The sequence below is a fragment of the Cajanus cajan genome, chromosome 4, assembly GCF_000230855.2.
Source record: "Cajanus cajan strain Asha chromosome 4, NIPB_CcT2T_4, whole genome shotgun sequence".
Lineage (NCBI taxonomy): Eukaryota > Viridiplantae > Streptophyta > Magnoliopsida > Fabales > Fabaceae > Cajanus > Cajanus cajan.
Window position 1 is genome coordinate 77,792,425 of NC_138520.1, and position 142,844 is coordinate 77,935,268.

General features: G+C 32.0%; 17 protein-coding genes and 1 non-coding gene across 24 annotated transcripts in view; 6 read left to right on the forward strand and 12 right to left on the reverse strand.

The window, feature by feature from the left end:
- Positions 1-2,341: 2,341 nt before the first annotated feature.
- On the forward strand, positions 2,342-8,016 carry LOC109812425 (N-lysine methyltransferase). 3 transcript variants are annotated; one of them, XM_020376386.3, is made up of 7 exons: positions 2,342-2,525; positions 2,637-2,764; positions 4,683-4,853; positions 5,800-7,200; positions 7,289-7,357; positions 7,445-7,643; positions 7,769-8,016. In XM_020376386.3, exons 4-7 carry the CDS (start codon positions 5,824-5,826, stop codon positions 7,837-7,839), a joined length of 1,716 nt encoding a protein of 571 aa, XP_020231975.1. In that variant the 5' UTR covers positions 2,342-2,525; positions 2,637-2,764; positions 4,683-4,853; positions 5,800-5,823; the 3' UTR covers positions 7,840-8,016. The 3 variants fall into 3 exon arrangements, with proteins under 3 accessions (XP_020231975.1, XP_020231974.1, XP_029130031.1); XM_020376385.3 differs by lacking the exon at positions 4,683-4,853 and having other exon boundaries at positions 2,343-2,525; XM_029274198.2 differs by lacking the exons at positions 2,342-2,525; positions 2,637-2,764; positions 4,683-4,853 and adding an exon at positions 4,872-5,140.
- Positions 8,017-10,540: 2,524 nt separating this feature from the next.
- Positions 10,541-18,294, reverse strand: LOC109812391 (uncharacterized). The gene is made up of 9 exons (XM_020376340.3): positions 18,103-18,294; positions 16,376-17,983; positions 16,061-16,287; positions 15,644-15,976; positions 14,227-14,473; positions 12,674-12,802; positions 12,081-12,296; positions 11,765-11,888; positions 10,541-11,177 (listed from the first exon to the last, which is right to left on the reverse strand). Exons 2-9 carry the CDS (start codon positions 17,948-17,950, stop codon positions 10,939-10,941), a joined length of 3,090 nt encoding a protein of 1,029 aa, XP_020231929.1. The 5' UTR covers positions 17,951-17,983; positions 18,103-18,294; the 3' UTR covers positions 10,541-10,938.
- Positions 18,295-25,366: 7,072 nt separating this feature from the next.
- LOC109812408 (ras-related protein RABE1a) lies at positions 25,367-30,292 on the reverse strand. Its single transcript, XM_020376360.3, has 8 exons — positions 30,007-30,292; positions 27,530-27,602; positions 27,128-27,228; positions 26,789-26,854; positions 26,391-26,488; positions 26,119-26,181; positions 25,942-26,034; positions 25,367-25,738 (listed from the first exon to the last, which is right to left on the reverse strand). The coding sequence occupies exons 1-8, from the start codon at positions 30,077-30,079 to the stop codon at positions 25,658-25,660; spliced, it is 648 nt and encodes a 215-aa protein (XP_020231949.1). The 5' UTR covers positions 30,080-30,292; the 3' UTR covers positions 25,367-25,657.
- A 4,517-nt stretch (positions 30,293-34,809) lies between these two features.
- MEF22 (mitochondrial editing factor 22) lies at positions 34,810-37,787 on the reverse strand. The gene is made up of 2 exons (XM_020376375.3): positions 37,480-37,787; positions 34,810-37,273 (listed from the first exon to the last, which is right to left on the reverse strand). The coding sequence occupies exon 2, from the start codon at positions 37,231-37,233 to the stop codon at positions 35,050-35,052; it is 2,184 nt and encodes a 727-aa protein (XP_020231964.1). The 5' UTR covers positions 37,234-37,273; positions 37,480-37,787; the 3' UTR covers positions 34,810-35,049.
- A 2,474-nt stretch (positions 37,788-40,261) lies between these two features.
- Positions 40,262-44,380, forward strand: LOC109812405 (uncharacterized). Of its 2 annotated transcripts, none has more exons than XM_020376355.3 (10): positions 40,262-40,670; positions 41,199-41,294; positions 41,384-41,441; positions 42,309-42,424; positions 42,595-42,683; positions 42,887-43,027; positions 43,476-43,556; positions 43,678-43,743; positions 43,931-43,990; positions 44,139-44,380. In XM_020376355.3, the coding sequence occupies exons 2-10, from the start codon at positions 41,207-41,209 to the stop codon at positions 44,247-44,249; spliced, it is 810 nt and encodes a 269-aa protein (XP_020231944.1). In that variant the 5' UTR covers positions 40,262-40,670; positions 41,199-41,206; the 3' UTR covers positions 44,250-44,380. The 2 variants fall into 2 exon arrangements, with proteins under 2 accessions (XP_020231944.1, XP_020231942.1); XM_020376353.3 differs by having other exon boundaries at positions 40,287-40,670; positions 44,118-44,380.
- Positions 44,381-44,715: 335 nt separating this feature from the next.
- On the reverse strand, positions 44,716-48,807 carry LOC109812406 (WUSCHEL-related homeobox 13). Its single transcript, XM_020376356.3, has 4 exons — positions 48,649-48,807; positions 48,338-48,516; positions 46,994-47,515; positions 44,716-45,000 (listed from the first exon to the last, which is right to left on the reverse strand). The coding sequence occupies exons 2-4, from the start codon at positions 48,513-48,515 to the stop codon at positions 44,903-44,905; spliced, it is 798 nt and encodes a 265-aa protein (XP_020231945.1). The 5' UTR covers position 48,516; positions 48,649-48,807; the 3' UTR covers positions 44,716-44,902.
- A 2,277-nt stretch (positions 48,808-51,084) lies between these two features.
- Positions 51,085-55,028, forward strand: LOC109812421 (Pentatricopeptide repeat (PPR) superfamily protein). The gene has a single exon (XM_020376381.3). The coding sequence runs from the start codon at positions 52,162-52,164 to the stop codon at positions 54,832-54,834; it is 2,673 nt and encodes an 890-aa protein (XP_020231970.1). The 5' UTR covers positions 51,085-52,161; the 3' UTR covers positions 54,835-55,028.
- A 72-nt stretch (positions 55,029-55,100) lies between these two features.
- Positions 55,101-56,138, reverse strand: XRCC3 (homolog of X-ray repair cross complementing 3 (XRCC3)). The gene has a single exon (XM_020376398.3). It carries the CDS (start codon positions 56,079-56,081, stop codon positions 55,254-55,256), a length of 828 nt encoding a protein of 275 aa, XP_020231987.1. The 5' UTR covers positions 56,082-56,138; the 3' UTR covers positions 55,101-55,253.
- An 87-nt stretch (positions 56,139-56,225) lies between these two features.
- On the forward strand, positions 56,226-56,297 carry TRNAC-GCA (transfer RNA cysteine (anticodon GCA)). Its single transcript has one exon. It is a non-coding gene; the product is annotated as a tRNA-Cys (tRNA).
- A 2,404-nt stretch (positions 56,298-58,701) lies between these two features.
- LOC145957544 (uncharacterized) lies at positions 58,702-59,244 on the reverse strand. The gene has a single exon (XM_083073820.1). The coding sequence runs from the start codon at positions 59,242-59,244 to the stop codon at positions 58,702-58,704; it is 543 nt and encodes a 180-aa protein (XP_082929946.1).
- Positions 59,245-61,830: 2,586 nt separating this feature from the next.
- On the reverse strand, positions 61,831-73,252 carry LOC109812427 (zinc finger C3H1 domain protein). Its single transcript, XM_083073167.1, has 10 exons — positions 72,949-73,252; positions 72,417-72,510; positions 70,653-71,540; positions 70,041-70,162; positions 68,555-69,509; positions 66,917-67,435; positions 65,980-66,305; positions 65,003-65,101; positions 64,797-64,922; positions 61,831-64,102 (listed from the first exon to the last, which is right to left on the reverse strand). Exons 1-10 carry the CDS (start codon positions 73,084-73,086, stop codon positions 62,318-62,320), a joined length of 5,052 nt encoding a protein of 1,683 aa, XP_082929293.1. The 5' UTR covers positions 73,087-73,252; the 3' UTR covers positions 61,831-62,317.
- A 1,803-nt stretch (positions 73,253-75,055) lies between these two features.
- Positions 75,056-77,071, forward strand: LOC109812428 (THO complex subunit 4B). Its single transcript, XM_020376389.3, has 4 exons — positions 75,056-75,311; positions 75,399-75,521; positions 75,972-76,225; positions 76,567-77,071. Exons 1-4 carry the CDS (start codon positions 75,204-75,206, stop codon positions 76,832-76,834), a joined length of 753 nt encoding a protein of 250 aa, XP_020231978.1. The 5' UTR covers positions 75,056-75,203; the 3' UTR covers positions 76,835-77,071.
- Positions 77,072-77,982: 911 nt separating this feature from the next.
- Positions 77,983-98,455, reverse strand: LOC109812420 (uncharacterized). Of its 3 annotated transcripts, XM_083073168.1 has the most exons (19): positions 98,051-98,452; positions 96,561-96,640; positions 96,205-96,255; positions 93,566-94,090; positions 93,167-93,424; positions 92,280-92,345; positions 89,630-89,809; positions 88,609-88,660; positions 88,241-88,525; positions 86,847-86,957; positions 85,573-85,764; positions 84,161-84,436; positions 82,549-83,172; positions 81,473-81,975; positions 81,311-81,371; positions 81,159-81,227; positions 79,071-79,197; positions 78,623-78,975; positions 77,983-78,471 (listed from the first exon to the last, which is right to left on the reverse strand). In XM_083073168.1, exons 1-17 carry the CDS (start codon positions 98,249-98,251, stop codon positions 79,111-79,113), a joined length of 3,621 nt encoding a protein of 1,206 aa, XP_082929294.1. In that variant the 5' UTR covers positions 98,252-98,452; the 3' UTR covers positions 77,983-78,471; positions 78,623-78,975; positions 79,071-79,110. The 3 variants fall into 3 exon arrangements, with proteins under 3 accessions (XP_082929294.1, XP_029130043.2, XP_082929295.1); XM_029274210.2 differs by having other exon boundaries at positions 78,623-79,197; positions 98,051-98,451; XM_083073169.1 differs by lacking the exons at positions 77,983-78,471; positions 78,623-78,975; positions 79,071-79,197; positions 81,159-81,227; positions 81,311-81,371 and having other exon boundaries at positions 81,744-81,923; positions 98,051-98,455.
- A 4,342-nt stretch (positions 98,456-102,797) lies between these two features.
- Positions 102,798-114,467, reverse strand: LOC109812392 (phospholipase D beta 2). Its single transcript, XM_020376341.3, has 10 exons — positions 112,359-114,467; positions 110,369-110,482; positions 107,632-107,826; positions 106,951-107,199; positions 106,775-106,843; positions 106,508-106,655; positions 105,369-105,517; positions 104,731-104,910; positions 104,149-104,346; positions 102,798-103,269 (listed from the first exon to the last, which is right to left on the reverse strand). The coding sequence occupies exons 1-10, from the start codon at positions 114,087-114,089 to the stop codon at positions 102,976-102,978; spliced, it is 3,327 nt and encodes a 1,108-aa protein (XP_020231930.1). The 5' UTR covers positions 114,090-114,467; the 3' UTR covers positions 102,798-102,975.
- Positions 114,468-115,662: 1,195 nt separating this feature from the next.
- Positions 115,663-118,747, reverse strand: LOC109812418 (subtilisin-like protease SBT1.1). Of its 2 annotated transcripts, none has more exons than XM_083073170.1 (2): positions 118,654-118,747; positions 115,663-118,210 (listed from the first exon to the last, which is right to left on the reverse strand). In XM_083073170.1, exon 2 carries the CDS (start codon positions 118,203-118,205, stop codon positions 115,905-115,907), a length of 2,301 nt encoding a protein of 766 aa, XP_082929296.1. In that variant the 5' UTR covers positions 118,206-118,210; positions 118,654-118,747; the 3' UTR covers positions 115,663-115,904. The 2 variants fall into 2 exon arrangements, with proteins under 2 accessions (XP_082929296.1, XP_082929297.1); XM_083073171.1 differs by lacking the exon at positions 118,654-118,747 and adding an exon at positions 118,354-118,417.
- A 6,031-nt stretch (positions 118,748-124,778) lies between these two features.
- Positions 124,779-125,874, reverse strand: ECI1 (delta(3), delta(2)-enoyl CoA isomerase 1). Its single transcript, XM_020376384.3, has one exon. The coding sequence runs from the start codon at positions 125,656-125,658 to the stop codon at positions 124,948-124,950; it is 711 nt and encodes a 236-aa protein (XP_020231973.1). The 5' UTR covers positions 125,659-125,874; the 3' UTR covers positions 124,779-124,947.
- A 4,850-nt stretch (positions 125,875-130,724) lies between these two features.
- Positions 130,725-135,182, reverse strand: ACR9 (ACT domain-containing protein). Its single transcript, XM_020376361.3, has 6 exons — positions 134,878-135,182; positions 133,860-134,075; positions 133,653-133,758; positions 132,100-132,448; positions 131,370-131,654; positions 130,725-131,097 (listed from the first exon to the last, which is right to left on the reverse strand). The coding sequence occupies exons 1-6, from the start codon at positions 135,029-135,031 to the stop codon at positions 130,951-130,953; spliced, it is 1,257 nt and encodes a 418-aa protein (XP_020231950.1). The 5' UTR covers positions 135,032-135,182; the 3' UTR covers positions 130,725-130,950.
- A 7,324-nt stretch (positions 135,183-142,506) lies between these two features.
- The window catches only part of LOC109812433 (heat shock cognate 70 kDa protein 2), a 3,027-nt gene continuing 2,689 nt past the window's right edge, over positions 142,507-142,844 (forward strand). The window contains exon 1 of the mRNA XM_020376397.3: positions 142,507-142,829. Within this exon, the coding sequence (XP_020231986.1) occupies positions 142,616-142,829 (214 nt within the window). The 5' untranslated portion in view covers positions 142,507-142,615. The remainder of the gene's footprint in view (positions 142,830-142,844) is intronic.

Here is a 142,844-nt window from a genome sequence, read left to right on the forward strand (position 1 = left end):
TAACTATTACGGTGATTTGCCTCCACACTCTAATACGCAGTGCATGAACCAGAACCACCTTTCACCCCTCATACTGTGCTCACTCTAAATCATCACTGAATTTCTAATCTAAAATCCCACTTTTATTGGTTTTTTAATTTAAAAACAACCATGATTATCACATAGATTTACCTTTTCTTTTCTCCATTTTTTCTAGTTATAATAGTTTTAATTAGGGGTAAGCAACAAGCGAGTTCGGTCGGGTTCGGTAAAAAATGTTCAACCCGTTGTATATCGACTTTGGAAAAATGTTACCCATATCCGACTGATTGAGCTTTCGGTTTGAGGCGGTTCGGGTTGAAACGGATTCGGACTTGAGCGAGTGGGTACAATCGAGTTTAAGGTTTTTTGTAAATTAAGTTATCTTAACGAAAGTGAAGCTTAAAATAGTAAAAAAAATATTTTTAAAACAGTGTACAAAAATAGAATGAAGGTGACATGGTGTAAGTAGATAAGTAGATGAAACATTCACAAACTAAAGAAGCAAAAATAAAAGATAACAAAATTTATAGTTATTACATGCAAAAGAAATTTAAAGTTAGATTACAAAACCCATAAGAAATCACAGCCACACAAGTTGTACTCAAAATGGACATAAGAAGATGGAAAAGAAAGACAAAGAAAAAAATAAAAAAAAACTCTAAAAATAGATTAGTGTGTTGAGAAGTTGAATGAGGAAGGAGAAGACAAAAGAAATATCTAGGTTATGAGAAAAAAAAAATATAAGTTACAAATTGATGTCTATATTATAATTGAAATAAAGACTTTTGAGTTTGGATCATTATTGCTTAGTTATACAAAAATAATACAAATTTAAACTTAACTTATTTTTGGTTCGTTTCGATTTTTAGTGGGTTAAAAAATTTAAAACCGAATCCGCCCAATATAACCCGTATAAAATCAAAATTTTAACCCGATTTATCTACAAAACCCACCCGAACCCACCCAAAAGTAATATTTTTTATCGAATTTTTCGGGTTCGGTTCGAGTCTCGATTTTATACTCACCCCTAGTTTTAATTGTTATAATTTTCATTTATATTATTTATATTATATTATCATAATCTGATTTATGAATTTTATAATAAACAAAATAATTAAAAACTTAATCTAAATAACCTATGTATACGATAAGCATCAACATTAAAATCCTATTGATTATTAAAGTGAAGTACAATTTTAATCATTTTATATATAAAAATTAAAATAATTATATTGTCATGTTTTTTTTTTTTTTTTTTTCATTCTCTCTCGCATTTACTCTCAATTAAATACTTCTCTATCGTTAAGAGGTGAATTTTACTATACTAATGTACAAAGGTCTTTTATATTTTTATATTAAAAAAAATTATTATTTAGCAAGAGACTTAAATTAAATGTCGGATAACTTTATATTAAAAGTAATTTTTGTCGATGTTGTTAAATTATAATTTTTATTTTGTTAAAATTAAATAAAAATAAGAAAATTTCTTATTTTAATATATTTTAAAAAATATATATTACATCAATTTTAATTTATATGAATTAAGTATATTAAATAACTTAGGATATGTAAAAAAAAAATTTTAATCTAATGTTAAATTTTAACAAAATATCATTCTATAAAAAAAATATCATAATTAGTAAAAATTATATCAATATAATTTAATTATTTCACACGCAATCATTCATATTCTATTAAAAATTATTATATAATATAATAACTAATAAAAATTATATAATATAATTTGATTATTTCACATGCATACATTCATACATATATAATCTTTAAAATTCAAACATTATTCATTTCAATCGTTTTTATATTTATTTCAATCTTTTTTAACCTATTTATTTCTTGGAGTATATTATTTTTATATTTATTTTAAAATTTATTTTATTCTATTTCTTTAAATATATGTGTGCGTGTACGAAAAAAAATATAATAATGACTAAAATTGGATATGACATCATAGTTATTATAAATATAAATTATTAATATTTTTTTATATATTTACAAAAGAAATACATAATTGAAAGCGAAATCCTCAACGCATTACTCTCACGCCTCAACTACAAAAATTCAGGTGTGCATGTGTTCCTTCACTACTGCCAATCACACGATGCCACGTGGTTGACACTACAAAGCCAAACAGACATAAACCTATCATCAAACTGCTCTTAGCACATCAGGTGCCACCAGCTAGGCTTGGGAACAAGCTCAGTACAGTTAAGATTCTCCTGAAAATGAAAACATAACAAAAGCGACACGTGGACGGTGGATACGAGCATAGCAAACTCGGCAGCTCTACATATCCCCGCACTATATTTCTCATCCAACCTCCCTCACTCTAAACCTCATTCGTAATCCCAAGCACTTCGAAAATCAAGTGTCTCTATCGACGCCTTCACCGGAAAACCTCTCCGGTCATACTTCCGTGCTCCGAACCTCTTCTGTTCGCTGATGCGATCGTGATTCAATAGTTCGATTCCGTTTTCTCATTCTAGGTTATTTTTTTTTTTTTTAATTTTATTATATGTATATATTAGTTCGATCAATATCGACAATTTTGATTTGATACCGTGGATTTGATCTTTCATCTGTTTTTTGTGATGTAGTTGATCCAGTTCGTAGATTTTTATGGTGCATCGATGTATTGGACTTAAGTTGGTGATTTGCATTGCTCAGTGAGTGGTGGCACCGTGAATTATCGGGTCCTTGTTTTGAAACATCAAAGAGAGAAATGGTAGGTTTAAGATTCTAATAAGCTATTTGCATGCAAATGCTAGGTCTGGTGTATGATTTTGTGGTTTTGCTTGATAGACTGTATAGTACTCTTCCTATCTCCTTTTTTTTTCTGAAAAAAATATATTTATGTATAGTATACTTGAAATTTATATATTCATTTGAGTTAATGGGTTAAATTTTGTCATGCGTGCTTGATGGTTTATTATGTTATTCAGATTGTTGTTTGGGGGGCTTTGATTTTACTTTGTGAGCCTGTGAGGGATGAGGATTCTATAAATAAAGCATGTTTGAATATAAGTTTAGAAGAACTTTTGAAAGCTTCTCTACTGAAAATATAGAGCATTTTCCACTAGAGAAGCTCTCAAAAACTTTTCTAAGCATGTATTGAAACAGGCTCATAGTTCTATGAAATGGCCTTTTAATAAGTTATAAGTAAAACACAGTATTGAACCCAGAAGTTGTATGGTCTTAAGTGCCTGGACCTATTTTATACAGTGTTGGGGATGTCACACATAGGTTTTGATCATAGTTGTCAATCTTAAATAGCAATGTGTAGCAACCAACCCTAAAAGTGCTTTGGCGCGTTGCGGGATGATCGTTATTCTGAATTTTTATATACAGATTAAATAATTTATACCATTTACATACAATTACTAAAAAGAAAAGACTCTAAATTGATAAATGACCATAAAAGTTCGTAGATTTTAAGCAAAACATCCAAAGTAAGTAACAATAGAAGTCAAGGAAACAAACAAAATTCAAAAAAACATTTTTCTTTATTTAATTGGAGTCGAACTCGGTACCTAGGGGGTTTACAATAACGCACACACTCTGCTCACCAATTGAGCTAGACCCCCTGGGTATTCAAAGACATTCATATTTCAAATATACAGTAAAAATGAAAGTGGTTATTGCAAAGGGAAAATAAAAGAGGAGGTTTAGGGTTCAGAGATAGAAGCAAAGGGGACTACATCCAATTAGGGATTTTTTAAATTTTAAAAAGGGGGAAGGAAATCTCAACGCTGCCTATAACGCCCCTTCCCCAAAATGACGTCGATTTTAAGGGAAAAAATGGATTTTTGGAAAGCCTCACTATAGCACTGCTCTGACCACTATTTTGGCTACAATTGCGGCTGCCACGGCTGCTATTGATAATGCATCACTATTCAAACTTTTTAGCAGCCTATGGCACTCCATGGAATTTCATATCACCATAGCGCGCTATATATAATGATGAATTCAAGTTGTGGATGAAATGGAGAAATGCTTTGAGTATAAAAATTTATTTCAAAATGTCCAAAGGTATATTCTACCAGACAACTACAGGAGCTGTGATTCTCTGTTAGTGAATGCTGGGAAGTGTAAAGTTTCAAGAAGTGCCAAAAATCAATGATAAGAACATTGACAATTGAGATGGATGAGTGAAAATACCAGAATGTGGTTTGGAAGATTGATGATAATTAACTGAGTTATTTTACATGACATGGAAATGTGGTTTGATTTGTATGGTTAGTTCTGTTGGTTATTAATTACTGACCACTCTTCTGAAATTTGTGATCATAGATGGAATGAAGTATATCATAGCAGAAATAAATTATTGATTGAATCAGTAAAATTGACTGCGTATATCAGTTTTGATTATTGAATCAGTAAAATTGACTGTGTATCAATTAGTGCACTTGTTAGATGAGTTTGGAAGCAAGATGTTTCATGTCAATATACTCCATATAGCACTCTTAGATTTGTAGGTTTGTCATTTTAATATACTTATAAGGAAAGTTGAGGAGCACATTTCAGATAAAAATAGATGGCTATAGTAAATTTATATTTTTTTTGTCTTCAAAGATGATGTTTCGATTTGATTAACGTAAAGATGTCCCCTGACTGGTGTCTTGTATGGATTATATTTTTCTTAGTGTGGAGTGAGCATGGCCCAGCTTGCTGCATATCTCACCCATCCTTTTTCCAGTGCTTCCACTTGAGACTCCATCCTCAGGACATCCTGATGATCAGACAACCAGATGATAAAAATTAAATGAAAGCAAAACTCAGGGATTGTCAATATCATAGCTGAAAAGTGAAAATAGGTAATTATGTAAAGGCAGAGAACCACTGGGTCTGGCCTCCCAAGGACTATTGCCTCTTGCTGAGAGACCCCAAGCCTAAGCTCTAATCCTCAACTATACAAAACCAAATGCCTACATCAACCCACTTTCTCCACTAAATCCAATATGTGCTGCTGTTGCTGCTGCTGCCTCCCCATAACAAATTCTCTTTCCTCTAACTGTCTTGGATCTTACAGAATTTCTTACTCGTTTGTACCTCCCAGTCTAATTGGCTGCACATTTTTCATTAATAAATAAACAAAGAAAAGGTAGCAGCTCATGTCCATAAAATGCCATGCTCAAAATCGTGTTGAAAGGACACGAGTGACTGTTTCTAAAGGACCTATACAGAAAAATATTTTCTGCAGCTATGATATGATAATAAGTTTTCTAAGCTGGGAGATCAGTGATATTTAGGCTTTTAGCAAATGTTATTTTTGACGAAATATCTTGGATCAAGAGTAGTTACAAACTTAATTTTCTGAATTTGAGGTTACATATAGTGTTTGGGAATTGCTTATTTCTAGGAAATTCCCCCCCCCCCCCCCCCCCCAAACACACACACACACACACACTCTTAAAAGAGTAGCCAAAAGAAGCAATTATTTCTCCAAATACACTTGTAATGTAAAGATTCATTTCTTCATACTTTTTTTTTTCTTTTGATGTTATTACTCTTTATATTTATCCGTGTTTAGAAAATTCATAAACTGCAAGTTATTGATTTTCTATCTGATAATCAATCTGGTTATCTGTTTATGTGATATCGATGCTGAATTTTTGTTTTAAGAATACTATAGCTCCTTTCATAAAGGAAAAGAGAAATTTCTGCCATCATCTGTCTTTTGGTTCAACAGTTAGTATTTCTTTTTTAATATTGCAATTTCTGTCAAATTAGATAAACATGCTAATCAGTGATTTTATGCAGTCATATCAGCATAAAAGCTTTTGGATGCCACGGGATGCTGGCTGCATGGCTGAAGAAAATGTGGGATATGAAAATTCTTCAAGAATTGAACCCAAGCGTAGTCATCAGTGGTTTATGGATACAGGTGAACCAGAAATATTCAGCAACAAGAAACAAGCAGTTGAAGCTGTTAGTGGCAGGCCAATTTCAGGAGTTTCACATGTGAATGTTTCCCAATGGGACACCAATTTAGGATTTCACTCAGTCACAGGTCAATTTTCTGACCGTCTTTTTGGTTCTGATATTGCTAGGAATGTGAATTTGGTTGATAAGAACATGCCATCAATTGTAAGTGGTAATCTGAACATGGGAAGGAAGGATTTTGAGCATCAATATGGTAATGATCCTTCCGTGGGATTGTCAATATCTCATTCCATATCAGACCCTTCATGTCTCAACTTTGGTGGCATCAGAAAAGTTAAAGTGAATCAAGTCAGAGATTCTGACAACTGCATGCCTGCTGCATCCATGGGGCACTCCTATAATAGGGAAGATAATGGTGCAATTTCAGTAGCTGCTGGCTACAATAAGAATGATGGCAATATTTCGTTGGGTCCTACTTATAGCAATGGAAATGACAGCACCATTGCTATAGGGACCAGAATAAGTAAGAGTGATGACAATCTTCTTTCAATGGCTCATACCTTCAATAAAGGGGATGGGGGTTTTATGTTAATGGGCCACAATTATGGCAAGGGAGATGAAAGTATCTTATCAATGGGTCAGCCCTTTGACAAGGGAGATGGAAATTTCATATCGATGGGTCAGTCATTTGAGAAGGAAGATGGGAATTTAATATCTCTGGGCACCTCATATACCAAGGGACATGAGAGCTTTATATCAATGGGTCCATCCTATGGTAAATCAGGAGAAAATTTCATAAGCGTTGCTCCTTATGACAAGGGCACTGATCATATAATATCAATAGGTCCAACATATGACAAGGTGGATTCAAATATTGCATCAACAGTTCCATCATATGACAGAGGAGATTCTAGTTCTTTACCTGTGGGTCAAAACCACCATAAGGGTCAGAGCAGTACCATATCTTTTGGAGGTTTTCATGATGACCCTGAACCAAATCCCTCTAGTGGAATCATAAATAGCTATGATCTGTTGATGGGAAGCCAGAACTCAGCTCAAGGTTTAGATAGCCAGAACGATCTGACTGAATCGAACTCTGAATCACTTGTAAATAGCATTCCAAAACCCAACACTAAAAATGATGTTGTCGTTAAGAACAAAGAGGTAAAGACAACCAAGAAGGCTCCTACTAACAACTTCCCTTCAAATGTCAAAAGTTTGCTGTCAACTGGTATTTTTGATGGTGTTCAGGTGAAATATGTTTCATGGTCACGGGAGGTAAAGTGTGATTTAATTTGTCTTGCTTTATTTCTGAGCTGTTGTAGTTTATATTATGTTTTAACGTTTTAAAGAATCTGGTTGGCAGAAAAATCTTAAAGGAATCATAAAAGGTACTGGGTATTTGTGTTCATGTGACGACTGCAAGCAGACAAAGGTTAGCCATTTCAAATCACATACATTCTGATAATCTACATAATCCGATCCAAGTAATTGTGCTCATATATTAAATTTTTTCGTGAAGGCTCTTAATGCGTATGAGTTTGAGCGTCATGCTGGTGCCAAGACAAAACACCCTAACAATCACATATACTTTGAGAATGGAAAAACCATATATGCTGTTGTTCAAGAGCTGAAAAACACTCCTCAGGAGATGCTTTTTGATGCAATTCAAAATGTGACTGGCTCTACCATTAACCAAAAGAACTTTCGAATATGGAAAGGTAACAAGAATTTTCAGTTTGCTTGGATGACCATGTCTTTGCTTCAATTATCCATGCTTAGATATAGAAACAACACAAATTCTTTAATCTTTTCTACTTCTAATCTACTTTCCCTCCCTTATCAGCATCATACCAAGCTGCTACTCGGGAGCTTCAGCGTATCTATGGAAAGGATGAAGTGGTGATTCCCTCTTGAGTTCAATTTTCTTCTTGAAAGTTCAGAAAAAGTGGTAGATATGTAATCTGTTCATAGTGAGTGATTGACAGCTTAATAGTTTTTAAAGACTATTTAAATTGAAAAGTTTTAGCCAATGCTTCTTTTAGGAACTTGATTGTTTTATTTATGGTAATGAAGATATCTTTTTGTGGTTCAGTGTCATTCTTTCCTTGCAAACTATGTTTGCCAGTGAATCTGAGAGGTTCCATCCAATATTCGGATGTCAATGTCTGTTTTTGAGGGTGGTAACCCATCCCGTCTTACGTATTATGTTAAGAAAACGTGGTAAGCTGAAAAGAGAGGGTATATTGAGTTCACGTGTGGAAATTTAGCTATCATGTACGCACTTACGCGTAGGTTAAGGTTTGTTTCTCGGTGAAGGCTCGGTCTCATCCACTATTTTATAATTTTCACTTGGAGGTATATATACCTCTAGCTATATATATATATATATATATATATATTTTTTTTTTTTTTTTTTTTTTTTTTTTTGCACAAACAGTATTAGGAGAAGAATAAAATAATAAATAAAATAAACTTTTCTCAAAGTTTAATACACCAGTAATTTTTTTTTAAGTTAATATACGAAAAAAAATTTACAAATTAACTTATTGTATAATTTAATTTGTAAAAAATTATTGAATTTTTTAATAATAAGATGCTCATATTGATGGGGGCAAATTTTGGGGAAATTTTGTTAGTTTGTTTGAGAGGATATATTTATATTAAGAGTAAAGTTATGACTTTTGTTATTTTATCGAGTTATTTTACATACAATTTTATAATAGTGAGGTATTATCTATTTTGGGTCTAAGTTCTCATAATTTTATTTTTGGTTATCACTCAAAAAGATCTTTCAATCTTGAATTATGTGTATGTTTTATAAATTCTTATTTTTCTTTAACTATTGAATTATGTGTGTTTTATAAACTCTTATTTTTATTTTTATTTTAATGATATGGAACCTTTTTTGTATCACATTAAGTGTATGAGATCTTGTTTGTATTCCAAACTATATGAAACCTTGTTTGTATTTCAACAACTCTCACCTCAAACAACAAACCTAATCTCTTATTCAATGGAATCTATGGTTCTGATACTATTGTTAGAGATATTTTATCGGTATTTATCTGATGAATATTTAGATCAAGAAGAGATAAGTTTCTTCCTGGTTGTACTTTCATTGTACACAACGTTGTAGAAATTAAGCAGGAATGTGCCCCATCCGTAACCAATAACCATCTATTTGTAGACTGAGAATCAATCTTATAGCAATTGCGTTTAAGTACGTAGTGAACTTGCCTGGCTTGTAATTTTCCCTGGCGTAGCATACAAATCATGATCCCGAATAATGATGATTATGAAATAGGTTTTTTTCTTATATAATGTTGAGTATTATTATGGGATTAGATTACCAACATAAATAAGTAAATGCTAGCTTTTTCTATTTTTTTTATCATATGTTTTATTATTGATATTCATGAAATCAGGTCTTATTCATTATTTGACGAATTAAAAACTATCAAATTTTAGTCAATAATAAAAAATAAAGTAAATTACATTTGAACTTTTTATATATATATTTTTTTAGATTACACTTGATACCCTGTTATTATTTAGACCTACAATGAGATCCTTTAAAAGTTAAAAAAATATTATATTCATACCTTTAAATTTGCCTTCCTTCAGTGAGACCCATTAAAAGTTATAAAAAATGTTACTCGCATCTTCTAACTTTTAATTCCTTCCTCAAGCTCTACTATCACCTCATTCTCCCCCTCTAGCACCTTGTTCATATACAACTACTGCTCCAAAAGTTTTGATCACATTTTCTCCTAGCCCAAATCCGATAAAATGATGACTCATGACTTTCAAATCTTTACTATGTAAATAAAAGGAAATCCAGTGTACATAATTACATTTAATTCTACTATAATTTTGGATTACTTCCTTTTTAGTTTTAGTTTTGTTCTTGTTTTTAATATATATATATATATATATATTCGTTGTCTCTTTCCAATATTAATCTTTATTTTGGTGCGTGCAACCCGTTTACACCAGTTATGCACCCTTGAATGTTCTAAACTTCTAATGGAAAGATAGATTATCTAAAAAAAAATAAAGTGATGAGAGTTGGAGCCCCTAATTCAATAAATGTTTTATCCTAGAGTAAGCATGTAACCCAAATTTTTATGTCTAAGTTTGAATCTTATTTTTTTCTAGAGCAAGGCGCCAGAGAGGGAAGAAGAGAAGGACAGGATGGTGGTGGAACTGAAGAAAGAGTCCATGAAAGAATGAGAAGCCATAAAGTACAAATATAATATCTTTCCAACTTTTAAAAATTTTCACTAAAGGAATGAGAATTCAATGACTGCAAGTATAATATATTTTTAACTATTAAGAAGTCTTATTATAAATCCAAATTGCAAGAAGATATAGAATGCAATTTCAAAAAAAAAAAAAAAAAAAGAGGTACAAGTGTAATTTATTAAAAAAATTAGAAAGTGTAATATCATCGCATTTTCAATTCCAAAATGATACAAGAGTTCGGTGGTTGAATTGGGAATCATGTCCAATTCCAAAATCAAGAGTACATTCTCAGACACATACATAGGGTGATGAACTCATTCATTCAAGAACCACAAGAAAGTTGATTTAGAATTATGAAATAAAAAGAACATTTGATTAAAAAATAATATATTTGATGAACTTTGGCCATGACCCAACTCCCGAGGCTATACTACCAAGGCATGCCCCTGGAAAAGGGAATTACATAGTCACAAAAATTATTGAAGAAGCGTTTCCAACTTACACATTATAATTTTTTTTAAAAAGAGTAAATATCAAAAGCATCGATTCAACTAAGGCAACATACCTTAGCGTACCTATTCGCAACAAGGAAAAAAATTATCTCAGCATGCATGTATTGAAATTCAGCTTAGCTGAAGATTAGCAAGGAATAATAAGACAAGATCAAAACTCATGCAGATGTATCAATTGCTTCCAACTATAGCTCCTTGCGTGGATAACTAAAATGCATTATTATGATTCTCAAAAAATGCATGTGCAAAGGCTTTTTCAATATGGGAAGTCGATTGGATCCTGTTGAACGGCTTTCTCAGCAATTTCAGACTGCTCCTTCTGGTGAACCTTGAGGAAACCAGTGGCTGTGGCTGCAGATGGAGCACGACCAACATATTTGACATCATCATAACCTCCCCTATTCACAGCTTTCATTGAAGAAATAAGTCTCGGCAAAATGTATGTGTATCCACCCATGTTCATCGGCTCTTCTTGACACCAAACAACCTCAGCATCTACAACAAACAAAATACAATTATATAACATGTATGGCATTCACAAATGAGCATAAACTCGTATGGCTTTCACAAATGGGCATAAACTTACGAGGAAACTTAAGTACTGTTATTGTTGTTCTCTAATCAAAATTTGAATCTCACCTTAATAGTATGGATTTACATTTAATGCATGCTTGGTAGTAGACATTTACATATATTATCAAGGTGAAACTCCAATTTTGTTTAAAAAAAATAGCAGTCACAGTACATACGGTACTATACCTACGTTCTGTCCAAAACTTAACACGATCAAAATAAATCTCAAAAAGGAAGACGGGAGAGGAGGGGGGGGGGGGGGGGGGGGGCAGATTTACTGCTATTGCAAAATAGTCCTGCTTAACAGCAAAAAGTGAAATTATATCCCTATGGGGAGAACTCTTGGGTAAAAGATGCAAAGATAAAAGTAGAAAATTTAAATACTGCCTACCTATAACAGAAGGACAAACGAGAATTAGATGCTAGGAAAAAAAGATAAATTATACCCCATTCACACCTTCAACAAGAAAAACATAGAAGAAATCAGAATTTGTTTCCAAAGTACATACTTGGATATCGTTTAAGCTCTCGTTGGACAAGGTCGTAAGGGAAAGGACAAAGTTGTTCCACTCTACATATTGCAACGTCCTTTGCATCAGCCTTTGTTCGTTGATCATCAAGTTCATAGTAAATCTGCAAGTGGTAGTTGAATTTTATATTCATATACAGCAATTTAGAAAACAATGGATATATACTAGATCTGATGTAATTGAAGAACCACTTAAAATTCATATCTACGGAATAATAAAATCCACCAGATGTAACAGCATGAAAACTGGTTAATAATAACATGAAGATAGCTGGTTTATAATGAGAACCACATACCTTTCCAGAGCAAAGTACTAAACGTCTAATACCCTCCTCAACATCTGAGTGGAGATTTTGGTCTTTTATGAGGCGCTTAAATCTGGTTCCCTGTTTGTCAAAACCTGGGTGGCCTTGGACATCATCAAACTCAGATAAATTTGATCTGCAAGCCTTGCTACGAAGCAGGTTCTTGGGGGACATTACAATGAGAGGTTTGCGGAATTCTCTATGAACCTACAAGATCAAAAGCAGCAGAGTGAGACAAAATAAGGAACATAACTTTTAAGCGCTTTCTTTGTTATTGAATGAAATGTATGGATATCCACCATACAGATTTGCTGGTGATTATGAAAACTAGAGTCAATTCCATGAAGATTAGATGGTTGAGTTCCCAAGAGATAGTTGGTTCACTGGAGGGATTGTGGTAGCTTGGAATTCTCAAAATATAATTATTACTCTCCTGTATAAGGAGTTTCAATATCTTTACTTTAAGGTGGGTTATGTTGGGAGAGGAAATTAGTTCTTTACTCCTTCATTAGATATGCCAAACCCATTGACCATTTGGGCCTTAGACTCGTTGATCACAAAAAAGAAAAATCAATTGTACCAACCTGCCTCCTTAGAACATGGAAAAAATTAGCAGGAGTTGTGACATTCACAATCTGCAAATTACACTCCTGAATCTGTTTCCGAAGAGTTGGGTCCATCTCAGGGATAACATGGGGATTGTCATCAGCCATCTGCCATGAAAATAGTGAACACTTGTCACTTCAATACAATACAGATAAAATAGGGTTATTTAAATAACAGTTCCAAAATAGGTAGCAAGATAGCATTGTTTAAGTTAATTGCTTGTTTGCACGAGAAACGTAATTCAAACCACTAATCTAATTTTCAGAAAATAACCAAAAGATATCTCTTCAACTTTTACAGTTTTCACTTTTGTGTATTATAATCAACAAGTGGCAGGGTCTAACAAGCAAGGTTTGTCTTGTTACACCCTTAACCTGTCTTTGGCATACAATCAAACGATTTATAGAAAGAAAGTGAAATAATAGAAAGAGGGGAGAGAGAAGCTAACTTATCACATTTGTTTACAAAGAGAATTAGGTAAGAACGAAAAATAAATAAATAAATAATTGGGTCTAATTGTTTGTTTAACAAAACTATTTGCTTTCTCCACTCTTTGTTTCCTATTAATAATGGGTTCGTTTGCTTAAAACTTTTTTTTTTCTTTTCTATAAAGCACTTTTTTTTTAATAAAATGAACATATTTTTTCTTTTCAGATATATGTGTCTAAACTTTTTTATTTAAAATAAGCACTTTTCTGCTTCTTTTAAGAAGTAACTTCTATTTGCTTCTTAAAGAATTGCTTTTTTTAAAAAAGAAATTGCTTAGAAAAATTGTTTATAAAATTCATGTATTTTATGGGCCTGATTGTTTGTATAGAAAAACTATTTTCTTTCTTTTCATTTTCTGTCAAGCAATCAAAAGGAGAAATTTACTTTTTCTCTCTTCACTTTATTTCATATTTTCTCTCATAATAAACAACCTATTAATATACATATTTTCTCACCACTGCCTATCTATCCAATCTCTTCTCATTTTCTTTCTCAAACCAAAGTATCCCCCAAACTACTGTAATTATGAGCAATCAGTATTTACAGTGTCTACATGAAACTATAGCAAGATTCATACAAATAAGAACCTTAGGTAAACCACGCCACAAAAGTAAGCCAAAGTAGTTGGAACTAACAGGGATTTATAAACCACATTAAATCTCATACTTCAAATGTGAAACTGAAGTCCAAACTATACATAAACAAACATATATAAATATGTGTATATATTATATTCACGTCCGTATGTGTATGCATGTACGTACATTTATGACAAAATAGACACACAATCAGCAAAATACATTTTTATATTACAGCGTAATTTAGTTAAAGTTGATATATCAATCTCAAAGAACACCATCTATAAAGGATTCACTAGAACCACCAATATGCTTGTCTTCAATCTCATCAATCAAAATATCCAACATGGATACATGATGAGGGCAAACAATAGCCAAAGATGGCAAGCAGATTCAAGCAGACAGAACAAAAGCTCAAAACCATTCTAAAAAAAACAAAATAGAACACAGATTCAAAAGAGAACCTGAAGAAAGCGTTCTAATCTTGCACTTGAATGCTCAGGGCCCTGGCCATCATAACCATGAGGAAGTAACACAACAAGCCCAGTCTGACGGAGCCATTTAGCCTCACCAGAAGCCAAGAAATTGTCAAATATCACATGAGCCCCATTAGCAAAATCACCAAACTGAGCCTCCCAAATTATCAATGAATTGGGATTTTCCATTGAGTAACCCAATTCAAATCCAAGAACACCAAACTCAGAGAGTGAGCTGCATATTGTTACAAAAACTTCTTAGATAAAAAACCCAAAATAGAAAATAATAAATCATATATTCAATATAATTAACAAATTATATTTTGGTTTAGAACTCTATCAAGCTTTTAAAGTATCAGTGGATTACATGCCATTAATTATAATATTCAGATGCAGCTTGACATCTAGAAGAAGGCACATAAAAGTGCTTGTAACACTTGAAAACAGCCATCAATATGAAAGTAAAGCACATTAGATGCTAGAACAGTAAGTATCTTCTTCACAAAGAAACAAAATCCAATGAAATTTGCTGATGGTTTACAAAAGGTTACATATTAAATCATAAATGTAATCATTCACGAATTCTTTAAACACAATGCACAGCTAAACTGACCTACCATTTTCAATTATGCTAAATTAACAAGATGACAAATGGCATGTGCAAAATCACCATTGGCGATCCATATAATATTGCTAAAACCATCTTTGCTAGCAAACACTGTGGCAGGACCTATATTATTTCAATTTATTAACTATATTAGTATGACCCTATAATTTCTACACTCATTTCATTAATAAATTCAAACAATACAGCTCACAAAAAATATACCATAAATAAAAACTAAACTAGTATTCAGGGGAAAACATTAGCATTAAACATTATAAAACTATAGTTTAGTGACTACGATCAATTAATGCAAAACATTTGGAAAGTCAACACCCACAAATAAGGCAAAAATAAGATAGATTTCAAAGTCTGAAACAGCAATAATAAAACAACCATGATCACTTTAACAGTAAGGTATTAATCCAAAATTGCAAAACTTATGCCTCATGAATGACCAAGGTAGAAGAAAAATTAACCATGTATAAACAAATATCTGCTAAGAGAAACATACGAGACTATAACTTATAATAATTACAAAAAGAAACTTTCTATTAAAAAAAATTTAATGATTAGAAAAATATGGAGCGCATAATAAGTAATATCTGCTATGTGAAACAGTGTAATTTCAACTTTCTCCTGTATTTTTTAAATTGTAACTTCAATTCAGAACCAAAGGCATCCAAGGACTAGTTACAGAGGTTTCCAATCTCCAAAAACTAAGAACTAAGGATACGAGCGACCAAAAAGTAACAAAGCTGAAACAAGCGAGATAAATATATGAATATAGAGGAAAGTTACCTATTGCTAACAGTAAACATTTCTTCATCTTGGTTCATTATAACATGATCAAGGGGGCAATACTTCTCCCCTGTTGTCTGATCATGAACTACAGCATGGCGGTGACTAAAAGTTCCTCTTTCAACATCTTGACCACTTAATCGAACGTGGTTACCTTCAATAAGCAAGGTAGCAAAAGCAAGTGCCTCTGCAAATCCCCAGTCAATATCTTCCCCAGTTTCAATCATTTGGGCACGTTGTTCATAAATCCTCTTCACTGCTTTATGAGGTGTGAAATGTTCAGGGATGGTTGTGATTGCTTTTCCAACATTTTTTAAGATATCTGGTTTCACGCTGCATGGGATAGGTCACAGACTTCAGCAATGTTGTTCAAACAATAAGAGAGACTCAAACAGAAAGAACATAAATTTAGTGTACCCAGTGTTTCGGATACGTGAAAGCTGTTCAGGTGACTTGAAACCAAGCCAATATGCTGAAAGCCAATCTCTTCTTTTTGGAATGTATTCTTTGCTAGCCAAAAATTCTTCATTTAGAATTGATGTGACCTTCTTGTGTATCTTGTCAATTTCTTCTTGTGCTAGCTCCCCTGATTCCAAAAGCTTCTTCTGATAGATCTCAAGAGCTGATGGATGGCTTCGGATTACCTATATCAACCCCCAAAATTTGCAAACTAATTAACTTGTCCGAAAGCAATATGCACATAAAAAGAAGAACATAAACAGTAGGGCTAACCTTGTACATTTTAGGCTGAGTGAAAGATGGTTCATCGATCTCATTGTGGCCAAATCGCCGGTAACAAACCAAGTCGACAACCACATCTGAGTGGAAAGTCTGGCGCCACTCAGCAGCGAGTTCACAGGCATGAACAACTGCTTCCACATCATCACCATTCACATGAAAGATGGGAGCATCCAAAGCCTTGGCAACATCAGTGCAATACTGCGAAGACCTGCCAGATGTTGGATCAGTTGTAAATGCAACCTGATTGTTAAACACAATGTGAATAGTCCCACCAGTGGTGTAATTCGGTAGAGCACTTAAATGCAGAGTTTCATAGACTACACCCTGTCCAGCAAAACTTCCATCTCCGTGAATCAACACACCCATGTTCTTGGTTCTATCCACATCATCTGAGTAATACTGCTTGGCCCGAGTTTTCCCAACAACAACTGGATTGACAGCTTCCAAGTGACTAGGATTTGCAACCAAAGACAAATGAATCCTCTTGCCACCCCGAGTAGGGCGATCATACGATGTCCCCAAGTGATACTTAACATCACCAGTTCCAGTGTAGAGTCCAACATCATCCTCAGGCTGAAGACCACCGCTAAACTCACAGAAAATCTGGCGCAACGGCTTCCTAACAACATTCCCCAAAACATTCAGCCTCCCCCTATGTGCCATTCCAATAACTATGCTCTCCACCCCAAGATCAGATGCCCTATCAAACATTTCCTTCATTCCAGGAATAAGAGTCTCTCCACCCTCAAGTCCAAACCTCTTTGCAGAGGTCCACTTGGTGGCCAAGAAGTTCTCAAACAAAGAACTCCAAGCAAGCCTATCAAAGATAGCCTCGCGCCTCTCCCTATTGAAATGCGTATGGGTGGGGGTTTCAATCTTGTCCCTAAGCCAATTACATTTGTTGCGATCCGCAATGTGCATATACTCATATCCAATACTTCCACAATAGGCCTGTTCAAGCCTGGTCAAAATGGATCTAAGGGTTTGCACGGGGCGGTTCTCAGACAAGAAGCCAGCCATCCTCCACACCCCCAAGAAGAACTCTCTATCAAGATCAGCCTCAGTGAAGCCATAGAGTGCAGGGTCCAAATCCTCAGGGATTTGCCTGGGTTCCAGATTCAAAGGATCCAACTTGGCCTTCATGTGGCCATTGACCTGGTATGCCCTCACAAACAACAACAACCTCATACTCTCCTGAATTGTCTGGCCTGAAATCCCAGGTGAGGTTGTGGCCTGCCCCACAAAGTTTCTAAAGAAATTGTCCCATGACTCATCAACACTGTTGGGGTCAGCCTCCCATGCCCTCTGAAGCTCCTCCAAATACACACTGCTTGTCCCATCTAGGAAACTATCAGTTAGCTTTGACAGAGGAACCGCACGTGGAACAGGTGCTGCTTGTGCCTTTGATTTGAAAGCCGTGCCGTGGAAACTTCTGTTATGTGATGCTGTTGATGATGACGATGGAAGGACCCTTGCCCTTGACACAAGGTATGTGGATCCACCCTTGGAAAGGCTTCTCCTAATTGCATTTTTTGCTATACTAGCTCCAGCTCTAAACCATGCCATGCTTAATGATGATGCCTTTCACTATCAACACATCTGAGACAACCACAGACACATACCCAGATAACAGTTAGCCAAAAAAATCAATTTTTTTTAATACAAATAGAAGGAAATAAGAACACTCAAACGAAAATGCGGATCGATGGAGAATTTACATGGGATCGAGCGCGATGAACTGTTCAATTCTGAAGGATTGATTAGCGGGTCGAAGTGAAGAAAATGGAGAAAAATTAGGGTTATTGGAAATTGAATGAGGAAAGAAGGAGCCCTAGTGGCGTTGAAGAGAAGCGAGTGACAGAGAGATTTGTTTTGAGAGTGTTTTGCGATTAAAAGGGAAAATTGGAAAATTCAACGCTTTGAATTGATTTAGGTTGCTTCCACGTTGGCTGTTCTGCGTATTCTCGGTCTTCTCGAACAAAGGAATGTGTTTTTTTTTTTTTTTATAATTTTTTTCTCTTTCTTACACTTTTTCAATTTTCACGGGTCTTACTCTTAATTACAAAATTCTATTCTATTATTATTATTATTATTATTATTATTATTATTATTATTATTAAGAATAGATAAATTTGTATTAATACTATTTTTTTAGAATAAGTAAGAAAAGTATTTAAATGACAGTAATATGATATAAATATTTTAATTCCAATTATTCACCTATTATTTAAATTAATTATATATCTTAATTGTCAAATTCTAACTAGTTTTAATTAATCATTAACTATTATTTAATTTGATATCAGATTAATTTTTTTTTATAATATATTTTCATTGTCTCAACTATTAACAACTAAAATAATTAAACAGATTTTCTTTTTGATAGAAATTAATCGATAAGATGGTTATAAAAAAAATCGGTGTTGGTTACTGCTTTACCTTCTATTTGTTGGCACTCTTTTCTTTTATAATATGTTTTCTCCATATATTTCTTTTGATTGATTTTAACTTTCCCTTTCTTATTATTTCTTTTGATTTTTTATTATTAATTTGACTTTCTTTGACCTCTATTTTCATTTTTTTTAATATTTATTATTTAATCCATATTATTCAGATATAAATAATGCATATAAATTTTTAGGATTTGGTTTCACTAATTATTGATAATAAAAATTAACAATAATGAATTATAAAATAAATAAATATATATATATATAATAAAATTTAAAATCAATTATGATAATTATAATTAATTTTTTAAATTAATAATTATTATTCCACTTTATTTTTATCTGAATTTTTTTTTCTTTAGACTAGTCAAATATAAATTTTTAAGTATGATTTTAATCAATGATTTACTTTTTTTTATCATAAATTAAACCGATATTTGTATTTTTAAAAAATCAATTTATAAAATTTCATTTAATATACAGTTCACTAATGATTATATTTATTTAACCTTTTCTTTATACACTTTAGACAATAAAATGCACTCATAATTATTGATACGTTTAAGATTTATGATTAAATTATATTTTTATAAAATAAAATTTAAAATTGATTATAATAACAATTGTTAATTTTTAATCAATGATTATTATTGTGTTTATTATTTTAAAATGTGATTTTTATTTTAAAAAATGAAAAAATATATAAATATGTTTTATAAATTAAAAATCTAAGTATAACCTATTATCAATCATTTTTTTTAAACGTGTAGTATGGTCTTTTTACAAGTCTAGTTTGACCTATTTAGAAATAATATTAAATAAGTTAATAGATATACTTTTAATACGCATGCAAAAAAATTATATTTATAAAATTAAAAAAAAAATTTACTCTATTATTATTATATTTAAAATTTAAAATAAAATAAAAATCTCTCAAAAAAATAAAATAAAAAATAATGTAAAAGAGATAATTTATGCATATTCCCATTTATACTAATATACACTTGTGCACAAATATAATGAAAGAACATGATCAAAATATTGATCATTTGATTTTTATGCAAAAAAAAATCTTTACATATTTTTCGTATACTATTTAAAATATTATAAATAATCAACCACGAACTAAGAAATGAGATATAAGTAATTAATTTATTGAATCCATAGTCAAATCATTTGAGTAGTGTTTGAGTTTGAACATTGATGGAAATAATATTTGGTTAGACTTTACTTACCTTCCGACTAAACTAAGGGGGGTGTATTGGATTAGGATTTTAAAGGACTTTTTTAGTTAAAAAAAATCCTGCGGATTTTAAAAGACTTTGCAGGATTTTCATGACTTTTAAGATTTTGCAAGATTCTACAAGACTTAAAATCATGATTTTAATGGATTCTGCAAGACTTTTAAATTAGGATTTTAATGGATTCTGTGGGATTTTGTGGAGTTTTGACATTTGATAAGATTTAAAAAAAATTATACATTCAAATTTAAAAAGAGTCAAAAATAAAAATAATAAATAAAAAAAATAATGTCTAGATAAATAATAATAATAATTCTCTATAATATTCTATCCTCTTTTTATAGCATCCACTATCAATTGTAACAATTCATCGGAATCATCCTTAATCCAAGCTTCATAGTTTTCTTTGTCTTTTCATTTTTCTTTATTATTTCCTTGTGAATCTCCCATTTGAATTACTAAAACAATATATGTTAAAAAATAGTTATATAAATAATTACGGATAATAGACAAAATCAATAAAATTATATTATTATTTTTAGAAGCACACCATCATACAAGATCGAATATATTTTTGCTATCCAAATGGATCAAATACCTCAGTTATTATAAAAAAAATGTAAAAACGAAAATATAGAAACATAAGATAATTTTTTATATAAAAAAATTAGTATATTCGATACTGAAAAAATATTTAGATATATAATTTTTTTTATATAAACAGAAGTATTTAGATATAGAGAATATATATATATATATATATATATATATGATAATTTTTAACGATATTTATAAATATAAATTATTCTAACAAATATTTTAACAATATTTTCTTTTTTAAAAAATAAGTTAATGAAGGCATAAATCCTAAACCCTAAAAAATTAGATATTGCAATGTCTTATGTTAATTTTCTTTTTTTAAAATATAAAAAATCTTAATTTCATAATATAAAAATAAAAAAGAAAAATTCATAGTAAATAAAATAAAATAATTGTTGAGTCATAAAAGGAGGAGGGATAAGAGTAACAAATTCAAGGGAAAGAGAGAATTCGCAATTTTTATGCTAAGAGTGTTCTTCCCCCTACTAAGATCCATTTTTATCTCATTCTACTCACAAAAACCCTAACAAATTCATCTTTTATATATATATATTGTTGAGATTATGATATCAATTTCATCTTTCACCTTTTTTCTTTTCTTAACGTGTGTCATAAAAAAAATTACTACTTAAAAGTTAAAATTTCAAGTATTTTTTTGTGTTATATAAAGGAACAAATTCAACTACATAGAATAAAATAAAGTAAGTCAATTAAAGAGAACGAACAGAAAAATAAAACAAGTCAATGACACTATCATTTACATATTAGAGTTTCACAAAATAGGAGAATGGTATGAGAATAGTATTATATATGAGCAATGAACAATAGTGTAGTATTATTAGTAGAGAAAAAATGGAGAAGACAGGAGCATAGAAAAAAAAGATGAAAAACTCACTTGAAAATTCTTAAAACACTTGAAAAATCATTTCAAACAATCCTTCAAAATCCGATGGGTTTGGATGAGATTGTTTTATGAATCTGGTATTTATAGATAACATTAGAAAGTCTTTCAAAATCCCTGTCACACAACAATCCTTTAAAATCCTTAAATTTTTGAATACCAATGGATTGTTTTTAAGTTGTAAAAAATCTCAAATGAATACCAGTGGATTTTAATGGACTCTTTAAAAAATCCTAAAAATCCAGATTGAATACCACTGGATTGTTTTTAAGTGACATAAAATCCTGATTGAATACCAATGGACTTTTTTACTCAAAAAAAGTCTTTTAAAATCCTACGAAATCCTAAACCAATACACCCCCCTAAATTAGTCTAAAGCGAAATCTTAGGATATCGGTGCAAAATTAAAATAAATAATCAACCAAAAAGATAAAGAAAAAAAAGTAAATAAAGATACAACGGTTGTATTCCCATTTTCTATTTCTTGATTTCATATGATTAGAGAATATAAGATGTTTAAATATGATAAAAATGACAAAGATATTGATAATTTGACTTTTATATTACAAATTTATTTATTTAATTATAATATTAATAATGTAAAATATATATTTTTTTATTATATTATATAGATAAATAGACTAATCTGTCCGACTTCACAGACCTTTTCAAAGTCTAAATAAGTAGATTTTTTAAAAAAAAATCTAAACTTAACATTTTTATTAAATAGATAAGGATCAAAACTTTAAACAAGTCAAATTATAAACTCCCCAATTACTATTATTCTTATTTATTTTAGAAAAGTTAGATCTTATTTATTTAATATATTAGCCAGTAATAAATCATGCATTAATTATTTAACAGAATTTTGACTATGATTATTTTTTCAATCAACCTTATATTTTTAACTGAAATTTTTTTAATAACATCATCTCATAAATAAATTTTCATATTAAATTTTTATTATTTAATTCAAAATTAATCAACTTTGATAATTTCAATTAAGAATTAAATAAGTTTTTAATCTCTTAAATTTAGAACATTTTTTTAGTTCCTAAAATTTAAATTTATTATTTTTAGTTTTTGTAATTTAAAAAAATTATTTAGTCTCATAGGTCACCAATAATATATCTGAAAATAACATATTGAGACATTATACATTACCATTAGATAAATTTTATATGATAATATTTGACAAGTTTCATAAAATAAATAATACATTTAATTTTTCAGTATAATTCCTACTAAAAGAAGTTTTTTTTTTTGCCAATTTATGCATGATATTATTTTTGGTGAAATAGTATTTCGCTCTCAAAAAACATTTTTTCTACCATCTTAAAAAGAAAATATTTTGTTGCGAATGAAGAAGATATTATAGAATTGTCTATGCCTAAATTATAATTATTGATACATTCCTTCTTTATATTCTTTTTATATATATAAATATTTTGATTATTTATCTATTAATTAAATGTTCATTTTAATATTTTTTATTTGGAATAATTTAAAATAATGATTATTTTCAATTTTACAACATAATTTTGAATTAATTTTTAATTAATTTAAGACATGAAATTTATAATATTATATTCATTATGAGAATTATAAAATATAATTGACATTCAAATCTAAAAAGATTGTAGACATATTAAAAATCATGTAAATAATATATCTAATGAACAGTTGGTAAAACTATGAAATTAGATTTTTGGGATTTTTTATTTTTATCATGTATAAGCCTTTTGGTTTGAAATTTAATTTAATTTCAATAATTTTTATATAAATTAATCTAATTTAACGAGTTTAAAGTCTTAAATCAATAAAAATAAATAAATAAAATGACTAAATTGACTTAAATTTAATAGATAAAAGATCAAAATGAGTATTTTTAAAAATAAAGAACCAAAATAAATCTAAAAATCAAGATAAATGATAAAAATATAATATAGACTACTATTTTTAGTATTGTCTTGGCGGTATTACTATATATATATAAAAACTCAAGATATATAAGTATTATTCTAATTCATTGAGTCAACTTTTATATAGTGAAATTGTACCTCCAATTGCAATCATTTAAGCTGGGAAACAAATTTGATTTGTTAAAAAATACAAATGTTGAAACACCTATATACTAATAATCTTTGATATTTAAATAATGTATTTTGATTTTAAAAGTTAATACTATTTAATTTTATAATAATAATAATAATAATAATAATAATAATAATAATAATAATACAAAATAAAAGCCTCAATATCTAAATATCCAATATATTAATTAAGATTAAATATTAGTTTTCAGTACACTCTTTATTATTTATTCTATATATTAGAATTCTTTTTACAATCATTCTCATTATAGAAAAATTCTTAAAAATACTCTTATTTTCTTTCTTGCACAAGATAACATTATTGTTCAATATAGGAATTGTTATAGATTGATATTAGATATTCAATTCACAAACATTATTCTAGAAAAAATCTAACATTGGCCAAAGAAAAAAATAAATGTCACAACACTCATAATTTTCAATAAACTTAGGTCGATTGCCAGAGGAACAACCGCTTGCTAATTTGTGTTTAACATAAAAATGAACAAATAATTCACCCACTCGTTTCAAGAATTGCCATCAAAACCATCAACGTATAATAACTTGGTCATTGAATTGCATAAATTGAAAGTGTTTTAACTCTGTTTTTCTTAAATTTAGGGTCATCAAAACTAAGCATTCCATCCTCCAAGAATTTACATTATATTTAGGGCTCAAAACTTGAATATACCTTCCCAAACTCACATTAAGAATAAAAAAAACTCGCTTTCAATTGAATTTGGGGTCGTCAAAGCTCAAAATCTAATCTGAAATTAAAATTTAACATTGTGAATCAAATATTGCATTAGCATCTAAGGATAACCAAACATTCAACCAAAATTTAAAATTTCAAATGGAGAGTTTAATTCATCTTGCAGTTGAATTCTATCAATGTCACCAATCCCGATTAAAAAATGTGAGCAAAAAATTACATTGCAGTTACAATTAGGATTCATCAAAAGTCATTTTTGAATTTATACAGAATTAAGAATCATGAACAAAAATCCAATTTGTAGTTCCTATTACGATCACAGATGGTCAGTTTTGGAATTCGCAAAGAATGCATAATTTTGAACAAAAACTCTTTATAATTCCTATTAGGGTCATTGAGAATCATTTTTGGATTCACAAAAAATTCAAAATTTTGTTCAAAATTATGAACAAAAATCCACATTATACTTTCGATTAGGGTCAACACGGGTCTTTAGGATCTCCAATGATCATTTTTAAATTCTGAAAGAATTCAAAATTTCAAATAGAGCATCTAGCCACATAATTTAGTTTCATTTTATTGTCCATGAAAAATTAAATCATTCTTGAATAATCAAGAATGGAAAAAAGATTAGCGTTGCAAACCAAAAACGTGTCGCAACTTTTCTTATTGTACGCAAAAAGGCCATTTCATCAAACGCGATATTGCGAGAGTGGTGTTTGCTCAACAAGGACACCATTTTCCTCAAATCAATTACAAAATAATTCAAATATCTGAAAGTGTTTGCGCGCGAGAGAGAGAAAGATCAAGAGGGAGAAGCATGTTCCAAGTTGGATAAATTTTTCATACTAACATTTAATATTAAAAAAAAACTATTTATTTAAATATTTTGAAAAGTCCCTGTATCAACTTGGGAGAAGCATGGCGCATACAACCTTTCCAACAGCATAAAATTATCACGGCATTTTCCCTTTTCCTAATCCAATGTAAGAACGTTTGGGATGATACTATTTCCAACAGATAAAAGTTTCTATCAATCAATCTGAGTCAAAGGACAAATGAAAGAGGAGAGTGGAGCAAATGAACTAATCACAACAAATCCGACCAACTAAGCAAGCAAAAATTTAAAATACTATCTTCAAAACATAATCTTTGCAGTTGGGAAATACAAGGACAAATACATGCTCCCACTTCTAATGTCATCAAAATAACTATAGCACCCATATGAGGGCAAGTGTTGAATCTGCATCCTCTCACTGCAGAATCTGAATCTTTTTCATGAACCACAGCAAGCTGACTTTTGACCAGCTGCCCCGGGGGCTCCCTGGTCTGGTTGGTTAATCTTGATAGTCTGAGGCTGAACCATACAAGAAGATACTATCATCATTCAAATTTAAGAAAGAAGCAACAATTCCATGCACTTACTTCAAAAGTTAGAATTAAAATCCCCCAGATATATTCCCTTAATAAGTTTAGAAACAACTAGTATTTGATGATGGAAAAATTTTAGTCTTTCAGAAAAGAGAGTAATAGTGAATGACGAAAAAGTCAACAACATACCTCAGCCTTAGAATCTGTGTCAGCAAGCCTTTGCTTAATATCTCTCGCTATTGAAAAGAAAACCTCTTCCACATTCATGTTTGTCTTTGCACTCTGCAAGAGTAGTTCCATTATAAATATAATGAAGCCACAAATTTTATTAATTGATAATGTGAACATCAAATAAGTTCTACTCACGGTTTCAAAAAACTTGATACCATACTCATCAGCAAGAGCTTGACCTTTGGAGGTAGGCACAGCCTAGAGGAGAAAAAAGACCCTTTATTAGAATAAATGGAATATAGACAACATTAATTTATAAACAGACATAGAGAGAATGCTCAATGTCATAGCAGTAATGCAGTGAACAAATGTGGCTTGAGCAGAGTCAATCGTGTATCACTATTATCTGCTCCAGCTAACCAAGTTGTTAGATGTAGATAGAGAAAAGGACCCTTCAAGGTACATACCCTTTTACTTTCATCCATATCAGCCTTGTTACCTACAAGTATCTTGTTTACATTGTCAGAAGCATGTTGTTCAATGTTGCGAATCCAATTCCTAATATCTTCATGGATAGAAGCAAAATATATTATTAAAAATGGATAAAAGAAACGTAACCATAAGGAAAAAACATATGCATTTGTCCACAATCCACATAAATCAACCTACATAGAGAGAAAGACAATCACAAAGGTAGCACGAGAATTTGGGGGGGGGGGGGGGGAGTTGAAAAAGAAAACAAAATTTAAAGGGTCAGCTTCAGCTGAAAAGAAGCACATGAGAAATACTCTCATGCATTTTTAGTCCATACATAAGCACAGAAAAATATCAGAAACATTTGAATGTAATCAGGAAAGGAGATTACTGTTGAAAGATGCTTCATCAGTTACATCATAAACAAGCAAGATGCCCATGGCTCCACGGTAATAAGCTGCAAAAACAAGTAACATTGTAAGAAAAAATTTTCTTTCATAAAAGAAATGGACGATGCAATTAAAAGTAGGACATTTATCCACATTTAAATTACAATAACATCTGATCAAATCTATTAGGACAGCCAGCCTATTAAATTGTAAAGTATTTTTCCTTCCATCAGTTCCATGCAAGTAAAGCAACTCCATGTTCAGTTTAGATTTATGAGTTATGATGTGTTTAAAATTAAAACATATTCAATTAGCTAGGTAGCAGAAGACAAAACCAATACCTGTGGTAATAGTTCGAAAGCGCTCCTGACCAGCTGTATCCCAAATTTGTAACTTAATGCGTTTGCCATCAAGTTCAATGGTTCTTATCTTAAAATCAATGCTGCCAAATATAGTATTATAACATGGTATTATTTCCATCAACAAAAATATACATATTAGCTATCTGATAGACTGATACAGTAATAACTAATAAGTATGACATGCTGAATAAAGTCTAGAGTCTAAACATTACATTAAGGAAATAGGACAAATATTCCAGGCAGCCTTATTAATTACCTGGAATACAATATAGTCACTGCAAATTGGAAACAATGATACAAGAATCTTGGATAACACAAGACAGTAGCCACTAGATCCTATAGCATTTTCACAAGGGATAAAAAAAAAAGGCAGATACTAACCCAATGGTGGTGATAAAACTGGTTGTGAAGGAACCATCAGAAAATCGCAAAAGCAGACAACTCTTCCCCACACCTGAAATTGTTAGACAGATAGCTATTAAAAGACAACAGAAGTTAAACTGAAATATAAAAAAGACAAAACAAGACACCATAATTAATATGCACAAATTCACATACACAAATACATAAAAACATACATAAATATGTATATCTGTATATTTGGGAGAGTATGCTCATTACATTTTGGAGACACTATGATACTGAACCTTTACTTGTGGCATGTTGCACTTTGCACCCTAATCAATCTGCTTGCCATTTTTCTTTAAATACTCAAAAATTCTAAAATAACCACCAATTGACCAAAATTTCAGATTTTTTGAGGTATAAAATTTAAAATAACTACCCATTAACTATGACTTGTTTTATGAATTAGTTTTACAACTTCAAGATGCCAATATACATGCATATTTATGTATTATTAATGGGTGCATATCTATGTATCACATTCATATATCTATATGTACAAAAATGACTAATGGATAGTCAATGACTCAATAACAACAACAACCAAGCCTTTTCCTGCTTTTACAGTGATTACATGAATTAATGAACATCATTGGATTTTATCAAAAGCCAAAATTTCAATGAAACAACTTAGAGTAAGTTCTTTTTTCAATAGTTTTTCTCTATAAAAAAATATCAGGTCTTCCTCTATCCCTTTTAATCAAATTAGATATCCATTTGAATTTGATCCCTTTTCATGAGTGGAGCCTTTATGAGCCTACTCTTTACATGACCAAACCACTTGAACTGAGGTGACTTTTTTTCATCTACTCCATAATAGGTGCTACTCTAACTTTCTTCATTGACTAGTATAGCAATATCGACTTAAAGTCCACATTTGATGCAAACTGCAAACCTACTATATATATGAAAATCGTTTGACAATTCCTAGAGCTTGCATGCTAGTCATTACCAATTTACCACATCATGCATATTTTTTTCATTTATAAAGCAAACATATATCATAGGATCTCCTTCTTTCTCTGAAGTCGTCCACGGAATTTCTCATAGCACCCTATCAAAGGCAGTTTTTCTAGACCAATGTTACGTTATGTATCACTATCTTTCCATCTAACCCTGAAACAGGCATATAACCTCTGCGATTGAGCTTCCTGGCATAAAACCAAATTGGTACACAAGTCTTTTATCTGTAAACAATGGTGTGTATTTTGGGGGTAAAATTGTGATTCCTCTCCCATTTTCTAACACATTTTTTGCTTCAAAAACATAATAGCATTTGAAACCCTTCTTCCTTTATCATTCCACAAAAGGCCACCTCTATTCCTTCAAACTTTACAGGAGATTTTTTTTTGTCATTTTCCATTCTTCCTTCTTTGTTTAGATGTCTCAGTTCACATTCCACAATTTTAATCTAATTTGTTTTTTTTTTCTTCTGTTAATTTAACCACCCTCTTTCATTTTATTTTTTTTTACTTTATTACTATGCTCTTATTGCTCCTAGATTGATGGTGATTGCATGTCTAAATTGATTTATTATTTCACATGAATTTTTTGAGTATTTATGTGTAGTATAAATTAATTAGTTTGTATAACAAGATTTATTTAAAATAGGGGTCATCCCACTATAGTGTTTTCAGAGTTTTCCACTTATACAAAAGTGATAACTATGCTTTGTGCAACAATTTCATAGCATGGCTAGTGAGCTTCATCCGTCTGTAGTTTCACAATTTCATTCAATCTCATACAATGGCATATTTCCTATATGGCTATATTCTTGTGAATAGGTAATTTCCCAATTACATTTTCTCAAGCCTAACTATCTCATTGAACATGTTTGGATAAACTCCTTAATCAACACCTGTAGAAAATCAACTTTATGCACTTAAACTTATATAGAAGTTCTGTCATTTAACTTTTGCATATACTAATTTTAACTAGCAGGAGAAACTTAATTCCTTCTAACTTCTTATTTTCTCCTCGTATTAGTGCTTAACGAGAAGTTTATCTAAACAGGGTCTTAGTATCATATGTCAAGCTATACTTTCCTACTTAAACACTCCAAAAACTTCACCGCATACAGTACGCAGTGCCATTGCTTTTTCTTAGACATTGTCAAATATGGCAATCACGAGTTAAAAGAAATAACGCTTTCAACATAAGCCCACACCACAGTTCACAACCAAATTCGCAAATAAATAAAGTAAAAAAAATAAAAATAACACGATTAACCAGATAATAGCATTCAATCCATGTAAAAATCAAAATCATAATTCAAAATAAAGCGTCCCCAAAACAACCAATCACCTACCCTCTTGCTCTAGAAACCGAACATCCAAACCCCAAAAAGAAAAAGGAAAAAGAAAACACTAAGATCTGAAATCTGAAACAAAGCCTTTTGGTTTTCCTGAAATTCGCATAGACAGAAGCGGAAAGAGAGGGGAGAGAGAACTAACCGCTGTCGCCAATAAGAAGAAGCTTGATGAGGTAATCGTAATCGGCACGTGCCCTCGCAGGTGGAGCTGCCATGGCTGAGAAAGATTCTCTCTTTGAGGAGAGAAGTGATGAAAAAACGAAAAGGGTATGGGAGATCAAAGAAGAGAAGAGAGGATCGAAATGGGAGAATTTGGGTTCTTTTTCTTTTCTTTTCTTTCCTTTCTCTCTCTCTCACACTCTCTCTCTCTCTCTCTCTCTCTCTCTCTCTACAGTGTCACCAGTTTCCGTTACTTTATAGATCTCTTCCCACTATTTCTTTCCTTCTTTCTTTATTCACTACCAAGTGAAAGTCTTCCATATAATTGCGTCTTCGCATCCACACGCTGTCAAAATAATTCATTTTTGGCTTCAATATATAATTCTTTTATTTTATTCTATTCTTTTTTTCCTGTCATCTCATTACATTCAATAATTTTTTTCATTTTTAAGACAATTGTCAAAAAACATATTAACCTTTTAAAACTTTCTTTTTCAAGAAATAAAAAAGTTGTTATATATTGATTTCTATAGAGTTTGTAAAATAAAAATAACAACTTTTATATTGAAATCATATTAAAATATAAAAAAAAAATTAATGTTACAAATATTAAAAAATAAAAATTATCATTTATATAAATGATAATTTTTAATAATTATTATAAAAAATAACAAATTCATTATATTGTATACTTCACCAATAATTAATATTTATCATAAATTCTTGATCTATCTTTTTAATTGATTTTTTTAGTGACATTTTTTTTTGTTATCTATATATGACTTACAAAAAATGATTTCAGTATTATCATTTAAAGTGGTTGATTTTTATAATAAATAAATAAATAAAAAATTATGAACAATAATTTCTAATTATTTTAGAGTATCACAATAATTACAATTACAGATGACAAAAATACCCACATTTATGAGTATTCACATATAAAATCTGTCATCGATAATAAATAAATAACTTAAATGGATATCTATGAATAATTAATATAGATATTCTTTTACTCATTTATAAATGAGACAGTGATTAATACAATAGTATCCATACCTGTGAATATCTACTAAATAATATTATTTAAACATTTATATTTTTTATCTTACATTTTTATATTATTTTTAATATTTCAAATAAATTATCATCAATTACAAATTTAAAAATTAATACCAATTATTTATCTTTAATAGTTCAATATATTTAATATTAAATATAAACTTAAAATTATTTATAATATATTTTTTAATTTTTAAAATAATTCACAAATATTTATAAATATTCATGAATATCCACAAATATTTATAATATTTATAAAATTTATGAGTATCCGCTAAACAATTAACATGGGTATAAGATAAATTTATGATTACCAACTCCCATGAAGATCACAATTAAACTTTCTTTTATAAAAGAAAAGCAGAAGAAAAAAAACAATTATTTATTGAAGCCAGCAATTTATTATTTTCACCATGTATCCATGACAACACACAATTATACAATTATATGGAAGGCTTGTACTTGTTTTATTTTTTGGTACCGGTGAATAAAGAAAGAAAATTCAGAATAAAATAAAGAAAGAAATAGTGATAAGTAAAGGAAAGTGGTGACAGTGCAGAGAAAAGAATTAAAGAAAAGAAGGAAAACTCTGTCCCATTTGGATCCTCTTATCTGTTGTTTGATCTCTCATACCCTTTTCGTTTTTTCATCACTTCTTCCCTCAAAGAGAGAATCTTTCTCAGCCATGGCAGCACCACCTGTGATCAAGCTTCTTCTTATTCACAACAAATTAAAACACAACAACAAAGTTAGTTATTAGTTTTTTATTGGCTCAAACAATAAATGCTAACCACTTTATATAAGCCAAGCTAAAAACCACTTTCTGTCAAGAGCTGTCAAATGGGCCGTGATCCAGTCCAAATGATGAAATAAAAATGTTTTTTTTTTTACACCAATACAAAATTAAAAAAAAATAATGTTAATAATTTTATATATATTTCGACAAACATTTTAGAAATTAATATATATAACAAATTTATTACCATTTTTTATATATTATTTTTAGAGAATAATTAAAAACAACAAAACAAAAGAATAGACTAAAAAGAATTTAAATATCATTTTTAATAAATTTTACAATTTAAAAAAAAAATCAAAATATGGAGAAATAAACAAGTTGAATTGGATCTGATTTAAATAAATATGTTATTTGACTCTATCAAAATTTATCGTATTATATTTGTATAATTTTTTTTTGATGAAATCTAATCTAATCCAATCTAAGTGGATCACAAATAGATTGAGTTAAATCGATAAAGTCATAATATGATTAAATTTATTTTTTATTTTAAAAAAATAAATATTTTAAAATAGATATAAATTATTTAATATCTTATAAATATAATAATATCGAATTAAATAATGATAGAACAAATTTATTTTATTTGTATCTGCGTACAACCCTAATATCCAAAGCTAGAGAGGTAGTTGAATTTATTAGAATGGATGAAAAGTGAAAACATTAAGGAGAAAAGTTTTGATAGCAAAATTCTTGAAGATGAGAGGGATGTCTCTTCCTTGGTTCAATCTTAAGCTAAAAAAGTGAAATGGAAATTTTAAAAACATTTCAATAATTAATAATTAATAATTAATAATGATAATTGAAATTGTCAACCATTATTAATAACCGATAATGTTGAACAAAATTTTGGCGAAGTCACTTGTCACCCACCACCATTTGCCGATGGTGACCAAAGCTTGTCACTAATCAGATTATATTATGTAAATCAATATTGCAAATTAATTGCCATGATAGTGATGTGGGGTTGATTATGTGATAAAAGAGAATAATTAATCTAACACATGATAAAGTAAACATAATATAAAAGTGTGGAAATCTATATAAAAAAAACATTTTTCGAAACTCAATTTTAGACGAGCATTTTTCTTTCTAGAAAAAAAAAATGTTTACCAAACAAGAAAATAGCACTTTCAAATTTTCATATAATCCACACACCTAACCTAACATCTCATTTCAAAATTTTGGTAAACAAAAAAATGTATAATCTACATACCTAACCAAACATCTCGTTACAAAATTTCAGTAATTCATTTCTTTTCATTTTGTCATTCTCAAAAAAGGAAACACTCTTATTTTATTTTTCTTTATTGCTAAGATCCTTTGGTTGGAAACAAACGAAACGAATTAAGCAGCTACTTGAAAGCTATCGATAGATCAGTTCACAATGAGGAATTATCAATTTAGTTAAATAGAAATAATAGAAGAGAAAAGGAAAAAAGAAAAGAATAATTGGACAATATTTTTATTGTTTGATGTGTATAAACACGATCCAACTTGTTGAAAGTTCATAGGGAATCACATCTATTATAAATCAACATGTTAATACAGTTTTTTTTTTTAAGAATAAGACATTCAAACAAAATATTAATGCAAAAATATTTAGTTTCCTTTTCTGGCACGTTTTTCGATAGTAACTTGTTTGTCCATTCCAAATTCCAATTGCATAAGGATAACAAATGAAGAATGATATATCCCCCGAAAATTCATTCCGAATCATTCTCCGACTGATTAAAAAGCTTTTTTTTTTAATTAAAAAAATTATAAATGTGAATCATAATTAATTCGGAGAAATTTTCAGTCAAAATTTCAAACGCTGTAGCATTCCTCATAACAAATGAGTACCAAAGTGAAGACCACCTCTAAAATCTAATAAAATCCAATAATTGCGATTAACATGATAAGAATAAAAGTTAATTATCCATATATTTTTAATGTGAAATTTTTTACATTAATAACCAATTATATATTTTAAATTATTTTATTTTATTTTTATTTAATTAAATAAACAAATGATATGACACTATTAAAAATATGATTAGTTGTCAGTGTAAAAAAACTTAACACGTACAGTGATTAACTCTAAAAATAAACACAACACATCCTATCCCAGTTTTCTCATGATCTATTTTGAACGTTGAAAAAAAAAAACAAATGAAGAATATGGGAACTTGGAACTATTACTATAATTATATTACATACTTGAGCGATACACGATTTATTTTAATGAATTAGATAATTTAATATTTAACTAATTACATAATTAAAAATTAACAATAATAATAAATATAAAATATAATAATATTAAGAATAAGTTAAAAAATAAATATACATTGATTTGTTACAAATTATTGAAAACTTTTTTGTAAGCAATATTAGAAAATATTTAAATCTTTATTTTCATTATCAATAACTAAAATTTTTAATCCACTCTTCGATGTAACTCTTGAAATTACTATATTGATCACGAGAAAAAACTAGTTTTTGAAAATATATTCTAATGTACTTGCTTTTAAAATTGACCTTGAGAAAATTGTTTTTATTAAATTTTGATTCAAATGCTAGTATGGAGAAGGTGTTAACGATGACTTAAGTATATATATCTTGAGATCAACTTAACTACCTGATATGACTTTTCTTTCAACATGTAAAATTAATTTTGATATTTTATTTTTTTCAATCTAGAAAAAGAATTTAAAGAAATAGTCTCCTTTTACATAAAATATTTATTTATTTTTCTTCTAATTTTCCCTTTTACTAAGTTAATTAATACCATTTTAATTTTATCAATGTTAATCAAATGAAAATAATATAAATAAAAAATACGTATTTTTTTTCATGTATAATACGATAGTTCTTTAAACTGAATAAGTAGTCAAATAACTATAAATAAAAGTATAAAAAAAAATTTCATAAGACAAAAGAAAAAGAAAAAACTTCTCATAATAAATAAGAGGTAACATTTATTTTGGTGTAATCATGTTTACATTAAATCTAAAATTTTGATTAGTCAATAGTTAATGAGAATATGAATTTGGTATTGAGGAATAGTTTCTGCCAGTGGTTCCAGATCAATATGGTATGCAACAAAACTAGCAAGCACTAAATTAATCTCGTGAAGTGCCATCTAACCTCTGCTTCTGGTTTGAGGTTGAGGCATTCTTCTTACCAATAGTCTCCGCATGAACACAAACCATCCTTAAAATGATGAAATCGATTTGCATCCCTTACAATTATTTCCCTTTCAACTAGCTTTGATATAAGCTTTATAGCAGAATGACAGTTCACACATGCTCTTAGATTCTTTGTTATTCTAAGTGTAGTTCCAGGAGCAGTACTAATAAGTCCAAAGGCAACAGCTATCCTCTCACTATGAAAACTAAGATTCTCCTCCTTCTCTTCATAATTCAGATCATGCAAAACAGATTCTGTATGTGGGACAAACCCAACCTCCTTTAACCTTCTTTCTAATCTCTGAAGCTCATTGAAAATTTCCTTAGCCATTGGGTGTGAATTGTCCCCTACATGAAATGCTTGCAGCTTCCCATTTATTTCAATTACACTGTAACCAAGGTCCTTGTTCAATCCTTTCTCCCTCATCAGAACTCGAACACGTGCAACGCAATCCCACAAGCGGGAGGAAGCATAAAGATTAGAGAGTTGAACATAATGCCCTGTATTATATGGATCCAATGAGAATAGCTTCTTTGCTGCATGTTCTCCCAATGACACACACCTATGGATCTTACACGCACTCAGAAGTGCACCCCATACACTAACACCAGGTTCTATTGGCATTTTAATTATAAATGCACAAGCCTGACCCAGATAACCTGCTCGTCCCAGGAGATCAACCACACAGGAATAATGTTCATTGCGAGGCTCAATTTCAAAGTCTTTCATGCAATGAAATAGCTCCCATCCCTCTTTTACAAGGCCAGAATGATTGCATGCTGTGAGAAGCCCAATGAAGGTGACATCATTTGGGAATACCCTTGCTTGCTTCATTGCATGGTAAAGCTTAATGGCTTCCCATCCTTGGCCATGCAATCCATATCCCATAATCATGGCACTCCACATGACAACATCCTTATCAGAATTACGATCAAATACCATGCGAGCAGATTCTACACTTCCACATTTTGCATACATATCAATGAGGGCTGTGTTAACAAAAATGTCACCTCCATATTTACTCTTGCTGACATAGTCATCCATCCATCGCGCTAATTCAAGGGAACCAACTTGTGCACTAGCTAAGACTGCAGATCTCACCGTGACAGAATCTGGTTTGATGTTTCTCGAGATCATGTAACGAAATAGGTCTACTGCTTCCTCAGCATGACCATTCTTTGCGTAGCCAGATATCATTGCATTCCACATAATCACGTTTGGTGTCTCCATTTGATCAAAGAAAGATCTTGCAACTGTCACCAGTCCACATTTAGCATAAAAAGCTGTAAGTGAGATAAGCAAATCAGGCTCATCTTCAAGACCCATCTTGATGACACAACCATGAAGAGATTTCCCTTGCTCTAAGTCATCTACATCAGTATAAGCTCTCAGAATGCTTACCAGCGCAATCCAATCCGGTTTCACATCAGCATTTCTCATTTGACTGAACATTCTCAATGCTTCCATAGCTTCCCCATTCTGTGCATATCCAGATATGATGGAAGTCCATGAAACAATTGTTCTATCATATAACCCATCAAACACCACTTTTGCCACACTAATGTGACCACATTTGGCATACAATGCTACAAGGCCATTCTGCACAAACACATCCGATCCAAACCCATATCTGATTATCTGCCCATGAATTAATCGACTCAAACCAAAATCTAACAACTCAGTACAAGCTTTAAGTACATAAGGAAAAGTGAATCCATCTGGACGCACTCCTGTCCACCTCATCCATTTATACATTTCAACGGTGTCCCTGAACATATTGTTCCTTGAATAGCTCCTAATGATGGCATTCCACATAAACACGTCGGGTTCACAAAATTCATCAAACAGCTTACGAGCATACCAAATTTGCCCAAGATTTGAACTCCCATTAACCAGTTTGGTCATGAGAAACCCATCATGTTGCAACCCGGAGACAACTAACTGGTTATGTATCTGTTCAAGGTGTCTCTTGTGGGTAGAATCATCAATAAGAGACGCGTAGAAGAAGTCTGAGTTGAAGCAACAGTCATGGTTAATGGAATGTTGAGGGTAAAGAGCTGGTGAAGAACAAAGATATTTGACAAACTTGAGGAGCAAGCACGTGGGCATTTCAAAAGTTGTAACCTTTTGGTTTTTTGTAGTAAGGAGAGATGAGCTAAAGAGTTTCCAAGCCATTGAATTGCGTCCATTATCTTTCAATGTTTGCTTGTAAATCCTAAACTCATATTAACCAAAGCACTTGAATTAGATCAATAGGGATCTAAATAGAACACATTGAAGCATTTAGTCAAACACTTAGGCTACGTTAAGAGCGGTGGTGACACAACAACTAGTTGGAGCATTTAGTCGAACACGTAGGCTAATCTGTATAACTAAAAACTTGAAGATCAATAGAAAATAGAAAGCGTAATGAGAACTAACCGCTGTCGCCAATGAGAAGAAACTTGATATGGTAATCGTAATCTGCCATCACTCAGGAGTGATTACGACTCTGTCAAGCTTAACATTTTCATTAGATGAACTTTTCGCCTTCTCTGACTACATCAGCATTTTTTTTTCTTTTAAAAAAAAAATAAAATTATTAAGTAAAAATTATCCATGACCAACGGTAGAACCTACAATCAAAGACCCTTTAATTAATTAATTAATTACTTTGTTCTGTATCAGTTTCTTTGGAGTTAACTGTCATAAAATTGATCTTCATATGCTGCTTTGTTGGGAGAGGGGTAAGGGTGGAATAGAATTCTCATAATTAATTAATTTGATAGGAAATATAATTAAATTTGTAGATATTTGATAGAATAAAATTAAATAATAAAAAAAGGAAATTTAATATTTTCAAAATATATTTTATATAATCAGATTTTTATGTATAAATATATTATTTAAATAATTATATTTTTATTAACTAATTATTTAGATAATAGTATAAGAGTAATCTTGTATATATAATTTTTTTTTTTGAAAAATTCATACAAATTTATCCTTAAAAAAGTGTTACTAAATCTATATGAATTCAACACAATTTCTTTATAAATTTGTGTAAATCATTTTTTTCTAAATACACATGTTTTTTAATTATTTGATAATCTTTCTTTTCCTTTTTTTATTCCTTACTAAATCACATCTCTCAAAACACAGTAATAATATATTAAGATTGATAATCAGATAATAATATGCATTAATAAAACATGACTTTACTGTGCCAATATTAACATATTCAATTATACGGTGATTTGAGTTTCTGTTATTTGATCATTATGCTTTCATCAGAATGTTATTATCTTATAGCAAGGTGTTACGGATTATAAGGAAGTGTTAAATAGTATTAAACTGCGTTCATGAAAGTAAATTACTAGTTCTGTCTATGATTGTTCTTTTAGTTATATTAGTTGATATTATAACCTAGGTTTGTGTTTCTCATAATTTCTGCTCTAATTTTGAATTTTAATTATGTCTTTGTATCTCTTATAAGAGGTTGAAGTACCCCTTGTACTTCCTTTAATTTAAATCTCTTTTACTTATAAAAAAAAGTATAACATGGAAATAGTATGACAAATAAAAAAGAAAATTAAATCACTAAAATTTGTTACTATATTTGTATATTTCTATGTTATCAAAAATAGAAGGCTATTGGAGTATCTGTATTGCAGGACCATTACACACGCCACCCTGATTAAGCTTGGTTAATGAATTAAAAAATTGCTATTCTGATGCTTAAACCTAATAATCTTAAACTCAAAGTCGTAATCAACATTAATTTTGAGAAACCTGAATTAAACATGAAAACCAATCAATTTGTTCTTTCTCTCCCCTCTTTTGAATTACAGCCACCGGTATAATGTCCTGACTAACTTCTGCAAATTTCAATTAACCTAAAATTAAATTTTCCACTTACCAAAAAGTACAATACCCAAAATATGTTAATGCAAAAGTGCTGTTCAATTGAACATACATTATTTATTTCATTTTCAAATAATTTTTTCATAAATTATATTCCTTTATATTATCCTTATTATAAGATACAATTTAGAAGGAAATAATTTTTTTTATAAGATACTTTATGATTTTTTTATAAAATATTAATTTTGTTTTTCATCTTTTATATCTATTAAATAATGTGAGAATACATGTTTTTTGTTATTAAATAATGAAATAAGAATTTGATAAATAAATATTATATCTCATCTCTTAAAATTTTCAATTGTCATTTATTGATTTTATTAATATTGAAACAAACACTTTAACATGGAATAATATCTTCTTTTTTTTCTTTCAAAATTTAATAATAAGTAAGAAAGGTAAAATTGATATATAATGACTTTATTTTATAATAAAATTGATAAAATAAACTAATATAATTATTTATATTGATATGTGTTATTCAGCTAAAAATATCTTATAATAAAGATGAGAATGAGTATAACTTATTAAAAGAAATTATTTTATTTTTTCTCTCATAAATATTTATAGAGAACCTTATTCAAGCAACAAGAGTGTCAACATTCATCCAAAAAATTTTAATGCAATACTTTCTTAAGCTTGGTTGCCTTTGAGTGTTTTTTTTTGCCTTAGACAAGGTTAAAAAATAATGTCCTTACAATTATTTGAATATTATTTATGATTTCAATTCTCAAACTTAAAAGTGTAAAACACACAATAATTAACACATAATTATTAAAAAATAACTAAATATACGATACAATTTTACGAGATTATGAGTTATTATTAGAGACTACTACACATTAAAAAAAATAAATGAGTAATAATGATATATCATAAAAAAATTCACGATAAAGTGGTGAAGGTCTACGATTAAATTTTAAGATTTCAACAAAATAAATAGGTCAAAATTTAAAAAAATAGAAAAATAATTAAAGAAATTAGAGATAAAGAGAAAGTTAAAAGCAACCCTTATTTATAATTTTACATTAACACTTATGAAAGCTTTCATTGAATGAAAAAAAAAGGAAATAAATCAATAACATGCTACATTTTTCTCTTTACATATAATATTATTGATCTATTTCCATAAAATTAAGGCAAGTTTTTTTTAATAAAAAATATAATTATTGATTTTTCTCAATAAACTGTTTAATTTATTTTCCCTAATACATTTTTATACAATTTAATTATATAAGTTTTTACTTTTATATTATATGGACTAAATATAATTTATTTTTGTGCCCCACGAACAACGAGTCCTAGGCGGTTGCCCAAGGCCACCTCTGTTATAGATGTTTATGTTACACTAATTAATAGTTAATACACACTTTATCCATTTGCAGGAAGACAAGGTACTAATTAATCAAACTCAAGTCAACATTAGATGAAAGCGAAATCAAACAGATGACAAATTTAGCAGTTACTTACTAAACCTGGCATACAATAAAAGAGCCTTATCTTCTCAAAACTCTGCTTTCCTAAATAAATATATTCCTTTGCTACACTCCAAAGACATCAGTGTGGACCAAATTCTTTAAGTTCCCTTAATTCTCTGATCAAGGCCAAAATTCTCTTGAGAGTAATTAGCTCTTAATTGGCTCAAATCTTTAAGCATCCTCTCTAGCGGAGCTTTTCATTGGAAGGAAAACAAGACATTTGCATAAGAGGTACTATTAAGTTGTATTTGGTTTTTGTTATGGCTAGCCTTTCATGTATGAAATTCTACAGCATTTTACACCTTTGGTTTTGGCTGTTGGATTGTATTCTTCATTACTCGGGAATTATTCCAACATGTCAGCAACATGAATGATTGAGACTGTTTTTTGCTAGTTCATGCAATTTTGTGTATTAATAACTAGCTATTTTATTGTATAAGAACTCCATGTGTATTAATACCTATTTAAAATCCTTTTTCTGTCCACCAAAGAATCTGCATTTAAATTTGAGTGCATGTCTATAATTTTGTGCTTCAAATTGTTTCAAATTTCAATCCTCCTTAAGCAAACAAATCCTTAACCATAATCTTCTGTTCCAATTCCTAAAGTGCAAAGTCATCTTAATGCAACAGCAAGATCATTTTCTGCAATTAAACCCCTTGGTGACTTGAACTATTTCTCATGTCAAGGCACATATATACTTTTCTCAACATATCCATTTAATTGAACTAAATCTTTTCCATCTTGATGGATCTGCAGGGGCCAACATGTCAGAAACTAGTCCTTCTACCATTGATATTGCAAAAATGAGAAATGCTCTTCTGTCATCTATTTCTTCAAGGCTTCACTGCTATGGTAATAATACTTCAAAGTTACTAATTGCAAACTTTTTGAATATGCACACTTAATCACCAAGCTTTTGCTGAAATTGTTTGGTAATTCAGGAAACAATGAAGTTCAGTTAGATATTTTAGAGCGTTCCATGCAGATGAACGACCTAATGTAAGTCAATTAATGTTATCCGAACACTAGCTTGTGCAATCTGTCTTTCATTGTCGCTGTGAAATAAACGAATCAAAGTGAAAGAAGTAGGTAAAATTCAAATTTGTTCTTTAATATTGCACAATAGGTTGTGTGTATCTATGTCCTTAATTTCGAGTTTCACCAGGTTTAGCTTGCCAGAATTGGGAACATTGTGAAATCGGATTCTATTTACAATATAAAGTATAATTCCATGTTTGGTATCATCCATTAATAGAAATTTATCAAAGACAAATCAACATGATAATAAATATAGGATTCTATTAAAGCATAGAATACCATTATTTCATATCCTCGATTTATGATTATTACTAAATACCAATCGACATTATAATACAATCAAACTAGACCAGACAAAGCTTATTCCTTGAAATTGTATTTGTTTAGCCAAAACTGGTTTGAAAGAGTGCAATTTTTTACGAAGTTTCGTATTACTTTTATTATATAACATGCACAGAAAGAATCTTTGACTATTTAACGATGCTCTAAGGTTGATTAAATTAAGAAAATTAATTCTATCATTTTGAGATAGATGAGTTGAAGTGATCCAGCTTGGCATACCCTTCTGTCCAGATGCTTTTCATGTTTAATTCTGATCGTACTTCTGAAAAGAATTTGACACTTAAAAAGAAATATTATTTGTACAACAAATTTAGGATTTTGAGAGTGAAAGAGGAATAAGTGATAAGTATGAGATGTAATAAATGATGTAATGAACAGAGATAAAAAATAAAAAATAAAAAAGACTGTTGCATGCATAAAAATTGCAAATCCTGGTTCACTTCATAGAGTTCTTTGTAATACACTCTTTAATGGTTACTTTCATAGAAATGACTTCAACATGGAGTCTAGAATGTTCAACAATGACAGCCAATTGGGTAAAGGAGACTATACACAGCCTAGCCAGTCTCAGTCTCTGATATATGACCACAATCATCATCCAGGTTTGGTTCATTTCCTTTTCAATACTAGATATTAGGAGTGCCTTTTTCTCCACCTACTCTGCTTATTATATGCTCACTTTCCCTAGTCCCAATGCCAATATTGAAATATAATTTTGTTTCTTAGTGAAAACCGTGAAAGTTTCTAATAATTGAAGCTAATACTTGGACAGGTAGTCTTTATGGCATCCCAAGCAGCAAAGACATTTCTCAGCAATCATTGTTACTTGACAAGGACCCTTTTCTTTCTCAATATGAAAGAGTACGCCTATAATTGAATCATCATTCATCTGCATTATAAATTTCCAACAAATGATTTCTTTTTGAGAATTTATAGTTTCATAATAAGAGTTACTTCAAGCTGATCAACAATCCCTGACTCAAATTGATTAATGTTTTCAATGGAGATTGGAAAAGTAAATGAAGTATGAAACTCTTAATTTAAAGTCAATGTGGGGTTTGCAGGTATATGGAAAGGCCAGAAAAAGTCCATTTGAGTACACTGGCAACATGCCCTTGTGGAAAAAAATGAAAAGCAAAATCACGATCATGGAACCGAAATGGTATCAAACAAAAGAAGTTCCAGAGATAATCCCTCCGCACAATGTAAAAGCAAAGCTATTATTCATTTTGTGGTTTATTACTGTTATTCTTGAGATAGCAATGAAACTTGTGTACAACTGACTGTACAAGCTTAAATTCATCGAAGAGTGAGACTGCAAGAGAAGGGCTAAAATGAGTTGAATTTAGAATTATAAACTACTATAATATAGCTGTTAGTATTTTACATTTCTGGGTGTGTTTGAAATCAATTGAATTGAATTGAAAATGAAAAAAAAAATTACATTCATAAACTTTTACTTTTTATCTGGGAACACGTGTTTTTTCATTGCACATGATTTTAAGCTAGTATTAAAACATATGCTTATAGATTAAATTAGTGATACGAACACATTACTTTGGGCTTGAAATGTACTTTATAGATTCCTATCAATTAGGCACTGAGTGTCGCATCTAACCGTAAGCCTAAATTTTTTGTTCTTTTTGCCTTCAGTTGCATGTGCCCATGAAGAGAAATCAGAAGCTTAGCGATAAAGTTACAACTCTACAAAGGTTGGTTTCACCTTTTGGCAAGGTGAGTGAGTCATGCATGATTTCTAACCCCTAAAGAAGAAAAGTTGGATCTCATTTTCTTACTAGTTAATAAACACCTTCATCTTTAAGAAAGTGACCTTACATATTTGAATATCCTGCAGACCGACACTGCCTCGGTTCTTCATGAGGCTTCTATTAATATCAAGCTTCTTCAAGCACAAATCCGGGTACACATTTGATACCCTATCTCTAGGAAGAAAAATATATAACCATAAAAATAATACTTACATGTTTATCTGCTAAGAATACGTTCCCCTCTACCTTTTTCCTTTTGGGTTGAAACTAGATTATGAAGAGACTTCAACAACTTATTTTGAGTCTACTCTAATTTAATCCTTTATTCTGGGATTGTAGACTTTGTTTCAGATGCTGAGCTTCTCTTACTTTAGTACGATTAAAGATCCCCATACACAGGTTGATTATTAATTATCATACTGTACAATTGCTTCATCACTTATTGAATTCCAACATATACTAAATACTATGGAGATATATTATCTTGTCCCTGGTCATTTTGTTTCTTAACTGCTGGTGTCACCAGGAATGTGGGGACCAATTGCAGGTTGACCTAAGGAGCAGAGGACTTTGTTTGGTTCCCATATCAATCACAGAGAAAGTAACAATGGTAGACCAGATTCATCACGATTCAACCTCAAGAATTATTCACCCTTGAAATTTCTAATTCAATAATTATGAACTGTATGATGCTGACAATGAACATATTTAGGGACATCACTCCCCTGTAAGCTTCGGACTTGGCGCAGTATTTAATATAATGCAAGTAACGATAATCTTGGATTTTCAGAGGACATTCTTAAATGAATTTCATATTACACTTCTCACAAGAAAATAATTGATTGCAAACATCAATTAGAACATGTACAAAGCAAAAGAGTTAGACGTGCATGCTTGTATCAAGAACATGAGACATGAAACCAAACCCACGAGTTTATTTTGTAAGCTTTATTCTTCAAGCTTTTGGTCACGACTTCGTCTAATCCTATTTCCACTCAAATTTTAGAAGAAAGCCACAGCCAAAAAATTCTTACCATGTCTCTTCCAACCAAATACAAAAGCCAAAGCCAACGGTAAAAGATGCTTATGGTACACCGTTAACCGAAAAAGCCAACTTCACAATATCAATATGAACTCACAATTATATTCCATTATCAAGTAAAATGTCCAACTACCATTATATCACTATATCTATATACTATAAAACTGTAAGTTCTCTCATGTTTCAATTGGTTTAATTTGTTTTTCGTCAACACAAGCCCAAAATCACACCAGCAGCGGTTCTTTACAGCTAATCACAGTCGTCAGAAATTACATTGAATGTCCACCAACCATGTTGTAGTCGCCTGCCGACTGGTATAACTCGTAGTTCTCAGGTGCTTCTATTTTTCCAGTAAGATAGTCGCTACCTGCAAAAATTAATACAACTATCTTGATTATCAAGTTCTTCGATAAAGAAAGGCTCGTGTATGAAGATATAGTAACCCTTTGCCGAATATACAAATTAAAACTGGAAAGGTAATTTTCACTACACCCAAGTTCAATTACTACAGTCCATACACTATAGTCTAATTAAATTCAAACACAATAAAATGAGATTCATCAAAATGGTTTCTAGACATGCACGAATATGCAAAGTGTAGCATATAGGGATCTTTAAACAGGGACAATACTTAAATCAAGTTCCTTATATACTTACAATTCAAATGATGACACAAGAATATTCTTTCCAATAACGAATAATTTCCATTCAATATGTATTGTAGAATTTTAAATAAATATGCACGTGTCATTATTTAATTGGAGAAGTAACGAACTTGATCTAAACTTTGCCCTATAAATAAATAATTATATAAGGAAAAAAATCTCAAATGCAGGAAAGTAAATAACTTATGAGAGATAACTATTTTGCTGAATTGGAGGAAATAAACATCGGAACACGTGTCACAAAAGTTTACATGAGAAGACACCCAAGGCAGGGAGCACCAAATCAGAATTGAAGAGAGGGACTAACTAACTGCCTCGGGCAGTGTCAGCAAACTAGGGCGTGTGGTGTGAATGAGAGAGGATATAAGCATGGGTAAGAGGTATGGTTGGAGGAGGGGAATGGAGACTTGGGACCTTGTGAAAGAGCTAGTCCTCTTGAATGCCAAGAGTGATTTTTTAAATTTTCTTCTCCATAATAACACTGCTATATACTTATGTCCTACTCCTATATCACCTTGATAAAAGGCCTAATACTAAACAGTATAGCACATTTAATCTCTCTTTTATATTGATTTTTTGGTACCTATCAACTGGTATCAGTGCTCTCAATCTTGATAGCTTGAATGGTCATTAAAAAGGCTGCGATCCAATCTAGAGTCAAGCATTTGAAACGAAAAGAGTGCAAGCGTACCAATCAGAGTTGGGAAATATCAAGCAATTGTTGCTGTGGAGAGATCAAAATTGTTCTCAAGGACGATTGGAATGCTGATGATTCCCTTCAAGATATGCTGATGAAGAGAGTTATTGAAGAAGACTGCAAGTTGCAATTGTGAACCAGGTGGAAGGAGGGAAGTACACTACCGCTTTGCAACACCAGCAGAAAGAAGCTGAAAATTTCTATTCTCAATGGTGAAGATGCCTATGAGTGGATTGGGCAAATGGAAGGTATTTCAAGTTGAATGTGGTGAGATAGAACGAATTATGAAAAAGATGTTTAATGCTAGAATCATCGGGTGCTAAAGTAGTAAAGGAGGATGGGGAATAGAGGTTTGTGTAGACTTCCGGGCCCTAAACAAGCTGGCCATACATGATAAGTTTCCAATTCCCATCATAGATGAGTAGTTATATGAGTTGGGGACTGTTATAATTTTTTCTAAATAGGATTTGAAGTTAGAGTGCCACCAAATTCGCATGAGAAAATATGATGACCCCATAACAACTTTTAGAATTGACTTTTGGTTTAACCAATGCCCCTGCTCCCTTCCAAGCTTTCACAAACTGGAATCTCAAACCTTATTTCAGGAAGTTTGCATTGTTTCTTTTTAATAACATTCTGATTTACAGCAAAGATGAAAGTAACAAGCTATAAGTTAACAGAAATAAATCTTCTTTTAACCATAACAGGCTGGAATACTTGGGCACATCATCTCTTAACAGGGGGTTTCAGCAGATCCTAATAAGGTTATAGATATGTTAGATTGGCCCACCCTGCAGATGTGAAGAGGCTTAGGGGGTTCCTTGAGTTGACAGGTTATTATAGAAAATGTGAGAAACTATGGGAAGATAGCTTTTCTTTACCAATTTTATGGTACCTATCAACTCATTTCCAACTTATAACATTAGAGAACACTAACCTTCCCATTACTTAACTAATACAGAGACAAGCATATGAAGAAAGCACAAGAAGTTACATACTTGAGTTTGATAGCAGCCCATCAAAAACAGGCACATCAAAACTTCTCGTGGATGTTAAACTGCCATCAGACGTGAACACAGAATCCGGGTTGTTGGACTCTGGATTCATGTACTGCAAATTATTAGTGTTCTGGAAGCCCAAATTATCAGCAGGACCCGCAGAAACGCTAGATGGGGACTGAAACTCGTCCGGCTTTGTCTTCTTATCTTTAGAATCAACCTCAGTCTCCACTTCTGATTCACCATTAACACTAGGCCCCACACTCTGCTGCTTTCTTTTGGAGCGAGCCCGCCTGTTTTGAAACCAATTGTACACATTAGTCTCAGAAATCTGGCCATGCTGGCTGAGCTCAGCAGCAATCTCCTTGATCTTTTCCTTGCTGGGAGTTCCAGTCCCCTGCTCAAACATCCGCTCCAAAATCTGAAGCTGCATAGCCGTAGGTGTCCACCTCTGCCTCGAAGCTATTTTGTGCCCACTAGACCCCAACAATGGATCACAATACACATTTCCCATCCTAATCCCTGACAATGAAAACACCAATTAATCATCATTATTATCACACATAAATAGTATATGTGTAAAGAATTTTACATTGTTAATTATCATCCTAAAAGTCACAACAGACAATAATACGATGACTTCTAATTGACAGATACTCCTATAAAAAAAAAAAATTACACTAATAATGCATAAAATCAATTAATTGATTTCTTTTTTTATAAATAATCATATTATTGATTCCAAGTATTTCCGTGGAAGAACCTGACTAAAATGTCTCTTCCCTCTCATTCATGTTCTTTGTATCTACAAGATTCAAACCGACACATTCTTGAGAGAATCAAATTATTATTCAATTACAATAACAATAATTATCTCATCAGTCATATCAGACAATAAAACGATGACTTCTAATTAAATAGATATTAAAAAAATACACTAATAACACATTATAATTAATTAATTGATTTTTTGAATAATTATATTATTAATTTGAAGTATCACCGACTCGTCAACCGCTAATTTTCGGTGCCACAAACAATTTGTAGGTAAATTATTTCCTATTTAGATAACGATGCCTCTTTCAAATTCAATTCAATAAACAAGTGCTGGTTATGAGAACCTAAATTGGATTCCTTCAATTAATTAGCACATACGTTATACTTCTATATACATCGTATAATTTAGCAGCGCAGTAGGAGAAACACTTTAGGCAGTTCACTAAAATAAATTAAAGTAATTAAACGCTACGTCTGATTTAATATTAGTTTACAGAAACGGTTAGGGAAAGAATATTAAGACACGGAATACAACGAACATAACTAACTAATTAACGGCATGGAAACCTGCGAGATCTTGGCGCGCGGAGATGGTTTTGTGCATCTCGATGAGGTTCTCGCAGATGGTTGCGTAGACGGCAATTTGCTTGCGCAGAGTCTCGAGTTGTTCGTCGGTCATGACTTTGACGTAGGTGAGTTTGTTCGGCTGCCAACGCTGATTCGGCCACTCCATCACGTTCACCATTCTGCGATTTTTAGTTAGTTCGGTTATTTAATTAATCGAGAAGTGGAAACCCTAATGATGAAAGTAGGAGAACGAGAAGCAGAGGTAATTAAGAAGAGTGGAGAGAGAAAGGCAGTATTAAGTAGTATCTGACATTGATGGAGCAGAGAGCGATGCGTTGCTGTCAGACTCAGAGCCTCGGTGGCTGCCACGACTCGAAGCTGTGTCGGCGGCGTACGATGCGGGGAAGAGTATAAGAAGAAACAGAGTGAGGATAGGGTTTGTCTTATTCCGCTATTCTCAGGGGTATTATTGTCATAAGCGAAATGCGTGACCCTCGCTGGCTTTTCCATTTTGGTCAAGTGAACATTCCAGAGTTCTTTTCGAATCAAGATAATATTTAAAGATTCATTTTTCGTTGAAATTTTCCTAAAATTTAGTTTTTACGCTTTGTTACCGTAATAAACTTACATCCTTAATTAATTGTTACATAATACCCTCACAACACCGGAATAATTATGTATGGTGATTTATCATCGGATAATTATTGAGTAATAATATACTATATTTATTTATTTTCGTAGTTAAAAATCAAACTTTTAAATTTTTAAAATTATAGGATTTTAAGTTTTAGATCATTAAACCCTATTATTTATTTCTATAAAAGCGGTTTATTTAAAAGAAAAATAATGTAAAGTTGGCAAATTTTTAAAACTAACAAACTTTTTTGGGAAGTTATAGGATTAATGATGAATTGAAAAGTAAGTTGAAAGATTAATACATCAATAAATGATTTTTTTTTTTTTTGTCTTAAATAGCTACATATGTTTTTTTATATATTATAGAATAGCTTCATTTTTCTTTTGACAAGAGCCACATATGTTAAAGAACATAAAAAAGAAGTTTTTAATTCCTTATGATTTTAATTTCGATTTTTTTTTATGTTTTTCATCTATTTTTTTAATTTCAGAACTTTGTACTATTCTGCGTTGTCTTTTAAATTTCATTTACTTTTTAAATATATTATTTTCGAAGTCACTAACATTAACATTTTTGCGCAATTATATTTTATGTCATTTATATTTCCAACATTTTATTATTTGATTTCATTTTACTTTCTCATACATTTTACAAACTTTGTTATTTGCCTTCACTACAAAATTTACATTTATAATATTTTTAGCAAAGTCTTGCTTTCAACATCTTTTACAAGTTTTTTTGTGAAAAAATCTGTTGTATTACATTTAGGATGCTTTCAATAATTTTATAATTTGGTTGGAATTAGTTCATTTGATTAAAGATTGTTTCAATGTTTTTCTTACAAATTTTCTACTTGTTAAAACTAACTGAATAAGAATGGCTGTAGGATTTTCTCTGCGAAAATTGAATTCAACACCACCTGTACAAATTAGAAATTAGAGTCTTGATCACATTTGAATTAAGATTTTAACTTAATTTCGTACTCTCAAGTTAAAAAAGTTTGAATAAAAAAAGTTATAATTAATATTTGATTTTAAGTCCCACGAGTATGAAGTATATTTGTTGTTTTTGAATCATTTTGAAAAAGTCATGTACTTGAGGGTTAAATAAACAAAATATTATAAATTAAGATTTTATTTTAAGTCCCACAAACATAAAGTATATTTGTTACTTGAAAAGTCATATATTTGAGGATTAAGACACTTCTATTTAAAAAAAAAAAAATCAGCATTAACAATAATATAAAAAAAATCCATGCATAAAGATAATACAAAATAGACTTCCTAGTGGTACAAGATTCAAAATCTTTCAAATCTTTAAAATAAATTATTGGTTTTAAATTTAAATGAAAAATAAATGTGATGGAAAGAATATATTTAATAAAGGTGCTCATAAGATTTTTGAAAAAAAAATTAATTATCAATGATTTTTATAGGTGTTTTTGTCTTTCATGTGTATGTTTAGATAGCTCTAATATGAAGCTTGTAGTATATCTCTTGGTTCTCAAAGTTACAATATTAGACAACTTGATATTCAATGATTTTGAATATCATGTATGAATAATCATAAATCTCTCAATTTTTCATTAAATTGATATTTTAACACAAAGTTATAAGTTTCATGTCGCATAGAATGAATTGAATAAGGTCTTACCAATATACAGTAGAGTTAATCATTTGAATGAATTTTAATGCATAAATTCTTGTTTATAAATAGTTTTTAGTCTATTTTTCGGATTAAAAAAAAGGTCTTTTTATATGAAAAAAGACAATATAAATTGTAACATTTAATTTTATTAGAATAAATCTTAATTTCCTTATTTTAAAATAATGAACAATTGCTTGAAAATGATAATGAGTTTTTTTTACTTAAAGAGAAGTCATTGTTAATAAATTGGTAAGATAATAGCTTACTCACTGATGTGTTATACATATAAATACAAAATTAATTACTGTTGAAAAGTCAAAATTGGTAGCAAGAGAAAGCAAAATCAAATTTGGAGACAGCCACCAAAATCAAATTGAATTTGGCAACAGAAATCAAAATTGGAGGCATCAAAATGTGGAGCGTTCACACTACAATCTTTCCTTATAAATAGCAAGTCCCTCCATTCATTTTGAAGGTTGATCCCAACAAAAAGCAAAAACATTTAGAGAGTTAATAGAAAAATTGAGAGAGAAACCCTTAATTCTTGGGTATAGTTGGGTTGTGGGTTGTGAGGGGTTATGAGTATTTGGAGAGAGATTGTGAGTATTTTGTAAACACCGCTTATATTTTCCTTTTCAATAAAATATTTGCAGCAGCTCGGAGACGTAGGCAGAGTTAGCCGAACTCCGTTATCAATTTTGTGTATGCTATTAGTCCACAGTTATTTTGTTCCATTTTCAAATCTCAGCGTGATTTTTTTTCCTAACAATTACTACCAATAATAACTAATTATAATTTATTTATTTATTAAGAGAAACACAGTATTTTTTCCTACTAATAAAGAATAAAGAATATAAAATATTTAGATCCTCAAAAATTGTCTTTACATTATAAATATAGTAATTTTAGTTTAATCTCTCAAGATTTCATTCTTTACCTTATGTTTCATTTTGATCTTAAAAAAAAATTACCACACATTAAAATATACACGTTTTAAAATAATTAATTTTGACTTAATCTTAAAGAAACTACAACACGTGTATTTGGAAGAAAACAAAAATGAGTAATAGAATTTTGCGTAAATTTTTTAAGAATTAATTATTTATACACTGCTAGTATAAATTTTTTTTTATACTAACAACCAATTATATCTTTTAATTATGTTATGTTACTATAAACACATTTATTTTTCACAATGATATGACACAATTAAAAAATATGATTGATTACCAGTGTAAAAAAATTTTACGTTAGCAATATATAGGTGATTAACTCATTTTTTAATCTATATACAACAAAACCAAATGTAACGAAAAAAGAAAAAATGAAACCAAATCCAAAATTTAGTTAAATTCATAATTATACGAGTCGAATTGATTACGTAAGTTGTGAAGGCTATGTAACTACGTAAGAACCCACATTTTGGTTTTAAAAAACTAATGGATACAAGTCGATAATCCAACAATAAGGAGAAGGTACTAGGTTGTGGTCGTGTTATGGATAATGGGGGAGTATCTTAGATCTCTAATGAAAAGAAAGAATGAGAAGCAGGACAATGAGATTGAGAATTAGAACCATAACAGCAAGACATTCACTTCACATTCACAATGACAAATACCACTACCCTCACCATGTTCATTCCAATGCCTTTGCATTTTCTCCAACCACCAACAACAATCCACAACATTGCAACCATCACCACTACTACCTTCACCTTCTTCGTTCATGCAAATACTCGAATCCTTTGCTTCAAATCCATGCCCGTTTACTTGTCTCAGGCCTCCAAGAATGCACCTTGGCACCCAATTCCATCACAAACTCATCTCTGATTCTGTGGAACTCATTGATTAGAGCCTATTCTAGACTCCATCTATTCCAGGAAGCAATAAAATTGTATCATAGAATGGTTGACATAGGGCTTGAACCTGACAAGTACACATTCACCTTTGTTTTGAAGGCTTGTACTGGTGCTTTGGACTTCCATGAGGGTGTTTCCATTCACCAAGATATAGCTTCCAGGAAGTTAGAATGGGATGTCTATATCGGGACTGGGCTTGTTGACATGTACTGCAAAATGAGTCACTTAGACAGTGCAAGAAAGGTGTTTGATAAAATGCCCTTGAAGGATGTTGCATCTTGGAATGCTATGATTTCGGGTTTATCTCAGAGCTCAAACCCTTGTGAAGCACTGGAAATATTTTGGAGGATGCAAATGGAGGGTGTGGAGCCTGATTCTGTGAGCATCTTGAACTTGGCTCCAGCTGTTTCTAGATTGGAGGATGTTGGTTCTTGCAAGTCTATTCATTGTTATGTGGTTAGGAGATGTATTTTTGGTGTAGTTTCTAATTCGTTGATTGACATGTACTCTAAATGCAATGAGGTAAAGTTGGCTCGTCAGATATTTGACCAGATGTGGGGTAAGGATGATGTCTCATGGGCAACAATGATGGCTGGATATGTACATCATAGTTGTTTCTTTGAGGTTCTTCAATTACTTGATGAAATGAAACAACATCATGTTAAGATGAATAAGGTATCTGTTGTAAATTCCCTTTTGGCGGCTGCAGAGATGAGAGATCTGGAGAAAGGGAAGGAAGTTCATGATTATGCTTTACAGCTAGGGATAATGTCAGATATCGTTGTAGCTACTCCTATTGTGAGCATGTATGCAAAATGTGGTGAGTTGAAGAAAGCCAGAGAGTTGTTTCTGAGTCTTGAAGGAAGGGATTTGATTTCTTGGTCTTCTGTTTTATTAGCTCTTGTCCAAGCTGGATATCCTGGAGAAGCTTTGTTTATGTCCCAAGAGATGCAACATGACGGTTTTGAACCAGATACAACGATTCTGACAAGTCTTGTTTCCGCATGTGCTCAAATTTCAAACACCAGATTGGGTAAGATTGTGCACTGCTATGCCATTAAAGCAGACATGGAGTCTTATATTTCAGTAGCAACAACGCTTGTCTCAATGTACACTAGATGTGAATTATTTATGAATGCTATGACGCTATTCAACAGAATGCACTATAAAGATGTTGTGGCATGGAATACTTTGATAAACGGCTTTACTAAATGTGGTGACCCACGTTTTGCCTTGGAAATGTTCCATAGATTACAATTAAGTGGGATTCAACCAGATAGTGGAACCATGGTGAGTTTGGTTTCAGCCTGTGCTCTTCTGGATGACCTAGATCTAGGAAGCTGCTTTCATGGAAATATTAAGAAGAGTGGTTTTGAAACTGACACGCATGTAAAAGTTGCTCTAATAGACATGTATGCCAAATGTGGGAGCCTATGCTCAGCTGAAAGCTTGTTTCACTTGACCAAGCATGTAAAGAATGAGGTACCTTGGAATGCGATGATTGCAGGGTACCTGTATAACAGATGTGCCGATGAAGCTATTTTCACTTTTAACCAGATGAAATTAGAAAGTGTAAGGCCCAATTTAGTCACATTTGTGACCATCCTTCCAGCTGTATCATGTTTGTCAATATTAAGAGAGGCCATGGCTTTTCATGCCTGCATAATCCGAATGGGATTTATATCTAGTACCCTTGTCGGAAACAGTCTTATAGATATGTATGCCAAGTGTGGGCAACTCAGTTATTCTGAGAAATGCTTTCATGAGATAAAAAATAAAGGCACAATCTCATGGAATGCAATGCTCTCAGGTTATGCAATGCATGGCCAAGGTGAACTTGCCCTCGCTCTTTTTTCACTTATGCAAGAGACTCATGTCGATGTTGATTCAGTTTCCTACCTCAGCGTATTATCTGCCTGCAGACATGCTGGTTTAATTCAAGAAGGAAGGGACATTTTCCAGTCAATGAATGAAAAGCACAAACTTGAACCCAACATGGAACACTATGCCTGCATGGTTGATCTTTTAGGCCGTGCCGGTTTATTTGATGAAGTTTTGAGTTTAATTAATAAAATGGCAACGGAACCTGATGCTCAAGTCTGGGGTGCCCTCCTGGGTGCATGTAAAATGCATTCCAATGTGAAATTAGGAGAGGTTACCCTCCATCACCTCCTCAAACTTGAACCAAGAAACGCGGCTCATTATGTAGTTTTGTCAGATATATATGCTCAATGTGGTAGGTGGATCGATGCTAGGAGGACAAGATCAAATATGAATGAACATGGGTTGAAGAAAAATCCCGGATATAGTTGGGTTGGAGCTCATAAACAAGGCCCATCCCTTTCTGCCAAGTGACAAATCCCAACCACTATTGATCAATAATCAACCTACTTGCACATAGAAAAAAAACTTGTTATAACATGTTTGACAAAAAGAAAAAAATATGAGCAACTTACTTTTTTCCTGCAAGGAGTTTTACATGGAAAAATATAGACTTAATTATATTTTTTATCATTCATATTTTATATTATTGCAAAATTTTCCACCAATTTTTCAAAATTTCACACATTTTATATCTTTTTAATTAATTATTTAATATCTTCAGTTGTCACAAAAATAAATAATGAGAACTATAAAAGTTGCTGGTATTCTAATAATTTCATATATACAACAAAAACACTATTCAACTAATCAACTTAATACTTTGGGTTTGCACTGTGAAAATAATAAATACAAAAAAAGAGTGCAGAATGTTGGTAAAAATAATTCAAAGTTCAAACATTTGTGTGTTGTTGTTGCTGCATCTCCAGGCCAAAAACGCCATCACCTTTAATGACATACTCACAAGAAGAATGCGGCAAATGAGGGGCAAACACAATACTCATTCTCCTCGTCTTCACAGGCTCATTTTCATCCCTCGACAAAAACACCCTCGAGTTCACGCAATGGGCCCAAGCCAGGCCCAACGCGGGGCAAACCCTCCGGCCCGACGAATAAAGCCCATTTCCCAAATTCCCAACCCTAACTTCCCCCTCGCCGATGAAATCCACCACCTGGTTCGTCACCACCACCGCCAGACCAAATCCCCGCGCCAGCCGCCGCAACCCGCCGGAGATTCGAAAAAACAGCGACGACCTCCGGCGGAGGTCGGAGCCGGTGTTATCGAAGTCGGAGCGGAAGAGAGCGGCGATGGAGTCGATGACGATTATCCGGACGGGGCGCCAGCGCGAGCGGGAGTGAAGGAGGAAGGCCTCGATGGTGGGAATCGCGTGGAGCAATTCCTCGGCGGAGTGGACGGCGCGTACGAAGACGCGGTCGCAGGGGTCGGGGCAGGGGAGGGTGGGGTTGGAGGCGCGGAAGGCGCGTGAGAGGTGGCGGAGGCGGCGGAGGGGGAAGGGGAACTCGGTGTGGATGAAGATGGCGGAGGCGGAGAGGCCGCCGCGGGAGGGGGGGAGCTGGGCGGAGAGGGCGAGTTGGAGGCAGAGTTGCGTTTTGCCGCAACCGCTTTCGCCGACGAACTCGGTGACGGAGTCGCAGGGGACACCACCGGCGAGGAAGCGATCGAGTGCGGGACAGCCCATGGTGCACTTCTGGCTTCTCATTATTATTTCGCTCGCCACTCTCTCTGATTTGAATTCCAGCGCGCGCTTTCTTTGAGACTCTTTTCCACTATAAATAGGTGTTCGCAATCGAGTACTTTATTTTAGTATTATTATATATCATGATTAACGCATGTTTCTCAAACTGGGTCCATAGCTCAGTGGTAGAGCATTTGACTGCAGATCAAGAGGTCACCGGTTCGAACCCGGTTGGGCCCTTGAGTTTTAGATGTTTTTGTTATTATTTCAAATTTTCATTTTATTTGTAACCGAAAATTGTAACCCTTGGTAAAAAGACACAAATTAGAACCTTCTCTCTTACATTACCAAATTATTGGAATTAGAGCAGAGTATGGAAAAGAAGTCATAAAATTTATTGTTCTTACCGGAAATCTGCTGTAGAGTTGATCCGCCAGGTAAGATCGGTGAGCCTCCTTCACTAGTACGCTGGTGCTCCAAGATGGGGGTGGTACCTGTAAAAGAGACTCTGATGCTAAAGTTAGGTTTGTATGAGTGTGAGTCTCGTATAAATAATGCACGTACCTGGGTGTGAATTATGGTTTTTCTAGGCCTTGGGCCCGAGATCAGTTATGACCTAATTGGATAGCGGACCTCGTCTTGGCCGAGGTCGCCCAGCGCGTATCCAAGGTCGTCTTGCGCTGTGATGTCGAGCTCGAGCTCGGTAAGACGGTACGGATAGTACACTAGCCCCCCGAGCTCCGAAGACCGTAGGTCGAGGAGTTGAGACCGAGCTCGTCAAGGGGCCGTGACCTTTCGTGTACGCCTGCCTTGTGATTGCAGCGCGGTGACAAGATTGTATTTTTAGCTGTTTGATGACATGGCCTCTTTGGCCGATGTGGTATTCCGATGTCCATGTTTCATGGCCGAGTTGAGGAAATCGACAATAATGAGTTTACTACTTGGTCAGACTAGTAAACCTTTGACCGAGTCAATCGATTGGTGAGGGACAAGTCGGCAACTCGGCTGGCCAGTACACTTGCCCCCCCAAGCACCGAGTGATGTAAGAGCGAAGGGGCTTTTGAGGAGCTCCCAAATTTGTTGTTTGAAAGTTCAAATTTGACCTTGTTAAGTAGATGTGATCTTCAAGGGTCGAGCTTGACCTTGGTTAAGAAAATATGATCTCAAGGTTCGGACTCGACCTTGGCATAACAAGGTTCGAACTCGACCTTGGTTAAGGAAATGTAGTCTCAAGGTTCGGACTCGACCTTGGCATAACAAGGTTCGAACTCGACCTTGGTGAAGAAAATGTGATCTCAAGGTTCGGACTCGACCTCGGCATAACAAGGTTCGAACTCGACCTTGGTTAAGGAAATCTAGTCTCAAGGTTCGGACTCGACCTTGGCATAACAAGGTTCGAACTCGACCTTGGTTAAGAAAATGTGATCTCAAGGTTCGGACTCGACCTCGGCATAACAAGGTTCGAACTCGACCTTGGTTAAGGAAATGTAGTCTCAAGGTTCGGACTCGACCTTGACATAACAAGGTTCGAACTCGACCTTGGTTAAGAAAATGTAGTCTCAAAGTTCGGACTCGACCTCGGCCTAACAAACTTCGAACTCGACCTTGGTTAAGAAAATGTGATCTCAAGGTTCGGACTCGACCTCGGCATAACAAGGTTCGAACTCGACCTTGGTTAAGAAAATGTGATCTCAAGGTTCGGACTCGACCTCGGCATAACAAGGTTCGAACTCGACCTTGGTTAAGAAAATGTGATCTCAAGGTTCGGACTCGACCTTGGCATAACAAGGTTCGAACTTGACCTTGGTTAAGGAAATGTAGTCTCAAGGTTCGGACTCGACCTTGGCATAACAAGGTTCGAACTCGACCTTGGTTAAGAAAATGTGATCTCAAGGTTCGGACTCGACCTCGGCATAACAAGGTTTGAACTCGACCTTGGTTAAGGAAATGTAGTCTCAAGGTTCGGACTCGACCTTGGCATAACAAGGTTCGAACTCAACCTTGGTTAAGAAAATGTGATCTCAAGGTTCGGATTCGACCTCGGCATAACAATGTTCGAACTCGACCTTGGTTAAGGAAATGTAGTCTCAAGGTTCGGACTCGACCTTGGCATAACAAGGTTCGAACTCGACCTTGGTTAAGAAAATGTAGTCTCAAGGTTCAGACTCGACCTCGACCTAACAAGGTTCGAACTCGACCTTGGTTAAGAAAATGTGATCTCAAGGTTCGGACTCGACCTCGACATAACAAGGTTCGAACTCGACCTTGGTTAAGAAAATGTAGTCTCAAGGTTCGGACTCGACCTTGGCTTAACAAGGTTCGAACTCGACCTTGGCAAGTCATCACGGTTAATGTGCCAATACCGAAAATATATGGGAATGGAGTTGCTTTATTTATTTATTTCTGAGGTGTGCCTCGTTAAAACCTTCTTTGGCCAAAAACTCTTTTCTTTAGTGGGAAAAAAGGCTGAGGAGGAAAAAGAGTACATCACCTGAATTTACAAGTTAAGAGAAATAAAATTTGAGGTGGGTGGAATTCCAGGTTCCAAATTTGCCTTTGGAGGGGTCTGTTCTTGCATCTCTCACCCCACCAAACAAGGTCGCCAACTTTAAATGTTTGTGGCTTGACCTTGGTCTTGCTTTCCTTATGGTTTGTTGCGAACCTGGTCATGAAAAGCAGAGTGCTCTTCCATCTGAATGTACCCTGCAGCTCGGGCACGGAGTTCGTCCATATCAAGAGGAGATCGTAGACACAGGCTGTCCACGAAAGGTCCAGGCTTGAGCGCCATGAGCATGGCGTGTAGGGCGACCTCGGGGTTCAATTTTCGAATCTTGACTGAGATACTAGCAAAGCGTTCCATGAACGCCCTTAGTGATTCGTCGTCGTCCTGTCTGAGACTGGCCAAGGCGGCTGATGTGACATGGTGAGGTCGAGTCGTGGCATACTGCGCTGTGAATCGCCTTACCAGAGTGTCGAAGTTGTCTATTGACTCCACCGGCAGTTGAGTGTACCAGTTGAGCGCTGCCCCCTTAAGCGAGGTCGGGAAAACCCTACACAGAATAGCATCTTTATTAGTGTATAGGTTTACTTGTGTAATGTACAGATCGACGTGCTCGTCTGGGTCTGTCGTGTCATCGTAACAGTCGATGTGGAGAGGCTTCCATCCGAAAGGGAGGGGCGTTTCCATGATGCCATCCACAAAAGGATGACGGCGGAATGTCGCTTGATTTCCCGTGACGTGGGTAGGAGCATTGCTGACCTCGTGAGCCGACCTGTTCGTCGGTGCGTGAGACCGATGTGTGACAGGTCGGGGAGTGGGTGCCCTAGGCGCGGTTGGGGGTTGAGAGACTGAGTGCCCCTCTTCCTCGTGTTGGTTATTCGATGGAGGGGGTTGATCAGAAGGGCACCGAGGAAGCTAGGCACGAATACATTCATTCTCAGCGCGCAGCGCCGCTAGTCAGCTTCGGTAGCGGTACGTAGCACCGCTAGGTCAGTTTCGTGCTTGGCACGCATGTTTCGCAGATTGGCGTTGTGTTGTTGCCGCATCTGCTCGACCTGTTCTATCAGTCTTCTCAATGATGCTGCGTCACCCATGCTTGTCGCGTGATCAGCGTCGTCTGTTGCTCGTCTGCTATGGCTTCTGGTGAAAACCATACGGGTGGCCGATAAGAGCCGTCTTGATCGGCCCCACGGTGGGCGCCAAATGTTCTTACTAGAAATCTGCTGTAAAGCTGATCCGCCAGGTAAGATCGGTGAGCCTCCTTCACTGATACGCTGGTGCTCCAAGATGGGGGTGGTACCTGCAAAAGAGACTCCGATGCTAAAGTTAGGGTTTGTATGAGTGTGAGTCTCGTATAAATAATGGACGTACCTGGGTGTGAATTAGGATTTTTCTGGACCTTGGGCCCGAGATCAGTTATGACCTAATTGAATAGTGGACCTCGTCTTGGCCGAGGTCGCCCAGCGCGTATTCGAGGTCGTCTTGCGCTGTGATACCGAGCTCGAGCTCGGTAAGACGGTACGGATAGTACAATTATTATTTTTTTAATCATGAAATTTATCTTACAAACAACTTTATGTTTGTGAGATGAGACCTGACTTAATTGGAGAGGAGTAATACTTTTTTAGAAAAAAAATAATTAAAAACCTTCAATTATTTTACTTTTTTTTTTATAATTAAACATCTCCATCTTTTTTTCTTATATTTATTTAACACCCTTAAATTTCTTATTTTTAACTCAGAATTTGTATATATTCATTCGATTAAATCCTTCAAAAGTCCGTTTCGCTCAAAACTCACTAAACAAAATATTAGATCTCACATGAAATAAAAAAAATGCCAAAATTTCCTTTTCTTCAAAGGAGAATCTCACGTCCCACTGCATCCTTCAAATTTAAACTATTTGTACTATTTTTTAATTTTTTTTTTATGTAGAAGACTACGATTGCAAAGTCTAAAATGGGAGAAATAAAAAAAGAATAAAACTTATTATAATAGACTTATTTAAACATTTATCCGAATAAAAGTGCCTCTATATATATTCAAACATTAATTTTAAATAATAAAAGTGCCGAGGCCTTAATGTGATGATGGATAAGATTCAATAAATGTTCACGATTTCTATCCGAATAGGAGCAAAGGCTTTGAGAATAGAAACTAAAACCCAATTTGCTTTTTTAGTACACTCCAGATTTCTAATTTTCTATAAGTAGTTTTAAGTATAGCATTTTTAGTAATGTCATTTATATAATATTTAATAACATTTTTTACACACATATTGTCGTATTGATCTCTAATATATTTATCTTATCCCACAGTAGTCTTTTATTTCAATCGCTTTCTTTTGTATATATTGTCTAACTCTCCATTATGTCAAAGCACAAAAAGTAAATATTGTTTAGTGTGCGACAACTCAATGTGTGAAACGTATTGTTTATTGAATAATAATAAATTTTACTCAAGTTTATTAAAATAAGTTAAAAAGAGCCTATTGTGATAAGTTTCACCGAAAAGCCTATAGAAAAAAAAAAAGGAAAAAAGACTTACAGAAATCATGTCTTTTGTTATAAAAACAAATAAATTCGTAAAAACTTTTCCGAACACTTTTCCAGTGCATTTCAAGGTATAATGTACATTGCTAGGATATTTGTAAATCCACAATTTAAAAAATTAATAAATTTAAAAATAATGCAATAGATATCATTTATAAGCAATAAAAATATAAAAACGTCTGAAATTTTTAATTGATAAAACCTTATAAATTAGTTCGACAATAAAATAGTTTTAGTAATGATTTATAAATATCCCATTATACCTAACGATTGAGAGCAATATAAGTATTGATCTAAATAAAAAAGGCAACTAATTTTTTTATTGGATACCCGATTAAAGGAAAAAAAAATTAATATATAATAAAAACTGACGAGATGCATTGCAAAATGAAAGGCACGTTAGAGAGTATATATAAAGATTATTCTGCTTTCTATAAAAGTGAATTTCTATAATAAATTTATGGCATAAAAGTGAATTTCTAAACCAAAATAATAGTATAAAAGTGAATTTAGGATAAAAAATAACTCAGATAAAAAGATTAAATTTCCTTCAAATTATAGAAAATTCTGAATCTGAGTTTTCGAATGATAGAAAATTTAAGATTATATAAACGCATTACTATGAGCTATTCCGTGTGGAACTTGTCCACGTAAAAGACGATGAACAATCACCTCACAAAAAGGGAGAATGAAACGGAAGAATAACACCAAGCACAAGACCTTTGGTACAAAAAGAGAATATTTTCTTTCATTCCACCAGTCAGGTAACAGTCTACAAAATTGCAAAGCCCAAAAAAAATACGATACCACCATGTCCAGCATAAAAATGTGGAGGAAAATGCTAGCAACTCAATTTCGACACTCTTTCCAATACTATCGGATAAAACCTCATGTTGGTCATACTTATACAGAGATTAGGTTCAAGTTATTTAGTGATGCCAACATGAGATTTCACCCAATAATAATATTAAAGAAAAGTGCCTAAGACTACAATATGTTACTAACATTACCCCTATGGTGGAATGGCCTTCACATGTTAATACTATTTTGTGTGTAGGATTCGGCATTTGGGGGATGATATTAATTGCAGGAAAAAAAGGGGGGGAGGGGGAAGGAAAACAAAAAAGGGAGCCCGCAAAAGCAGAAGATTCACTACTCCTATGAAGTTTCACCAGCACTATCTATAATCTATTTCCCTAAATCTATAGTTAACCAAGTTCAATACCATTTTGTTTAGCTGCTTCAACAACATCTTTTGCATCTCCAGTGGTCTTACATAGCTTATAGAAGCATTTCCACAACATGATAGAAAATGGATACACTGATAGAGCCCTTCTATAAAACCTGTCAAATATTGTCTCAAAGCCCACAGCATTGTGCAAAAGCTCTGCAGCTTCCACCCAGACGTATTCTGGTGGTATTGGCATGGCATCCAAAATTGCATTTACCAGGGTTGAACAAGCCCAAAACCATAGACTGGCTGAGTTTAATTCAGAACAATTGTATTCTTTGACTAATAGCTTGCAAACAGTAAAAGCTAATTGGAAGTTGTGAGGAACTGCCTCCAGAATGGCCTCAACAAAATCCACCAGATGTTTGGGGTCACTAATAGTTTGGGGCAAAAGAGATGAACCAAACCATGATTGAAGTATCAAATTTAGCAGAGAACAGTCAAATGAAACTGGAGTTAATATGTTACCAATAAGATGCTGTACTCTTGGCTTCTTGATGTTGTCAACAAATTTTCTTGTCAACACATTAGGGACTAGCAGTGCCTGAGATGAACCATCTGTATATAACTCCAAAATCTTCTTGATGGCACTATCAGGACCATTCTCCTTCCAGCCTGACGCATCATAAACCAGAAACATCACATATTTTTTCATACATTGCTCTAAACTTGCAAAACTAGCAATACTCCTAGCCTTGTCAACAGCTATGCATGCTGCTGTTTTATCATTCTGTAAAAAATTATAGAGAGACAGATTAAGAAATCCAAACATCGTATCTATCTGTTTACGATCAGAACTGGATCTGTCTGAAACAGATTTTGAATCCAATCCCAATGAGCAACAAGTATTACCACCATCAGTGGTCTCCATCCCTCCATTTGGGAGGTCTTGTACTTGCCATACAGAGTGAAACCATCGGACTGTAATTGATTTTGCAAGATCAATTCTTTGATTGTGGATGGCATTTTCAATGTACTGATTCCAGATGCACTGGATTCCAGGAACTTCCCTTGGCCATCTCCTAATGGCTTCCTCAAATTCCATGAAACTATCAACATCAATATACTGTTTTTGTATTTGAGCTGATGCCAGGACCAATTCTACACAGGAAGGATACAGTTTAATGTATTTATCCAGCAAAATCCTTAAGCATTCTCTGCTATCAAGAGCAACCATGCATCTTAGATGATTGAGAGCAAAAAGTTGAGCAGACCTGAGATTAACTTCACTTTTTACTGATTCATTATAGACATAAGAATCAATAGATTCAACAGCTGTTTCCACAAGTTTAACAACCATCTGCTTGTCATCTTCAGATAAGCTGATAGAGGGCCATTCAATCTCAAGGAGATCTTTATCGGATTCAAACTTCTGAAGCACAGCATTGGGAAGTCTCCGGTAAATAACTAAGTAGACACAACAAACCCAGAATACACATTTGTCAGAAATTGTTAAGCAATTGAGTATATCTGAGAGTGACAGATGATGATGAGGCGCATTGGATTTTTCTGTAGCACGGAATATTCCATAACCCCTTTCAATGGCTTTCTCAACATTCCCTGACATGCATAAGCAATGCATCATCTGCAGAAACAGGTCTAAAATGCATGCACTTTCATATATTATGTCCTTGGGACTGGCAGATGCATGCTGACAGAGCACAGAAAGGGCAGTATCATAGGCAACCAATCGATCAAGAAGTTTTCCCCGACTATTAATATACATGAGCCACAGTACATAAGATTCTTCACAGATTTTAACCTGGAAAATAACAGTTGAGTGTTTTCACAGCACACATTCAGTTCTCAAAAGCAAGGCTAAACATGCTAACAAAAAGTTAAAAAGAAAGATAACAAAAGGTTCTTTCTTCTCAAAGAACATAAGGAAACAAGCATCGCATTGGATTCTCTCTTAATATCTACATGGATAAAAGACCAAATAAGATTAAACACAAAGGCCCACTTTCCTACCAAGACTATTTGTTTTAAAAGATTTTTAATTCATCCATTCACCCATGAGGCCATCACAACCTGAATATACTTGCCAACAACCAGACTTTTATAAAACGATAGACAGGTTCTAACAATTTATCATTTTAAATGATGGGCCAATATATAGTTCAACTATACAGCTCAAACTTCCCCTTATGATATGTTAAGTAATGGGAACCATGTATCTTGGATTTGTGTTTTCTCTTCTATGTGGTAATAGAGGCAAGTCGGTCAGGCAGCATTAATTATCACATAAATCAAAAGACAAGACCTAGCAGGTAATTCATAATGCTACTGCCTAGTGCCTCTGGTATCAGGAATCTGGATAATAAATAAATAGGTCTGTCAGTATACTAAGTTTACCATCAATAGTATAACTATATTCTCAAGAACTCCCCATTTTTCGGACGAAATATTCTCCAGAGAACACTCCACATAAAAGTAGGAAGCAAAGAAAAACATACCGCACACAAGAACATGTCATCCTTTTCATTTGGCTTCAAATTTCCATAGTAAATGAGTAGATAAACAATCCAGAGAACCACAGATGTTGGATCATTCTCCAGAGCTTTTGACAGTACAGATAGCGCCTGAGAATTCCAAATTTTGAGAAGGATAGACAGACAAATTGTAACACTAATAATCAAGACAGTGAATATACAACTGTTACCTTTCTTACACCCTGCAATTTATTAATTTCCTGGTTGAGAATAAGAAGAGCCATTTCAACAGCTTGTTCACTATCAGCCATAGCCTGCTTAATTTGATTCTAAGTATGCAATAAATAAAGGAGAAATTAGCATGAATAAAGGAATACAAGGAATCCATAAATTTGAACTAATAAGATGTGTTGACCAGGGCAATGGTTAAGCACGCATTATAGCCAATAAGAGGAAAAGGAAGTTCTCAATAAAACTGAGGGTGGGAAAAACTCCTTATACAAAACAAATACTTTTTTACTCCAAAGTTCTCTAATCAACTCATTTAGCCATATAATCATGTCTACAAACTCTTTGGTTAGTTCATTTAGTTACATAAACAGCCAACATATTACAATATATGTACATGCATTAACATGCACAAGTACACAAAATATAAGAATGGTTATATTTTAAAACAAATTTAAAATAGTGGATCATTGAAATATTCAAAACCATAATATCATAACTAGCATGGAAGTGTGACACTGGACAGAACCACTAAAGGGATAAGAGAGGACTAGATATTTCCTGGCATGTGGTGACCTAGAATCCACTAGGTAGAAACTTTGAATTTACCAGAACAAAAGGAAAAGTTCTTGGAATAATATATATGGCTATAAAAGTTAAAGTTTTATCTTGTTTTACAAATAGTAGGTCCCTCTATAGGCACAATAAAACTTATTGGCAAGCATTCATTTTTCTAGGACTTTCCAATAAACCACCAAAGTATAACCAAATTAAATCCTAAAAATGATTCCTATAAAACCAAAATTAAATCATAAAACATCAAAAATATAGTTACAGTTGACCCATTTTGCTCACTTCTGCATCTGAGCGATAACCTTGGAGTCTTAGACTGAAACATAATTAAAGAGATAATAATTGAAAACCAATAGAAGTGTAATGAACAAGGAAAATAAAAAAAAAATAGTTAAAAGCAACAAACCCCAGCTCCACTTCTCAAATGAAAAGAAGATAATTGTTTGTTCCATGCCCCATGGACCTCTATGCGTTCATCACCACCATGCAATAATGGTCCATTGGCAAGTAAACCATTTCCATGCAGGTTCGAAGTAGCTAAAGTAATGGTGAAATGCTTCTGCCAGCATTGAGTATTTCTATGTGCCACAACAGGTTTATATGCAAATTGATTTGCTTTGAGAGTATCTAAACCAACAAGGTAAGTTGGCAGAATCGTAGCTTTGTGACAATTGGGAACTTTTCTCACTCCATTACAGTCCTGTTGATGCAATGGTAATCTACCTTGACAATCTACAGTATCGTTTATAACAATGTCTTCAGAAAGAAATCTTAATAATATACATCAGAAACTATTTAAAAGTGGCTGATATCAAAATGAAATTATACTTCATAATTTGTAATTGTAATCCACTTATTAATATTAACTTCTGTTCATATCTAATAGTCAATGATGATTGTGTTACCAGCATTTATTAAGTGTCAAATCAATATGCTACAGAATTCTAGTTTTCTACTTTTTTTTGCTTCTGATTTTTAATAAAAAGTTTACCCAAACATCTCTAAAATTTCAACAAGTACTTTTTTTTTCTTTAAAGAAGTGCTTTTTCTTTTGGAAATTAAAAAAAGAAAACTTTAAACAAACGGATCCATAAGCTATTATTTATGCCCAAATGTTAATTCTACTGGAACAAATATAACTATAATCTCTCCCAGATGCACTCATTTTTACATAGTATCATCCATTCATCCTTCACTAACCTACTTATATCTTACACACAATATTTAGTTCAGCTTTGGAAAGCACCCAAAAAAAAATCATTTTTCATAAAGTTCCCAAATATAACAATAATGAAGACAAGACAAATAGGTTTCAAAGTTCAAACTACCACTACTTTTTATACCTGCATTATTAGAATCACTGCGCTGAATGTTTCCATCACCATAGTCATTCGCATGCTGCCAAGGACACTCATCATTGTTGCATTTTCCTCGCAGATCATACATGCAAAGTGGCCAAAACGGATCAACTGCAGAACTATAGCCGTAAGAGCTGTCATCTGAGAGTAAGTTTCCGATAGTGACAGGCATTGAGATTGCTAACATATTGCTACAATTTGTTTCATCAGAACTGTGGGATGTAGCATTTTCATTTTGATCATCATTAGCATGAATAAACATATTTTTATTCTGTAATTGATTTGAATTGAATGGAAACATTCCTCTCAGCTCACTGAATGCACTCCTAAAAATCAAAGGCCAGGCGTTCGTTGTATTTGTAGAGTGGTGACCTTGACAAGGCATATCTCCTCGAACTCCTGCACCAATGCTGCATTTAACATTCAAAGAATTTCCACCAATGTTCTGCCGGCTTTGAATTTCACTCAAATCCACAAAGATACTCCTTTCATGACTATCAACCCCTGGAGTTATTGAACAAAATAATCAATACAAGTGATAAACATTCAAGTTCATGAAAAAAACTTGATTAAATAGAACTAATATGAACTAGGGATTCCTCATATTTATGGACCAAGAGCAATTGGACTTATATCTAATCAATACTGTAGAAATGCTAAGAAAATGTGCGTATTATCACACATGTAATCCTCTATTTATAAGGATACAAAATAAGGAAATGCGAAAATAAAAGATAACAAGTAATAATGAGTGGAATCCCTAATTTTATACAAGTTTCCCTAATTACAAAGGAATCATATCATATCAAATCATATATTTAACAATAGCTTGCTACACTGCAATTGACTGTGTAGTATTTCTAGATCAGTGGATCTTGGACCAAAATATATACAACTTCAATATTTGAGAGTCTCCTTATAATTGTTCTTCAGCAGTCAGCCATATTATTTAAACATTTGGAGAATATATGAAAACCGATACGTATATTTATTTACAAATAAATAAATTGAAAATCTTGATATGAGCACACTTAAAAATTTCAGCCACTCAAACATAACCTATGCATTTGGAGTACCATCATAAAACTGCACAAAAGCCAAGTTATAATAAATTTCTCTACAACAGGCACCTTATCAACAATTTCTATGCAGCACAGAAAGGATCACATGGATTCAATAAAGGAAACAAATTGTGCTCAAAACCAATATTGATTGAGATAAAAACCTTTCATCAAATATATAATAGATAATTTAAGCACACTGCCATTAGAAATGGGCAACAGCAGACATAAGTTAAATTAAAATATATGCACAAAAAAAGCATTCACATTTAACTGTTTTTAAGAGAGTAAGTCTTACATCGACTTGACAAGACAAATACATGTATACACTATACAGACTTAGGTTTACTCTCTTTTTTTTTTTTTTTTTGCATTACCAGTTGATACAATCCTAATAATCCAAAACATTTGAAAATAAGATTATATTTTAGCAAAAATAGATAAGAGCATATGAATATACAGTTTACTAAAGCAACATATGAATATTCAGGATCAGCAACACACACCATAGCATACTAATTGAAGAAAAAAAAAATGAAAAAAACAGGAAAGAAAAAAAAACCTTTAAGCTCATTATCTTCTGCCATAGAGAGTGGAACAGTAACATTTTGATGCACCTGGGTTTTTTCATGTCCAACCTCATTTTCAGCCTCTCGTTCAGCGGTAGGTTCTGCATCATTACATGGATTGCTGCTCTTCTTAGCTCTTGCCCCCATTCGTGCAAATAATTCAGATCTTAATTTTGCTTCAAGAAGCAAAGAATCCTGAGGATCATCAGTTGAAAAATTTGCATTTGATGTCATATCTATATCCACTAATTTGGACTTAGAGTATTGTTTTCTATGATACTCAGCATCATGGTGATTAGAAACATGCCCAGATGGAGAGATCTCTTCATTTTCATTAGCTGAGGTATCTAATTCATCTGAAGGAGAATAAACTCCATCTGCAGCATCATTATCCCTTTGAGGCAATGGCTCTGATGTACTGGCATCTGGTTCACCACAAGGTTCAGACCCTAAATTTGCTTGAGTCACGTGGTGATTGGATGTATTGGAATGCCTATTATTGATATCTCGGTTATTGGAATCAAAACTTGGATTATTAATATCATTATACTCAGCCTGCCTCTGACAGCTTGCTGTGGGCATTTCATATCCAAGTCTAGGTAAGTAATCCAACCCTATATCAGGATGTTGGTGCTGCCCTGAAGACCAAGCGAAGCCAGAATTATTTAAAATTAAAGACCTTAACTTAGCTGAATACAATTCCCTTTTATGATAAAGATTGGAGCATCGAGCATTAGCCTCAAGCAAAGACCTCTGAGCTTTAAGATAAGCTTTAAGTGCATTTCTTTCTTCAATTTCGCACTGGTGCCTGAGCTCTTGAGCTTCCTCCAGTTCCTTGTCTATCAATTCTTCCATACTAAAAAATGACTGTAAATCTACACTGGTATGCTCTGAGACATTTCCATTGCCATTATGATTGAAAAGAACTGTATTATTGCTTAATGCTTCCTACATGAGAGAGGAGAGAGTCAAACAAGATGGAGAACTATTATGTCAGATATATTATAGACCTCTTTTCAGTGTTTAATATCAGTACACTTTATCAGGAAGGACCTTGATGGATGAACAAATGCTAAACTATTCTGCTTTGTTAAAGGCAACAGACACAAGATAATATAAATAAATTCAAAATTATATTAGCACTGTTGTTGTATTGTCGAAAGTTTAACTTGGCAGATCTTATGACCTATTCGGACCTACACTCTTCTTAAGATCAATGATGAAAAGAGACACACTGATTGCAAGTTCAAAAAGTCCATCCTTCACTTATAAATCAAAACAGAGTCAGTCCATCATAGTCCATAGTAAATTACATAGATCAACTAATGGAGATTTCAGGGAAGTCACCAAGTAAAAAAGCAAATGCCATGCATAGCAAATTATAACTTATTGGCAATCACTGAACAGAAAAATGCAGGCATAGTTTCAGTGGAGTCACTGAGTAAAAGCAAATGTCATGCATACAAAATTGTAACTCACAAAATTTTTCGGCACACTATTGGAACTTATATTTGCTGGCACTGCATTTTGGTTGAAAGCAACACAAGGGTCCAACAGCCTACTACTCTTCTCAGTTTGATTGAGACGATAATTGACATCACCTACACAGTATAATTAGACCATGAGAGATTCTAAACAGAAAATAACTTAACACATGTTTTACTGGCTGGTATCTGGGCTAGGTTGCAATCAAGTGATCAGCTTTGTTATACTTACCCAAGTCTTTTAAATCAAAACCAAGTCCCATAGGATTAGACAATAATATGTTACACATTCCTATAACATGGCAATATGTGGCATCAAATTTGCAATGGCACTTGGAAGCACCTTTGCATAAACTTGTGATCAGAATATGGAGGTATGCTAATGAAAATACAATGTGATAAAAGCCAATAAGTTATTGAAATAATAAAAACAAATTTGGGAGACATTTGTTCAATTTTGGGGATTTAGGAATGTGATTGAGTACAACTAGCTTGATTAAAACCTTTCTCAATATCTAAAATCCGGTGTAGTACAACAGAGTTTCTGAGCCAATTTGTAGACCAAAATTGTTCAAGATACAGATGATATTAAAGGCAAAGTATTTACCATCTCTTGATCTATGAGGCATATTTTCTAATGAGTTGTCAAGATGTTTGTCAGGTTGCCTTTGTGATACAATGGTTGTTGGCTCTGCTCTACATAATGGAATCTCTTTTTGTCCATGATCAACTTTGTTTTCCAAAGTATAAGCTTTTGGTGGTAATATAGATTTAACAGCAGGAACTTCCTGCTGACCATCAACAGCTTGAGAGGTGCCATAAGATGTGCTTAGTTTCAAGCGTTTCCTATCTGGTTCTTTTGGCTCCAATTGTGCTGGTCCTGAGGAAACTGGATTATTTTTTCTAGCTGTGTTCTTTGAGTTCATGGCACTACGGTCCCTACCCAAAACAGAAGCACTCTCCTTATTTTGCTGGGCTGCCTTCAGCTTCAGCTCATTTTCCCGAAGTGCAATCTGATGCCGCAAATCCTGGAGTTTATTGTCATTTGACACCACTCCTTGATCACGTCCACGCTCTCGGTTTGCCAAATTTTTGTTCAGCGGATTGAAATTTCGAGCTCTTGGTCCATGAACAAGTGGGATGGATCCATCCCCCTTAGAATTAGAGCCAGAGATTTTGGTCACTGGTGGGATAAATGTGCGATTTAAGGATGACCTCTTTGGCACTTCCTTGGGCAAACTTTTAGCAATTTGCTGCAACTTATTTGATTTTTCCAAGGATGAGCTGGTCCTCTTGATATTGCTATCCAACCTAGAAGCAATACCTTTAGTTTCAATGTCGCTACCACTGTCATCATCAGAGAAGCTTATCACGAGATTTTTATCAGTGCCCACATGACCAGTCCATGGAGAAGATTTAGGAGGTACTTGGTTCTTTTTTAAGTTCTTCTGTGCAGTTGGTTGTTTGGCTGTTTGCAACTGTAAATTACTGGAGCCTGTAAAATATTGCCAGAAAAAATTATCCTCTGGATATTGCAAGAGCCAGTAAAATGATTTTTGGAAGATGTGTACATTGAACTCAAATATGCCACATCCAGGGACTAAAAGAAGAGAAAACATCCTTGATGTATGAAAAAGCACCAAGACAGATTTCAAAGAAAAAAATACATTAAAAGAGGTCTAATCCACCAGAAAAAAAATACATTAAAAGAGGTCTTATCCACCACATAAAAACAAAGACCATATAAACATACATAGATAAATATATCATAAGATAAACACAAGTCCAAATGTCACAACAATTAAGATGAAATTTCCAGTTCCATAAACCAGACCAAAAAGCCTGGACAAGAATGGAGAGTTCAAGATTATGACAAAAGAGAGTGACGCTCAGTATGAGAGTTTGAGTCCCCATTATCCAGATAATCCACAAGGCTAACGCACTCTAGATATTGTAAGAGCCAGTAAAATGATTGTTGGAAGATGATGTGCACTTGTGCACAGTGATCAAACATGACACATCCTCTGACTAAAAGAAGAGAAAATAGCCTTGATGTATGAAAAGGCACCAATATAGGTTTCAAAGAAAGAACACATTAAGCAGGTCTTATCCAACATGTAAAACAAGAGATCATATAAACATAACAAACATAAATGGATACATTTATCATCAAACAAACACATTCCAAATCTTGCAAAAGTTATGATGTTGCCAATTCCATAAACCAGACCAACAATTCCTGGACAAGTTAGATAGCCATGGAGTTCAAGATGATGCTCAGTAGGAGTCATTGGTATGAACAATTCAGATAGTCTACAAGGCTACTAAAGCACTCAAGTGCTTTCTTTAATTGACAGATAGCAAAACTTACCACCCTGAACGCCTTGAGTAGTCTTTTGTACCAGCGGAACAGAACCAGAGCCTACAGCAGGGGTGGATTGCACAGCAGAACTATCAAGGTTTTCCTGGTGAGCACAAATTACTCATTAACAAACCATAGTCAGAAACAATTAAACGAAAGCAAATTAGCGAGAACCAAACATAACGCGCTACCAAGCTTCGGTACGCTTCCATTTGCCAATTCCACTGCTTTGGCCAATTAAAAACAATGATATAATCACAAAACCCTACTCAGCAGTGTTTACAAACAGAACCGAGTGTTCTCCGGAAACTCTTAGATCTACAGCAACTTATATGAATTCACGAGCTAGTAAAGATAAACTACTGAATTCGGATATCAAAATCAAGAAACGAGGAAAATTCACTATGAAACGAACAGAAGAAACAGCGGTGCTGCGTTGTTAGGGGAGAAAAAGCACGAGTCAACGAAAGCAAAATAGGAAATGAGATAATCATCGGAAAAATGAAAAGAAAAAGAGGTAGGGTTTGGTGAAGAAGAGTACGTCGTCATGGTCGTCTTCGGAAGAGAGTTCGCCTTCCTCTCTGGTTTTGGTTGGGAGGTCGCGGATGCGATTGGGATTGGGATTCTCCGACGCCGGCGCCGGCGTGGTGGAAGCTCGGAGGTGAACGGCGTCCTCCATCGAACGTTTCTCTCTCTCTCTCTCTGTCTCACGCACTTTCTCTCTCTAAAGTGTTGCGAAGAAAACGCTGACGAAGGAGAAGAGGAGAAGGTGGTGAGAAAACGAACTATCTCAGGGCGGGCGAGTATGCTTCTTTGCAGAATCTGAAATGGCTATTATGTCCTCTCTTTCTTTGTGCTTTACAATTTTAACCATGAGTCAACAATCAATCCAAACAGAAAAATTTAAAGAAAAATAAAATTGAATTGGTTTGGATAATGGGCTCGGTTTTAAAATTATAAATTTGGAAAAATTAGTTTGTGTATCAAATATGAACATGTAAAACGAAATTTATTTTTTGAATGAATGCCTTGGATTTTATTTTTTATTTTTACTAAAAAAGGTACACAAATCTAAATTTTATACTTATTATAAAAAGAATATATTTTAGTAACTACTATTATCTCCACTTTTTAGTAAATTTTTATATTTTTAAATGTAAAAAAATTCTTATATCTTTTATAATTTTTAATACTTATCTATATATGATTATTAGAAAAATGAAGTATCTTGACCCCTCTAATATTAATAAAGAATATTAATAATTTTTTATTAAATAATAATTGGTATACAATCTAATGAATTTTGAAAAAAATAATAAAAAGATTGTTGATAATCTATAAAATTAAATTGATGAATTAAATTTTAGCTATTATTATTTTTTATTATATTGATGATTTTTTTAATCATATTATTGGTATCAATTATTTCTTGATTTCATTAATGATTAATTTTTATAAGAAAATTAGTTAATAATTTTTTTTCATACATAAAATTTGAACATAAAATTTTACTTTAAAAAAATTAAATTTAGTATCATTTAGACTAACAACTTATTGATTAATAAATAAATTTTATTTGTAGATGAATTTGATGGATAAATAAATTTTTTTTATTGATCATTAATTATATTAACTTTCTTTTTAATGATAGGTATCATAAGGATTCTTTTAAGTCTAGTGACTAAATTAAAAATTATAAAACTAGGCGAATAATTGAATTGAACTCAATATATATTATCTTTAAAATTAGTAGGATCAAAACATTTCATATCTTTATATTTATTGATGTTTAATAATTATTAATATCTATTGAATTAATTGATATTGTATTTAATCTTTAAATTTTAATGTTTCAAAATTTTAAAAATAGTTAATTTTAATATTATTTTTTATTATTTAAAAATAAAACAGTCTGACAAAAATATTTTATATAAAGATATAGATAAAAGAAAGTAAATTCAAATTAAAATAAATATACATTTAAGAATACTAAGTTTATAAATACAAAATAAGAGTAGTTTGAAATGATCGTAAAGGATTTTTTTTTTTTTTTTTGTAAAATGCACATTGAATTCAACTTTTTTTACATACGAATATAGATAATGTTTTATTAAAAGTTTAATTTTATTTTGGAAATTAAAAGAGTGAAAATAATGTTTGATATTGTAATTCATAATTTTTTGATATACAAATATATACTAAACATGTTTTTAATAAAGGGTATCTTATAAAACCACACTATAGTAAATTTGTTTCTCAGAACGAATAATCATTATTATTTGAAAAAATAATTACTAATAAAGATAATTTTCGTGAGTATTTATTTTAAAGTTATAAAACTATTTATCTTATAGAAAAAACATAATTTTAAAAAAATCTCAAACACATTTTAACCACATTTGTAAACTTAATTTCACTAAAACAAATTCTGACAAATATGAAAAACTAAAATACAGAATTCTTACGGTGATACTACTACCTTTTACGCTTCCTTTCCCAAGAAATAGACACAATCATTTGCATTTTCCAATCAACGGTTGATAGCAGTGACAGTAATATCACAAACTAAAGATCTAACGGCCCGAATAGGTTGCTTGTTTGACACGCTGACACGCGTCCAAATTCTAGTGGAACTTGATTAAACGTGTACACAGTAGACCACACCACACCATAACCATCCTCTTTCTTCCTCCCTCTTACACTGCGCCATATTCAAAACTCCTCAGTATCACACTCACACTCACTCTTCGCGACGAAACCCTAATTTCTCTCACTCTCTTTCCTTTTCCGACGACAATGGCCGCCAGCATCGACATGTCCCTCGACGACATCATCAAGCAGTCCACCGCCGCAGCTTCTCGCCGCCGATTCACGGCCAGGACAACGCCGTATCCCATTCCGCCGGTGAGTTAGGGTTTCGTTCCTCATTTACTTATTACTGTGACAAAGAAAAGAGAATGTTAGCGTTCACTCACTCTTTTTGATTCGTAGGCACGGCCACACAGGATGATTTCGGAAATGGCTTTCCACGACGACGGCGCGGCGTTGATCGAAAGCGGCACCAAACTCTATGTGTCGAACTTGGATCGAGGAGTTTCCAACGACGATATCAAGGTATAATACACGAGAATATAATTTATCACTTGCTTTCTGTTTTACCTTCTTTTTCACTGTTTAATTTTAAATGCGCATGCTAGTTGATGTTCTTTTATAATGGTGATATAGATGTTCTTTTAGGTCAAACGTATTTTAGGTTTCTTTATTTCTGGTCAAAATTGGTCTTCATCGTTTTCTTTTGTTACAATGACTTTCATCTTTGTATTTTTTTTTTTTGTAATTGATGAATTTTGTCTCTCACTCTAGTTCCATAAAGAGAGACGAAATTCATCGATTATAAAAAAACAAAAAAAAATACGATAACTAAAACTAGATTGAAATTTTTATTTTTTATTTTTATCGTTTTGATTCTTATTAGTAGTGCTTTTTGTATTTGTTTTATTTTTTTTCCAAATGTTGTACTTATTGGTGATGCTATAATAATGTAACTGTGCCTAAATTTTACAGCTGCTGTTCTCGGAAGAGGGTGAATTGAAAAGATACACCATTCATTATGACGAGAGTGGGAGATCAAAGGGAACAGCAGAAGTTGTGTTCGTGAGGTATTCTGATGCTTTAGCAGCCATCAAGAAATACAACAATATGAGGCTTGATGGAAAACCATTGCAAATTGAGCTTGTTGGAACAAGTTCAGTTACTCCTGCGGTTGCACCATCATATCAAAATAGCTTCCTCGGAAGACCAAATGATGTTCTTGTAAGGTATGAAATTCGGATTCCTGGTCTTTTGAGCTTCTCAGTTCAATATATTTATTCATATATCTAGTCTGAGTTGGGAATGCATAGTATCCTTAATAATCCTTTGAAATACTCATTTGAACTTTGCAGTTGATAACGTGTTACATGAAATCACAAGTTACGTATATATTCATTTATTATTATGAGTAAAATTTAGAAATTTAAATAGTTTTCGGTTCTAAGTCTAAGAATATGTAGTGTGGAGCCACTTGCCTTATTCATGGTCAGGTTTCATCTTCCGTGTCCTTATTTTTGAGTATCTTCTCTGTTAATAATCATTGCAACTTCTGTACTTTCTTTTTCAGCAAACAAGGAAGGGTTGGAGGTAGCATGTTCCACAATGGTTTTTCACGGGGGGCCCTTCCAAGGGGGCGTGGAGAAGAGAAGGACCATATTCGAGAGTTATCTTTTAGAGGTTTTGATCATGCATTGGAGAAGTCTCATCGCCTTCCGAGAGGCTACACAAAAGTAAAGAGAAATATTGGGAAGGTGTCTGTTAAAGATCTTGATGATGAATTGGAGAAATATCATTCCGAGGCTAAGCAGATAAAAAAGAAAATGGAAAGTGAGTGAGATCATGACTGATGCTATAATAACTCATTTGAGTAAATAGTTCAGAAAAACGTTGGATATAACATAATGGCAATGTCTGGGGTTCGGATTTCTAATTTTTGTTGCCAAGTTTTACCTACACTGTATATATATTAGTCTTCTATTTTGCTATTTGTACATTTTAGTTATGGGTCAGCTTGGATTGGTTCTGAATGAAAATAGAATTCAAACAAATGAAAATTTATCTTTTTTTGTTCAGTTTGGTCACTGGTCACCTATAGTTGTATCTATTCAAAATAATCCGAACCATTTATTTTTTGAATTCATCCTGTTGAATCGAACCGAATGAACCCACGTACTCAATTTCATTGTTATTTTTTTTTTAAATGTGCAATCTCTCAAAAATAAAAAAATAATCAGATTTCGAACACAAATTGTACAAGATTGAACCAACAATATTTTCTAATCATGGCTTAATCAAATGGTTAAATTTGTGATTACATCATCATTATTTTTTCTTTCAATCTATAATAATAAGTGTCGCTTAAAATGAAAAATGAGTTTCAAAACAATTCAATGTATTATTATTTTTATTTTTTATTTATACTCCTAATAATATTTTTTTAAAATGTTGCCATACTACATGATTTCCATTTTATTTTTAAATGAACCATTGGAGTGGTTGGGATCTTATGGGGCAGCAGAAAAAGAATTAATAAAGCTAAGTGGTAAAAAGTAAAATGATTTTATAGAAATTAAAATTAAATGAAAAAGTTAATTCTGTAGATAACAGTTTCTTTTAATAGTACAAAGCAAACCTGTCACTTATTACGGATCAAAATATTAACGTGTAAATAAGATTATATGAATCCTAAAACATCTAATTTATAACAACCAGTTCAATATATTAATATAATCAAGCTTTTTTGTGTTATATATTGTCTCTAAAACTACTATTATGATTATTAAGATATTACACACATTTGTTACATTTTTCCTTTATTAAGTTTTGTTTAATAACTATATTATTGATATAAAATATCTATTTATTTTATTGATGATTAATCTTTGACACAGACCAACCATTTTTAGCAAAATCTCCCCTCTTAATAACATTTTTTTTTTCATACATAAGATTCAAATTCAATATCTTGCTCAAGAAGTCCAAGTAATACTTAAGACCAAATTCAGTACTACTGGAATCATCACTTGTTGGTACACGTTACATTGCCAAAACTTCATGTTAATTGCACATATATTTTTTAAAAAAATGTGTGAAATCATGAAGGATTATGAGGGGCTTTTAGATCACAAACCCTGTATGCTGTATAGATCATCTACATTAGTACAAATTAATTTCTCAACTCATGTTACAGTTTTCGCAATAAATATTTACAGAAAATGAGAGCAACTTGGATGCCTCTAAAAGTAGACATCCCATGATGCCCCTATCAAAGGATTTTGTTGAACCTGTGACTGTATTGACAACGCACAAAATTGAGTTCTTCCTTTTCCCATGAAAGGTCCTGTATGCCAAGTAAAAAAAAGCAAGCATATAGGCAGCCTTCATGAATGAAAAAAAAAAACTGAAGAAGGCTCGGTGGGAATCTAAGTCCTGTACAAGAGAAACAATCATATGTAGTGCAAGCCCCCAGCAACTGCATGCACACCAAACAATCAAGTCAAAACGTCACAAAAATGGGTACAAACTTTCACACCTACTTAGGCCAGCACTAATTATATCGACTCAAGACTAAGTAGGCGTCAATCTCCCCACCAATAAAGCAAGAGAAAGGAGAGAGTGCCTACCTGGTGGCTGGTCAAGATCAGCAACATTCAGCAGTTGAGTCAAAATCAGGAACATTCTAAATTATCCCTTAACAGAAATCTGTCTTCCCCCAGTAGTTGAAATATGTGCAGAAGATAAAGGCACGATGGCAGCTACAAGTTTACATACATGGTTCTCCAAACGAGTGATATCAACAGCAATTGAGGGTATGCAGTATGTTTTCTAATTCTGATAATTACTTCTCATAGTAATCAATTAATATTAAGAGTTCATCCAATTCCACTGGCTCTCTCTCGCCACACTTGTACTCTGCCATGTTGATAATCAATTGCAATTTTGTTGCAGGAATGAAACATACGAACTAAAGTATGTCCTGGTTATGTGTTTCAATCTGAGTCAATTGAATTATGGAAAATTTTTCCTCAGAATCAATAGTGACAATTCCTCAAACCAATGCAGATGTCCTACCACATATAATATAGCCTCCCAGAAGGTCATGCCTTGGAGATCACAGGTCAATCCCAAGATCATTTGCCAGTTGAAGTATGCCACACATTTGAAGATATGGATTCTCTAACAGTTTTTCATTGTTACTCTACATTGCAAATACAATCATAATCATATAAGTAACAGAAAATATAAAGAAAACCTCTAGAAATTTTAAAGAAAGAAAATTACTTATATTTGAAGAATAAAATAAAATGAATATCCTAAAGTCCCTGGAGATTTGTTTCTTTTTTTTTGGTATAGAACAACTCCATAGAGATGAACAAGATGTCTCAAGTCAGAACTAATTTGCAACATGTAACAACTAAATATTTTCTTGTTGCACCTTCTCGACAAGGGGCATAACTTTCATACATGAAAACTTATCAAGCACTATTCATTAACTGTTATGTACTTTTGCAAGATCTCTTAATGGGCTTAATCAGCTCAGCAGGAGTAGCACATCATGATAATATGCACACACAAATATCATCTGAACCACATTAAAATGGATGTGGTCTTTCTATTAGCAGTAAGGCAACTTAGTAAACATTTGACTGCTTTTTTACTAGAGGATCACATTAGCAAATAGCAACTGAATTCCGCTACCAAAATGTATAGTGCACAGGTAAGATGTCGATCTCTCTTTTGAAATTCATGAGACCATAATGATTAATTGAGCGTGCTACTTTTTCGCAAGGCAGCATTGTATTTCTTATTGAAATTATAGGGTTGGATGAAAAAGGAGGAAAAGGGATGAAGCATTCTAAATAGTATAATGCATGATATAAGTGATTAAAATTAACAAAACCCTAAACCTAATGCTACTATTTATACTAATTACATAAGGCAAGTTCTACAACACAACAACGGTACAAGTACAACTAGTACAAATCCATCCCAATATGATTACTAACATAACAAGATTCATAACACATTAATAACCTTAATATTCTAATACTATGAAACTCGTATACTTCAAAAATGGAAAAGTATCGATGTCATACCTGTGTCAAATATCGATAATGTTTAGATACTTTTAGATACGTATCCTAAAAGTATCCAATCTTTTTTCATTCATTTTTTTTTAACTTTTTTTTCTGGGATACTTCTTGGATAGGTATTCGAGAAGTATCCAAAAAGCTTACCTTAAGCTTCTTGTGAAACCATATTCTTTCTCATGCTTGAGAGGAATTAGAGTACACACTCCTCTTTTCATTCTTTAAAGAAAAACAAAATAGATCCAAATGGGTAGAATATTTGGTTTATGTGTATTTGAACCTTCAACTTTTGTCTATGATGAAGGATATAAAAAGGAAAGGCAAGGTTGCGGCACATTAGTGGAGATATACATCATCCACTTGCTAATAGTGCTAGACTTTTTAAATTGACATAATTGTCTCCGGAAAAACTAGACTTAGAAGCTATGCTTCTAAATAATGGTAAAGGGGAGAGGAGAGTGATACAAATAGCATTAGACAATAATTCAGAAAATGATGCTTGAGTCCTAGGCTATTGTGTAGAGCTCATATTTGTTTTAAGCTCTACCAAAGATACTTTTATTGATATATTGAACTACAATTGGTTATGGTATGAGCAGAAACTGTATTCTATATATTTTTTTTTTATGGTATGAACTAAAATTAATTTTGTACTAATGAGAAATAACAGTGTGCATTTCTTTACCAATATTTTACACCTACATAAATTTTCCTATAATTTTTTTCGTAATGTATCCTTGACGTTTCGTATCCTAAATTTCAAAAAATTGTCGTATCTCCATACCCGTGTCGTACTAAGTATCCGGGCTTCATAGTTCTAATACAATCCATTACTTGCAAGCATGATCTCAAAATCCTGTCATTTTATCCTAATTTTCCACTGCAATAATAGGACAGTCTCCAAAAGCCAAATTGTTATCATTATTGTTTTTTTTTTATCAATGATAATCAAGAGAATTATATAAACAGAATTTGAATATGAAGCTCATTCAAACACACAATTAATATGTAATCTCAACTTTACTAATAGTTTATGGATATCAAGCACTTAATTAAAATATGAAGGCACCTGTTGAGCCTTAACAAGAAGATTCTGAAGCATGTGTTGATATTTTTCTGGCTTCTCAGTCATCATTCGCTGCACAATGAGAAATTATTACGAAAGATTATATATGTGAATCTAACACATTTTAAACACCAAAAATCAATTAAAATCCATGCCTTGAGAAGAAAAGCAGAAGAATAATATGCCACTCTTGAATCTGTGTCATCCAAAAGTTCCCTGTGAGATGCAAGAACATCCATGCTTCATAAGTTGATGTTTAATGGTGATGAAGTAAAAAAGCCAAGTAATTCAGAAAGAGCAAAGAAGTTTAGAATCACCTAAAAAATTGTTCCTGACCAACCTCCTGGAAAGCAACAGAATCTGCTGTGCATTTACCAATAAGTAGTAGAAGAAGTGTGGCCCGAATATCAGATGTAGCACCAGGCAGGTTTCCTCTTCCTTTACTTCCAACAGCAACACCCAATGCAATATCATCTGTTGCTGCTCCAGCCAATTGAATCAGTGGCCAATATAGTAAGGCAGCAGGAACACGTGCAATTAATTGCATTGGAACAATGGCTCGTCCTTGGAAAAGTGCTGCCATTGATGCTGACTCGTGATCCAGGTGGTAGTTATTATGGTAGCCAGATCTTCTATGAGCTTCTCCCTTGTGATCATCCCAGTGAAAACTATCTTGTTTGACAAAATGATTGTCACTGTCAAACCTTTTGCTTACACTAGTGTGATTTAAATTTCTGCCATGTTGCACATCATCTCCAAAGGGAAGAGCTGCAGGAGGAGGAACTCTTAGGCACAATTGAGAGAATAGTATGTCACACATCTGTTTAGAAACAGAGAAAAGTGTTGAGCAAATCAGGTTATGAACGATAAGTCAAACAATACTTGAGTAGAAGCCACAAACATTAAGTCCAATAGAAGTTCTCCTAACATTGTTCCAAGGAATCATATAAACAAATTTCATATAAAATATATCATATTAAGAAAAGAAATCTGAAACAATATTAACAAGAATTTTAGCTGCAAAATTGTCTGTGATTGTAGAATTTAATTTATTATAAAATGCTTCTCCACTTGAGAAAACATTAAATCAAATAGAAATTCTGCAAACATTGTTCCAAGGAATCATATAAACAAATTTCATATAAAATATATCATATTAAAAAAAAAATCTGTAACAATATGAACAAAATTTCCAGCTTCAATCTACTTGGAAATAAACCCATTTAAGATCATATCACAAAAACCATGCTCTATCAGCAGGTTACTCATAAACAAAGGAAGTTCCTTAGCAATTCCTCAAACAAAATACAATTGGCAAATGAAACAATTACACATTTTATTTTATGACAGGAGCATATTATCAAAAAAGTATTTTGAGTTCAGAAACAATTACTTTCAGAATATTGATGCGATCTGTTTCATTTATCTGAAATACCAAAGACAAAGCTCCACTCATTATGTCAACCACTGCATTGGCTTTCTCAAGATGCCAATCTTTCTTCCCATGACCCAGATCTGTGCTGCTTGATTGTTGCATTTCATGCTCATCTAACAAAAATTTGCATCTCATGAGAAGTCTTTCAAGAACAAACAAAAATCCCCATCTAATGTAGTTGTATTTCGACTTTAGAAGGCCACACATAAGTAAAATGGGCAAAGGAACATCTGATGTATTTAAAGAGTCTTGAGTTCCAGCTTGAGCAATTTTCTGCTGGAAGTCTTTGATATTCAACCATATATTCCCATCTCTTTCTCCATTAATTTCAGCAATAAGCAGATCACCTAACCAGATATACCCATTTTGACGGTAAGAAATTCTTTCAGAATGAAGAAGAGAATGTAAAGTGGCCCATGAGTGCTTTGCCTGCAAACCGATGCCATTTCTCAGAACCACACTTTCAATATTTTCCAGAAACTTGAGAGATTTGGTTATCTGATTCATATGAGTGAACTCTTGGTCCAAATGAGTGAACGTACTTATTACAGCATCAAATTTCTCTGCTACAATTTCCAGTAGCTGCAAAGATTTAAAAGAAACCAACAAGATACAAAATGAATATATAGAAATTAAATAAGACTTCTATTAAGCCGAATATATGTGAAAATAAATCCAAATGGATAACAACTTCCTAATCTTTAATTAAGGAATAAAATGAATGTAAAACAAACCTATATTTGAACTAAACATGTGAAGCATTCATCCTGATATTATGTAGAGAATTGGAGAAAACTGTAAGGTAAAGGCAGATGTAGCTCAGTGAAAGCAATTCATTGCCCGGACTCAATCTTCCTTTTAATAAGATATTTACACTTGCAACCAATTAATATTGCAATGAGCAGAACAGAATAGGACAGAGTATCTTAAATGGATACAACAAATACATCTTGTAATTCTGGCTACCAAAAAAACCCCTCAAATAAGAAAATTTAATTTAGATATGTATGACATTTTGTGAACTAGAAAAACATCAATTTTGTGAATCAAAAACAGATTCTTATGGAAGAGAAATCCTTATCAGTAATAAGGTGGATAACATTACTACTAAAAGAAGTTTAATTGTTGCATCATAAATCATGAATATAATAAGTGCGATTAATGCAACTTCAAAAATATGGATTATGCCATCTGAAGTATAACTTTACGTGTAAAATGGTAGATATAATTATAATTTTACTTCACATTTACTTTTTACCAACGATGATTTCATAATCTTACGTGTTTTTTTAGTAGCAGAGATTTTTTCTGTTTGCTGAGGTATTACACAAGGCTATATACCAAGCCGTGAGAAGTGCTAGACAAAGATGCTTTCCCTAGATTCCAAATGGTTAAATGTTACTCACACTTAAAAAAGCATTTGGACATGCTATATCCACCAACCCACATTAAAAGCATCAAACAAAGGAGAGGGGGAGAAAAAGGATAAAGAGAGAGATGCTCAAGGACAAAAACGTATAGCCCTTAAACTATTAAGACAATAGACGAGAAAAGAAAAACATGGAAGTACCATATTTAGTCTTTCACTGTTGGGATATCCGGACAGTGCTGATGCAATTGATCTTCTCAGAATCTCCCCAATGCCTTCTACCCCAAGTTTAACAGAAATATAAAACGCCTCAGGTGCATTTGTTTGAGCAAGCAGAGCAGCAAGAGGTTGGATCTCATCATCACTGTATTCATTGACTCCAGTAGCTATGCATGTTTCGTTTATTTGATGCAGAATGTAATCAAAAAGCACAGAATACAGATTTTTCCTCTCTTCTCTTGAGCTTGCAAGGGAATACTGCATCCAACAAAGCAAAAAGCAGGGGGAAATCATAAAACTTGAAACTCACACAGTATGAAGGACCTCGGTTTAGGGCTTTATCAGCGTTTTATGCTATGAAAAATCAAAAAGCTGGAAAATTATCAGTTAAAAGAAATTGTAAATCTATATTGGACACATCAAACAATCACAACTCACAAGAATAAAAATAGTCTTATTCCATTAGAATCAAGTAATCATAATACTAATGACAAATTGATAAAAAAAAGATTTAATATCTCCAAATTATGAAACACAACAAGGTCTAAATATATCCAGTCCTATACATTCATTAGTCTCAAGTCCACAACCTCCAGAGGATGTGTAACCATCAGGTCCAGATCCTAGACAAATCATTTATCTTCTAGTTTTGATGCAGGAAAGACCTGTTTTCACATGGAAAATAGTTGATTTTGTGTATTGGTCACCCTGAAAATTGACTAATTGAGTAGGTCAATTATGATTTATAACCTCTAGTAAGCATAGCATTATATTTTCTTTACTTTTTAAGTTGGTCTCAGAAATTTTGAGCTGCCAAGTCACCATTTAACCAAATGAAAAAAGCAGAAGCTTCAGGCCTTATTTGAGGCTGGTTTCCACGACTTTATGATTTCCTAATTAAGTACAGTCTAGTAAGGAAAACATGAAAAGTTTGTTGTACTCGAAATCAGACTTCTTAAGCAATAACTTTGATAGAGTGATGATTACCTTGCATCTTCTGTATTTCACAATCACATATCTTTTCTTTGCCATTAAGCCATCATCTCAACCATCCTCATCCCTATTAAGGTTATATTTAAAAATTCCAACATCCAGATGTATCATATACTCTTTACCTTAATTTTTTACCAAACATTTTAAGTATAATTCCCCAATACTTTTTTACAATCATAAAAAAGCCAAATATATAATCTGTGGTGGGCCACTATGCAATCTACCATATTAGTTAAGAGGTCAAGTGATGAGGAAATATCTTGGGATTATTATTTTATGCAGCATGCATACAATAACTATATGTAGCCTGTTCGTATTCACTATTAAAAGGGCAAAAATATTTTAGTGACAATAAAATCTATTTGAGGTATATCGAGATTGAGGTTAAAAGATATGCACACCTCAATAAATATAAATTGGACTCCTCCGATCAGGTCAAGTTGATCCACAAGAAACTTTGGTTTGCTGAGTACAGACTCAGCAACTTCATCAGGAACTTCATAAAACATGTTGGTTAACATGGAAATAAGCTTACAATGAACTAATTCTGCCCAAGAATTCGCCCTACTGATTCTTACAAGTTCCTTCAGAACCTATAGGAAAATTGGGAGTAACTAAATTAGACAGTTATATCATAATTAATAACATATAGAACATTAAGTCATTAACAATTGATAACAAAGCAGTGAATGAATGGTTATGTATTAGAGACTTGAGATAAAAAGAGACAGGATTTACAAACTACAGCAGTAAGAATTATTTCATGAATGAGATCCTTAAAGTTACATGTATTCTTAAGACCCTTAAACGGGAACAAACTGTATTTATGGATAATCAAAACACAATACTGAAAACACAGGTACTACAACCTTTTGTTTATTTTAGTTCCTCACAAAAATTCCAAAAAATAACAACGGTAATGGAAATAGCCAAAAACTAGATGAGTTGATATAATTATTTAGCCAAAAACAGCAACTGTTTAAGCAAGGAGGTGATTGTGTGACTAATACCGAGATACCAAAGATTGGTTTTGGTGATGACAATAATTGAGAGAAATACCAGATGTACTGGAACACCAGAGTTAACTCCAAAATAAGTTTTCTAAGAGGAAAAAGAAAGTGATAGAAAGGAAAAGGTTGAAAAATAAATCAAATAGAGAGAGATAGAGAGAGAAAATTTGGAGTTTAAAGAGAAAGTGAATGATAGGGAAACAGAAAATCAAAGTGAAACAATGAAGATGCAGATTTCAGAATAGCAGCTATGAGAGAACTAGCACCAATCAATTGTTTGGAATGAAAGAAACACGGTGGCATGAGAATATGAAAGTAAAAGCGGAAGATGGAAAAGAAGAGGCTTAGGGTTAAAAGTTGCCATTTATCATGAGAATAGCATTATTGAAATGCTCTATGTGCAATATAGCCCCCGTGAAAACTGTTTACAAAAACCTCTTAAACTTGTTCCAGTTTTCAGTTTCAAAGCAGCTGCATGTCCTTGGTTTTAAAAAATATTTAACTCCAAAATTCATTAATTGGCCAGCATTCTCTCCCCTGACTCCCCGTCCAATCTCCCAAAAAAGAAGCAAAAAATTTACCCAGCAAAATAATGTATGCATAAAAAATGGAATTTCCATAAATACTGCTAGAGTCAAACAGGAGAGCAGGGTATTATTTCTCACCCTTATGTCAAGACCTTGCAAGCGGTTTCTCCAGATCTTTCCTCTATCACAGACAAAATACAGCAAACAGCTGAGAGCAGATGCCCAAACAGATTCATCTTTTTCTTCAGACTGTATAAAGCAATTGATCAGCATAACTGTTAAGTTATGAAAACAGCATTATAAAACCGTTACATTTGAAAAAGTAGACAGACAGATAACATAACTGTCTTAAGAACATTCATATGAAATAAATGATAAAAGCTTTCTCTTTATCCACCTAAGCAGAGTGAATCTCTGAGATTTAGAAATAAAGTACAAAATATGTGATTGGAACTAATGCAAACCCAGTCAGACACATCAGTACTACTTCAAAAAAGTTTTTGGCTTATTAGAAAAAAAAGTAATTATTTCAACAGTTGATTCCACCATCTTATAAGTTTATCAAGCATTAAGGTAAAGCAACTATGACTACAACAATTACTCTCCAACTTCATTCCATATTCCAAAGATTTAGCTTCCATCATACTCTACAAATTTAAAACAAATTACAGTACTGTACTACACTGCAAGTTATGTATAGTTAAAAACAAGAGATTATAAGAACATCTTCAGGTGATAACTACTGCTTAGTATAACTAAAGAGGATTTATTTAAAAAAATGTCCAAGGTGGAAGTATGAATCAATAGTTCATGTATATTTAGAGAATTTTTATCCTCTAATTTTAGCTTCTACCGTGATCCCATCAATTTAACAGTCGGGGATCTTAAATGTGAGGATCAATATCCATATTTATATTATAACACACTAGATTGCAAAAACATGTAAGCTTTGGCATATACTTCTTTGAAATATTGAACAAAAACATTTCATTGATAAGTGTGCATGCATGTAGGTATGATATTCTAAAACTCAATACGTTTGAATGTATTATGATATGATAATTGAATTCAGAAGAAGAATTTAATTGTCCAGATGGACAAATCATCTAGCAGAAATTTTACACTTATTTCTTGTCATGCAAAATATTTTATAAAACAGCACCTGATAGTTCGATCCTTGCTCAACATACTCCCAAGCACATGCTAAAATATCACACTACAAATTCATCTAGCATTGCTATCTAACTCTTAAAACTAAAATTAAGCAGCAAATTCCTAATCTAAAAGCTGTAAAAAACAATGCAGTCTTGTATTCTTATATTTTCAAGCCATTTAAAAATGCCCCTTCCTCATTTTAGTTCTCCAATGGCAACTCATCTACACCATATCATGCATAAAAGAAATTAATATATTGTGAGGTGTAGAAAATAAAATATTATGACCTGTCTATCAGATGATCCTAGACAAGAAAAAATATTAAGAAACACAAGCAACAATCTAGCTCAACAATTACATTTTTGGCTCAATGATACCTGAACAAGAAGAAGTAATATCTCATACAGAATATTTAAAATCCAAGACTCAAAATTATCAATTGCAGAGCCTAAGTCTGATTTGTTCTGAGAACTTCCTTTTCTGCTTCCTTGCATCATAACTTGAGAATCATTGTCATAATAGGATTCTTGAGAATATTCTTCTTCAATAGTGGAAGCATCATCAGCAATTATCGGTTCTAGGAGATGTGCATGAACCCCAAGGTTTAGAATTAAATCAAAAGCACGAACCCTGCATGCTGTTTTAGGAGAACTAAGCATCTCCTGAAAGATGCATTTGGAAAAAATTAGTACCCAAAAAAGTACAGATGGCATGAGAGAGATAAAGTACTTTACTAATGCATCACCTCAAGCATAGAAAGAATGAGAGGAGCAGCTGTCCGAGAATCTGAAACATACCTACAAAATAATATTTTAAGATCATCATACATAATTGACTCACAAAACAGCATAAAAATATAGAAATGTGAAACAACATACAAATTTAATCAATAAGTTGGCCAGAAAATCAATCTGTGATTAAGGAATCTGGCACTCAACATGATATTCATACCCCTGACATTGAGAAAGCTTAATCCTAAAAGTTTTGAAATACAACAGACATATCTTAAGTTCTCAACAATGGTTTCATGTAATAATATATTGGTAATAAGTTAACCAGTAACCAAAACTACAATTAAATGGACAATACCAAAATACCAGTCAAAAAAGTTATACATTTGTACACCTATAAAACCCCCCCTCCTTTCCATAAAACCTTGTAACAAAACAATAGTTCCTTCAATTGGGAAGGCTACACACCAGTCTCCTCATTGATAATTAACAAATTTTCAAAAAGATTTGTAGAGGATTTCCAATGTTAGGAGCATGGGTATTGAATGGCTACTCCTTGTAATCTTTGCATATCAGAGAGAATTTTATCTGTTACAAGGCTTTTGTGCATGAACCTACAGTTCATGGTAGGTCAAACCATGTTAAACTGTCTATCTTATTCTGCCTCTGTTTATGCACATAGTTATAACAGCTTCTAAGCATGGAAATTGGTGTCAAATTGCAAGAATTTCTGGTTGATTTTGGAATGTATTTTTACTTGGGAAAGGGGGGCCAACTTCAAAAAAAAAAATCTAATTTGAAATTTTAAACTCCATTGTTTCTGTCAAAATTAGGAATAATCCCATAACATTTTTCTTCAATTTTTCAATATCAATCCCCCCTCTTTACTTTACTTTGATATTTAATTCGACTCATCATACTTTGGAATTTGTGAAATCATGCTACTCACAAGGAGAAAAGAAATTATCCAGGCCTAAACAGATAGTAACCAGCAAAAGTATAAAACATAAAAGACAACAATTAATTGAAACATACATGTCAATAACTAGTTTAATTAGGACGCTCACAGCCACATCCGTTGATGGTTTTCTACTGTTATTATTTAGTCTAGTTGATGCTGCAATAACATTGGTGTTAGGGGAAGAAGCCTCTGAGCAAACTGCAGCAATAACATCTTGTACCTCAGCAGGGTTCAATCGCAGAGGTTGTTGCTCACTAGTCAGCATAAGAGAACATTTTGTGAGATGTAGAAACACAAATAAATCAACTATTAACAACTAGAGTATGATAAAAAAAAAACATGTAATTCTTCACTGAATACACATGCAGTATGTTAGGAATCCAGGAAAGAAAAATGAAAATTTGATAGAAACAAACAATTTTATAGAAGAATTGAAATAAGTGAAAGAATTCTCCATTAAGGGTTTACCCTTTCAGTCAAATTTTATTTTAGGAATGCCTCCTTCAATCCTTTTCCCCCCACCCCTCAAAAGTTTATCTAACTGATCCCCTCCAACTAACTAACTGCCCTTGTTGTCCCTATATAACAGCTCTAAAAGTCCCAAACAGTTTTTCCCTCCCCTTCTGTCCTAACAACCTTGTGCTCCAGGAATAAATGAGATTAGACTTGCATTGCATGAGAATTGCTGCTGGTCACCTCCCCACATTGCTTCTCCACTTGTTTGACAATCTCCCCAACCAAGTCAACCTCTAAATTCCCCCATTTGCCTCAATCAAAACACTGAATCAAAGCTGACACAAACCCTCGCAATTGATATTGGAAGCGTTCTTGTGTAAGAATCTAAACCAGTGAACTACATTACCCTCCAGCCTCCATACTAATGAATGCCAACTGAACCTTCTTTGAGGGCTTAATTTGCTTCACTTCAAAAATAGATTCCACCTGTGCAATCTACACAAAAGGATCACAACCATCAAGTGTGGACTAACTCCATATTTCTCGCCCAGGATAGAACCTCTGGACCACCACACTCTAACCCACTCCCTTAACCATTTTCCTCTAGACACCTTGACAAATGGGGACTAAACCTCCACTCAAACAGGTTGTGATAGAGAAAGCGGAATTAGGGATTCAATTCTCAATGTGAAGTGAGAAAGCTGTAAAGGAAGAAAGGAGAACTTTTGTTGGAAATTTTCTGCTTAATTTCATTCATTATACATGCGAGGAATAAATCCAGAGTAATAACCAATTTCCTGCTGTTAAGGATTACATTACATCTGTCATCATCTACTTAATGCATACATATTTAAAATTTAACTACTGACAACTATTATTTTTATTCTAAATGCAGGCACTGGGTTTAATTGCTCAATCACATGAAGTCTTTATATCTGATTGGCCTTTTCAATTAATTGAAGGCCCAACTTCCTTGGGTGTTGATGGGTTGGCTATTGACTTACCCAGTTGCTCCATAACTTTGCTCATTTGTGTTGTCTTCCTCCAAAAGTTGTTTGATATCATCCAGGGTTTTAACACGTTATATGCTGCTATAGTGGCAGAGTGGCCATGAGCTGTTATAGAGGCTTCCATAGCAGAGCAGTTATGAGTAGCAGTAGTTGCAGAAACAATTGCTGCTGTTGCAGACAGGATAGCTACGCTATGGGACAATTCCAAAAAAATGCCCCTAAACAGAGAGTTGGGGCTTTTTCAGGGGGCTATTTTAGGGATTTCATTGGCCAAAAAACATTTGGCACATAATATGTCAACCCAGCCCTCGTTTCTCTTGCATCTCTTCACATTGCCTCTCCTCGTTTCGCCTGCCTCTTCTCAAATGTTGTTACTGACTGTGCCAGATGTCTCTGGTGAGTGCTGCTCTTCTGTTGTCTTGTCTCTTCTCTCTAGAAACAACAAAAATGCTATAGTGCCTCTCTTGTCTGTCTTTTCTCTTCTCTCCACACAACTATTAAAAATAGAAAGAAAATCCTAATAGTGGATATCCTGCTAGATGCAGCTATCCAGGATTTAACACGGTTATATTATCAAACCCATTCATGTACTTTTTGTTTTCGGCAAGCTAGGTATCATGGTTGCTGGTCACTTTCTTTAAAAACTCCCCAGAAGCTCCAATGCTTCAACCCATGATTCCATCTGATCTAATTGTGATTTTGTAGAATGGTCCATTTGCCACGAACCAAGGAAAGAATTTGTTGAATGGCTGATAACAGGAGTGAATTCTACAAAGTACAAACTTTCTAATTCTCAGAAGCCCTCCTTCCATCTTTATCCTACCCCCCCCCCCTCCCCCAACCCACCCCAATTTATGTAACATCTTTCAATTCGGTTTCTGTCCTAACAAAGAGTGCATAAAGACAGTAAGAAACTAAAAGTTTAACAACAAGGCCAAGGGCTGAAAAACTAGCAGAGCACAAGAAATAAATGTAAATCTTGGATATCACTTAAGCTTTAGGATTAATTAATTATTACTTTGAAAGAAATGCCCACTGTTAAATGAATGCATTTCAGATTGCAAATTACTAAAGCTGAATGATAAAAAAACTCTGAATACGAATTGGAAGCAATGACAGCAATATTTGACTAGCGATGCAAGACTCCAGTCAAAACTTGTATTATGGCATGCATTTTCATATGTATTGTATTAAAAACAGCTGCAAACATTTGTTATATAATTCCTCTGAAGATTCTCCAGAGTCAACATATCTAAACCTGTAATGACGATACTGGAAAAGCTGTCTAGCTCTGGGACGGAATGTAATCACAGGAAAATCCTCCCTGTAGAAATGGAAATGTTCAGAACAGCAAACCAAATCATGAAAAGCACTCAGCATGCCAAAGTAGTGAAAAATAAACAGAACCTTACACATTTTGTGGGTAAAAAGAGTATTAAAACTTTAATTTTGATTTAAGAATAATATCAACCACACCTAAAGAACTATACCTAAGTTTTGCCCTAAACATTTATCCCCAGAGAGAGAAAGTATCAAACTGTTGGCAACCAATTCAAATATTTATCACGTAATTTTGCCCATATAAACAGCATGATAATTCGTGGAACATTACAATCTTTATGGAAATGAGTGGTTAACAAACCAAACAGAACCCCAAAGTACTGCATAAAGATTACAATTTCAATTTCTTTTAAGAATAAAAAGACACTATGCAGGGCAAAAGAACAAGATTACATGAAACAGAATGAGTACAGAAAAGATTACAAAGAGAAAACCTGAATTTATAAAATCAATTCATCACCCCCCCCCCCCCAACCGATCAAGTAATCAATAAGAAATTTCCATTCATGAACAGAAATGCATAATTAAAATTCTTATATTAAGATTTATTTTCATAGAAGCCTACAACAGAAATGTATAATTATGATTCTTATATTAATGCATTTGTGTTTTGCAGGCTAATCTAAAATTTTATGCACAATAACTCCAAACTATATTGAAGGTGATAGCTCAACTTTTTATATAATATTTGGCTCAACACAACAATTTCTGTAAGATTTTTTATCCTGTCATCAACTTTGATAAAAAATTTAAACAAAAAATAGAAATAGAAAAATATCAATGCAAGTCGATAAAAGAACATGCCATATTTGATGAGAGCCTGGCTTGGTGCGTTTAGATGCTGTTATTGCTCTCATATGAGGACGAGCAGAGTCGGAATCAGTAATTGGTGTTACAGGGGAAGACTGCAATAGCTGATCTAGGTAAGGCATATCATCAGTTCCAAAAAATTTCCATGGTTGCCCCTTCATCTTAGATTCAATATCTCCTACAAGTAGAGCTGCTGCACCTATTTCTAAGAAACTATGTGCTGTCATGTCTTGATTATTCACAGCACGATCACTGCATTAAAACATGTTAAATAACAAAGTCAAATTCTGAAGCACAATAAGATGGAAGAAAACTAACAGGTAAAGTAGAGATATAAGCTCCAGTGGCCACTACCAAGAAACAAAAACCAATATGAAGCATAGAGATTATTACTTTTCAGTCCCTATTGATGATGATTGTGGTTCCTCAAGCCAGCGCCATTTTAGAACATCATGAGCAATGAACCCCAGTTCATCCTTTTCATCAGCTTTTTCAATTTTCGATAACCTTGAAAGAGCAATTGAATCCTTCTCTAATGTTTCTGGAACACTTGCAGAACTTTGTGTTTCTGGAATATTTGCAGGACTTAGTTGGGAATTGAAGGATTTACTCAGCAAAGATGACAATGTTGGTAATGACTGTCCGGATGAAGGTGGCCCAGCAAATGAAGCTGGTTGAAAAAGCCGTTTAGGAATGTGTTGAGCCACCAGGGAACGCACATAACTTAATGACTTTACAAGTGACTCAGAAGCAAAGGTAGATACAGGCAAAGGTGATGTATTTGTGGATGTGGTTGATGCCCCAGATTGTCTATTCAAAGCTCGTGACCACGGCTGAGTTGGGTTAATATCACATTCAGCAATTATGGTTGAACAAAAACGATCTATCTGAAGTAATGTCTCTTCATTTGGTTTGTATCTGTAGTAATAAGTTGTGAATACTTAATGGGTAAATAGCAACTATAACCAGATCGTTTATTGTCCAACAAGCAGTCAAATAAGGAAAGATACCAGTTGCATGTTCAGGTTATTCAATGAATCTAAATAAACAGCATTGAATTAATGAACAAATATATTATTTAAACAGAAAACAAATTAGCAAAACCATAAAAGGCCTCATCAACCTCTTCCTCTTGCCTGTGAGAACAGATAATTTTTGTTACTAAATCAGTGATTAATATAGAGAACAATGGATTTTAGGACCATAAGGCCAACTTAGACACATTCAACATGAGATACTATTTGACCTTGATGCATAGATATGACAAAACAGGTGTCAAAGATTTCTCCCGTCCCATACAGGACAGACAGCTCTGTCTTGTTTTATAAATTTTTCAGCTTTTACTTTCTTTGCCAAAACAGGTTGTAGAAACAAAATCCATTTCAAAACTCCAAAAACACTAGAACACATTTCATAATGAGTGAAATGCAACATAACACTTCACTTCACTAAATTTAGCACTGGAATACAGAAAATCGCTAAAGAATGGGTCCAACTACACTGACACTTGTCTAAATGGTCTGCTAGCTTCAGATCAAACTTGTAGATATATTTGGCAGCATTGGGTGTGCCTAGAGGCTTGGATAAACTTCTGGGAAGAGCAAAGGGAAACATATTGCAGATATGTACTCTATTTGCTTGCATTTACAGCCCATTCTTAGAATATTATTACAACAGAAAACTTGAGCAGCAAGTTAACCCTTTCTATATTTATGTGAAAAAGGATTTGGTTTCTGGCATCCTTATGCTTGTAGCATTCTCCAAGGATCTCTCAAATGTATTGAAAACCTATTTTGAGTTGATGCTGTCCTTTTTCTGTTTTTGTGTGTGTGTATATATTTATTTTAACTTTCTTAGGCTGTTCTGGGAGAATGTCTTACCCTCTTGTTTATATTATCTCTTTACTAATCTCTTCATTTTGCTCCAAAACTAAAGCCGGCATCATGGTCGTACTCTATAACTTTATTAGTTCACAAGATATAGAGTATAGTATACAATTTTTGCATTTTCTGAGACTTTTAGAAGAAATATTGGTGGAACACTTACATTCTTGCTATATTATTTGTTCTACCCTTGCAGAATTAGAACTCTTTTCGTAAAAATAAAAAAAAAATAAAAAAAAAAGATTTCTTCTCTTTGATGGTACTATTCATCTTATTATTACTCTAATAACTACCATGTTATTTGAATTATAGAGTTTAGATGAGTTTTAGAAATTAGTGCATCTTTGGATTAGCTTATTTTTCTTTAATAGTATGACAAAAGGTTATAATCAAAATTGTCTAAGAAAGAAACACTGGCTGAAAATCTATTTTTGAGAGTAAGATAATCAAAACCCAGCAATGTCTTAGGAAATAGATATGCTAAAATGTATTAATCTTTACACATAAGAATCTATGATATCACTCCACTAGTTGATTTTTACAAGTTCTTTTATGTCCATTATTGCATATATTTGTGTAAATATATCAGAATCTAATACATATTAGAGCAGTAAATTTTGAAAGAACCCTTTTCCCCAAAAAATGAGAACATCTTACTGTAGAATGTAATGGAGCAACAAGATAACATCATGCTCTAGCACTTTTTGTGGTAACCCTTAATCATCAACTAATGATCGTCATTTTTGTTTAAACGGTGGACTTTATTGACACCGAGTATAAACCATTGTTCTATATATAAGATAAAATATTCTTCCAACAAATTAGTGCTCTAGGAGTAGAAGCTCCATTTCAGCACAAAATCTAGTTTAACAACAACCAAGTACTGCATGCAAAACAGAAGATATATCAATATTGATGATAATATCTGCCACCACTCTCCTCTTTTTTCCATTTTATCGACTAAGATAAAAGTTGTGATGGCAAAATGTGGACATAAATTATTGTGTTGAAATAAGGAAACACTGCAGTCACATGAAATGCAACTTTATCAAATGAGAATGGAAGAGACTAGAGTAACAGATAATGTCTCAAAGATAGAAATCTGGGAAACTTCCAAGTATCTACTTATTTAAATAGTTGGCAAAATACCTTAGGAGATACCGCTTCAACAGTGCCACACACCTTGTGACTACCGCAGGACTGACAGAAAATAGTGTTAAAGTTAGAAGTTGCTGGTATTTGAAATGGTCCGGACAATGCTAGCAGGAAAAAGGTAATAAAGAAATAGAAACAATATTTAAGCAGCCTAACAAACACTAAACAGTGGCCTAAATAGCTCAGCTGAACAGAATTCTACTAAAAGCCAATTACAATAGTTCAACAAAATTAGTTCCCTTAGTGCATATCGTCTTTAGAATATAGAAGAATAGTATTAGAGCAATCATTTTAACAAATCAGATAGCATCACAAACAACTCCATTTCAATAATTAAATGTGACAATTACCTGCGCTCCCTCTCTGCAATAGTATGTTCCAGAATTGCATTATAAGCCAAGTCTGTGGTTGCAAGGGCTTTCAGATAGTCCTGCAATCATATATTTAAAAGAAAATTGGTAAAGTTTAGACTTTGGCTGCTGTATGTGAAATATAATGGCACCACAGTTTGCAGTCAAATGGGATTTCGGTCATAGTATAATAAGAATGACAGTTATCCACGGCATTAAATTCTCGCTATATTTTAAGCTAAAAAAACTATTTTGCAGTAAATATGGAATATGGAATCCCAATAATAGGAAGCTAGTGCTTGAGTACAAATACTTGACTTACTAGTTACCACTGACAACCAACATATTTGTCTGATGAGTTATACATTAGCACTCTTCAGTAAAGATGGTACAATAAATGCAAGAAAATATTGAATGTGGCATTTGCAATAAATATTAAACTTTTTTTCCTGAAGATACACTGCCTGCATCATGAGTTGAAGGTAACGACAAGAATTCTCATTTATTCAGACAGTACTTTTAAAACTTCTCACACCCGCAGCGTTACTCGGTCATTAATAATCAGTAACTTACGAGCCACAAAATCAAGGAGAGTCAGGAGACTTTTATTACCACATATGATAAAGTAGCAATTGTATCACATGAACTACGACAAAAACCATATCCGGAATCTCTTATAGCCTAAACATTAAAAAATGCATTACTCAGTCATTTATAATCATTAACTTAGAAGCAACAAAATTAAGGAGACTTTTATTATCACATATATCAATTAACTACATAAACTATATCGAGAATCCCTTATAACCTAAACCTTCAAAATTAGGGACATGAGCAGCAGCTAACTAACTTCAAGAACTTCACACAGGGAGTTTCTTCGGTGCCTTGATGGGTATGGCAATCCAGGAAGACATATCAAGAATGCACTAGTACTAAATATTAATTCTAAATTAATGTAAAAAAATCTATTAAATGTAACTATAAACTTCAATTTTTTTATTTTTTTGGTAATCACCATAATTAGAATCTTTGGCTCTCAAGATATTCCCACAAGAGCTACGAGCCTTTTGGCTGGCTATGCTCATCCTTCCTAAGGAATCAAACCTAAGTCTTCCCTTCAAGTACAAGTTGAACATGTGTTGTCAATTGAGTCACACCCATTGGATACCATACCAGAAACATTAACCTTAAATGCTACATAAGTAACATACCCTGTAAGAAAAAAGAGTGTTACAGGAGTAATGCCCCCTCCCACAAGTTAAACTCACACAACAATGACAAAGCTAACCCTTCCCCAACTCAGTAACACGATTTGCATTACATTAAAGAAGCTTAAGGTCACTCGATCCCACCTTCTTTCTCAACCACAATGATTAACAACTTCCTATTTTCACGCCATAACAATAATAATTAAATAAAAAAATTGGCAACTAACGCGCAAATTTTAAAAATAATTTAGAGAAAGCGTGAGGAATCGAAATGAGGAGAACCTGGAGAGTTCTGGAAGGTTCGTTGGAGGGAGAGAGGGGGGAGGAGAGGCAATCGGCGACGGCGCGGCGCAAGGGTTCCGGCAGCTTCCTGACGGCGGAGGATCTGAGGCGGGAAATGGACATTAACTGCTGCGGCGAGCGAGAGGCAGAGAAGGACGAAGACATTATCGGATTGGCTTGGATTGGATTCGAAATCAGCATCAGCGGAAGCGAATCTGGAACAAGGGATTGCACATTTGAATTGAAGGATGGATTGAAGTAGCGTTTGTGTGAGTGAGTTTGGGTTTGAGAATTGAAAATTGAGATTTGAGAATTGAACGAAAAAAGGGGAAAATTCTTAATTTTCGCGAGTGTTGTATTAGCTGTACGTAGCGCCGTAGTTTTATGAACACAACACTTGTGACTGAGCTGGCATGCGCTAAACACACTACATCTATCATTAAACAAATCATTTTTATCTAATTTACTAATCCCAATTTCCTTTTCCTTTTCTTAGGGTTTTCTAATCTTTACTTTTTTCATGCACATATATTATCAATCTTTTTTATAAATTTAAATTGTCTTTTCCATCATAAATCTCATTCGCCTGGGATTATTCTTGAGAAATAGTTATTTTTAAAATATAATTGTATTTTAATAATAATAAAAAATTAATGAAATTAATTATTATAATATACTAATAATAATAACTTTCTCTTATTTAGACAAAATTGTCTTTTAAATAAAATATTTGAGATTTGTACTAAAGAAAATTGTTAATAATGTTAATGTAAATGCTTTTTAGACTATTATTCAATTATGGATTTTTATTGAATTTTATAATTATTATTTTAAAGATCGTGTCATTTAATGGATTAAAAAATATTTTTTTTTATTCTTTTAATTAGTTATTGAGATACTTAATTTATGAACAAAACCAAAGTGGAAAGCTTTTATTAAAATATATTTAGTATATTAAAAATAAAAATAATTAATATTTACTTTTTAAGTGATTGTATATATTGGTGTAAAAATAATAATAAGTTTGCATATTTAATACTATTTTATAACTTATGCAATATTACACATGTTGGAAAAATTGTTCTTTTAGTTTTTTTACTCTCAATTTAGGTATGCACGATCTCAACTTAATTAGTAGATGAAACATAGTCCAATAAATGACATTTATAACTTATTCATGATTTAAGATGTATACGCTAGATAAAATTAAAATCCAATAAATATCATCAATGAGTTTTTAATAACAGTGATACAAGAATGGAAAATATTAAATTTAAAATATTGTAATTTTTTTGCCATAAATATTTTAAATGAAGAATGCTATGAAAATAAAACATCTTGTGTTACAGACAGACAGACCAAACATCATTAAAAACGTTAGACTGTTAGAGTTACAGAACATCACTGACTATTGGCATTTGGACAACCCATCAAACTAAGCTTTACAAAGAGGCCCAATAAATAGTCCACTCCAGTGTACCCCGAATTATATTATTCAGGTACTCTTCATATTTCGATTAAAATTAAATTATATTGATAATCAATTAAAATCCATTATAGTTGTAGAATTGTAGATGATTATAATAAAGGTATATATATATATATTTTTTTTTGAATATTTTAAAAAAATAACTTTAAAATATATAATTTTGTATAAATTAACAACAAAAATCTGTTTTTAAATTGTAAATCAACTTTAAGTAAAAGAAATTGTTAAAAAATAATTTTAAGTTTTAAATTTTCAAATGTATTAAAATAACTTATTTTTTAAAAAAATAAAAATCTATGCTATTTTCCAAACATACAATCCTAGTCTTTTAATTATATTTTTACTTTAAAAAAATATTAAGTCAAATATGTTTGATAGATTTCAAACTTGAAAATTAATGGTTTGACTTTATCTACGTATCTTTTGTGTCGCTTTTTTGGAGTTTCCCCCGCAGGCCATCGAGTAGCTTGTCGAGTTTGGCTACTTTAGTACCTCTAATTTTTTATTTTTTATTTTTACTTTTAAAATTTTTAAAAACTATAACCACATTCTAATTATTACTTTTTAAATCTACTTTTATTCTAATTTTAATTTCATTTTTAAGGATTTTTTTTATAAACTATTAAGTAAACAGATATTTTAGTTTAACTATTATGATTAGTCTAATGATTAGGTGAAAAAAAGTTGAGGTAATCAGAAACATGAGAATCTAGGTTTAATTCTCATTGTGATCATCTTTGTAATTTTTTCTATCTTTACAAAAATAAAACAAATATTTTGGTCTTCAAATTTGTAATGTACTAACATGCTAGTCTCTTAAATTTAAAAATTACAAATTTACAATTATATTAGTCTAAAACTTGAAAAGATGGCAACTAAAATAATAATATTGATATATATATATATATATATATATATATATGTTTATATATTCAAAGACTAAAATAATAGTAAGTAATTAAATTTAAAAACTTATTTGACATTTTAGGGATCAATTTCACAATTTTTTAATTTTAAATATTAATATGGTATTGTCTAATAAATTTAGGAATTAAAGTGGATATTTATTTGTTTTATATTATATTAAAAATTAATTTAAGAGTGTGCTTTATATGGTGTTTATGTTAATAGTATTAGTGGTAACAATGATAATAGTGATAGTAATAACATTGTGAGTAATAACAATTAGGGATGTTTACCAATTGGATTTAATTAATTTTAAGGAAAAAATTATTTGATTCAGTCTATTCAATTTTGTTTATTGATCATCCAAACAGTTTAAATTAAAAATCAAATTCAATTCAATCTAAATATATTTTGATTTAAAATTGATATGTATTTGATTTTTCAGACATAACTATAATATTTTTATGAGAAGAAATAACTATTAATATCATTAATTAATTAATTATCAATAAGTTATAATATACAAAACTACAAATTAAAATAATCTTTCAATATTCAATAACATAATAAATCACAAACTTAAAAAAACAAGTAAACCATTAGACTTTAAGTACTAAATAGTCGATACATTGTCTAAATACATTGTTTACCATAATATAAAATACCAAACAAAAAAAATGATGACGGTTGGATATATATATATAGAGAGAGAAAAAGAGAAAGTGTTCGATTTGATTTGGATTGAATTGATTTTCTCATTGAAACCAATGATTGATCCAATCCACTTTAAAAAAAATGATTTTTTCAATTTTTAATTTTCTCGATTTAAATTTTGTAGTTTAAATTAGATTTAATTGTTTACGAACACTCTTAATGATAATGATGAAGATAATGATAGTGTCATTATCAATAATGGTAATAGTCGTAAACTCACAGTAATAATGAAATCAATATTAATAATGATAATGATGATGGTATTATTAATGACAATTAATAATAGTGATAGTCTTGATTGTTGTAATAAACAATGTTATTATCAAATGTAGTAAAAATACATATATTTTTTAAAATCTAAAAAAAAAATTACAAGTTATTTTTCTTGATTTTAAAAATAAATGTAAAAATATTTTGAAATTAAATTAAAAACACATTAAACTCTAAAGAATTTTACTCATACACTATAATCTAGTATATCTAACTTCGAGATCACTCTTGTAACTATCTCAATTAGAGAATTTATATACTCTCTCTTCTTTTTTGGGAGGTGCATTTCACACACCTTTTTCCACAAATAGATAAAAAAATATATATTCTTATTCTTTTTAAATTACTTTATGTATCTTTACAGATATACTTGGTTTTCTTAATAGTCCATATGTTTAAATTCATAAAAAATCATAATATAATTTAAATTATTGATCCTAAATTAAAATATAATTTTTATAACATCAATAAATTTTAACGAAATAAAACTCTATTTTAATCGCTAAACATCACAAATGTTCCTATGAAATTTATCTAAAGTTTTGTCACAAACATAGGACAGAGGACATTCACGTTTTTCTTCTCAAATATTTCTAAAAATTCAGTGTCTCAAAGTTTGCAAAAGACAACGAATGGGTCTTGGTTGAGTTTTTCTATGATCTTTCCACTCACTTTGTCTCTTCCACTGCCAATCATCCTCAGAACGTCTCTACTTCAACATAACTCTAACTCACTACTAACTAATTATTAACTTAGTTCCTTAAAATTTTAATCCTGAATTTTTCTTCGATTAGAGTGTGTTTAGAAATCTTTCTTAATATATTACAACATTTCTTTCAAATATATTATTTTCATTTTTATTTTTAAATTGTATTTCAATATATATTTTTTTAAAAATCTTTATCCTCTTTTTTAAAAATAATTTATTAACTGTTAAAAATATTTTGTATCACAATATCATATTATAACTTATATGTTTAAAATCACTTATTTACAATGAATTTTAATAATAACATAATTTATATGTTCAAAATATTTATTTATTATTATCAATTTTAGTCATAAATTAAACAGTTAACTTACGTATAGCAGAAACTAAAATGCTAGATTGAATAAATATATATTGACAAGTGTATATATATTAAAAAAAAAAATGCACAAGACAAAATTCAACATAGGAATGGGGAATTCGATGCAGCAGTGTGTTACTGATAATCTAATCCTTTTTTGAGAGAATAATGGTGCATTACATGGAATGTGAGGAATATGTTGGAAGACGGTGATGAGAACCAAAGGGTAGTTGCTGATGTGCCTAAAATTGCTGCACTTGGTCTCAGAGTGGAAGTTAATCAAAAAATAAACGTTCCATGAAAGAAAGATCAATATAACTTAGCTGTATATACATCTTGACTTGGTCTTTACAAGTATGGTCTCTTTATTTGGTTCTCCAACTAGCATACATTTCAAAATTGTTTCTATGTTGTAATTTACATACATCTTCTCCTATTTGCTAGCAGAATGTGTAACACTCAAACTGATGAATTCATCAAATGGTTAGATTCTCCTTCATGGCCAGAAAAGATCCAACTATTTTTCCTCCCACATCTGGGAACTCTTCATAGCCAGGAAGGGGTCTAACCTTTCCCTTTCTATCAACTTCTACAGGGTATTTCAGCAGATGCCCTTGCATCTCTGATACTTCATTTGCTGAAAATTGTTTCCAGTTTATTTCACCCATTGTTCTAACCCTTCTTACACATTCAAGGCTCTCAGGTTGCAAGAAGCACTCTTCATAAGTTCCTGTATGTTCTGCCCAAAGTGACATCCTATATCCATGGATCTACATGGCACAGTTTCACAAACAACGGCTGTTAGGTTATAATGCATTATTAAATGTTAATGGATTCAATAATGTACCTGACGAAAAATCTATATTATTATTTACTCCTTTCGTCCCATAATAAATGTTGTATAAGAAAAAGAAAAAATAAGTCTAAAAATAAATATCAATTTAGTTTTTCAATATAATATATCTTTAATAATACTTTTTTTAGAAAGTTGTTGTGTTGCATCATTTTTAGCAAAAAAGATTAATAATAAAAATAAAGTTAATTTTATGAAGTTATAATTCTCTTTAATTTGTTTATTAGTTTTTCTCAATCTAAAAATACTTAGGATGACACTTATTATAGGATAAAGTGAGTATTTTTTATTTTTTATTTTGGCAAATTACATATACCAAGTCAGGAAAAGAATACAGTTTGACTTGACTCACTATAATATAATAAGAATTACATCATTGTACCTTGTAAATATCAATTATTGATACATTCCATCCAGACTCAAAAATAAGCAGAAAAAAAAAACCTCTTGAATAATGGACCTAAATATAAGCAAATATTAACTAGCTTCATCCTATTTAATGTTACCATCTTCAGAATACCCTTCTTTTTAATTAAGATTTTATTTCCAATGACTCTTTTTAATTCTTAATATTAAGTTCCAATGAAGAGCAAGATAAGAAGAAAATTATTTTTAATTGAGATTAACATAATTAAATAACGTTAACAAACTTTATTAATTAACATACAAGTTAGTTAATTTTGCTTATAATTGAGTCAGGAAGGAGTACAGTAGTAGATAATTGCATGATATGCATGCAAAATTCATTTGACAACCCCAAATATCAATAGCCAAGCAGTGTTGTAAAAAAGCTTACTTGTCCATGTGGATAAGATTGTTTTCTTGCCCACGTATGATGAGGTTGATAGGCTCCCATTGCAATCTCACTGTCCCTTGTTCCTTCCATGGAGCGCTGGTTGATGTTTGCAGACCCAATAATCACATATTCATCATCAACTATCATGCCTTTTGAATGAACATAAATCATGAATCGTTGGCTACTTCGGCTGGCTGCCTGAAAATAGAGCACCAAAGTACAGAAAATTTACCAGTCACTAAATAAATTTTACATGCCATTAAAAAAATAATTACCAAGACTATCAGGAAATTAAGTAAAAATTATCAACACACTTGGATATTGGATAGAGCATTAGAGTACTATCTGATATATAACAACTTGTTATGTTCTGAGTGTCAAGAAGCAGTTTACATGCTAACATATTACACGCCTATCTGGAAACAATTTTTTCCTAATTAATGTTGGTGTTTAGTACTAGATATCTTGAATTCTATATGAACTCTTGTTTCACATGATGGATTCAAAATATAAATGTGGTATGGTAGCAGAAAAATGCAATTGGGAAGAGTATAATAAGGGAAGGGGGTGTTAGTAAAATACTTGTGGACTATTTGCTGGTGGAGGAGCTCCAGTTGCACTGACATTATCATACAAATTCAGGGCCTCTCGATTACCAAGACAGAAAAAGTTCAAATAATCTTGCGGAGAAAATGCTGCTTCAAGTCCTGCCTCAACCAAAGCCTTGTAAATTGTCTCATACATCATTTGCATTGTTTTATTCTGCAATTTAAAAAAAAAATCATATTAACAAATGTAATAACCATGTACCAGCGGGTGCTATAACTTTTCCATTGACATTCGGCAACCACAAGTTTTGAACAATTTAGTCTTACCACTCTTTGACAGGTCATAAAGATCCCTTAATTTAGAAATAATTTAATTTAAGAGAGTCCAATTTATTTTTTCCTTTATACATCAGTATTTGGAATGATTAAAGAACAGTAATTAAAATTATGATGGTCGCAATGATATTCTTTTTTGCATGACTATACATTATAATCCTTTTCAGTAAAACAACCAGCTGAAATAGGAGGATAGAATAGGAAAATGATCTAATATGATGATGATAGAGCAGAGATGCAATCTGATGTAGGAATGAACAATTTTCAAAATACAACCAATTCAATATTTCTATCAAAATTAGAAGTTTGACTTTCATATTGTGTATTTAATCATACCTGCCAAAATAGAATCCTTTGTGTGGCAGCCCCTGTTGGAACTCCTTCTGGCCACATCGGAATAACAACATACACTGCGAATCTCTCATTTGCTTTTATCTTTTCCGCAATCTTTAGAGCAATTTCCATTGGGATCAAGTTATTGGCACCTGCCAAAGCAAGAAAATTAACATAGAGATTTTCAAAATAAATTTGTGGCTCCTCATTAACAATGTTGTCTTCTTATTCATCCAGTAAATGATAGAGAACATCAAAAAGCTACAGTTGATAGAGCTTGCCGTTGGCATTCTTATAGTTTATTTTTCAGTGAGATTTTTTTGCAAAGCCTGAAACAATACGTAGGATAGAACATTTAGCTGTTTATTTTATTTCATCAGGGCCAATTTTATTGCAATTTATTGTTCTTATAACTTACCAATATCTTAGGAAACTAATCATGGGACTTGGCCTATAATTTGCAATGCCTATTGTACAATGTTCGAATGTTCAGGCATAAGAAGAAAGAGAAAGTTGAGAGAAAATAGCAGAGAGAGAGAAAATGAAAAGATCTGAGTAATATTTCTGTATTTCTGATTTGTATTTTTCATACATACAATGAGAGAGCAAGTCTCTTATTTATACGGATAAGTCCTAGAGCAACCGCGTAAAAACAGTTACAACAATTCTAACAGAAAGCATAACAAACTAATCAATCCTAATGATTGCTATTAACAGTCCCGAGAGTCAGTTAAAAAACTGCTCTCTTACATCATACTTCACATGCAAAATATTCATTCAGAATTTCACAAGTTTTTACCATTCAACTTGAAATTAGTAAAACAAACAGAAGTTGGAAATGTACAATTCAACACAATATGATCAATTAGTTATAATATACTTGTGTTATTATTCTAGAGCCTTTGATGTATATAATCCAACAAGTGACATGCTGCACATCTGAAATATTGTTTTTCTATATATAATGTATAGGTTACTCAATTAAATTAGTGAAAGATTAATTCTCCAAGATGGATTCTGGTTTTGGATGATTTATCCGCACCAAAGTTGATACACCGAGTTGTTTTATGTTCTACAAAATATCCAGGATAGTATTGGATACATTTATAAGCAACAATTATGCATAAAGAGGAGTTCCATACCGAGGTCTTTATGTTGACTCCAATTGTATGAAGAGCCGATGAAATATTGATTCTCTATATAAATGTAATGCTGTGCAGCACGAATGGCCTTAATGTACGCTGTATGTATGCTCATGTCAATCAGCACATTCTTTCCACATACTAGGTTCTGTAAAAATACAATAACGTTTCACCTTATCAGTGTAGATATAGCACAAAATGGTTAAAGTTTGATGGATTAAACCAAGTTCGAGAAAGAAAAATTGAAACACAAGACTTTTCATTCACCTTGCTCGTTGCATCTTTTGGATCCTTTGGAAATGCTCTAACAGAATTTGAATCAATTGATCGAAATATCTACATTCCAAAGTAGATACAATCCATAATTTCATTTTAGAGTAAAAGAGAATAATTGCTTGTAGAAAGTCAAAATATATATTCAGCTTTATTAAATAACTAATTACCTGAACATGCCAAACTTCAGGATGATCTTCCCCTATACTTGGAGCATCATTGATGCCAATAACATCTGGAATTCTTTCCAGCCTTAGCAAAGCATCATCGTATGAAATTTTCAACTTTTTAATCCCATGAGGTTTCGATGCTTTTAACCAGCGCTCCTCAAAGTTAGTTAAAACATCATAAGCTGCTGGACCATCAATTTTAGAATGCAAATCATGCCATGGTTCCCGCGGACAACCACCAACATTACCCTGTCATGAAATTTACTCATCACAAGAATTAATTGGTTTGCATTTTCCAAATAATATTATTTAGAAATTGCACTTTCTTGATTCCTAGCTACAAATTTCACCATGATTTAAATTGTTTGACCTGTAAACCTTATACTGCTGAACATTTCCTTCATAAATTGTGTTTTTTAAAGACAAATTTCGCAATTAGAGTACATGAATATAAATAACAATATCTTCTTAATAATATGCTTACTATATCACTGCTAACTTTGTAGTTCAATGCACGCTGCACTATAAATCAGACAACAACATCTAGTGATAAATTTTTTTTGATCTTCCTTATAAAAGAATGGAAAATATTTCTTCATAATGCTTTGACTTCCTTTAGGTGCTTTGCTTATCCTATCAAGAGATTGTTTGGTTAACAATGGAGTCTGAAATAGAGATTACCGTGAAAGTAGGGTTGTGGTAGTCATCCTTATGTATTGTATTCAATGTTCTAAAAAGAGGATGGTGGGGAGTATCATATCGCCCATCACACAAATCAAGTCCACCAACAAATGCTATGATTTTTCTTTTATGATTTCCAGCATCAGCATCCACAATCACAGTTTTCTGATGATGTGTATATATTGTTCCAACTTCCTAATAAGAAGACAGAAATTCAATGTTGAATTTTGAAACCAAAATTGTAGAAGTTTGTGATAAGTGATAACATATCAACAGATCCAACACAAAAAAAGAAGATATGACAGCTGGCAAAATTGAACCTTGTCAAAAGTCTGACCTACCAAAGAATATACATTACTTCCCTCGACTTTGACCCATTCTATAATTTCAATAGAGGCAAGCACATGCCTTTGCACAATTGGTCAGGTTAGTAAAATATAGTAAAAGAAATAAATATGCAGATAAATCATAATCTATAACATGTATAATAAAGGAGATTGTCCCATTTAGTTTACACATTTTTTAAACGATTTTACCCTTAAATTTTTAAATAATAAAAAATAATATTAAAAATTAATCATACTTACTATGATAAAACTTGAACACAAGATTTTTCGGTTTAAAAATCAAATGTAACATCAATTGATCTATCAAATATTGGTTATTTTAAAACACTTTTATTAAATAAAATAAAGACCACACTAGTTCCAGATAGTGTACATGTAAAGATGCTATTATCATTCCTAATCAGATAAACTGATTAAATTTGAAAACTGAATTTTTGACCTTACTGCATAATTTAATATTTATCACATGCTGCTTTTAACTGCAAATTGTAACTATGCATAAGCAGGCAACAATAACATTAAATTCCTATAAGTTATTACTTATTTGCAATGCAAAAAGTTATTGGTGTTAGATTTCATCTTAAAACTAATTGATATTAAGTGAAGTTGCTCAACAGATATATCAACGGCATCCGGAGAACTGAGGCAGGCGATGTGGGACTTCTCAATTGGCAATAAGAGAAGTTGTCTAACAAATATATAAATCGCATCCAAATAATTTTATTTTATTTTATTATCTACAAATGTTAATTATTAGTTGTTATGTTAGTGAGGAGATTCGAAACCACATCTTCTTTATTACTCAAGCCTTATGTCCCTCCCCCAAACCAATAGACCAACCTTGTAACTCCACACTTGAAGAATTGAGGCAAGTGACATGGGACTTCTCAACAATTTGCAAATTTGCAAATGGCATTGTATATATCATCAACAAGTATACAATACTACACTAGAAGATTGTATAAGCCTTGGCTTATAGTTTTTTATTGTGTCATCTAACTTCTAACACTTAAATCTAGTGCAATCATCACAATTAAAGATGGGAATAGGTCAAATCTTAAACAAAGACTTATGACCTGACTTTTTTAAAGTTTGGCCTAGCCTGACCTCTTTAATAAAAAAGTCATGTTTAGGCTTTAAAAGAGCCTATTTATTTAAAAAGACTAGACTTAGGCTTATAAAAAAGTCTGTTAGACCTGATAAACTAACATATTTATTTATATAATATAATAAAAATTAACAAACATATATTATTAATAATATAAATAAATAAATAATTGTATTAATATTACATTGATTGTGTTGAATAATTGTGTCTATCTTTTTAAATTACTAAATTTTTCTATAGTTAAACCAATAATTTGAATGAATATTATCATAACTATTTTAATTTTTTAAAACAGGAGTTGATTATTGAAATTATGTCAAATGAGATGATTGAAATAATTAGATTTTTTTTTTTTGAATAAGATTAACCTCTTTTATCATAGTCTGTCATGGATGTACATGAGTTGTCCCTTTAACAAAAAAAATAATTCAATCTATTTGCTTTTTGTGACATTGTATATGTATTCGGTACCTTGAGATCACCTCATATACAATAAATATTTTTTTAGTTTGTAAATTGTTATCATAATTATTTTAGTTTGTCAAAATATGAGTTGATTATTTAGAATATATCAAATTAGATATAAGAAACATTTCAAATATTTTTTTTATACGATTATCCTTTTTCATTATAGATTTATAGGCTTACGACATGTGTGTAAATGTACACCAACATATGTGACTGCACCTAAATTGTTCCTCTAATAGAAAATTATTCTTTTTTCCCTCACTGTGACATTGTATATATTTAAAATTTTAAATTTTAATAATATTGAATAAATTATATTTTTTCAGGAAAATTAAAAAATAACACAGTATATTTAAAAATAAATATGTTGACTTTTTAAAAATTAAGTTTATTCGTCTAATTAATATTATTAATATAAAATAGGTTTTTAAATAGGTTAATAAGTCAGGTCAGACTTTAAAAGACTAAATTTGACCTATATAAAAATCTATGATAGATAATGAATCAGACTTAAACTTTAACTTTGTAGAACAAGCCTAACCTATATATTCAAAATCTGGTCCGATCTATTTTCATCCCTAATCATAATCACAATAATGCTACTAATAATTTGGTAAGTTTAAATCCCTAATCACAATCACAATAATGCTATCAACTAAGCTAAATTATAATAATTCGCAAGTTTAAATCCCCAAAAGCAAGGCTTTAAAGAATCACATCAAAGAGAAACAAGACACTAGAACAATTTGTGGACAGTTGAGCGTAAACTAATACAAAGATTTTTCTACAAGTCAAGTAGTTGTCAAAACCTAACCTTTTGCTTGATCCAGCTATGTCGTTTGCCACTGCGAGGACAAAGAAGCACTTGCACTGAAGAGTGCTTGAAAAAACGTCGAGTTTCCTCATCATGAGTTGCCATGACACCATCCTGAACGTAAAGTTCAAGAGTGTCTCAAAACTAAAGCTAAAAGGGAAAATCATAAATATTATATTCGTATTGATAAAAACTCACACAATCATCTTAATCTTACTTGAAATAAAGTAAAAATCAGTGGTCATACGTGAAAAAGTATTAATGAAGAGGATAAGAGAATAGACAGTTGCGTCACTTTTTTTTTTTAATATATTATTACCATCTAATTTGGCAAACCAAGGGCATTGACAGGTTAACTATCAAGTTAGTATGACTTTCAAGATAGATTTTAGGCACAGGATCCCAGTTATAAAATAAGACAACCCAAGTTATAAAATGTCCCAATTCCAAAATGTATACCAGTTTTTTAGATATTCAACTCTGATTTATTTTAGGCCACCATCAGCCAATGGAAGGTGGGAAACAAGTTTTATCGATAGATATGAAACTAGTAACCAAGAAAAATGAGTTGAGGGATCATTACCCCCCACTTCTGTTGCTCACTTGCCCAACAATTGGTATATCATTGTCTCTTGAACAACATTTCATTGCCACAATTAAAAAATTGTTACAACAAAGTCCAAGAAGATATTGTTAGAATAGTGGATTAAGCCTAACTCAACCCTACAAAACCGGCTTGTAAGGTGAGGGTTGTTTTCCACTTATATACTATTCAATTGCCTAATCTCTAGTCGATGTGGGACTTGGGTTTTTCCCAATACACCCCCTCACGTCCAGCACTATTGGGCTTGGTACGTGGATAAATGGTGGGTGGCCCTTTTTAATGATCTAGGATAGGCGGGACTTGGGTTTTTTCCCAATACACCCCCTCATGCCTATGGCACATGCATCAATGGTGGGTGGCCCATTTAAAGTGGATCTAAATGGCTCTGATACCATCTTAGAATAGTGGATTAAGCCTAACTCAACCCTACAAAACCATATTGGGAAAAACCCAAGTCCCACATCGACTAGAGATTAGGCAATTAAATAGTATATAAGTGGAAAGCAACCCTCACCATACAAGCAGGTTTTGTAGGGTTGAGTTAGGCTTAATCCACTATTCTAACATGGTATCAGAGCCATTTAGATCCACTTTAAATGGGCCACCCACCATTGATGCATGTGCCATAGGCATGAGGGGGTGTATTGGGAAAAAACCCAAGTCCCGTCATTAAAAAAGGGCCACCTACTATTCATTGATACATGCACCATGGGCAAGCCCAATAGTGCTGGACGTGAGGAGGGTGTATTGGGAAAAACCCAAGTCCCACATCAACTAGAGATTAGGCAATTAAATAGTATATAAGTGGAAAGCAACCCTCACCATACAAGCCGGTTTTGTAGGGTTGAGTTAGGCTTAATCCACTATTCTAAGATGGTATCAAAGCTATCCTAGATTCTTAAAAATGGGCCACCCACATTCATTGATACATGCACCATGGGCATGAGGGGTGTATTCAAGTCCCGTCATTAAAAAAGGGCCACCTACTATTCATTGATACATGCACCATGGGCATGAAGGGGTGTATTTCAAGTCCCGCCAATCCTAGATCATTGAAAAAGGGCCACCTACCATTTATCCACGTACCAAGCCCAATAGTGCTGGACGTGAGGAGGGTGTATTGGGAAAAACCCAAGTCCCACATCGACTAGAGATTAGGCAATTAAATAATATATAAGTGGAAAACAACCCTTACCTTACAAGCCGGTTTTGTAGGGTTGAGTTAGGCTTAATCCACTATTCTAACAGATATAAAAGGTGTATCAATGATAACAGCATAAAGCAAGGGTGTGCATATGCAGACATTTGCCAATCAAATCCTACCAGCCTTTCCAAGTATAGAAATGAAAAGATATGTAACAGAAAAAAAAAATTTGTATTACTTACTGTTTTATAACCTAAAATGCTTCTTGACGTAGGATCATCCCAGATAAGGAGAAGCACTCTTACTCCTTCCTGTGACTTTGTCCTTAGAACATCACCCAAGGTATAGTCTGAAGCACAACCAGCATCATCCCTAATCAACCTTACTTTGTGCCACACTGACCACCCTGTAATATAAATCAAACGCCGAGCTTGACTTATGGCTTCAAAGATATCAAGCCAACACTTTCCATTCACATAATACATGCCATTGTCAAGCAACATGTTAGGGAGGGTGCCATCTGGAACATGAGCGTCTTGATACAGAGTAACAGTACCACCTTTTCTCAAAGGAAAATACGTGCCAGGAACCCCAATGTATTCAGGCCCTGCTCCAACTCCTTGGTGATAAATGCTCAGTTTCTCCATAGGGATGTACTGAATGGATAGGCTCAAGACAGCACCTTGCTTACAAGGCTTCCCATTATTATTGAGGACAGGGTAGGTTCCTTCAACTACTTCTCCTGAGTATATTTGTTCCACTGGAATTGCCACAATGCCAATGAGCTGTGAACCCACAACATCATTGTCTTTAACAACAAAGTGCACTTCAGCAGCATGATGTGCAACAGGAACATAGAAATGTTGCAACCAAACAGGGTTTTCAGAGTTGCTAATTACATAAGTCCTCCCAAGTACAGAATTGCATACTGAAATTGACACATAAGGATCACTAGTAATCTTCTTATGCATAGTTCCTTCAATTTTATTGCTCACACTACCAGGTAATTTACCAAACATATCCCCTAATGTTTTGTGAAACATGTCCATATTTGGAAGATTTTTGGCTTCATGGACCCAAATATCTAAATTTCCATGTAGGAGCAAAACTCTCAAGGATCCCTTACTCTGCACTGGAACAATCTGCAAGCTCTGACTAAGCATTGAATCATTAAATGATCCTGAAAAATCCGAGAGTCTGCCCGAATCCATCCGACTGTGGTAGGAAGATCCCCACCCCGAGAAGGAGTTATTTGCATGTCCATAAAACTCCTCTTTCTTCTGTTGTATCTTTGAAACTGACATGGAATGTATCATCATCGGCTGCCCGGCAGGTGCAGGCGGCGATGCAGGAGCAGTTTGCTGGCTTGCCTGGGCATCAGACAACCGAACATTGCTCATAAGATCATCCAACGGCGGGTAAGCCGAGCCCTGAGGAGGCTTGGAATTGTCACTAGCTTGTGGCACTCCACCTCCCGTAGAGATTGTGCTCTCCTGCCGGTAGGGACCGGAGAAGCTATTGTTGCGTAAATGGAGGTCAGGACGGTCTTCGGGAGCCGAAAAGGCATCGTTTGGAGGATAATAGTAATGAGGTGATCCATGTTGGAAGCTAGCATGGTGTGAAAGGGAAGGCCTGGGAGGACCATGATTTGGTGGAGGAACATGGTAAGGATAAGGATAAGAGGGAGGTTGAGCATAAGATGGTGGAGGGTGGGGAAAGTTCAAAGGGGCAGCAGGAGGGGGGTAGGAATACTCAAATTTGCCAGAATGTGAGGAAGATCTAGGAGGTGCATGGTATGAATAGTTGAAGGAATGTGAAGAATGGTAAGGATGTGGATGATAAGGAGGAGCATGTGCATATGGATCAGGAGATGAACCTGGTGGAGGAGGGTACGGTTGATGAGGGTTGGGACTGGGAGGGTACATATAAGGGTTTGGATACCGGTATGGAGAAGATGACCCGTAATTATCCATTCAATTCAACACAAAACTTATCACCCTTGTGATAATACAGCTAAAATCAAAATTTGATCTTCAATTCAAAACTCAAATGGGTCATGCATAACATCAAATCGGAGTGATTCAAACAAGAATCATGTCAATTGGATTCCAATTGAAACAAAAGATTAGAGATTAAAAAAAAAAAAAAACCAAGTGAATTGCAGCGGTTTAAGGGTGGTGATATTTGAGATTGATGATATAGTAGCTAACGAAAAATTTGGTTGATTTTGGTGGGTATTGGATCAAACGAATAAACATAGTTGAAAGATGAGACTTTTACCTTTGTTTCAGAAGAAGAACGTTCACGTTGAGCAAGGAAGCTCCACGTGGAATTCTGGCGTGGCACGTTACCTAATACCTACCTTCTCGTTTCATGTTTTTCAGTTTGCTTAGATCGTTAGATGCATCTATTCGTCCACGTGGACGAATTTGATTGGATATCATGAACATGAACCCACCTGAGTGGAAGAAAATTTTAACCTTCTCGAAGAGTTATTATAGGACGGCACCGGAAAATACCGGTACTTGTGGGTCTTGTAATAAAATAAAACTATAATTATGATTCAATGATAGCTTATGCTCTTACACTTTATAAATCTAATATAAAATTCATGTATATAGTTTAATAGCATTGGACAATGGAAGATTTGTCGCTATAAAAGTATAACAAATAAACTACACGTTGTTATCAATAAAGTAGATTAGTGGACTAATTCAATTGCATTCTTACAAGGAGACACATTGATTCTCACTTTTGGACCCCAATTGTTTGATTTTGGTTTACTTTTAAAACAAAGTAACTTTGTGTTTGAAATTAGATTCTAGAAATTGTCGCCCTCATTGTCCACAAAATTTATTTCTATTACACATATTTTTATGTAAAAGAACTCACGTACACATCGGACATGGAAAAATATTTATGTAGGTTTCTCAACACAATTTATAATCTAAAAAATATTTCAAAGAGATTTGTAAATTCTTGAAGCTTTTTAGATATGTATAGAGAGGGGGAGAAATTACATTGTACTACTATAAATTATACCATATATTATTCTATTTAATAACTTATGAATTTTCTCAATTTCACTGTTAAATTATAATTATATAGTATTACGTTGATTGTTTGTGTTAAATTTTATCAAAATTAAATAACTGGAAGTATATAATCAAATAGTTATTAATTTTATATATTATATAAGTATGTATTATTTCAATTTTAACATATATCAATTAAAAATATATAATTTTATATATAAGATTTTATAAATATAATCTATCTATATAATAAAGGCTTCCAATTCAATAATAGAATTTGAAATAAAAATATTTAATTAATAGTTTAATTGTTAGTGTAACTCATAATGTATAACTTGATTCATCTTCTCTCTCACACGCACATAAAATTAATATTAACTATCTATATATAATTATATAATCAAAATTTGTTATCCACGTGAAAATAAATGAGAACAATTCTAACAATATATCATTAAATGCTGGAAATGCAATAAGCTTTCATACTTGAAGATCTGAGGAAACTTCATGAGAAATACAAAGCCTATTATAAAATTTAGGATTACATGATTATGACGCAAAAGTGTATAAATGGTTCATACAAAAACAATATCTAAAATAAACAGCAAGAAGCGATTTAAATTTTCACTTTGCCACTAATGAACTTATTATGCATGATATAACTTCCAACAATAATGTCATGTGGGCCATCAAGAAGAAGAAACTCTGTTTCTTCTCTCAAATACCACCCTTTAGAAAGATTTTTCACTTTCACTATTGCCAGGTTACTGCTATAGGACTTCTAACTTTGTATCTACCTGATACCCAAATCAGTGACCCAAATGATGAGGTACCACCAACTCTTGCTCCGCCAACTGCCAAAAATGTCACCTTGTAACTCAATTTCTGACCCAGTTTTCCAAACTTCAATTTCCTTGGTTCAACTGTAACTGAAACTCCATTTGGCTGTTCCACTTTAACTGCATAACCACTTTGGGGTTTTCCAACATTTGTGACAACCCTCTTGTATGTCACACTAGCATTTAAGTCACTTCTGCCAAATAGAACAGCAAATGAAGGGTAGTTCAAGTCACCAGCTTGAAGAACTGATTTCTTAGAACAAACAAAGTTGCCTCTTGATAATAAAGCAATCTGTGAGGAGGTATAGTTTATGCTGCATAAATAATTTAAGTAATCTTTGGTGCTGATATCATACACTAACCCTGGATCAGAAGCACTTACAGGGTTAACATGGCCTGAACCAAATGCAAAGGGGTTAGCAAATGGTGAGTTGTTTGAGGCCATGTCTGAAATTGGAGCTCCTTTGTTGTTCAATGTGTAGGCAGTAGTCATGAGAGCAGATTTGATAGCTGCTGGGGACCAATCTTTGTGCAAGGACTTAAGCAGTGCTGCTATGCCACTAACATGAGGACAAGACATTGAGGTACCTGAAAGTATGTTAAATAGTACTCTTCTTTTGTCACTCTTGAGAAAGCTTGGGCTAATATTGGTAGGCCAAGCAGCCAAGATGTTGACGCCAGGTGCAGTCACATCTGGCTTGATCACATCTGGTCCCACTATGCTTGGTCCTCTAGAAGAAAATGCTGCCATCACTGGTGCAGGGTCACCAAACCTTGTTCCAATAAAAGAAATTGAAGCTGTTGATTTTTTAACAGATTGAATGTAGCTTCTAATAGTCTTACTTGCTAAAGCCCCTAATGAAGTGGCTGGCAGAATATGAGAGTCAGCAAAAAGCTCTTCTCCATGATTTTCAGTGTTGAGTAGTATCATTCCTGCTCCACCAGCCACTTTCACTTCCTCTCCCTTTTCAGTTCTACCATTTATTCCTCTCTCACAAGCAACTATTTTCCCATGCACAAGCTTTGGATCAAGGGAGCCTTCAATGCAATACTGTGCTTCCCTTTTTGGACCCGCTGATTTTCCATAGACAAGGGGCAATTGGTTTGTATTCTTACCTTGATATAAAGATGACCCTTTGAAACTTTTTCCATTGCCAAGCTTCACCTTTGTTGGAAAGGTTCGGTCAGTGGAGCTAGCAGCAACTGTCATGATCCATGGAGCACCATTTGCAACTGTAGATGGAAAGGGGCCCGAGTTGCCTGCAGAGCAAGCAACAAAAACTCCTCTCTTGGTTGCTCCAAATGAAGCTATTGCAATACTGTCATTGTAAAAAGGCTTGGGAATAGTACCTAAAGAGAGTGACAACACATCAACCCCATCAGAAACCGCTTGATCCATGGCGGCTAACACATCGGAATTAGTACAACCAGAAGGCCAGCATACTTTGTAAGCTGCAATTCTTGAGGTGTACCTCATTCCACTTGCTGTGCCTTTAGCCTGGCCAAAAAGGTTGGCATTTTTCACCACATCACCAGCTGCAGTTGAGGCAGTGTGTGTTCCATGCCCTTGGGAATCTCTTGGGGAAACATAATCCACTGTTTCATTGATCTTTCCAGCATAGTTTTCATACCCCTTGTAATAGGCTCTTGCACCAATAAGCTTCTTGTTGCAATTTTTGGAAGAGAACTTGGTGCCTTGCTCACAAACACCTTTCCAATGAGAAGGTACTGGGGACATACCTGAATCTTGGAAACTGATGTGTTCAGGCCATATTCCTGAATCAAGGACCCCAATGATCACTTCTGAGACCAAGTTAGAAGCAGTCCAAAGTGATTTTCCATTCCTCAGGCCAAGAAAATGTGGAGTGTATGTTGTGTGGAGAGTTGATAGTTCATCAGGTATGGCTGAGAGGAAACCATCCACTTGGTTCAAGTATTCTAGGTGTTTCTTGGAAAGCTGAGCAGCAAAACCATACATGCTGTTTTCATAGGTATAAAGGAGTCGAGGAGCTAAAATCTCTTCTTCTTCCTGCATTGAAGCTTGAGAAATGAAATCAATGATTGATTCAACCCATGGTTTTGAGCTGTCTTGAGAATGAATTGAGGCTTCGATCTTGGTCTTGTCTATGTGTATTATGTATGTTTGTTGTTCTGTGAGAGCTATTGAATTTGTCACCATAAAAGCCACAGATAGGATAAGCATCCTAAAGATCATGATGCCTGCAAACAATGAAGAAAGGGATTAACACATCATGGCTACTGAGGTCCTAAAATATATGCATTAGAATCTTCCATCCAACAAAAATTAAAATAGGAAATAATAGTATGCCATTTCCAAACTTCTATAGACTAGTTTTGTTTACAAGTTATTGTCACATCTTGCTTTCTAAGAGAAACGTAGTTTCTAGTTACGAGCTGATCCAGTGATCTCTCATCTTAAAATATTGGGTACTTTAGGAATATAGATAATTAAAATATGTATGCAAAGTATGCAATGCAGTGAGATAGAGATCGTAGACAGATTGAGGTAGTGATATTAATCTAAAATAGTTAATGGAATAATGAATGTTAATAAACTCGTCACATCAAATCTTAAATAAGTATTAGAAGTTTAAGCTTTAACTTTCTATATATTCTCATTGCAATTAAATAAAAGAGTTTACCTTCTCTTTACTTTTCTTCTATTTCAAGACTGCACGCTTTTAATGAGATGTCAGCAATTCAAAGATATATATAGAAATGGATGGGCATAAAGTATAACTACATGGTATTGACTATCAAATGTAGAAATACCTTTTTCCGGTCTGTACCAAATTATTTCAATCACCTGTTTCCGATTTTACTTTTGGCACACTTTTACCTTTGGAAAACCTATTTATGACAGTTGTAAATAGAAGAATGAGACAGCATTATGAGTTATGAGTCATGAGTCTCATGACTAATTTCGTTTGGCCTATCACAAGGGAAAACTTACATGTATTTTGAGTTTTAACTGTTGAGGAGATTTATTTAAAATTTCCATTTCCACCTTTGTTATTATGAAGAGTTTTTCTAACTACTATGTAGAAATATGTTTAGTTGTGATTTGATGTCTGTCATTCAGAATGCTTGCTGTTTAGTGTTTAATTATCTCCACAACTATGTCTTTTTCAATCTTACATGTAAAATTTATTTGGTAAGCATGTCCATTTGGATTCACTGGCTCAGTCCCTTAATGTTTCATGCGGTTATGAGAAACTATAAGGGAATAAAGTTGCACCCTCTTGCCATTAGCTATATAGCTTCTCTAATATTATAGAGCTTATGCATATGCTTTTCAATTTTCAGTTCTATGTTGAACCTTATCAACCAATTGAACTGTAAATAACCCACTTGTTCTTTCTTAGGTTAACTATGCTGCATTGGAACGGTATAAGTGGATTATCAATAGGGTTCTATCATATATGGAATGAAGGAGAAACTCACTTTTTCATCACTCACTTCTCCTGTGGTGTCCTATCGGGCTAAATTTCTCCATAATAACTTATAAGAGAAGAAAATTATAAGAAAAAATAAAATAAACTTCTTTTATATAAGGTAAAATTAGTTAATATCTAAATTAATTCGAAGAAATTCTTCCATTTAACTTCTTTAAAAGTTATTTTAACTTATGTGTGAGTTAATTTTAATTTGTGAAATAAGTTTATTTTATTTTATATTCTTATTTTCTTCTCTTATAAGTAAGTGCTTATGAGTAAGTTTATCAAAACATGGTTACTAGTGGTAACCACTCACCAATTATGATACTCAGATATGTATACCTAAAGGCATGGACTAGTATGCATAACAAGCAGGGACAGATTGTTCATAAACATTCATTGTAGCAATGTAGAAACCTAACAGATCAAGGGGCTTCATATGACGACCATGCCCATTTATTCCAAGTTAGTTGAATCACGTGGTAGTTTGGGGCTAAAGATCTTAAGGTGAGACCAGTGGATTGCATGATAATTAATGCATAAGTTGAAGTTTTTGATAGTGTTCTCGTTTCTCATTAACATGTTCACATTTTCTTTCATGCTAGCCTTGTAATTATTGTGTATGTCACACCTAGCGTTCACATTATTGCCAATGTCACGGCTAGTGTTCATACTATTGCCAATGTCACATAAAGTGTGCGTAACTTCATATTATTGCCAGTGTCACAGAGTGTTCATAACTTCATACATATTAATGTTTTTACTTTCTCGGTAGTATAGCATGTGTCAGCCATGAAAAACCCTTTGTTGTTAAGGAACCACCAGTTTAAGACCTCAAGTGCTGTATGAGGCATGGATCTCAGGAATTTTCTGCACTCATTGAGATTGTGAAACCATTATGCACTTTCAGTTTAGATCATTATGTGGTTTTGTACTTTGAGTCTAATTTAAGGCACCCCTTTACTTTGAGTCCAACTTTTTGGAGTCCAATATTAGGCACAGTTTTAATATTGTCTGAATTTATCAAACACAAACATTCAATAATCAATTGAATTAAAATAGAGAGATACATAGATGTAATCATTTTATACTTGTAAAAGAGGAGCATCTCAGAGACTTTAATTATGTTATGGGGTACCTGAAAAGTTAAAACATTAATTCACCACACTTCCAACTAGATCACACCAAGAAATCAAAAGTTTAAATTGAAGGGACCATTACTTAGATTAACATATCAAAACTAACATAGTGTGAAATGATAAATTTATCTTATAAGTACGTGATTAGGAGTGCAATCTTTGCATCTATGTCTTTAACTTCTGAAGGGTGGATACCATGATTCATTAAAAAAAAAAGTTAACATTACAAAGGGACAAAGGTTTTAGTATAAGCTTTTGATAAAAAATAAAAATAAAAATTTAACCATTGGCTGATATGAACAAAGTCCAGTTAAGTTGACATGCTTCATGCCTACTGGTGATAGACAGATAGATGAACGTTGAAACATAAATCATAGGTCAAAATTGTGTGAAGGAGATGAATCAATGACTGCTCTACAATAAATGCCCCATGAACAACTCTGTTCTCACAAGGGTACATTTGCATTAAAAAATTGTTCTGTCATGTGAAATGAAGTGCATTATTTAGACTGACACAAAAAACACACTTTCGGGCATCTCGCGGTTTCTGTGTTAGTTTACCTGTGCACTGTGGTGTCTTTTTCGCTTTTCTCTCTCTTCTATAAATAAGATGAGGCATAAGACCAAAAAAGAAAATGAGGTAAAACAATAACTTCTTAAATTGGTTCTTCGCCAAAAACACTATCATTTTCCTTAAGAGACTCTAAGAGCATCTACAATAGGAGTTGCTTAAGCAACTCCTAACTACTTTAAGTTTAAATGGGTCTCACTGTGCCACGTCATTCATAAGCAACTCATATTATATTTTTACAACTTTTACTTCAATGAAAATTTCTTATAAGCACCTCAACTTTTTTACAACTCATACTACACTTTTTGACACCTCACATTATATTTTATGATAATTTTTTTTATAAAATTAATTATTATGAATAATATATAAATATAAATAATTAATAATTAAAACAAATTATATAATTAAAAATTTTCAATAATAAAAAAAATAACAAATTATATATACTAAATTTTATAATAAATTATTTATATAAATAAATATTATATTTATATATATAATATTTAAATATAAATATATATATATAATATTTAAATTTTTATAAATAAATATTTGTAACAATATAAATTATATTTAAGATAAACATTTTTTACAGCGGTGGTCCGTTGTGCAGAGGGTGTCGTGCGGAGAAGATGAAGATGAGGTGAACATGGTTTTTTCAGTTTTTTTTATTTTCATAAATCTGACCCATATTTCACGTAGATACATTTTAGCCAATCAAATTTGTCTCCTAAGTGCTAAGCACCATGCCTTGTACAAGCAACACAAAAAAGATTTTAAGCAACCCAGGTGACATGTAAGATCACTTCAATAAGGGTTTCTAACAAGCACCGTTGCTTAACAATAAGCAACACAGGAAGCACCTCCCGTTAGAGGTGCTCTAACAATTAAATTGGTTTTTAACATTATGAAGAAAAAAAAAAAGTGATCCGTAACTTTAGATCGGTCTTTATGTTATTACATTGTTTAAATGTATTTCTTAATTATTATTTTTTTTAATTTTAATCTATAACAATTACACAAGAGATATCTCGTTTTAGTTTCTACTTTTTGTTAAACATTTATACTTATACGATATATTCTAACCTCGTTTTCACTCATATATCTTTCAAAGATAATATTTAAATAGAATATATATATATATATATATATATATATATATATATATATATATATAATTATCTTCTTTATAAATAATAATTACTCATCTATTTTTATTTTTTGCAGAATCACTTAATATTTTTTTTAATGAAGATACTAATTTTTTTTTTTTACTAGTTTTAAATAACCGCTATACTTTTCATTACGTTTCGCTTTCTATTTGACTTCCCTTTTCTCCTTTAATCCTTATAGAGTAATTTCGCATTTTCAATTTTTATTTATCTCCAAACTTTTTCTCTCCCTGTTTTATTTTAATTTTATTTTTAAAAAATAGAAAAAACATGAATGGCTGTTGTTACTTTAATTTTAATTAATGGAGTAGTGTAAAGTCTAAGAGGATGTTGCACTGCATTTGAAATAACTAATAGAGTTAATGTAAAAATAGAAAAAGTTAAGAGTCGTGTGAAATGTCACAAAATTCCAAGGATATTGGTGTAATTACCAATTTTTATAGATGCATAATTTTAAAAAGAAAATATATGATTATTGTAATTATAAATGTATTAGCATTTGTACATAACTTACAGATATATATCATTTTATAAAAGATAATAATAATAATAATAATTATTATTATTATTATTATTGAAGTATATGTTGCAATCATTAGATTTTATATGTAAAAAATATGTTCCATTGAAAAATAAATAAATGAATTGTTACCAAAAAAAAATGAATAACTTAATTAAAAAAATAGATAAGTCAATTTATATATTACAATAAAGATGATAATGATGAATAAAAAAATAAAATCAATTTTTAATCCCTATAAAATTAGCAAGTTTTGATTTTGATACTGATAAAATATTTTTTTTATTTTCGTCTTTCTAACATTGAAATTATTGTTTTTATTTCCTATTTTTAATGTGATCAACTAATCATTTTTAACTACATTTTATTAATTAAAATGTTAAGTGATCATCATAGGTATTACATACAATTGTTAATGATATTACGGTAGTATTTGAAACCTCTAAAATATTTTATAAACACTTAAAGTACATGTTATTTATCTTAAAATGATCGTTAAAAACTAAAAATAATAGTTTTATAATTAAAAGAGATGAAAAAAAAATATTTTACAAGATCAAAATCAAAATTTATTGATTTCATAAGGAACAAAAATAATGTTTATAAAATTTAGAAGAATGAAAAATAAAGAAAAAATATTATAAGGATTAAAATTAAAATTCACTTATTTTACATGTACTAAAAATATATTTAAGTAAAAAAATTATATTGACATAATAATTCGTTGATCTTATTTTATTTAGACTAATGATACTCAAAAGACCCATAAATATTTCTCTAATGAATTTTATGCTGGTTTATTTAATTTTCAACTCTGCTTTGAAGTGATATTTAATGCGTATAGAAAATAGTTAGATTATTCAAACAAGTTGGATGTGATTTAATTTCTAAGTTTTTGCATGAAAAGTTAATTAAACTTGTATACACATATTCAATTTACATTATTGGATACAACCAATAATAAAACAATACATATTGTATTTTTGAAAAAGAAAATAATTTATCTAATGATAGTGAATGTGGATGGATACTATAGTACTTCGAGGATAACGTGTATAAATAAAAATTACTTAATCACAAATTTGAAAATACTATTTTTCTATGGTTACGGTCTATTTTACTTTTAATTGTTGATTAATTCTTTGATATTATTTATATAAGATTTTAAAAAAATTAAGGAGAAATCATAAAAATGTCTTTTAAGGACAAAGAAAGTTTGGAAAATTAGAGGAAATTTTCTTCTTCTTTAATCAATACCTTAAAAATTATTTTATAGTGAAATTGTGACCAAGTTTTATTATGGTTCTAAAAGTCAGTCTAACATAAATGCAACTTACTCATACTGTGTTACACTTGGTCTAGGTCTATCCATAATAAACCCTAAATAAAACCATACTAATGATTTATATTTAAGAGCAAGACACTTACCACATTTTTCACACCTACCAACACTATTTATGTAGCATAACAAATGTAATTAACTTTATCACTAAAGTTCTCCGTATAAAAGAAGACTTTTTCACCAAGGTACTCATTCATTCCTTATTCTTAAAAATAGTTAAGAAAAATATTGGTAAGTGTCATTACTATGATATCATTATTGAACTTCAAAATCTTTGTCACAAAAATCACCAAAGGAGTTGTTGAATACTTAATGCCTCGTTCAACATCACAACAATCGGTATCAAGCATAGTTCAATTTTGACTTTTTAAATGATGGTGATCACGCGATATTTAACGTTCAACAATTAGACATGCATCGGACAAATATTAAATAAATATACAATTTTTTTATAATATTATATTTTTAATTTTACAAAAACATATGTAACCCATTTAATTAGTACAAATCTTTTTATTAAATATGTATATATTAATTTTATTAAATATGTAAAAGTTTAATTTTAAGTCATGTGAAATGGAAATGACACCTTTGAAAAAAAAAACATATTAAACCCATTTAATTAGTACAAATCTTTTAAGTCCAATAAATTGGACTTCATAGCCCAACATAGCAAAAGCTACAAAAAAACAAAAAGGCCGAATAAACAGCGGAGGCTATATTATTTGAGCACACGGAGGCTTACCCAAAGGCTAAAGGCGCGAAGAAGTCTCTGCGTTTCTCTCAGAGGTGTCTTCAACGGCTTTAATGACGCCACCCAAAAGCCGCTTCCGATTCTGAGCGTACACGTGTCCCTCCCATTTCCTCTTCCCCAACTCAGCGGCTAGGTCAACCGCACCCTCAACGGTCTCCGCGGCGGAGGCGTACGCCGAGTCCACCACGCCCAGCCGCAGCGCCTCCTCGGCGGTCAGCTTCGCCGCGTTCAAGACGATGCGGCGCCGAGCCGCCGGCGAGCCGACCTTGGCGGCGAGCAAGGCGACGAACCACGCCGGAATGACGCGATCGATGTCGAGCTCGCTCATGTAGAGGAATCCCCTGTCGCGGCGCATGAGGACGTAGTCGTGCGCGAGAGCGAGGGCGTAGCCGGCGGCGGAGGCGTGGCCGGTGACGGCGGCGATGGTCGGCATGGGGAGGGATAGGAGATCGGAGGCGACGGAGCGGAGGAGGTCGTCCATGTGTGTCATGCGCTCCAGCGGGGAGGATTGGGCCCAGGCGAGGTCGTAGCCATTGGAGAAGAATTTGCCTTGGGCGGTGGTGATGAGGACGGAGGAGGCGGTGGCTTCGTGGCGGACGCGGCGGAGGGAGGATTGGATGGAATTGAGGAGATTAGGGTTTAGGCGGTGCTCGCCGTCGCCGGAGAGTGTTAGGATGAAGATGCTGCCTCTCTTCTCCAACGTGCACATGTTTCCGATGGCGTTTCTTTCGATTCAACTACCTTCCTCGGGAGTAACACTCTCTATGAAGCATAAAAAATGGTAATATCAGTTTTATAAATAAAAAAAATTAAGAATGAATCAAAATATGTAATAGGAGTATATATTAAAATTTAAAAGTGAGGGAGAAAACTTATCCAAATGTTAGGTTTGGCAAACATTATTAAATCAGTCATTACAAAGTCAACATTTCATATTAATAATATGATCATTTATTAAAAGACTTAATCACTTATATATTGTCAGTGTAAAGTTCTTTTACACTGGTAACTAATTATATTTTTTAATTGTATCATGTCACTATAAAAACATTTACTTTTAACAGTGACATGACATAATTAAAAGATATAATTAATTGTTAGTGTAAATTTTTTTTACACTAACAGTATATAAATAATTAACTCTTATTAAAATTGGTGGGATTTGAGATAATATAAATAAAACCTTGAGTTGAAACTTTGTCCGCTTTATTATAATTCTTTATAGATAAAGAAAAATAAGTATAAGACTTGCATACACAATTATAAATATCATAGGTATTTTATTTTTATAGTTTAATATCATGATATATTTTTAAGGTTTAATATAACTTATTTATAACAAATTTTGTAATAAGATCATTAAATATTACATCAATTTATCATTAAATAAATTTATAAGTTTTTTTTTCATATAAGTCAACATGTTTAATATTTATATAAGTAAATAAATGTGTGATTTTAATACTTCATAACAAGATTGTTTTGATATGAAGAACATCTAAGATTAGTTTATATGCTCAATTAAAGTCAAAATATTTAAAAGTATAATATGTTTATTTTTATTTTAGAGTTAAGACTTCATTATTATAAGTTTACGAGTTCATTTCAGGAATTAATAATGTAATTACTTGTCATTGTGTGATTTTGACTAATAAGGGTAAAATTATATGTCAAATACAAGTTTCAAGTCGGATTTGTGTCGACATCCCTTTGAGATCAAGTTACTTGTCTATAAAAGATATGATTGGTGGGTTACTTGACCAAAATCTTTTTGGGATATTTAACCAAAATCCTCTTGGCCTAAATCTCTCGATCAAAACCTTTCGACAAATATTTAGAGTACTTAATCAAAATCTTTAGACAAAAAGTTGGAAGGGTATTATACAATCCTTGAATATGATAGATGTATAGATTAAATTGAAGTATACTCTCAATGAATGTTTAGGATGATTGACTAAAAATTTTCTATCAAATCTTCTTGGAAAAAGTTAGAAATGTACAATAATAATAAATATTTATTTATTTTATTTAAATAAATCGTTTATTATAGTTTTAATAAACTTTTTAAAAGACAATAAAGTCTATTCTATTTTTAACTAAATAGAATTTAATAAAAGTTTTAGTCTAACATATCATGTAAATTAGATCACAAGTTTTCTTAAAACAGTGTGACCTATTTTCATGATTAGTACTTTGAAGAATTTAATTTTAATTTATATTCAAAGATGATTTAATTAATCATTAAAATTTTATCTATATAATATATAATAAAAATAAATTAATTTTAATTAAATAATATTATTTACATTTAATCTAAAGTTTTGTCCTATTTTCAAAAGACCAAGTATATTTTTTGGACAAGATAATCCTATTAAGTACATGAATCACTGCTGATGAGGGATTGAAAAGCAAGTGAGGATGGTGGAGTGACAATCTAATGGCTGAGATAATTTTTTTCTTGTATATTTATTTGTTTTAATTGTAAATCATAATATTAAGGGCATAAATTTTGTACAGTTGAATGGACGGCTTCAAGGAACTATTGTCCGCCGGCTACATAATCGTTGTTTCCTTTTTATACCTGCCTTTGATTTTGTCTTCATATGTATAAACAAAAGCTATTCAATGTTGAACGCCGAATAGCTTCGCATTTTGCATATTGTATACGCAAGTAGAATTTTTTTATGTAAATAAAATTTTTTTTATAAAAAATTACAAAAATAACATCTATCAGAATTCCTCAGAATTTTTTTGCATATTGTATAGATGATTTTGCTGTTCATACTCAGAATTCGGTTCCCAGGGAACCAAATTCTGAGCTTCAAAATTTTCTTTTTATTAGAATTCGATTCCCTGAAAACCGAATTTTGAGTTGTTTTAAAAATTTTTTTCGTTTGTGGCCCAATGTTTGCGAATCTTAGAAGTGGAACGGGTCGTTCCGGAAACAGAATGACCCGTTCTGCTTAAACACATAGAGTGTTATTTTTGAAATTGGAACGGGCCAAGAACAGGCCGTTCCAATTTCAAAAATAACACTATATGAGTTTAAGCAGAACGGGCCGTTCTGCTTCTGGAACGGCCCGTTCCACTTTCAAGATTCTCTTAAATTGTGCCACAAACGTAAAAAAAAAAAAAAAAAAAAAAACTCAGAATTCGGTTCCCCGGGAACCGAATGATCACAAAAAAAAAATAATTTAAGCTCAGAATTCGGTTCCCGGGAACCGAATTCTGAGTGTGCACAGTAATTAGTTCTAGTTATGTAAATAAAGTGTAACAGATGTTATTTTTGTAATTTTTTTAAAAAAAATTCTATTTACATTAAAAATTCTACGCAAGTACGCTTGAAATAAAAGCACAAAGATTAATATATTATACCCGAATTATATATATAATAAATAGTTTCATTAAATACCTTTACATATTATCCAAGTCAAATTTCAATTTTAATTAAATAACATTAATAACACCCGAATACATACATAAGTATGATATTCTAAAAATATATAAAACTTTGATTTTAGTCTAAATATTTTAAAAAATAATTTTAGATTTTTTAAATAAGTTTAAGTTTAGTTTTAATATCTAAAAGATTATGATGCGTGATACCGTTAAGTTATGTGAAATGAAAATAACATTTGATACCAAAAAGTTATATTTAAACTTGAGAAATAAAAATAAAGAGTTAATCACTTATATACTGTTAGTGTAAAAAAATTTTACATTGACAATCATTCATATTTTTTAATAGTGTCATGTCAGTTACTTATTTAATAAAATAAAAATAAAATAAAATAATTTAAAAGATATGATTGATTATTATTTGTTAATATAAAAAACTTTACACTGACAATATATGGATGATTAACTTAAAAATAAATGTTATCTTATATTTAACTCCCTTAATTCATATAAAACATTTTAAACACATATTATAACAAAGAGGCATATTATGATTAAAAATACTGAGTAAAGCATGTGTGTTATTATAAATTTCTTGATACTACATAATTCCAATAAGTAAAAAATAAAAATAAAAAATAACCTTTCGCACTGAACTATGAACTTCCGAGACCAACATATCCAGAATTACAAACAAACCAAGAATTTAAAAAAGATACAATAATATTAAGACTTAATCACCTATGCACTGTCAGTGTAAAAATTTTTTACATTGACAACTAATCATATCTTTTAATAGTACCATGTCATTTGTTTATTTAATGAAATAATAATAAAACAAGTAATTTTAAAAGATATGATTGGTTGTCAGTATAAAAAATTTTACACTAACAATATATGGATGATTAACTCTAATACTAAAACCGGGGAATAGTTTGTGTTCTCTAAGAAGTAACTATATATGTAGAATAAAATTGTACAACCTGTATAATATCATTGTTTTAGACAAATCAAAGTGTTTAGTATTCTAAGTGGGTTGTTGATGTTATTTTTCGATAAATTTGAGATTTATGATAGTTTACCTAAATTTTGTCTTATTATTATTTTTTTATCTATTTTATTCTATCACTTTCTCTATTATAAAAGGAGATATGTTATATAAATTATTATATACTTCCTCTATTTTTTTTTTTATTTTAAACAACAAAAAACACATGATCTTTGTTTTTAGATACAATAAGTAAATTTTAATTACTTTTATTTCATTTAATGGTATTCTTTAAATACTTATATTTTAACGTGCAACCTTCCAATTATACTATTTTTTATTTATAATAAAAATAATTTGAAAAAATATTATAAAATTAATATAATTTAATTCAAATAAGTAATTTTCTTTGATAGTATGAAATGATTATTTTTTTCTTATAGTATATCATTAGTTTACTCTTTCCTAGGAGTTGACTTCAAAGGCTTTAACGATGTCACGTAAAAGCCTCTTGCGAATCTGACCGTACACGTATCAATTCCATTTTTCTCTTCCCTAAATCAGCGGCCAGGGTGAGCGCAACTTGAGCGGTCAAAGCAGCAGATGCGTAAGCCGGATAATAAATATATGACAATACTACTTGTCTAACTTAAGAATGTTATTTTTAAATCATAAAATTTATCGTTAATATAAAATTTTAGTTAATTTAATAATATAAAAACAAGCAATTAAATAAAATTCATTTTTTATCTTATTTTTGAATTCTCTGTTCACCATTTACATAACTGAGAAAATTCACCATTTCACTCCGACTCACCATCTTTTTCATTTAAATACTTTCTTCTATGTGAAGTTGTAAACCTGTAAACCTTATTCTCCTAAAGGACAAATATCTCTTATATTTTACTTATGCCATCTATTATCTAACAGACATGTAATGTCTCTTATATGTTACATGTATTGTTTATTATTTAAATATCCAATAAGAATAACTGAATATCAAAATAAAATATATATTCTTCTTTAAAATACACATATTATTCATCTGAACCATTTTTATATCAAATTTGTTAACTACTGATCTATTTGAATATCATTTTTAACATTTTTAAATTTTTGTCTTTTTTTAAAGATTATTAATAATTAAAAATAAATTTATTTCATAATATAAATTATTTATCATAAATCTAAAAATTTGTATGTTTAAGATTATTTATTAATTATAAATTTTAATTATAATATAATAATAAACTATATATTATAAATTTAGTTATATAAAATAAATAAAAACATGATGAAATATTCGACATCTTGAATCAACAATATTTTAGAATAACGAAAGATATCTACCCTATACTAGAAGGCCAGATTTATTGGAGCCCATGTCATGAGAAGGAAATCCAGATTTGGCATAAAGAATTATGCTGAACATAAAATCAATGTACAGAAAACTTATAAGATGATCTACAATGCTAAAATCATATAAAATTACATGATTGTCGTTGATTAGATACATGCTACCTAAACCATATTTAAAGGGTAAACCAAGTTGAGATTTAAATAACATAAAGGCACACTGAACTTATAGTGCTTTTCATTTGATACTGAAACAGATTACCAGCCCATCAATGTTCTTCTAACTTTGTCCACAATCTGACTTCTTGCTTGGCTTCTGGTCAATGGAAACTCACGGCTTTCTTCCAACAAAAATCTATACACTTCCCATTGCCGTTCTTGTGTTGAATGTCTAACAACTTCAGCCTACAATATGTCAAAAACTCAGAAACAGCTTTTGCTCAGAAACATTTAAATATGGTCAGATAAATTTCTTCAAAAATAAATAAATCAATCAACTTTTTAAACTAAAACTAGTGTATATACAAGTTAAAAATAAGCTTTCGAAATAGTTAATATAAAACTAAAAACTAGCCAGTACATAAACTGATTTTAGTATATCGACAAATTTAGTTTATCTAAACAGAACCAAAGTTTGTTCCAAAATTGTTCCAATAAGCTTTAACAAAAAGACTTACCGAGAAAATGAATACTCCTAGAGCCTTTAAAGCAGATGTAACATCATAGAATACACGGGGTCTTCCCTTTCCAGACAGTTCCACAGGATTAGCAACTAGTAGTTCTGTATCTGGGCCCCGGTTCACTATGATCACCCTCAATGGATGAAGCATCTCTTCTTTCAAGCTTGAACACAAAGTTTTCTGACTCTCAGGATCTATGATCTTTTTCCCATCTTTTTGCTGGACAAATAAGTCTATGTTTCGAAAGCCTTTAACACTTGAAGAGAATCGACCAAAAGCAACCTGGTTGAGAAATATGTAAATACAAAAAGGTTAGAAATTGAATACGAAAAGTGAATCCAAGAATAATTGAGCAGAATAAGATCAATAGATAACGAGTGAAGATTAAAACATGCAGAGAGAATGTCAGGCCAAGCTGAAAAGCAATTAGATTTAGGATCGGTTTGAGTAAACTTTTCCTAAAAGTAAAAAATTATTTTTAGGAGAGAAAAATAGGAAGAAAAATAATGAAATAAACTTTCCTGTATAAACCTTTAATTAATTTCATCAAAATCTTAATTTTAACTTGTGAAAAAGTAACCCGTTGGGTTAGACTTTAACTTCATGTTTCAAATGTTTACTGTATGATCAGGTTGCTTCCTTTGATTCAGTTTGATGTAAACATGGTTCACGAGGGGAGAAGCAGAAGGCCTTGTGTGTGCGTGAATAAATAACAATTCAGGAATACCTTAATATCAGAGTCCTTAGAAATCCTCATAATGTCATAACACAAGCCCTTCTGGTCAACACACTGGATCTGAAGTAGGGTATGAGCCTGGCTCAGTGAGTTATCCACAATAACAGTAGGTGTCTTCAGTGTTCTCATATCTTGGCTGAGAGGATGCAAAGACACCTTGTCTAACAGCTCAGAACTAAATAATTCTTCAGCAAAAGCTGGTGGAAGAGAAGAAAAACCCTGCAAATGTCCATATTCAGGCCCAGCCAACTGAAGTTCACTGGAGATACACCTCTCTCCTAAAGCTTCCTTCAAATATTCACATACATAATCTTGCCTCTTCTTTGTGTGAAGCAATTCCCTGTTTTTATTGTTAAAACAATTACAAAATGTCACATAATTAACACAAGCTACAGGCTACCTACAAAAATACAGGAGCAGACGGATGTTTAACTTGTATATAGTCCATCCAAATCCAGATTTTTATCATTTAGAATGATCTTTACAAGAATTGAGGTGAAAAATGAAAGGGCATAGCTTATGCGGTAATTAAGAGAGAAAAACATTAAGTCGATGAAAATTGACATGACATGCATATATTTTCTGATAATGTAACTGGCCTTTCTGTTTGTGAAAAATCCAACTTCAATCAACGGTTGCTGCTCAAGTGTGTTTTATAAACATGAAGGCATGAAGAGCAGAAGAAATGACAGAAACTACAAAACAAATTTGTCCTTTTCATTTTTTCTTTTCATTTTGTGTGAGCAAAGTTTTCCCATATGCCTAAAGTTACATCTTGGCTCCTCTATAAGTTTTGCAGAATTTTCAATGTAGTTCCCCCTAATTCCAAGTTGCAGCTGCAGTAGTGTTCGATTGTCAAAGATTGAACTGGATAATTTGAAACTTTAACTAAATTTCTTGAGCTGAATACATAACATCTGTTCTTAGTGAGCTCCTGGCAAGCTAAGTCCAAACCATATCAACAAAATATATAATTTTTATTGTTAATTTTAAAGTCTAGCTCAGGTCATTTAAATTTAGTGGGTTTCCGAGTCATTCTATCCTAGTAGTCTTTTTACAGATGACAGAACAATCAAGTGCAGCAAATATATTTTGATTTTAATTATTATATTCCACCAGCATCATATTCTTGAATCTAGGTACACAAGATTCAATCCTTGGTTTCAAATAGCAGTCTTTTCTTCAATTCATTCAGTGATCCATTCCATTTATCCCATCCATTGATTATAACATACCCAATAATATTGCAAATAGAGAGATAAAATAAGAATAAATTTGGCTAATTTGTCGTTCAAACAAGCAAAAAAAGATTGGTCTTTAAAAGCCACACGTACTTTTGCATATTAAAAAGATAAAGAGAACCAGTGAGCAATAGAAATATCATCACAAATTCTGATACCAATTTTGATTAATCTCCCAGATAAATACTTTCAATCGAGTTCCCACTTTCAGAGACATATGTTACAGAAAATTCTAAATAGATTGAATGGAGTAAAGAAGAGCATCAAGCAGATGCAGAATACAAACAAGAATCTCATACTTACATCCCATCGGTGATAAAGAACATGTCTAACACCCTGCCATCTGGGGTTGGCATCGCTTTGACTCTCTGAATGATAAGTTGAAGGTTGCACAGGATTTCATTAATATCTACAAGGGAAGGAAAAAAAACAGTGTCAAACACTCAAACAAAAACTGTACCTCAATTGTGGTAACCAACCAAAAGAGAAAACATGACAACAACTAGTTACCATGAAGCAATCCTTTTTGATCAACACACCAAACCTTCAACAGGTAAACTGGAGGCGGTGAGGGACACGTGGAGTTTTTGAAGTAATAGGAAAACAAACATGAAGGGCAAGCTGAAAGAAGGCGAATCTTCAAACTCTCCCAATCAACTTTGAGCGATGCAGGATGTGGAACAACCCAATACACGATGTAGCACCATCTTCCATCCGTGGAAATATCTGCACAACCATCAAAATCACACTTTAATGAAAACAGCCACAACAAAACAAAGTAGCCCCAAACAATGAATAAACAGTACATCAAAAAAAGCAAATGGTTGTCATTTTTTTTTTTTTAAGTAAGAGACTGCAAGAATAATGGAAGATGAAACTTAGTATACACGACAAAACTCTAACTCCAAGTAATTCACACAGGACTCAGAATTGACAACCTCCTGTCATGAACGACAAAACTCTCACTTCTAGTAGTTAAAACAAGACTCAAAATAGAGACTACTTGTTGAACTGAAATAATCTCCATCCAGAGTCCAGTCAGTCGGGACAAAACTCTCACCCCAGAACTTAACACGAGAGTGAGACTTAAAATTACAGATTAACCTGAAACTATCTGGTACTAGTTAATATAGAATTCAATAGTTTAACTCAGGATCCAGAGATTCAGAATTGAGATCACTGATTTGACTTAAACAATATTGTACTAAATAATATAGACTCATAATAGTTAACATAGGATTCAGACTTGAAATTACTTGTTAAACCAAAATAATCTCCTACCAGTTGATCTATAGACTCGTAGTAGTAGTAAACACAGAATTGAGACCTGAGAGTTGAGATCACTGACTATACTTAAACAATCTCGTACTACTTGATATAGGCTTTTGTTGTTAAGTAGTTGCTATGTGCCAAAAAGGGTCATTAAAAAACAGAATTTTGAATAGAGAGAAGACGTGTGAGATTGAAATGGATAAAGATTTGACATTTGTTGGAGCAAGAAGAAACCCAGATGGGAAAAGAGAGATACCGGCGCGTGTAATGCGGAGACCGAACTCGAGGATGATTTGGCAGAGATCACAGCCGAGACCGGCCTTGTCGGGGCAATTGACGGTGACGATGCAGGGGTCGCCGGGGTCCTTCCCTTGCTGGATCACAACGACGTCGTCCCACGGTATCCCCATGACTGGGAAGTGGTGAGTTCAGGGGACGACGGCCACCGCGAAGAGCATTGCCGGAGCTAAAAAATGGAGGCTCCGGCGAAGAACGTGGTTGGTGAAGAACAAAAAAACTGAATCATGGAACGAAATCTGTGGAAGGCTGAATTGCATTAAGATAACGTAATATATATATACGTGGGTTTAAGTCTCCCTGTATTTTAAAAAAATAATTGCTTTTTGATGATTATTTCAATCTTTTTATGATATAAAATAGATACAAACATAAACTCAATAAAAATTTCTTCGTAAGAATTATTTTTCAATACTTTTAATTGCTTTTAAAAAACTAAATATGACTTGTATTTGCTTTTTTATAAAATAAATATTTGTTATTTAATGTATTTTTAGGACTTATTTTGTAATTGAAGTATAACAAGATGTGATAAATTATGCCAACAGAATAATAATTAAAAAAAGGATAAAAACGTGATAAGTTTCGATAATATCAAATGTTTAGTGCATAGTAGATGATAAGATGATATAATAAATAAATAAATAAATAGATAACATATTAGGTAATATTATTGTATTTTTGTAGAGACTCTTACTCTTAAGAGTTTTCACGCCTGACGCAACCAAATCACGCCTGGCCCAACATCTGACCTGAGAGTCTCTTCTACGCCTGGGACGCTCAACCTGTACTTAGCCTAATCCCAGTCAGAGAGTTCAAAACTCTCATCCAAACTAACAAATTCAACCATATGCAAACACAATGCATAAGCTCCATACAACACAAAATAAACTCAAAATCAACATGCACTCATCTGATGCATCAAATTCACCAAAAATCCCATTTTTCCAAAAACTCCAAAAAATGAGTGAATTCTCTGATTCAGGCATGAATCTTCAACTTTCATGCATCAATTGAGTTTCTAAACTCACATGCAACTTAAACAACAAACATTCTAGCTTCCCTTACCTGAAGATTGGTTCAAAATAGTCGATAACTGAGAATAAGTAGAATTCCCTTCCGAAGCTCAACCCAAAACCTCAATCCTCCCAAAACAAGCTTCTTAATCTGAATTTCAAGAAAATACAAAAGATATTAGTGATCTAGAGGAGAAAATGAATCATACAGAAAAAATTGGGAGAGAAAGAAGCTCACATACCTAGAGTCCTTCTCTCTAAAGCTTCTCTCTAAAAACTTCACTTTCTCCTCAATCATACAACCCCTATTTATAGAAGTTCAGGAGTGACCAGAACGGTCTATTCCGAATCTAGAACTATTTTGTATTTGATAATAATAAAATATAAATATAAATTATATTTCAAAATAATTTTTTTTTTCATTTTTTTTGGTAATCAATTTTTTTTTTCATTTTATAAATTTATTATATATATATAATTATAAAAAAAATTCAAATCATAACGTTTTTAGGCAATTTTTTTCAATGTGTATAGTTATATCTTTTCTAATGGAAGCCTTTTAGAATTTTCCTTTTTTATCTTTCACAATATATCTTTTTCAGTTACTAAATAAAATAAATATTTTAATCTGTTTTTAAATCAAATTTTTATATTTTGAGATAGTGTAGGTAAAAAGAAAAAAAATGTTAATTTTGTCGCCTAACATTTTTTTTATATATAATACAATAATACATACTCAACATTTTAATTGTGGTAAACTCATAATTGCAGGAATTATTATTTACAATTACCTGAATATTATTAATAAACAAACAAGATGCCTTTATCGAGATTTTGCCGTTTTGCTAAGATTAATAAACAAGCAAGCAATAATGTCTGTAAAATATATTTTATAGACTATTTTTTAATAACAATATTTTTAACTATTTTTTTAAAGAACATTTTTCAAGATTTTAATTTTTAAAAAATATTTTATTTGATTTTTAAATTAATTTTTAATATTTATAAAAGTTATCATAATATAATTTATTTATCAAAAATTTAATATATACATTATATGATTAAATAGATATAAGTATTATAATTTTTAATTATCAATAAATAATATATTTAATATATTTATTTATTATAAATTTTAGTTATTTTAAAAATATTATTTTTTGTTATATAAAATAAAAATTTATCTTACGTACTATGTCCATGCTAGTTATTATTCGTTTTCACGTACTACAAGACAAATTGTTATAATTTTTATTTTTTTTCAAATGAATAGTAGAAATTACACTGTGTCTGTTGGAAAAAAAATAAAAATGTAAATTAGGCAAAAAGTCATTTAAATATAATCACAGTTTTTTATTCATAATTTTTCAATAAAACATAATTATTTTAACTATATTTTAATTTTTTAGAATGGAAATAATTATTTTCTTATTTATATCTTTACGAATAAGATCGATAAAAAAACATAAAAAAAGCACTAAAATAGTAAATAATTAAAAGAGACAAATATCAAACGGAGTATTAAATAATTAGAAATAATTTTAATTAAAATAACTATTTTAAATTTATATATTTTATATTGAACTACAAATAAATTTAGTCTAAAAAAATATTTAACATTTATTTGAGTTTTGTGTTGAACGTGGCTTTTATCGGTGGAGGGTGGAGATTTATGAAAATGTGATGTGGACTTGAACAGTGAATGGAATTATTGTGGCCACATTTTCATTTATGATTTGGACATAAACCTTTGATTGGACCATTTGACACTTGTGGTGTGTCTATTCTCCCTAAGTCCAAGCCATGTGGAAATTATTAATTATAGCCGTAAATGTAATCTGCACTTTCACTTTTGACTTTTCAAATTAATTCTCTACACGATTCCTTTTATGTTGGATTTTTCACAATTACACTCAAATAATGGACCTCTTTCTTAATTATAGTTTTCGATTCGAAATTGCCACTAAAATATCACCTAAAGTTGTTTTGGTGAGAAGAAAGTCATACATTTTCATGAAAAATATATTTTTTAAATACGATGATTTGTAGATAAACTATTCAAGTTTAACTTATTTTTTAATTATGTACTATTTAAAAAAACTACTTTTTGGGTATAATTACTTTCGATAAATATATTAACGTTTTATTACTTAGAATGAGTTTAATTTGCTTGGTCGATGAAAGACAGATAAATGAAATAAAGTGAGAGAAAAAAGTGAAAAGAAAAGAAAAAAAATTAAAAAAAAAGGTAAGATGAATATTTATTTGTTTAATAAGAAAGAAGATAAAATGAAACAATGAAAAGAAATAAGTATATACAAATCATGTAAATATCTTCAAGTAAAAAAAAGGTAAAATAAAAATTACAACAAAAATAAAAATAATTTTCTATTGAGTAAAATGAAAATAAAGCATGTGAAAAATAAATTTATTCTTCATTTATTCATAGTAACTCTCTATACTATATAATAAAAGATAAAATAAATTGTTAATGAAAAATAAATAAATAAAAACTCAAGATAAATTTTAAAATATTAATAATTTTTAAAATTATTTATATCAAATTTAGAATAAAATAATAATTTTGTATTTATTTGATGTAAACACAAGGGACACAATAGTATTTTTATCATCTTTCTCTCTTTATCATTATTTTACCATGAGAATAGAAAAAATGAATTTAATATGGGATTCACATTAAATTTTTTTCTTTAATTTTCTTATATATCAAATGGAATATTTTTTTATATATATACTAGAGGGGTCGAGACACTTTGTATTTCTAATAATTATAAATAGACATGATATTAAAAGATTATAAATAATTATTTGTATAGGATATAAAAATAATAATAAATTTACATCCGAAGAGTATAATAGTTTACTAAAAAGTGGAGATCAAAAGTTGTTATATACTCCAACCCCCTTTATTATTAGGTACTCTAATAATTATACATAAACATGATATTAAAATATTATTGATAGTTATTTAAATAAGATATATAAAAAAATACATATTAAAGATATAATGATCTACTAAAAAGTTAAGATCAAAAGTTTTTACATACTCTAATCCTTTTTTATTAATAAGTACTCTAATAATTACATAAATATAATATTAGAAAAATATGAATAATTATTCAGATAAAATATAAAAAAAAATTATATTTAAGGGATATAATAATTTATTAAAAAAATAGTTATATATATTCTAATCTCTTTTATTAATAGTTATTAATATATAGATAAACATGTTTTTGTTTGTTCTTCTTTTCCTTTTACTAGGTTTTGATTATACAAACAAAACACCCTCGCCAACATCGAAAGTAAATATGTGTGTGTGTGGGGATATTCGAACCTGTCTAGGGGTATCCATGTGGGATACTCGACCTAACTTTTCATACTGAAAAATATTTAAAATGTAAAAATTATTAGACTCATTTCCCTTTCGTTGAATAGTCCGAAGTAGCCATAGTTATAAAATACCAACAACTATGATAAATAATAATACTAATTAATAAACAGCCACTACAACTTTTCCAAAATGTGCCAAAAACATCACCACAGGTCAATAAACAAATGAGAGGTGCATGTATCATTCATTATCAAACGAGGAAAAAAATCAAAAAAATGCAAAAGACAAAGAAACATTTTAAACAATTATATAATTAGACTATATAATACTGTGGGAATAATATTAAAAAAAGTACATTAATCATGTGGGTGGAAACTGTTGTCACGCTAACATGTCTACGCACTCCCCACTTTTTTGTTTTAATATTTTTCAAACTCTCCCATATAACATATTCAAGTTTTTCTCTTAGACAAAGTTTAAATAGTTTAAACTAACTTTCTTCGTAAATCAAATATCACACGTAAAATGAATTTATATAATTAGTCTTAAAAATATGGTTTAAATCAAACTCAGTCGTAAAATAAAAGTTATTTTTATTTCTATATTTAATTATTGTTTTTTAGTGAATATATGACTTGAGTTTTTTTTTTTTTTTTAATAAGTCATCTTAAACCATCGCCGTTGATTGTGATGTTTGAATATAAATATATAACTTCCATTTATATATAAATATAAAATATTCTATTTTGTCACCTGACACAATGATTATGGTTGCTTAACTATACAGGCCAAGTTGCTGCATTAAGAAAATAATTTGATTGCAAAATGACAAATAGTTGAAAATGATAACTTGTTTTCATATGAAAACGAAAGATCTACACTTATTTCATTTTAGATAAACATACGAATGAGCCAGAGGACAGAGCAGACACAATTTTATTTTCAGGAAAATTCACATTTTCAATGAAAAATAACCATTGTAATATAAATACGTAGTTAAATATTTTTTTTAAAAATGTACACTATTAGTAAAAAAAATTATTTAAACAATAAATTATTATATATAATATATTTTTTAGTAAATACTTTAAAAGTCATATTCACAATGGACGATGTAAAAAAAATATCAATAATACATAAAAATTATTTTGTAATTAAAATTAATTATTATTTTTTTGTCTTACTATATTAGTGAGAGATAAATCTCATTTATGATATCATGACTCTCGTTGATCTGACTAATTTTAATTATATTTAATAATTTAATATTTATTTTATCGAAGATTAATTGTATTTGATTTAAAAATAAAAATATTCCTTAATTAATCAAGTTGGATGTTGGTTATCAATAACTCATCTTAATCAAATTTAACTTGATCACAAATCCGGTTGACTAAATTACATTACAGTAGGACAAGGTCGGCAAAACAAAGTTTATTAACAAAGCTAAATTTGATTGCCACAAATTCTTCCAACCATCTTCAATTTGGTCACAGTTTTCTTAAAGAACTTAGATTAAAAAATGAAAGTGTTTGCTTGCTTAATCAGCAAGGTTTATTATTGTCCACTAAAAATCAGACTCTGTTTAAACTATAGAAAATCAATGCTACCAACGACAAATACGGGTGTGTTCCATTTTTTGTTGAAGTACCAATTAATTAACATAATTTTGAGTAAATATTTATTCATAAAAGTTTTTTATTTAAAAAAAAATCATTTAATTTGTTGATTGTATATGTTAAAATATTAGTATTAAAATAATTGAGAAAGTAACAAATGAAAAAATAAAATTGTATCTAGTTTGGTTTGCTTCTTTACATTTACACGGGAAATAAACTGATTTAATATATTTGTATTTCTTTAACCCCAAGCGTGTGGTTCAGCGGTAGGGGTGATCCATGCTTAAGCAAGGTCAGGGGTTCGAATCCTGCCTTGTGTATGCAGCTGCGTTAAATCTTGGGGCCAACTATCCTACCCTGGAGTGGATACTTCAGGAACGAACAAACGAAAAAAAATATTTGTATTTCTTTAAATACCGGCAGAACACGTGATTTCCACGCACCTGTTATCTACATCTGGTTGAAGTAATGGGCCTAAAGTGGGCTATAAAATTGGCTCTTCAGAAGTAGTGATTTTTGAAACCCAAGTATTCAGGTGTACAATGTTCAAAGGAAAAAAATAATAATAATGATGCTGTTGCCCCTCCAACCTATTTCAATAGTCTAATTATAGGTTTAAATTGTCGTTCAAGTGAGCCATTAGGTTGTCTTAGTGTAGAGTTCTAAATTTAAATTTTGGTTTCATTAATATAATCTTGATGGACTAAAAAAAAGACTAGAGTTGCGATTTTATAATAATTTTCAATATTGTAGAAAAATGTGACTGATACAAATATTAAAAAAAAGTAAATAACCTAAATCTCACTTTTTGTATAATTGAAAAAAACTCATTGTTTATATATATACATATATATCAAACTTAATAATTTCAAGGGAGAATAAATGATTCGAAAAAAAAAGTTTTATATTAATTAGAAATTCGAGATAAAACAAATAAAAAATATATAAGTGATAATAATTTTTTTTATAAGTTGATTTTGTAAAATTTAAATAGATTAAAATCCACTTTTTAAGGACAATCATGATATTGTGATAGTAATAAAAGTAATAACTTTTTATATTTAATTAAAAAAACTAAAAAACTAATAGTAATAATGACAATCTTATAAAAATTAAATACATTTAATAATTTTTAAATATGCATAAATTTTTTTATTTTTACTATTAATATAACTTGGGAAGGAGTATGAATTATTAACGTGATTAGTTATAACTTTTGCTTCATAAATACAAATTTTTAGTTACATTTATGGCATTAGATTTCTTGTTGTTTCTACCTTCCTTGTGAATAAAATAATAGTATTTTCTTTTATAGTTTTTAAAATGAGATTCAGGCCAGGCGATGACAATTTGAAAATATAAAATTTGTGAACGTTACAATAAAGCAGAGTTCCGTTACCAAGTTTAAAACAGACAGAAGCAAAGTAGTGTGGCGTGCGTGTCCAAGGTGGCAGATAAAAAGAAACCTCTGGAACCAACCAGAAGCAGAGAATCCGTTCCCGCGTATCGCTCCATTCCTACGTAACCAAAAGAACTTTCTAGAATTCTAAATTTCCAAATTAAAAAACCCCACGCACTTATATAAACACCACATCCTCTCTACCCTAACTCATATCGTAGCACAACCATTCTATTCTCTTCTCTCTTTTTCTTCCCTGCGCCGCTCCGCACCCAAACCCTACCTTCTCTGTAATCTACGATCTATCAATGGCCGGAAAGGGCGACGGTCCCGCTATCGGAATAGATCTCGGCACCACCTACTCCTGCGTCGGAGTGTGGCAGCACGACCGCGTCGAAATCATCGCCAATGACCAGGGGAACAGGACCACGCCGTCTTACGTCGGTTTCACCGACTCCGAGCGTTTGATCGGTGACGCCGCTAAGAACCAGGTCGCCATGAACCCGGTCAACACCGTCTTCGGTAAGTCAACTTTCC

Excerpts from the sequence above, each read along its gene's own strand:
- LOC109812425 (XM_020376385.3), top strand. Across the intron at positions 7,358-7,444 it reads ACGACTGCAAGCAGACAAAG|GCTCTTAATGCGTATGAGTT; the intron begins GTTAGCCATTTC and ends TTTTTCGTGAAG. Across the intron at positions 7,644-7,768 it reads GAACTTTCGAATATGGAAAG|CATCATACCAAGCTGCTACT; the intron begins GTAACAAGAATT and ends CTCCCTTATCAG.
- LOC109812391 (XM_020376340.3), bottom strand. The coding sequence starts at position 17,950 with ATGGCATGGTTTAGAGCTGGAGCTAGTATAGCAAAAAATGCAATTAGG. Across the intron at positions 15,977-16,060 it reads TCACGTATCCGAAACACTGG|CGTGAAACCAGATATCTTAA; the intron begins GTACACTAAATT and ends TATCCCATGCAG. Across the intron at positions 11,889-12,080 it reads TAGTACTTTGCTCTGGAAAG|ATTTACTATGAACTTGATGA; the intron begins GTATGTGGTTCT and ends TACCACTTGCAG.
- LOC109812408 (XM_020376360.3), bottom strand. The coding sequence starts at position 30,079 with ATGGCAGCTCCACCTGCGAGGGCACGTGCCGATTACGATTACCTCATC. Across the intron at positions 27,603-30,006 it reads TCTTCTTATTGGCGACAGCG|GTGTGGGGAAGAGTTGTCTG; the intron begins GTTAGTTCTCTC and ends TAACAATTTCAG. Across the intron at positions 26,855-27,127 it reads CTTTCGAACTATTACCACAG|CTTATTACCGTGGAGCCATG; the intron begins GTATTGGTTTTG and ends TTGTTTTTGCAG.
- MEF22 (XM_020376375.3), bottom strand. The coding sequence starts at position 37,233 with ATGGCTTGGAAACTCTTTAGCTCATCTCTCCTTACTACAAAAAACCAA.
- LOC109812405 (XM_020376353.3), top strand. The coding sequence starts at position 41,207 with ATGTCAGAAACTAGTCCTTCTACCATTGATATTGCAAAAATGAGAAAT. Across the intron at positions 42,425-42,594 it reads TGACCACAATCATCATCCAG|GTAGTCTTTATGGCATCCCA; the intron begins GTTTGGTTCATT and ends ATACTTGGACAG. Across the intron at positions 42,684-42,886 it reads TTCTTTCTCAATATGAAAGA|GTATATGGAAAGGCCAGAAA; the intron begins GTACGCCTATAA and ends TGGGGTTTGCAG.
- LOC109812406 (XM_020376356.3), bottom strand. The coding sequence starts at position 48,515 with ATGGTGAACGTGATGGAGTGGCCGAATCAGCGTTGGCAGCCGAACAAA. Across the intron at positions 47,516-48,337 it reads CGCGCGCCAAGATCTCGCAG|GGATTAGGATGGGAAATGTG; the intron begins GTTTCCATGCCG and ends TTTCATTGTCAG. Across the intron at positions 45,001-46,993 it reads TGGGCTGCTATCAAACTCAA|GTAGCGACTATCTTACTGGA; the intron begins GTATGTAACTTC and ends TAATTTTTGCAG.
- LOC109812421 (XM_020376381.3), top strand. The coding sequence starts at position 52,162 with ATGAGAAGCAGGACAATGAGATTGAGAATTAGAACCATAACAGCAAGA.
- XRCC3 (XM_020376398.3), bottom strand. The coding sequence starts at position 56,081 with ATGAGAAGCCAGAAGTGCACCATGGGCTGTCCCGCACTCGATCGCTTC.
- LOC145957544 (XM_083073820.1), bottom strand. The coding sequence starts at position 59,244 with ATGGAAACGCCCCTCCCTTTCGGATGGAAGCCTCTCCACATCGACTGT.
- LOC109812427 (XM_083073167.1), bottom strand. The coding sequence starts at position 73,086 with ATGGAGGACGCCGTTCACCTCCGAGCTTCCACCACGCCGGCGCCGGCG. Across the intron at positions 69,510-70,040 it reads ATAGTGTGCCGAAAAATTTT|GAAGCATTAAGCAATAATAC; the intron begins GTGAGTTACAAT and ends TCTCTCATGTAG. Across the intron at positions 64,103-64,796 it reads ATGACATGTTCTTGTGTGCG|GTTAAAATCTGTGAAGAATC; the intron begins GTATGTTTTTCT and ends GTTATTTTCCAG.
- LOC109812428 (XM_020376389.3), top strand. The coding sequence starts at position 75,204 with ATGGCCGCCAGCATCGACATGTCCCTCGACGACATCATCAAGCAGTCC. Across the intron at positions 75,522-75,971 it reads TTTCCAACGACGATATCAAG|CTGCTGTTCTCGGAAGAGGG; the intron begins GTATAATACACG and ends TAAATTTTACAG. Across the intron at positions 76,226-76,566 it reads CCAAATGATGTTCTTGTAAG|CAAACAAGGAAGGGTTGGAG; the intron begins GTATGAAATTCG and ends TTTCTTTTTCAG.
- LOC109812420 (XM_083073168.1), bottom strand. The coding sequence starts at position 98,251 with ATGCTGATTTCGAATCCAATCCAAGCCAATCCGATAATGTCTTCGTCC. Across the intron at positions 96,256-96,560 it reads ATTGCAGAGAGGGAGCGCAG|TCCTGCGGTAGTCACAAGGT; the intron begins GTAATTGTCACA and ends ATTTTCTGTCAG. Across the intron at positions 88,526-88,608 it reads TCATTCTTTCTATGCTTGAG|GAGATGCTTAGTTCTCCTAA; the intron begins GTGATGCATTAG and ends TGCATCTTTCAG.
- LOC109812392 (XM_020376341.3), bottom strand. The coding sequence starts at position 114,089 with ATGGATAATTACGGGTCATCTTCTCCATACCGGTATCCAAACCCTTAT. Across the intron at positions 110,483-112,358 it reads GCATTTTAGGTTATAAAACA|GATGGTGTCATGGCAACTCA; the intron begins GTAAGTAATACA and ends CTTTACGTTCAG. Across the intron at positions 105,518-106,507 it reads GAGTCAACATAAAGACCTCG|GTGCCAATAACTTGATCCCA; the intron begins GTATGGAACTCC and ends TTGCTTTGGCAG.
- LOC109812418 (XM_083073170.1), bottom strand. The coding sequence starts at position 118,205 with ATGATCTTTAGGATGCTTATCCTATCTGTGGCTTTTATGGTGACAAAT.
- ECI1 (XM_020376384.3), bottom strand. The coding sequence starts at position 125,658 with ATGTGCACGTTGGAGAAGAGAGGCAGCATCTTCATCCTAACACTCTCC.
- ACR9 (XM_020376361.3), bottom strand. The coding sequence starts at position 135,031 with ATGGGGATACCGTGGGACGACGTCGTTGTGATCCAGCAAGGGAAGGAC. Across the intron at positions 132,449-133,652 it reads TTCTTTATCACCGATGGGAT|GGAATTGCTTCACACAAAGA; the intron begins GTAAGTATGAGA and ends CAATAAAAACAG. Across the intron at positions 131,655-132,099 it reads CTAAGGACTCTGATATTAAG|GTTGCTTTTGGTCGATTCTC; the intron begins GTATTCCTGAAT and ends TTTCTCAACCAG.